The 144179-nt window shown below is 37.5% G+C and overlaps 2 protein-coding genes and 1 long non-coding RNA gene across 10 annotated transcripts in view; 2 read left to right on the top strand and 1 right to left on the bottom strand.

Annotated features, from left to right (window-relative positions):
* The window catches only part of spns3 (spinster homolog 3 (Drosophila)), a 13370-nt gene extending 3124 nt beyond the window's left edge, over positions 1-10246 (top strand). Inside the window, exons 3-14 of one of the 3 annotated variants that reach the window (XM_048187790.1) lie at positions 241-490; positions 583-648; positions 1460-1596; positions 1768-1919; positions 3866-3932; positions 4535-4677; positions 5074-5226; positions 5617-5806; positions 6029-6094; positions 6398-6496; positions 6771-6942; positions 9525-10246. In XM_048187790.1, coding sequence (XP_048043747.1) covers positions 283-490; positions 583-648; positions 1460-1596; positions 1768-1919; positions 3866-3932; positions 4535-4677; positions 5074-5226; positions 5617-5806; positions 6029-6094; positions 6398-6496; positions 6771-6942; positions 9525-9604 — 1533 coding nt within the window. In that variant the 5' untranslated portion in view covers positions 241-282 and the 3' untranslated portion in view covers positions 9605-10246. Of the gene's footprint in view, positions 1-240; positions 491-576; positions 649-1459; positions 1597-1767; positions 1920-3865; positions 3933-4534; positions 4678-5073; positions 5227-5616; positions 5807-6028; positions 6095-6397; positions 6497-6770; positions 6944-9524 lie in introns of those variants that run through there. The other 2 variants (XM_048187791.1, XM_048187792.1) reach the window with 2 other exon arrangements.
* A 30877-nt stretch (positions 10247-41123) lies between these two features.
* spns2 (spinster homolog 2 (Drosophila)) lies at positions 41124-123146 on the top strand. 4 transcript variants are annotated; one of them, XM_048187782.1, is made up of 14 exons: positions 41124-41261; positions 42377-42690; positions 68955-69020; positions 92212-92348; positions 97890-98041; positions 101795-101861; positions 105211-105353; positions 106202-106354; positions 106444-106633; positions 110390-110455; positions 110970-111068; positions 114242-114405; positions 117445-117481; positions 120205-123146. In XM_048187782.1, the coding sequence occupies exons 2-14, from the start codon at positions 42459-42461 to the stop codon at positions 120214-120216; spliced, it is 1518 nt and encodes a 505-aa protein (XP_048043739.1). In that variant the 5' UTR covers positions 41124-41261; positions 42377-42458; the 3' UTR covers positions 120217-123146. The 4 variants fall into 4 exon arrangements, with proteins under 4 accessions (XP_048043739.1, XP_048043740.1, XP_048043738.1 ...); XM_048187783.1 differs by lacking the exon at positions 42377-42690 and having other exon boundaries at positions 41188-41261; XM_048187781.1 differs by lacking the exon at positions 41124-41261 and having other exon boundaries at positions 42224-42690.
* Positions 113551-127681, bottom strand: LOC125266781. Of its 3 annotated transcripts, none has more exons than XR_007184553.1 (4): positions 127467-127681; positions 123614-123790; positions 115184-115370; positions 113551-114733 (listed from the first exon to the last, which is right to left on the bottom strand). It is a non-coding gene; the product is annotated as an uncharacterized LOC125266781 (long non-coding RNA). The 3 variants fall into 3 exon arrangements; XR_007184552.1 differs by lacking the exon at positions 127467-127681 and adding an exon at positions 127116-127177; XR_007184551.1 differs by lacking the exon at positions 127467-127681 and adding an exon at positions 124042-124288.
* Between the last annotated feature and the right edge of the window lie 16498 nt (positions 127682-144179).

The following is a 144179-nucleotide window of genomic DNA, read 5'->3' as shown; positions in this document are numbered from 1 at the left end:
AAGGCATTTGTCACTGGCCTTGTTCATTGAATGCTACTACACTCCAGACCTATGCTTTTCCTTGCTTCCATGGTTACTTCAATCTGAAAACATTGTCCAGTGTCCTCCTGGAATCACATGAAGGCCATGCGAGTTTAATGGCAAAGTTCACAAATCATTTATCAGTGCAAGAGTGCTTGAAAACCACAATGTTGTTGTGACCATCTGTGAAGTGCCTACAAGTCCTTTTCCTTCTTACAGGGGCAAAAAAGGCATTCGTTAGCCATAGAGACAGAGAGCACCATGGCCTCCAACCAACACAAACCAAAAACCCGCTTGAGCCTCCGCTCAAGCTCGACTGTACGTTATGGCTCCATGAGCTCTGAGCAACCAGATAGGAATACATCCTCTGTGCAAACAACCTCCATTTCTCTGGGACGCTCCTATATCGCAGTGGCAGTGCTCTGCTACATCAATCTCCTCAACTATATGGACCGTTATACTATTGCAGGTGAGCACACTCTACCCAAAGCAATAGCAAGTGTGATGGTTAACAGAATGTCACTAGAAATAGTGACAGATGTTGTTCTGGGTCTGTTCCAGGTGTGCTGCTAAGCATCCAGAAGTACTTCGAAATCGCTGACAGCACTTCAGGTCTCCTACAGACAGGTATCAGTTTGAGTTTGTAGTACATTGCACTGACAAAACAGTAAGAAGGAAGAGGACATTGCAGAACTTGATTTTACAAGAGTACGTCCTTGAGATGAACTAACAGGTCTTTTACTGTCATTTTGTAAGTTAGTAACAAGTCTGGTATTAGGCAAAACACAATTTGTAAATGATGCAATCTGTCTCAGAGTTTGCATTACATGAAAGCACCAATAAGTCCAAATAATCTAATCTGACACTGATCTGGTTTGCATTTTCATGCTTACTCAATCTCTATCTGCTCTAATCTCCAAACTGATTGGTTGATTATTCTGCGTACCGACAGTCATTAAAATAATACAAGATTTTATTGTATAATCCATACATGATGTTACACAGAAATAACTATCCTGTGAAAAAAAAAAGGACAAACTTTACAGTTGAAAATGTATTTATTTATATGTATTTATTTTTTTGAAAGAAATAAATACTTTTATTCAGCAAGAATGCATTAAATTGATCAAAAGTGACAGTAAAGACATTTATAATGTTACAAAAGATTTCTTTTTCAAATAAATGCTGTTCTTTTGAACTGTCTATTCATCAAAGAATTCTAAAACAGTACAATGGTTTCCACAAAAATATTAACAACATTGATAATAATACGAAATGTTTCATCACATCACAGGAATAATTACATTTTAATTTATTTTAAATTGTAATAATATTTCACAATATTTCTGTTGACCTTGATGACCATAAGAGATGTCTTTCAAAAGAAAAAAAAATCTTACAGATCCGAAACTTATCTTATGTGTTAACATATTTACAGTTTTTATCTGTAGCTTCATGTTCTTGGCGCCAGTTTTTGGTTACCTTGGAGATCGCTATGACAGGAAGCTTATCATGATCGCTGGGTTGACTGTGTGGATTGTCACAACACTGGGCAGCTCTTTCGTCAAAAAATCGGTACAGTACAAAGTCTTTATGGGGAGTCTGACAACTTTAATGTGTAATTTGTTTAATTTTGTACCTGTACTTTTGAACAATATCTTTATTTTACTATATTTAACAGTAAATAGAACAGAACAATTCAATTTTAAGTTTAATTTTAAGTTACTGTCTTGATTCTCACCACAGGACTTCTGGGTTCTGGTCTTTACGAGGGCCTTGGTTGGGACAGGAGAGGCCAGTTACTCCACCATAGCTCCTACTATCATTGGTGACTTGTTCACTGGCAACCAGAGAACTCTCATGATCTCCTTCTTCTATATCTTCATACCGGTCGGAAGGTGAAGGCTTTACAACAAAACTATATTTAAGAAAGGGATTATAAATATACTTTGATCTGGAGAAGTCGTATAATAATCCTGTATATCGCAATTTATACAATAGTATGTTTTGGTCCTAGAATTTCATTGGCCGAGAGGCATTCTATCAAGTATATCAAGTGCTGATATATACAAACTTTTCACCATTTGTATGACCAGGTCAGCGCAAACTCTACCCTGCAGCTGATTCGAAAGATTTCATTGATCAATACTAACAAACAAAATATTACTAACAATTGCTAACAAAATAAATACTAACCCCTAACCCTACACTACACCTTTAACCAAAGAAATTGGCGGGATTTGCTCTGAACTGATTTTGGGGAGGGAACAATCATGCAACTGATTGTCTATTTGCATATTCAAGACTGACTGTCAATCTATGCTTTAGTAATGGAGATTTTTCTTCAGGTCTTTCTGCAGGTTACATCTTTATGCCAGTAGGGATGACAAGTGACTTTCTTTATGAGTGTGTCATTGACTCATTTATTCAAGTGATTTATTCAGGAGTGACTGTGACTGTCTTATTGAGTCAATCAATCAGCTAGTTTGAAATACTGATTAAAGGGATAGTTCACCCAAAAATGAAAATTTGATGTTTATCTGCTTACCACCAGCGCATCCAAGATGTAGGTGACTTTGTTTCTTCAGTAGAACACAAATTATGATTTTTAACTCCAACCGCTGCCGTCTGTCAGTGGTATAATGCAAGTCAGCGGGAACTTGGACTATAAGAGTAAATAAAACACGACAGACAAATCCAAATTAAACCCTGCGGCTTGTGACGACACATTGATGTCTTAAGACACGAAACGATCGGTTTGTGCGAGAAATCAAACAATATTTATATCATTTTTTACCTCTAATACACCACTATGTCCAACTGCATTCATCACTCGATTCGTGAGGTCTGATCGCGCTCTGACAACGGCAGTAATGTCTCGCGCTCATTGAAGTATATGCGCGAGACATCACTGCCGTTGTCAGAGCGCGATCAGACCTCACGAATCGAGTGATGAATGCAGTTGGACATAGTGGTGGATTTGTCTGTCGTGTTTTATTTACTCTTATAGTCCAAGTTCCCGCTGACTTGCATTATACCACTGACAGACGGCAGCGGTTGGAGTTAAAAATCATCATTTGTGTTCTACTGAAGAAACAAAGACACCTACATCTTGGATGCGCTGGGGGTAAGCAGATAAACATCAAATTTTCATTTTTGGGTGAACTATCCCTTTAACTCAGAAACACAACTACTGTGGTCATGTCTCATTTCAAAGCTTGCGCCCTCTGGAGGTCGCATTTGTCTGTCACATATGTTATTGAGGCTCATTTAAGAAAAATAACCATTACATTGCCAAGTAAGAAGGAAATTACAGTAATTTATGCCTCACAAGGAATAAGTCAATTTTATAATGGTTACTTTTCTGAAATAAGACATCCTCGTTGATATATGTTCCTGACAAATGTGACCTCTGAAGGGTGCAGCCCTGAAGGCACAGCAATAATTCTTGTAGTTTGTTTGGAAATTGCCTCTTGTTTCTTGAACTGCTGTATAAAATCACTACAGTGGGGAAAGTTACTTTTAAAAGTAATGTGTTACAATATTGTGTTACTCCCTAAAAAAAGTATCTGATTGCGGTACTTAATTACATTTAAGTAATGTGGGAGTAAAAAGTTACTTTTGAGTTACTTTTTCTCACCTGGGCTGGGCTTGATTGTTTTTTTTTTTAACAAAAATGCGTTACGTTACTCGAAAAAGTAATCTGATTACGTAACTAACATACTTGTAATGCTTTACCCCCAATGCTGGTGACGGCATATATACAATGTTATATAAATGTTGACAAAACTTTTGTTGAATCTTTTTACTCTAACTGAATATGTTCCTTTGAATTTTCATTTAGTGGTCTAGGATATATTATGGGAGCAACTGTAGCTAATGCAACAGGGGATTGGCGTTGGGCCCTGAGGGTAAGAGAATATTTTGTAAATATATATGGAGAGTTACAATATTGTGCAGAAGCTATGTTATAGCTTTACTGTGTTACATTTAATAATCTGTTAATCTTGTTGATGCAGTCAACTGAAATGTAGCCAGCTATATAAAAGAAGGGCTTTGTACTGCATTGTATTTTAAGGGTCTAATTGGATTTCATTCCTTGGTCTCCTTCTTTATTGCATCTGTTCTCCATTAAAGCTAAAAAAAAGTTAACTTTAAAGAGGAACAGTTTTTAATAAGTTTATATGCTCTTAAACTGGGGGTCCACAGCAGTATTGCAGAGTGTCTGGCAATTATTTGATCTCGAAAATGAAATGCACTAAAAATAATTGCAATATTAAGTCAACTTAAACCAAAGTGGAAGATGCTAAAATGATTTGTTGTTTTTCCCTCTTTGAAATGCATTAAGTAAAAGTATAATTTACAAGATTCTGTACATCAGTAATGATTGTTTTACCGGCTTTGCAATGTAAGCATATATTTGATTAATATAATCAAGACAATTAACTTCCACGTTTATAAAATACAGTTGAGCAAGTTGTCTGAGTGTTTTTTGGGGTTTTTTTGGATATAGATCAGTCCTGCTCTGGGAGGACTGGGTCTGCTGCTCCTGATGTTTCTGATTCCTAATCCTCCTCGTGGAGCCTCGGACACCCAAGGAGGAGCAACAATGGAAAGCACCTCTTACATTGAGGACATCAAGTACCTCCTGAAGAAGTAAGTCACACTGTAGAGACACAAGTTACATTAAATGTGCCTTTTGTTCAATTCAGCATGTGCAATCTTCAAGGTGTTTGTCATGAGTTACTTATCCTCTAGGACAGTGGTTCTCAACTTCCATAGGGTGACTAATTATATAAAAAAAGTAATTAAAATGCTAAAAAAACCTAAATCAAGATGTAAACTCAAATCATATTTTCTTTCCCCTCAGTGTATTATTTTTGTTGGGGAAAAAAACAAACAAGAATATTTTGGGAAATCTATTGTATTGGACAATGGGGGTCTTTCAAGTCAAAAAGGTTGAGAACCACTGCTCTAGGGGTTTTCTCTTATTATTTTATGTAAGCAAATATTACTTTTTTATTGTGTTTTGGATCTGTGCCCTCCTTCCAGTCGGAGTTTTGTCTGGTCGTCTCTTGGCGTGACTGCCATGGCTTTTGTCACTGGGGCTCTGGCCTTCTGGACCCCCACCTTTCTGTCTCGTGCACAGATTACACAGGGTCTCAGGCCACCTTGCAACGAAGAGCCCTGTAACCCTTTAGACAGGTACAGCAAGTCTCTTGCTTTTTGACTTTATATAATTGAACAGATCTTAAAGGAAATCAGTGAGGTTAGCAGTAGACTAATAAAAGTGAGATTAGCCAAAGATTGGTTAAATCATGGCAGAGACTTCTTCTGTGGTAGTGTTCATATCTGCTTGTTCCTTGCTTAGATAACACATAATGTTTACTGCAGCTGTTTTTGCTCATGCAGTCCTGTCAATATCTGATTCAGTATGTTTCTCAGCTTGTTTTGTACCACCAAACTGAGTTGAGAGAGTATTTATCAGTCTGACTGAGACTGGTCTGGTAGGTAGATAATGTCTGGTAAATAATGTTCTGAAACTAAGGCAAAAATTGAATAATATCACACTGTTTCATCTTTCTCTTGTGAAAGTTACATCTTTGGAGCAATCACAGTAGTGACAGGGGTTGTGGGAGTGTTTCTGGGCACCTACATATCAAAGAAGCTGAGAGTCAGATTGCCCAATGCAGATCCTCTCATATGTGCCGTCGGCATGCTCAGCTCCTCCCCCTGCTTTTTCATTGCCATCATCCTGGCGGCCACCAGCATCCCGGCCACATATGTAAGCTGGATTACTTTATGATTCAGTATTTGTGTTAATATTAAAGAAATAGTTCTATTATTAAACCTGTATGACTTTCTTCTGTGGAAAACAACAAGATCATTTAAACTGTTTTTATCCTTTGTACATCATACAAAATCTTTATTTGCTGTTATAGCACCGTGTGATCACCAGTGTGTGATATGCTCTCTAAATAAACTGTATGTTTCTGATGTTTTACAGACATTCATTGCTATCGGAGAGACTTTGCTGTCCCTCAACTGGGCTATTCTGGCGGACATTCTGCTGGTGAGAGATTTACGCTTAAAAAACGTAAAATAAAAATAAAAAAAAAGTGCAGAAATGAAACACACTCTTTTAAATTAGCACAGGGCGAAGAGTGTGTGGAAAAAAACTGCCAAGTGATTCAATAAAGCTAATGGTATAAAAGTAAAATACTATTATGCTTAAATTTAGAAACTTTGATGTTGAAAACAGTGATGTATTGTTTAATTATTTTTATTCATTTTACAGTGTATGATTATTAGATTAAAATTGCTAAAAAAAATGTGTGTAAAAGGCATCTTTTAAATTTGATTCATATTATTTTAGTATGTCGTCGTGCCTACTAGAAGAGCGACAGCTGAGGCTTTACAGATTATGGTCTGTCATCTCCTTGGAGATGCAGGAAGTCCATACCTTATTGGTGCGGTAAGCATATTTTAATCCACAATACTTTTACATTAAATAGCAGTAGGGTCAAAGGCTATATCACTATCCAGAAGTGCTATAAAACACAATTGCACCTTGTGAAACAGTAACTGTTTTGGCATAATTACAATGGCTTTTTACAGTATAATGTAAAAAGTAGTGTATGTGTGTGTGTGTATGTATATATATATATATATATATATATATATATATATATATATATATATATATATATATATATATATATATATATCTTTTTGTGTGTTTTCTTCAGATCTCAGATGCTCTAAAAAACTATAAGCCAGAGTCTCTCAGCTGGAATTTCCGTAGACTGGAATATGGCTTTCTTCTGTGCCCATTCATTGGGGTCTTGGGAGGCTTGTTCTTCCTAATGACATCTCTGTATATCAAAGAGGACAGGAAAGCAGCAGAACTGCTCACTTCAGGTAATAACAGGCTATTGTAATTACAGACTGTCCAAACTGTCTTTTCTTGGTGCCTTCTGATAATGCATGTATGTTCTTGGACATAATCAGCTGATTATAAAGCATTCAATGAATGCAGGACACAAATACAGTAGTAGGCTTATTTGGCGGGGAAAAAACAGTAACAATAATTAATAAAAAGGGGACATGTATTTAAAATATCCAATTAAATGACTGATTAATTGTTGAAAACAAAATCTAGTATGTCAAGCTATTAAATGATTAAATCAATGAAAAGTTTATTTAAATGTGAAAAATTCATTGTAATTTAATTTCGCAAGCTTTGCTGTTGCCATTGCATGTTTTTTCTAAACGCATCTTATGGCATCTACAGTGGGTACGGTTTTCACTCTTTATTATATTGTAGCCATTTCCTAAAATCATTTAAGTTCATTTTTTTTCCTCATTAATGTACACACAGCACCCCATATTGACAGAAAAACACAGAATTGTTGACATTTTTGCAGATTTATTAAAAAAGAAAAACTGAAATATCACATGGTCCTAAGTATTCAGACCCTTTGCTGTGACACTCATATATTTAACTCAGGTGCTGTCCATTTCTTCTGATCATCCTTGAGATGGTTCTACACCTCCATTTGAGTCCAGCTGATTATACTGATTGGACTTGATTAGGAAAGCCACACACCTGTCTATATAAGACCTTACAGCTCACAGTGCATGTCAGAGCAAATGAGAATCATGAGGTCAAAGGAACTGCCTGAAGAGCTCAGAGACAGAATTGTGGCAAGGCACAGATCTGGCCAAGGTTACAAAAAAATTTCTGCTGCACTTAAGGTTCCTAAGAGCACAGTGGCCTCCATAATCCTTAAACGGAAGACGTTTGGGACGACCAGAACCCTTCCTAGAGCTGGCCGCCCAGCCAAATTGAGCTAACGGGGGTGAAGAGCCTTGGTGAGAGAGGTAAAGAACAACCCAATGATCACTGTGGCTGAGCTCCAGAGATGCAGTTGGGAGATGGGAGAAAGTTGTAGAAAGTCAACCATCACTGCAGCCCTCCACCAGTTGGGGCTTTATGGCAGAGTGGCCCGACGGAAGCCTCTCCTTAGTGCAAGACACATGAAAGCCTGCATGGAGTTTGCTAAAAAACACCTGAAGGACTCCAAGATGGTGAGAAATAAGATTCTCTGGTCTGATGAGACCAAGATAGAACTTTTTGTCCTTAATTCTAAGCGGTATGTGTGGAGAAAACTAGGCACTGTTCATCACCTGTCCAATACAGTCCCAACAGTGAAGCATGGTGGTGGCAGCATCATGCTGTGGGGGTGTTTTTCAGCTGCAGGGACAGGACGACTGGTTGCAATCGAGGGAAAGATGAATGCAGCCAAATACAGGGATATCCTGGATGAAAAACTTCTCCAGAGTGCTCAGGACCTCAGACTGGGCCGAAGGTTTACCTTCCAACAAGACAATGACCCTAAGCACACAGCTAAAATAACAAAGGAGTGGCTTCACAACAACTCCGTGACTGTTCTTGAATGGCCCAGCCAGAGCCCTGACTTAAACCCAATTGAGCATCTCTGGAGAGACCTAAAAATGGCTGTCCACCAACGTTTACCATCCAACCTGACAGAACTGGAGAGGATCTGCAAGGAGGAATGGCAGAGGATCCCCAAATCCAGGTGTGAAAAATTTGTTGTATCTTTCCCAAAAAGACTCATGGCTGTATTAGATCAAAAGGGTGCTTCTACTAAATACTGAGCAAAGGGTCTGAATACTTAGGACCATGTGATATTTCAGTTTTTTTTTTTTTTAGTAAATCTGCAAAAATGTCAACGATTCTGTGTTTTTCTGTCAATATGGGGTGCTGTGTGTACATTAATGAGGAGAAAAAATGAACTTAAATGATTTTAGCAAATGGCTGCAATATAGGGGGTCTGAATACTTTCCGTACCCACTGTATTAGCTAACACACTTGGCACAGATAATATCATCTCCTAGCTAGTGACAAAGTTTAAAAGATTACAGTGTGACCAAATCTGTGGACAAACAAGTAATGCGATTTTTACACAAGGCGCAAAGTTGAGTCTGGGACAAAGGCCTAATTTTTATTCATCAAAGTATCCTGACAAAAATATAATGTTTTCCTTATTTCATGGGACAGTGTTTCTTTGTTTTAAGTTTACAAATCATCAAACATTCTGTTTATTTTCAGATTTTAAGTATGAAAATTTACTCTCTCATATCTATAAATAGAGTAAAAACTATTAGCAGTAAACCAGTGTAAGTGAGATTAACCAGAGATATGTTAAACGCCAGTGGTTTCCTCTGTGTTCATATCGGCACATGCACATTCCTTGTTTAGATAGAACAGAAGATACTATTTTCTGCAGCTCTTTCTGTACTTGTCAATATTTCTGTTTTACTGAAGGCCGAACTCACAGTCCAAAGCATCTGTTTTAAAATTTGAAAAGCTGTCACATTTTATGCAGTTTTGAAGCTGGTTTTGGATGTTACTCCATAGCGATACATAAATACATATATTTGAATAATTTCCTTCCTTTCTGTCTTCTTCGATCCAGGACAGGCTCCTGCACAGGCTCCTGCACAGGCTCCTGCGCAGGCTCCTGCACCACCAGAGACATCCACAGAGTCAGTGTGACCTTTCACACACCAACCCAAGACCTTGGATGAGCTTTGCTACATCAAGCAGACACTTGTAAAAGAATATGTGAATGAATGGAGATGAGATATGGACAGATTTTAGAAACTTTTAAAAGACAATGAGCATATGTTTTTACAAACATTGTAACAGAATACGAGTAACGAACAAGTTTACATCACAAGAACACTGGACTGGCATCTTACTAAGAAAACGCATTAGGCTGCATTTTTATGTTTTAAACATTTCATTTTTGAATTAGTCATGACTCACCTATGTGTGAGTGACTTATTGTCTTTCTCGCATATTTTCCATATGGGAAATTAAACTGCCTGCTATGATTTTTTAGATATATATTGGTGTCATTTTTGTCCTGCTTTCTTCTCTCGGCAGCTGTGTGCTACTAATGAGAGCCTCAGGGGAACAAGGGGAGAGAACATCCCCTCCTGGACTAAAACTGAAAGCTTGAAATACTGTATATGCCAAATTAGTCCTTCGTTGTACTTACTGAGACTGGAAATGTGTAGTAAATTAATTGGCCATATTATTATTTTATTGTACTTTTTATTTTTTTGTATCATTTGTCTTTTTTTATTTCTTTTTGTACAAAAAAAAGCTTTTAAATAAATGTATATGCTTTTATTTTTATGCTTTGCCTACAATTTAATTTCCACATACAATTTCCCAAATTCTGTTATACCCTTTAGGAACACTAGGTGGCAGAATATACTCATGTTTAAACCACCAGCGCCTGTTGACTGCAAAACACATTCATGACTCGAACACATGGAGTATTACTAAGCCAAACCATGAATCCATTATTGCTTTTCAATATTTCAACCCTGTTATCAAAATGTAAGATATATCTAAATACAAATTAAAACTGAACTGTGCGATTTAGCAATTTACACCCAACAAACAAAAACATTAAATAAACATCAATTTTTTTTTTTTTTTAAAGGCAAAATGTTTTTGTTTTGTTTTTTACCGTAAAATTCTTACTTGAGTGTAATTTTTTTTAATTTTTTTTTTAAATCATGCGTTAACAGGGTTGCGCACAAATTAATGTAGGACACAGCTAAATGTTTTTTTTTTTTTACTCATAATTAAAGGTGCGATAGGTGAGTCTCTACACTACAGAAATACAGAAACATTGTTTGTTATACTGGTTAAAAGTCTCATCATATCCTGATAGCAATCATAGGCTCGGTTTCACAGACAAAGCTTAGATTTAGCCAGGATTAGACTTTAGTTCAATTAGGACATTCAAATCTGCTGTCCGTAACTTTTTTGTGTTCAAAATTTACAAAAAAATATATAATTAGAGACTAGGCTACATCATGATTCCATTTTCCAAACCATGTTTTTGTCTTGTCCTGAATCACTATGGTACACCTATAATAAGTGTTTATTTTAAACTGGTTTGGGTCGTACCACTGCGGAGTAGCACAGTAGACTCGTTAGACATAAACAGAGAGAAGTAGTTCCGGCTTCAATGTTTTACTGCAAGACGCATGCAGTTCTGTTTATTAACCGCTAGAGCACCAAGTTAAAGGGTTAGTTCACCAAAAAATGAAAATATTAATAATAAATATGTCATTTATTACTTATCCTCATGCTGTTCCACACCCGTAAGTCCTTCGTTAATCTTCGGAACACAAATTAAGATATTTTTGTTGAAATCCGATGGCTCCGTGAGGCCTGCATAGCCAGCAATGACATTTCCTCTCTCAAGATCCATTAATGTACTAAAAACATATTTAAAACAGTTCATGTGAGTACAGTGGTTGAATAAAGTGACGAGAATATTTTTGGTGCGCCAAAAAAAAAACCAACAACAACTTATTTAGTGATGGCCGATTTCAAAACACTGCTTCATGAAGCTTCGGAGTGTTATGATTCTTCTGTGTCGAATCATGATTCGGATCGCGTGTCAAACTGCTGAAATCACGTGACTTTGATAGCCTGACATGGTCATACTCAATTCTAGTTCGAATATGAGTCTGATACTGCTCCATTGGGCTTTGATTATGGGGGCGTATTTCAACCGATCCAGGAAAGACCTCAATTGGATAGACCTACAACCAATCAGAGCTACAGAGTAAGTGATGTATGTTGAGCGACGCATAGTTGTCAACAGAACTCTTCTTAGCGACCATCGGGGCCAGCTGATAAATCAAACTTTTGCCGAATCCCGTAGGAAGGACGGCAAAGACATCTTTCCCATCGACAAATGCCTTGATCGCGGTCCTCTGTTCCTTTTTTAAAATGAATGCGCTGTCGATATCTTCTATAACGGACGCGATGGCGGAATCTACACATCTCAGTTCTTCAACAGCCATCATTGTTGTAAACTAATTGACCTTTCGCAAAGACCCGCCCCCCTTAGTTACTGTTGCTTTGTCCGACAAGTCGTGGCGCTGTCACCACACAGAGTGGAAAATACATCGCGGAGCAAAGAGGAAACTGACAACACATCGACAGACGAGACAGAGCAGGTTACTTATGATATTAAACAAAGTCCCAGCTTTCAAACTGTGTAGTTATTAAAAAAATTCAAACAATAAAAACCGTTTTGTGTCTCTTTAATGGGTTGTGAGTGACCATGATCGTGACAGATTGCTGTAGCGCCTCATCTCAAGAGGCTCGTGAACCGATCATCTCTTCCTACTAGTCCATTTATAGCATCAAATAAACATGAATGAACATGAGAATGAATGTTGTTTCAAACGCAGGAAGACGTCAATATGCACAATTTTTCAAGTTTAACTCCACCGAGGTTAATCTTCTAACTCCTGACTGCTTTGTCGGACAAAATGGCGGATGCTTGTCAATCAGTGTTGCCAGATCTCGCGAGACAAATAAGCAACCAGGCCTGTGAAAACAAGCCCAAAACAAGCAACTTTTTCTACGGACCCACCCCCCCACCCCCCTTATTGTTTATTAAAACTAATTTTGATGTCACCGTATTCTGTTTGAACCTTATTGTGTATCTTTAAGACGCTATTTTAATCATCGCAGTTTCAGTGTTCGTTTTCCTAAAAATGTCACTCAATGTATATAAGAAATATGATTTATAGCCTATGTCATTTAATTCAGTGATAGTGTGTAACCTATTGTATTTTCTACATTTGTAGGAAACAACACACATAGACACGCTTCTCAAACAGCATCCCAAGATTGTTTTAGCCTATATCAACTGGATTAAAGTTTTTTTTGTTTTGTTTTTTGGAAATCTGGAGTATTGCACATCTTTTTAATGGAAGATAGGAGGAAGACAGTTTAACGCACATGATAAAAATAACAAACACATTATGTATATATATATATATATATATATATATATATATATATATATATATATATATATATATATATATATTTAAATGAGTACGGAAAATAAAGTTGGTTTAATCTAAAAGTCTTTAGAATTATAGAATAATCTGGCATCGTTCTGAAGGCAGCTGCCTGCGCTTGAGATGCTCTGTTGAATATTATGTTAAGTACACAAACAATATGTTAAGCGTACATTTATTGAACAATGATTGATTAGCCTATATTAGGGCTGTAACGATATGCGATATGAAACCGAAATCGCGATACGCAGGTCCACGAAGGTCCGTGTACGTTTTGATAGTTTGTTTTCCAATTTGAAATGAAATACGCAGAAACGAGAAAACGGTCGTTTCCCGTTTTTTTGTTTGTTAAAAAAAACGGAAAAACGAGATTTTGACTCGATTTTCGTTTTTTCGGGTCACGGATAGAAAACGGAAACACGACTTCAAAACTCGTTTTCCACATGTGGGCGGTCATTACACGCCCCTTTCAGCCGATTGGTCAATCAAATCTGAGCCAGTGACGTCATATTTAGTTCGTTCAACAAAATAACAGTCCTCTGCCGCTATATCAGTAGATGTCATAAATCGGCTTTCTTCTGTGCAATAACGCGTATTTCACAGAAATATTTATTTCAGAAATGTTAATCAGCACACAGACTGTTGTAATGCTGTTTGTAGTTTAATATGCATAGTGAAACTGCACTACCCACACAGATTTAAAAAAAAAAAAAAAAAAAAACAACTAGTTTTTATTTTATTCTATTTTGAATAAATAGAATAAATCACAATAAATAAGTAGTGTAAGCAATTTTGAAAAACGAACAATAGCTCATCTCTCTTTATTTATTTATTTTATATAGCCTAACATTGCCTGCTGAATATAGGCTAATGTTAATAACCCTTTGGTTAAAAGATTGAGGGAATATGTAAAGATCAAACATTAAAGATCAAAATTACAGCTACATAGCTATTTTAGTTATGACAAAAATAATATATAAATGTTAAGCCAAAACGAATTAATTTAAAGCTGAATTGAAACAGAATCCGGCGTTATAACTACCTCTCTAATTTGACACAAATCCAAATGTTTCAATATTCACGATTCACTATTTATTATTTAAACGCTTTTATTGTAGCCTACACAGACTACTTAAAATGAGCAGTATAACTTTTTATATATTTGGTTGAATGTAGCCTATGTTATTTTGACATTTAACAGGCTGTGATGTCAAGTTACTAAAACTGATGTTGCGCGTGAGGCGCCGACGCGTTCACTTGAATTTTCTTATCCTAAAAGCGGAAACAACTTAAAATACTCAGACATTTATGGTCAAATATATGCAACACCATTCGAATCTGTGAAGGGTTAAATAGGCCTATTATTTTTGTACACTCACTCATCAAAACGTACACGGACCCACGAACCTGTATCGCGATGTTAGAAGGCAGAATCGCGACACACCCCTTCCAACTCCCAGAGTTATCCTTCCTGTCCAGATCCAATGCTACCACATTTTTAAATTACTATAATTATTAGGGGTGTAACGATTTATCGTAGATGGTGTGTCTCAATCAGCTCTCTAGTTAAGTGTTTCGGGCACACATTGAATCTTGCAAGCAGGTTTAAACGTTTCTCATGTCAGTCTCTTGCATGGTCGCGTGAGAAACGTCGTGGCTTTCTTTCACCGCAGTGCACAGCAACAGCTGTGCTCACAGAAAAGCAAAAGACGCTTGCGATGCTTTGCTTTAAGAAGTTCTGTGGGACCGTTCACATTGCGTATTTTCCGCGTGTAAGTCAGTTATTATTTTCAAATGTAGCCGCGCGGCAGGCGCGCTCATAATGGGATCAACGCGGTCGCGACGCATATGCAATTCTCAACTTCTCAGAATGCCGCAAGCGCACCGCAGGTCGTGTGACAAGAATCAACCGATCAGCTATGGCCTTTCCGTAACAAAACATCAAAAGCTCAGCTGAACAGCTGATCATAGCTGTACATGGTGGTTTTTATATCTTATCTCTATCAATATAGCTCGTAGTAAAACTAATGCAAGGGCTAGAAATCATTTATCCTTTGCAGAAACATCCTGATCCTCTTGGAGAGCTCAGTTCATGGTTGCATAGCAACGACCGACGCCACGGGAGCGCAAGCGCTTTGGAAAGAAGGAGAAGCGGTGCGGCCGCGCCTTCCACGCGTTTTTAGACGCGATATGTGAACGGCCCCTATTCATAATTCTAAGTTCATGTTAAATTTAACATTTTTTTTTTCAGTGACAGACAGCCCTATTCAACTGTTAATTTGAATACAGAAGGTTTTTATTAAAATTTTATATTTATTTATTTTATTGAAATGTGATCTTGTATGTACAACAAGGAAAATTATTGAAATTTGTTCATGTTTTTTTAATAAATCTTGTTTGAATTTTAGTTTCATTTTGTTCAAAATATCGTGATACGTATTGTATCGTGAACTCCGTATCGAGATACGTACCGTATCGTGACCTGAGCGTATCGTTACACCCCTAGCCTATATGTATTTATTTATTGTAAACTTTATTATTAAGTGAAGTAAACATTTAGCTGGCAAGATATATGAGCGCATGTTTTATCCGGCGATCAGATGCGTGTCAAAGTTGTGTTCGTTACTATAGCAACAGTAGAATCCGGGTACAGTGTGTTTCAGAATCAATCATTGTAAAAAGAACTTTTATGTCGTGATCACGAGAAAAAACTCTGCTGTCTCCTGTGTGTATGGGGAAAGGGGAGGGACAGAGAGAACCGGCTAGACAAACTCCTACATTTAAATAACATATAGAAAATATCTGCTTGACGACTTATTATGGAGCTGGGGGATCAAGCCCAAATAAGCAACTACACTTTAGAAACAAGCCCAAAAAAAACGCGACCCGCGACTACCGATATTTGTAAGCGACTTTACAGAAAAACAAGCCCAAAGTCGCTTATAATAAGCGGACTTGGCAACACTGTTGTCAATCAAACTCCCCAAGCGCTCTTTGATGACGTGGCTGATTACGTTTCTGGTGATAATCTGTCAATCATCGCCCTGACAATGTGATTGGTTTGTTTTTTGGAAATCTGGAGTATTGCACATCTTTTTAATGGAAGATAGGAGGAAGACAGTTTAACGCACATGATAAAAATAACAAACACATTATGTATATATATATATATATATATATATATATATATATATATATATATATATATATATATATATATATTTAAATGAGTACGGAAAATAAAGTTGGTTTAATCTAAAAGTCTTTAGAATTATAGAATAATCTGGCATCGTTCTGAAGGCAGCTGCCTGCGCTTGAGATGCTCTGTTGAATATTATGTTAAGTACACAAACAATATGTTAAGCGTACATTTATTGAACAATGATTGATTAGCCTATATTAGGGCTGTAACGATATGCGATATGAAACCGAAATCGCGATACGCAGGTCCACGAAGGTCCGTGTACGTTTTGATAGTTTGTTTTCCAATTTGAAATGAAATACGCAGAAACGAGAAAACGGTCGTTTCCCGTTTTTTTGTTTGTTAAAAAAAACGGAAAAACGAGATTTTGACTCGATTTTCGTTTTTTCGGGTCACGGATAGAAAACGGAAACACGACTTCAAAACTCGTTTTCCACATGTGGGCGGTCATTACACGCCCCTTTCAGCCGATTGGTCAATCAAATCTGAGCCAGTGACGTCATATTTAGTTCGTTCAACAAAATAACAGTCCTCTGCCGCTATATCAGTAGATGTCATAAATCGGCTTTCTTCTGTGCAATAACGCGTATTTCACAGAAATATTTATTTCAGAAATGTTAATCAGCACACAGACTGTTGTAATGCTGTTTGTAGTTTAATATGCATAGTGAAACTGCACTACCCACACAGATTTAAAAAAAAAAAAAAAAAAAAACAACTAGTTTTTATTTTATTCTATTTTGAATAAATAGAATAAATCACAATAAATAAGTAGTGTAAGCAATTTTGAAAAACGAACAATAGCTCATCTCTCTTTATTTATTTATTTTATATAGCCTAACATTGCCTGCTGAATATAGGCTAATGTTAATAACCCTTTGGTTAAAAGATTGAGGGAATATGTAAAGATCAAACATTAAAGATCAAAATTACAGCTACATAGCTATTTTAGTTATGACAAAAATAATATATAAATGTTAAGCCAAAACGAATTAATTTAAAGCTGAATTGAAACAGAATCCGGCGTTATAACTACCTCTCTAATTTGACACAAATCCAAATGTTTCAATATTCACGATTCACTATTTATTATTTAAACGCTTTTATTGTAGCCTACACAGACTACTTAAAATGAGCAGTATAACTTTTTATATATTTGGTTGAATGTAGCCTATGTTATTTTGACATTTAACAGGCTGTGATGTCAAGTTACTAAAACTGATGTTGCGCGTGAGGCGCCGACGCGTTCACTTGAATTTTCTTATCCTAAAAGCGGAAACAACTTAAAATACTCAGACATTTATGGTCAAATATATGCAACACCATTCGAATCTGTGAAGGGTTAAATAGGCCTATTATTTTTGTACACTCACTCATCAAAACGTACACGGACCCACGAACCTGTATCGCGATGTTAGAAGGCAGAATCGCGACACACCCCTTCCAACTCCCAGAGTTATCCTTCCTGTCCAGATCCAATGCTACCACATTTTTAAATTACTATAATTATTAGGGGTGTAACGATTTATCGTAGATGGTGTGTCTCAATCAGCTCTCTAGTTAAGTGTTTCGGGCACACATTGAATCTTGCAAGCAGGTTTAAACGTTTCTCATGTCAGTCTCTTGCATGGTCGCGTGAGAAACGTCGTGGCTTTCTTTCACCGCAGTGCACAGCAACAGCTGTGCTCACAGAAAAGCAAAAGACGCTTGCGATGCTTTGCTTTAAGAAGTTCTGTGGGACCGTTCACATTGCGTATTTTCCGCGTGTAAGTCAGTTATTATTTTCAAATGTAGCCGCGCGGCAGGCGCGCTCATAATGGGATCAACGCGGTCGCGACGCATATGCAATTCTCAACTTCTCAGAATGCCGCAAGCGCACCGCAGGTCGTGTGACAAGAATCAACCGATCAGCTATGGCCTTTCCGTAACAAAACATCAAAAGCTCAGCTGAACAGCTGATCATAGCTGTACATGGTGGTTTTTATATCTTATCTCTATCAATATAGCTCGTAGTAAAACTAATGCAAGGGCTAGAAATCATTTATCCTTTGCAGAAACATCCTGATCCTCTTGGAGAGCTCAGTTCATGGTTGCATAGCAACGACCGACGCCACGGGAGCGCAAGCGCTTTGGAAAGAAGGAGAAGCGGTGCGGCCGCGCCTTCCACGCGTTTTTAGACGCGATATGTGAACGGCCCCTATTCATAATTCTAAGTTCATGTTAAATTTAACATTTTTTTTTCAGTGACAGACAGCCCTATTCAACTGTTAATTTGAATACAGAAGGTTTTTATTAAAATTTTATATTTATTTATTTTATTGAAATGTGATCTTGTATGTACAACAAGGAAAATTATTGAAATTTGTTCATGTTTTTTTAATAAATCTTGTTTGAATTTTAGTTTCATTTTGTTCAAAATATCGTGATACGTATTGTATCGTGAACTCCGTATCGAGATACGTACCGTATCGTGACCTGAGCGTATCGTTACACCCCTAGCCTATATGTATTTATTTATTGTAAACTTTATTATTAAGTGAAGTAAACATTTAGCTGGCAAGATATATGAGCGCATGTTTTATCCGGCGATCAGATGCGTGTCAAAGTTGTGTTCGTTACTATAGCAACAGTAGAATCCGGGTACAGTGTGTTTCAGAATCAATCATTGTAAAAAGAACTTTTATGTCGTGATCACGAGAAAAAACTCTGCTGTCTCCTGTGTGTATGGGGAAAGGGGAGGGACAGAGAGAACCGGCTAGACAAACTCCTACATTTAAATAACATATAGAAAATATCTGCTTGACGACTTATTATGGAGCTGGGGGATCAAGCCCAAATAAGCAACTACACTTTAGAAACAAGCCCAAAAAAAACGCGACCCGCGACTACCGATATTTGTAAGCGACTTTACAGAAAAACAAGCCCAAAGTCGCTTATAATAAGCGGACTTGGCAACACTGTTGTCAATCAAACTCCCCAAGCGCTCTTTGATGACGTGGCTGATTACGTTTCTGGTGATAATCTGTCAATCATCGCCCTGACAATGTGATTGGTCCGAACAGTTTCTGTTCGGGCATAATTACTCCTCTACGGATCGAGTCCAGACCGAACTCCCCGACCTCAAAATGTTGTGGGCGGGGCTAAGTTCGGCTGGCATCCAGGCTATGACTTTGGCGCTCTGAACCACTGATTCATTATGCTCCGAATCTTCCTGAAGCAGTGTTTTGAAATCGGCCATCACTAAATAAGTCGTTATTTAGTTTTTTGTGGCGCACCAAAAATATTCTCGTCGCTTTATAATATTAATATTGAACCACTGTACTCACATGAACTGATTTAAATATGTTTTTAGTACCTTTTTCCTCTTGAGAGAGGAAATATCATTGTTCCCTATGCAGGCCTCACAGAGCCATCAGATTTCAACAAAAATATCTTAATTTGCGTTCCGAAGATTAATGAAGGTCTTACGGTTGTGGAACGGCATGAGGGTGAGTAATAAATGACAGAATTTTCATTTTTGGGTGAACTAACCCTTTAAGGACTGCAGCTTTAAGTAGCTAAGACCATAAAATGTCACTCCAATTATTATATTAGGTCCAAATGAAATAATACAATGTCCTACCTGCCTGTAAACGTATATTTTTACATACCCTCGCACACCCTGTTCGCACAGACATCATACATGGCAACCCGTGACGTTCTAACCGGAGCTGTTCAGTCAGACTCGGAATTATGCGTTTCCATGTCGACAGTATCAACACTGAATTGAATCTGCAGCAGTCAGGTACAAGCTCTCTAAGTTGTTTACGTTCATTAGTATTGTAATGTTATGTGCTTTAAGACGTGAGGGAGTTTAATGCCATCTCTTGTGATACTTGTGTGTGCATTCATGTGTTTTGGAGGTGGCGTGGCTTTGGATGGCAGGGATGTGGGAGGGTGGGATCGTATGCTTTCAGTGCTAGCAGGCTAACGTTAGCATTTCCCAGATCACCTTCGCACATTTAACTTAATTATAAATAGTTTTACTATAATGAATTGGATTTCAAGAGAAGGTCAAGACCTCTGAGGTGGGACAGAGGGATTCAGCAATTTGATGTTTAAAACTACTTTTCATGGAAGGTGAATGTAGTGTTAGATAACAATTTATCAAACATATATAAATAGGTATGATACCGAAAAAAGGTATTTGTGCCAAGAGCCACCAAAGTGCACCCTGTGACATTACTGTTGAACCAGCGGTAATTGCCTTGGTGGTCATTAGAGATTGGCTCATTAGCAGACCTGATAAAGGTAATTAAAAATCTATTCCAGGTATTAGCAAAGTACTGTATTGTATGTTAAGCAGTTTCATGAGCTACCTGTACAAGGCTTATCATGTCATATGTTATCAGTAGAGTCAGGAATGTTCATTTATTGATTATTGCTTTGCTGAATAACTGGTGCTGATGTGTGATAAGAAGCGTAAAGTCTGCATGAACCTCAGCACTTGCGCCCCTTAGGGTTAGGGTTAGAAATAACAAACCATAAGGCCAATCCTATTTATGTCTCAGTGTGTGAATCCGTCTATTTGATGCCTGTAAGACACACTGCCTGTTTTAAAAAAGGGAGCTGTCAATCATCCAGCTAAACCAGTGTCATTCACTCAGTGTCACTTCTAATGGAATCTTCCTCATGAACACACATGAACAAACAAGCCTGAACACGCTAAACCCCCAACACCTCTGACACAGAAACCATAAAATTTATATATAAAAATAATGCAGATACACAAACAGACCTCCAAACATAAACTGTGACACTTACTCTAGTTACGCAGCCATTTTGTCATCACTTATACAAATAGACATGGGACATACTCAAAGCTCACTCCTAAAATTAGTTGTGAGCCTAATAAATGTTACGATATGTAATGTTCCTGTTTGGCAGTGTTGAAAGGACAGATAATATTGTTTTTCATTTATGTAACCAGTAGTCCAGTGCACACCCTTTCAAATCCTTTCCTCAAAACACTGAACTTAAACTCGGAGTGCTATTGACCGCAAAAGGTCAAGGTAATTCATTAAAGCTATTGTCGTTCATTTGTTTGGCTTTGGCTGGAATCCATTTCCTTTACCCTGTTTTGTTCTTCTCATTGGCGCTCTCTTGTTTTTATGACCTTGTGTTTGGAATTTTAAAGCCTTTCTAGCGACAATCTTCATTCTTCAGCTTCAGTGGATAAAGGAGGTGCATGCATAACCACACTGAGAAAACATAGCCACACGTTCATAGACACAAACGTACACGCATACCTGAAAAACATTCCATTCGGGGTAATACTGTGACCCGCAATCAGGACACAATAGGTATTGTGTGCCCTGCCTTTATCTGAGCAGTTGTGTGTTTCCCCTGATCGCCTGCTGAACCTGGCAGGAAGCTTGTCACAATGGCTAATAAATTTACAGGGCGATCAATGAGAAGCGTTATGGTGAGCCAAAAGGAGAGAGAGAGAGAGAGAGAGAGAGCGAGAAAACGGAGATGGTCAGTGTTTACTTAGGCCTGGTGTGCATTTCATAACCATAAATAAGAGGCACGTGAGCACACAATATACCCTACGCACAAACCGGCTTATACTTTCATAAACAGTAAATTATTGATGTGCTCATCTGGAACAATACAAAAAAACAAAACGCCTTACAGTAACTCTCTGGGTGAACAAGGGACATGCTATATTTTCCTTTGATTTGCTGTGCTCTTTATTAAAATGCCCTTAGCTTTGCATATGTAGAATTATGATGATGCCGTGGCCTTTCTGTTCTGCTTTACAGTGCTGTAATTATTGTTGAATTGCATTTTGCTGTGCTTCAACAAGCTATGCAGCTTCATGCTCTGTCATACCTGTGTTAATAACATTGAATAATTAAATAAAAGTCATGATGTTTTTTTTCATACGCTTGGCCATATAGCCTTTGCCGCTTTTCCAGTAATGTGCTACATTTTTCAACAAGTAGCAGTGTAGCACGACCAAAAGGTATCGCTGTTTTGTCTGAGCTGAGGGAATAAAACATGTTCTCATCTCTAAAGTCAGAATTGGTTGGGTTTTTTATATGCAGTGCTGGAAATTTTGAAGAGGTTCGTACAAAATGCATGTTTTTTTTAGTACTGTCCTGAATAAGATATTTTATAAAAATAAAAGTTGAATTTATAAAAATTACTCCATTCAAAAGTTTACATACACTTGATTTTTTTTAATACTGTGTGTCGTTGCTTGGATGATCCACGACTGTTTTTTTTTTGGTTTTATGATGGTTGTTCATCCTTGTTTGTCCTGAGCAGTTATACTGCCCAATTTTCTTCTGAAAAATCCTCCAGGTCCCGCAAATTTTTTGGTTTTCCAGCATCTTTTGTATATTTGAACCCTTTACAGCAGTGACTGCATGATTTAAAGGTGCCCAAGAATGCTTTTTCACAAGATGTAATATAAGTCTAAGGTGTCTCCTGAATGTGTCTGTGAAGTTTCAGCTCAAAATACCCCATAGATTTTTTTTAATTAATTTTTTTAACTGCCTATTTTTGGGGCATAATTAACAATGCACTGATTTACACTCGGCGCCGCCCCTTTAAATCACGTGCTCCCTGCCACACAAGCTCTCGACTATATTACAGTGCATTTACAAAGTTCACACAGCTAATATAACCCTCAAATGGATCTTTACAAGATGTTCGTCATGCATGCTGTATGCATGCTTCGAATTATGTGAGTAAAGTATTTATTTGGATGTTAACGTTTTATTCTGAGTGAATTTGAGGCTGTCCTCCGTGGCTAACGGCTAATGCTGCACTGTTGGAGAGATTTATAAAGAATGAAGTTGTGTTTATGCATTATACAGACTGCAAGTGTTTAAAAAATGAAAATAGCGACGGCTCTTGTCTCCGTGAATACAGTAATAAATGATGGTAACTTTAACCACATTTAACAGTACATTAGCAACATGCTAACGAAACATTTAGAAAGACAATTTACAAATATCAGTAAAAATATCATGCTATCATGGATTATGTCAGTTATTATTGCTCCATCTGCCATTTTTCGCTGTTATTCTTGCTTACCTAGTCTGATGATTCGGCTGTGTGCAGCTCCAGACGTTAATACTGGCTTGTGTAATCCCTTGAACATGGGCTGGCATTATGCAAATATTGGGGGCGTACACCCCGACTGTTACGTAACAGTTGGTGTTATGTTGAGATTCGCCTGTTCTTCGGAGGTCGTTTAAACAAATGAGATTTATATAAGAAGGATGAAACAATGGGGTTTGAGACTCACTGTATGTCTTTTCCATGTACTGAACTCCTGTTATTCAACTATGCCAAGGTAAATTCAATTTTTGAATCTAGGGCACCTTTAAAGATCCATGTTTTCACGCCGAGGACAACTGTGGGACAGGAAACGCAATGCATTAAGAGCTGGGGGGGGGGGGGGGGGGGGGGGGGGGGGGCTTTTGAACAGGATGAAAATGTGTACATTTTTCTTTTGTTTAAAGATCATTTTTTTCATTTATTACTGCCCTTCAGAAGCTATAGAAGATACTTACATGTTTCCCAGAAGACAAAATAAGTACAGTTTACCCTGATCTTCAAATTCAAAAAGTTTACACCCCCGGTTCTAAATGCCTTGTGTTTCCTTCTGCAGCATCACAGAATGTTTTCATCTTTTGTAATAGTTGCATGAGTCCCCCAGTTGTCCTCAGTGTGAAAAGATGAAATATATATATATATATATATATATATATATATATATATTTAACTTATATAGGGGTTATAGGACTACCTTCTCTATTTGTCCCATACCAGCTACTGTGTTCAGCTATAGATAGGCCCCAGATGGCACAAGATGAAAGACTTCTTATCAGTGTCTCTTGTGTCAGGGAGGAAGAGGCCACTCCCTGTCTTATCATCCTCGTCCGGAGGGGTCCATGACATCACAGAGGGCCCCTACGTGCAATTGATTACAAATGTGTCTTCATAATGCTGGCTCATCACACTGTCTTGTCTGTTCAGAGCACAGAGCATGAATGGAGCTATGCCAATGGCAATTTCAGTATCTATTTTTATAACTTGTGTACAGGCCACACACATGGGCTGACACACGAGAAAAGTTTGTATTCCCATGACACATGCAATGAAAAAAGAGTATTACACAAACTGAAATGGTTAATAACATGAAATGAAAACGGACCATATTTATTTTGTAAATACACATTTGTGGCCTGTTTTTGATCACTTCTTTGGTGCAATGGTGGGAAAAAAAGTATTTAGCTTGAATTTTAAGTTTTACTATATAGACATGTGAAGAGTCCAGGTAGTGTAATATATTCAGTGTTTTAGTGAGCTTTTTTTTTTTTTTTTTTTTACCTCTCCCGCGTGTGTTAGCTTCTCTTCTGCTACTCTAGGAGCTGTTGTGAATGTGTTGATTGGGTTGCTTACATTCTGCTAATGAACTGCAGATCACTAATATTCCTGCCAGGATTCACTTAGAGCACTGGTCTCAGATTAGCCCTCAGCACATGGATTCCTATTAACACTGTAATAAGGCAGCTTAGAAAACTGTTCTCAGAACAAAGAGTTTTTCTTGTTTACTTGACAGGTTTGCTTTGAGAAAATATGCAAAAGGAAATCACAACTTCCCAACATTTTGGGGTAGCCTATATCCTGTTTAATTATGTTTTTGAATAAATGGCTTGAAAGTAAATAAATACAATAATGGGTTGGCTGTATTGCAGAAACAGTAAAAGGAAATTTTATAGGCTACAATACTGTGACATATGCGGGGAATGAATATATCTTAATTTATTAAGCCTATAAAAAATAATGAATGTCAAATTGACAATCAGTTAATAAGTTACAGACACAAAACATATTTTAATTTTGATCATCGGACATCACTAAAAATAATGATAACCTCAGTAAGTAAAGTGAGTCAGATGTACCGGCTCATAAGAGTCATTTGGACGTAAATCAAAAAACGCTGGTGGCATAAAGTCTTTGTTTCTGCATACATTTTGTGTCTTCACAAAGACAACTCAATAGAAATAAGTTTCTTCACATGCACCAGCATGTTCTTTTATATTGCATCACATTTAGTAAAGCCTGCGAATTCACACTTACAACCAACATTTGATTGATTGATTGATTGATTGATTGATTGATTCTTTTTTTTTTTTTGCAGTTCAGTATCGCCGAAAACCAGGACTCTGGACTCTCTTAACATAAGCTGAGCCCCCTCTTAAGATCTACTAAATGATCGGTAAGGTGCCTCAGATTCCGATACACTTCATGATTTGCTTCAATGTGCACTGTGATTGATACAAACAAATTAATTTATATTTACCTTGTGTAAACACTGCATCTTGTTGCCATTTTCTTCAAAGGGATAGTTCACCCAAAAAATCGTCGTTCCAAGCCCATAAGACTTTTTGAAAAAATAAGAGAACTTTGTGTCCCTCCATTGACAGCTATACAACTGACACTTTGACGCTTCAAAAAAGTAAACCATATAAATTGAGTGGTTTAGTTAATATTTTCTGAAGAGACACGATCGCTTTATATGATGAACAGCTTGAATTTAGGCTTTTATTCACATATAAACTTTCATCAACTCACTCATCAGTTGTGGTAAACGGAAGCTCAAGTATGTTTGCTTGATGTGTGAGAACAAATGAGGTTCATTCTCGTGTGTTACGCAGCATGTTTGAGCTTCTGCAGTTGGTTTGTTCTCGCACGTCAATCATGTGCGATTGAGCTTCTGTTTATGTTCGATGATCAATGTTTATTTGTGAATAAAGGCCTAAATTAAATCTGTTCATCGTACAAAGTGATCAAGTCTCTTCAGAAAATTGGGACTAAACCACTCAATTCATATGGATTAGTTTTATGAACTTTTTTGAAACGTCAAAGTTGCGTAGCTGTCTATGGAGGGACAGAAAGCTCTCAGATTTCATCGAAAAGATCTTCATTTGTGTTCCAAAGATGAACAAAAGTCTTACAGGTTTAGAACGACATGAGGGTGAGTAATTATTAATGATAGAATTTTCATTTTTGGGTAAACTAACTTTAAGCTGTCAGTATTACGTTTCCCATATGCCAGTCTTTATGTCCCCTTATGCATAAAGACTGGCATATGGGAAACGAAATTTGCTCTGAGCTAAATATCATATTCTATATTTCTTACACATTTAGCTCAGAGCAAATAAAAAAAGCTTAAAACCCAAAAGAATGAGACCAAAACTGAGGTCAGGCTCTTAATCACACAGTATATCTGTGGTGTGTGTTCTCCCATGTATTTAGCATTCCTGCATGCAAGTTGCCTTTCTCTTTTCTGTGTTCCTCTTCTCTTTCCCTCTGTTTCTGCCACCATCCAGAAAGCAAACACGCAGGAGGGTAATTACAAAGGACTCAGCGACTAAAAATATTGACCACAACTGCACTGTGAAGAGATGCATTGAGATCTGGTTACACTGGGCCCTCATTCCATAACTAACTGCAGGACTCTAGATGTTTGTTAAAGTGTGCACAGAGGCTGAAAGTTTACTGAAAGTTGACAGTTTATATGTCACCCTGAAATGTTTTATGCTGAACTGACTCAGTTTGTTTCAATTTTTAAACCAGTATCTGCAGCAATTGTTACACAGAGTATACCTGCACTCACAAACACTGCTGACATGTGTGCATCTAGATACATCCTTTCCCAAACACACACAAAAAACTCCCTGGGTGCGCACACACTTTCATTATAGCCTTATCGATCATCCCCCCTCTTGTTCGTCCAAGGGATTATGACTTCAAATAGCTCCCCTCAGAGCCTCTAATAGAGACCATGAAACAAAAACTGTCAGAGGAAGGTATAAAACAGACAGGATATATAACGGAATGCTTGTCGCAGTATCTCTGTCTGTCTCTCTGTCTGTCTGTCTATCTATCTATCTATCCCTACCTACCTACCTACCTACCTACCTATCTTATAGTTCATTGCAATATGGAGGTAGATATCAGAATTCAGTGCACAGACTGTGAGTGTGACTGGCAGACTCTGAGACTGGAGCTGGGTTAGAGGAGGTCAGTCAAAGTGTCTCTGTCTACAAACGCAGGCTGAAGCAGTCTGGAAGCAATGACGAACACATTACCATGACTGAGCAACCTTGCTGCAATGAGACTCGTCTAGGATGGAGATGCTTGATGCATTATTAAACTCACTGATAAAAGACTCTCTCTATTCCTATAATCTATGTATCTCTCTCTCTCTCTCTCTCTCTCTCTCTCTCTCTCTCCTTCTGCAGGCTAAATTTAGTGTCTTTGTTCCAGTACAAAATGTGAATACTCCAGATGGGAATCTGGGGAGAGAGATGTCAGATCTAATATATCGGAACTAAGCAGCTTTGCAGCAAAGAAAACAGAGTTTATCAATGTTTGCATGTTTTTCGTGCCTGTCTGTGTTTACACCAGAGTGCGTCTGTAGAGAGTAAGAGAGGATCAAAAAAAAAAAAAAAAAAAAAAAAAAAAGAGGCAGTACTCAATATAAACAATTTTTAAGGGGGCACTAGATCCTGGTTGTGTTTATCATCATTAAACTGTAAGATGTGTTAATGGTATAGTTTCAGTTCAGCATGCAAGGGCTTATACTGTGTGACGGTTTCGGGATGTGCACGCACCATTTTAATTACTATCAGGTGAATGAAATGTTGACCAATCAGGAGAAAGGATGATGCGGAGGGTATAAAAAGGAAGCGGAAAAGAAGAGGCCGGTAACAGTTGACTACACAGTTGAGTCAATTGTCACAGCTCCCGTTTCTCTTCATTCACGCCTAAATCTTTCGCCTGTTACTAAAGATTTCCGTGATAGTAATTAAAATGGTGCGTGTACGTCCTGAAACCATCACAACTGTTTACACTACTGTTGAAATGTTTGGGTCAGTAAGATTTTGTTTTTGAAAGAGTCTCTTATGCTCAGCAAAGCTGGATCAAAAATACAGAAAAAACAGTAATATTGTGAAATGTTATTACAATTTAAAATAACTGTTTTCTATTAAATATATTTCAAAATGTAATTTATTTCTGTGTTGGCATCATTACTCCAGTCTTCGGTGTCACATTCTTCAGAAATCATTCTAATAAGCTAATTTGGTGCATAAATGTTGAAAATAATTGTGTTGCTTAATATTTTTGTGGAAACTGTGATACATTTTTATAGGATTATTTGATGAATAGAAAGTTTAAAAGAACAGCATTTATTTTAAACCGAATCGTTTAGTCACAGTGTAAGTGTCTTTACTTACTTTTGATTAATGCAATAAAAGTATTTCTTAAAAAAAATCATATTGACCCCAAACTTTTTAATTGTAGTATATATGTAAATGTGCGTGTGTGAAACATGACTCTGTATCTGCATTTGTGTTTGATTGTGTACTTACTTTGACCATGAACGTGTTTTATGTGAGCGTCCTGCTGTTTTTTGATGCATGTTGGTGGTTTGACGTTCTTGCCTATTGTGCCCCATTGATGTGGTCAAACTTACATCCTAAAACAGCAGGGATGAGGGGGTCAAAAGTCATGGAGGTCAGCTGTGACATGGTCTTTACCTTCCTGCACGGCACACTCCAGACTTCTCCTTGGCTCCAAAAACAATAACAAAAATGTGTGTGTGCATATTTGTGTCCATGCCGGTCTTGCAAAATGTCTGAAGCTTGCAAAAGACATGATGACCGTATATGTATGCTCTGTATATTTCAGCTTCAAACATGCTCATGCTTATTTGAACAGACACAAAGCATTGTTGGTTCGATTAAGGGTTCAATTATAATCCAAAAATTTCCAGTCAGTGGGGCCCAATGTTGTTTTTGACTTCCAATGTATGGACAAAACAATTGAAACATTATTCAAAATTTGTGTTCCGCAGAAAAAAGAAACATACAGGTTTGGAACTACACAAAGGATTAGTAAATGATGACAGATTTTTCATTTTTGTGTGAACTACCGCTTGAAAAGAGATCAGGCCAAAGAAAGCGAAAGAGACAAAGAGACCTAGCATATTCAATCCACATCATACTGACATTGTGAAGCCCACAGCCAAAAGTTCTATTTTCATTTGCCACTCTGCGTCCTTGTGGTATGGAAATGATAGACCTGGCCTGGAATATTGTATTCAGTCACTTATCTGTGTGACCGCATTCATGTGTGTGGTCAATAGCTAGAATAACTCTCCACAACATGACGATGTTGTGGAAATGAGAAACAGTTTGGGGATTCTTGTTTACGTGTCCTGGAGTCACTCGGAATGACAAACAGGAAGGGGTTGTGGAGAGTGGTGGAGCAACAAGGAGTCAACTCAATGAAGATCAGCCTCAATAGTGATACTGACCTCTAGGCCATGAACAGGACAGGATCTGTTTCTATCTGAGCGGTTTGAGTCATCTTAGAATGGTTTAGTCCTGGATATACAAATCTAAATCTATATACAAAATGTATATATAAATCTATATACAAAACACATCAGGGTTTTTTTTAACAGCGTACAGTTTTAGAACTAACCACCCAGACATAGAAATTCACAGAGAAGCCAGTGCCTCTGTAATTCATTATCATGAGATAAAGTAACAGTGTGTCTCTAGCCCTCATATTAGGTTTTGTTAAAAATACTGGGTGACCTATGATGATCTTCTTGAATTATTGTCACTTTTTTTATTTAGGGTCATGAACATGCCTGCAAAGTGTCGACACACTGATGAGATTTGGAATGTGCATACTAAATTTCTATTACGATTATGATGTTTTCAGGTAAGTTTGCATACTTTCATGGTTAAAGGCTTTTTTGCCTTTATTTAGATAGGACAGCATGAGGACAGAGGAAATCAATGGAGAGGAGAAAGGGGAATTGGACCTAGAAAGGACCTTGAGTCTGGACTCTAATTTGGGTCACCTGTAGTGCAAGCGCACTGTATGTCGGAGCACATGCCCACAATACCATATGAGATTACACGTATGCATTCAGCAGATGGTTTTGTCCAAACAACCTTACACTGCATTAAAGGCATACACTTTTTATATCAGTTCATGTATGTTCTTTTTTTGCTGGGAATCAAACCTATGATCTTGGCATTGCTAGCGCCATGCTCCACTGTATGAGCTTCAGGAAAGCAAGAAGTTTTCTTAAGTGCTTTTCTACACTTCCTTTTAGGGCTGCACCATATTGAAGAAAAAATGCAATATTCTTATTAAATAAAGCAATATTCGACATTAAAGCACACAGACGGAAGCAGGTTTATAGGCTGCTGTCACTTTAAGAGCTGCACAGATCCAATATATTGTTACACGCACACTTTCTTTCTTAACTTTTTACTCCACTTAAGACATAACTGACCACGTTTATGTGAATACTCACCAAGACGGGCATTTTGACATCATTTCTGTGGAAGAGAACTGAATTCGTAATCACGCGCTTTCCAAGAGGCGGCTTTCTGTGTGCTTGAATACTTTGATTATTGAATTTAATAACATTAAGCATGTCACACATATGTAAGATTCATGTGTTCAGTCTACTCTCTGCGTCGACCTAAAACTTGAACTTTTTAGAGAATTAAAATCAGGCAGTTACCTCAAGTCATTGCAAAATGCATACTGTCATACATAACCTACATTTGCGATATTTCAATCGTTTAAATATATCGCGCGGCCCTTGTTTGAAATGTTTGTTTAAAAAATAGTCGTTAAATACACTTTTAAATATATGTTCTCATGTTTCATTTGTAATGTGTGATAAGTATTAATTTCAGGTTTCTGTTTTCACCTGATTCTTTTTTTGTTTCTCATAGAGTGATTTTTGGTGAATTGTATTGAATTCAAATTAATTCGTCCCCTACCATAATGTTCGTACCCAACTCTAGGAGTTGCTGTAAGTATTTCTGCTCTTCAAAAAGCAGTGTGAGCATCAGGAGGGAATGTTATGCACAGAAACCAGCAAAGCCAGAGATGAAGCTTCAGCTTTGAACAGAATTTCAGTGTGGTGGAAAGTACTAAATAAATTGGCTAATGAGACTGTATTTCTATCATGGTGGAATGAGCTATTAGCGAATGGCTTTGAAAGGGATGTTCTCAATCTCTGACACATACAGTATATCTTCAAACTAGAATTCATGGAATGCTTTTCCCCAGAGCAGGTGCTTCCTGAAACCTCAGCCAATTCATGTGCTCCTAATTGAAGATCATCTGTGGGACTGTAAATGCACGTCTGTATATAAAGAGAGAAATATAGTCATGTGTGTGTGTGTGTCTAGTTATCAGTGTTATCTGAACTGCTAAAACACTATAAATTGTAATGTAATTTTATTTGCCCACAATTGAGCTTTTGCAACTAAAACATACCACGCACCTTGTTATCAGGTTCATACATGGATGTATTTAAAAGAAGCCCCAATTTATCATAGAAAACACACTGTGGCCAAAGAAATGATAATGTATTATCTGCCATACAGCTCTGTGGCTCCACCAAACAGGAAGGAAGGCATCAATAGCACGACCAGCTAGGCAAAGGATATCCACAGAGACAGTATGGAGCCAGAAAGACATTCTTTAAAGTCTCTGTTTATTAATTCAATGGTGGTAACCATTTTGCTTTTTGTTAACAGCATCAGAAGGGCTGCCTAAAAACACCTTCCAGAAAGGCAGCAAGAAGAACATCACAATGTAACATAACAACCTAAACAGCTCCGTGGAATACTTGATTCTGATTGGTTAATCATGCCGTCATTCATGACAATGCTGTACATCAGTCCACACATCAAATTGTAACTGGAGCTACTTTCATGTTTCTCGTATCACACACAGATCTTGTTTTATATGCAACTAGTGCAACTTCTGTATTACCTATTATTAATTAAACATTAATATTAATGTAATATTGTTGCAGCATTCATCTAGTTGCTTATTTGATAGTTTTTTTTCTTGATAGAAAAGATAATATACAGCTAAGATTATAAAATAATATTTCATGACCACATATTTATTTATTTCGAATCCAATATTAAGTGAGGCTGGAACACTTCGTATGCTGATACTTAAATAAACATGTGAACTAAAAGGAACATGTAAATATTGTGTGTGGGAAAAGTCAGCAGATGTATCTACTGCTGTGTCTTGGCTTGTTTCATCATGTAAAACAGTGAACAATAAAGTAGGGGAATAAATAAAAGTATAATGAGTGAGAAAGAGGGAACGCAAGAGAAAACAACCAAAGAAAGAGATAAAACAGACTAGGAAAACGAAATACTTTTCTGTGATCTTGAGTTTGATCTGCAAACACAGAATTAGAATGAGAAGAAAAAACAGCACCAGCTAGAGCAGGCCAATGAGAGGAAAAGAGACAGAGAGAGGATCAAACAAATAAACATAGCATGATGAATAAGTAATAGTAATATGAAAACATAATTGAATTGTACATGAGGGAGATGGATCATACGGCTATGTAGAATAAAACTTTATAGTCTTTGCAAAGTCTGGGGTTAAGTAAACACATTGTGCTTTCATTGCTGTGACCTATTCCTTTTATTCCTCTTTCTGTTAATCAGTCTCTCTCTCTCTCTCTCCCTCGACCCCCCCAGTTTTATACACAGGCCTTTTTAGCTGAGTCAGAGGCCATTCACCACTTGGGGCCATAACACCCTGTGACAGCTAAAAAGGCCTGTAGTCTCCCAGCTGCCAGAATCCTCTTATTCACTGCATCGGTCTCTCCCACTCTCACCATGGCTACAGTCAGTGACCACAAACATCATCAGCCAGAGCTGTGCACATCTCGACCTCAACCCAGCACTGCAGATGAGTACTAACTGTTAACTTTGATCCATTTTATGTTTAAAAAAAGAGTACTTTTAAATAAAGTGGATTTAAGAATCTGCTCTGACATTATCCTTTAAATGATGGATCTACTGAAGGCCAAATCCCTGTGTTGGAAAAATGAAACTTGAAGTTGAGTGGTATGAATTGCTATCAGGGGCCCATTTATCTTCTCACAGCAGTAATTGTGCAATTTAAGTTAATGGGGAGAACATTTGCCTCATATCCTTTGAGGCAAATTAAAATCTTTTACTAATACTTATATTAATGCTTCACAAATTAAACTTTTTCATTTTGTCATTAGAGGCCATTTTGACAATTATGGAGCTTTTATGATTTTGATCATGACAGTTGTTGAACAACAGCTGTTTTTTTCTACTGCTACTAATATTAATATCTTGAAGTATAAATGCTGTTGTGCAGACAGTGAAAGCATCTGTATCAGTATCTAAATTATGGTAGGTTTGATTGTATATACACTTCCTGTACAATCTCGCCATTTTGTGGTTCTGGCAGATGTAGATAGACACCATCAAAACCACAAACTGGCTTTGTGCCATTTGTTGCCTTTTTTTTGATAATTGTTGTGAGGAGCATATCACATTTGACATACTGATACAAGCATAAAATAAAAATGTAATTCACTGTGACAATTGGAATATTCTGGCCCTCATATTAACCTCAAGCCAAGTCTGTGGACCAATACAAATTAGTCAGTTCTCCGCTATGATTCTCAGTATGCCATGGATAGCACTTTAAAGGTGCCATGGAACGTCTTTTCAAAAGATGTAATATAAGTCTAAGGTAGAGCCCTGCGCGGGACTGATTTCCTCAACCCGCACCCGCCCGCTCCCGCTGAATGTCTGACCAGGACCGCCCGCTCCCGCAACCCGCGTGTTCCACTCCCGCCCGCGCCCGCAATGTTTGTGTCCAAACCCGCCCGCTCCCACGGACTTTCTCTCAGAGCTTGTGAAAACAGGCCTAAACAAATACTCTCAGACTAAATTCATTCAAGTTAATATCCAGAATAACAGACTTCAAACATGATTGCGTTTAAATAAGAAAGTAGCCGCAAAAACAAAGCACCACACGTGATAAAAACATTGGGTAGTTTTCTTAGCGTTATAAAACATTAACCGTTAAAACAAAACCACAACTAGCGGCACCTCAGTTTTTGAACGCAGGCTACTGCATACACACTCACCGAACGATTAACTAAACAAGCAGTTTAAATAACAGTTTAAGTAAATAAGCCAAAGCACAATACAAAATAACTTTAACTTATTAAATAAACACCTGTACATAGGACTTACAAAGTAGACTAGATGTAGCCTACTTAAACAAATTAAATATAAAACGAAATAAATAAAATAAATAGAATGCCTTAACAGGCTATTGCAAAAAAGAAAATAAATAATACTAATAAATAAATAAAAATAACGTAGCCTACTTAAACTAATGATCACTGGGCCTTGCATTACTTACTCCAGGAAAAGTATATTGCTGACTGACTGCGGTCGCAGACTTGTGCGTCTTTCTTCCATGATCCGCCCACACACACTGAGTGCCCTCTCTGGCGGTGCACTAGATCATGCGAGAATGCTCAAAATAAAACGCGCAAATTTTAAGAATTGTTTCCAAGTGTCTGACTTGTCTTGCTTTGCTTTTATCATTAAAGAGCCGCTTTAATTTTCCTCTCAACTTCATTTGTTGACCGTTTCTATTACTCACCAAATTCCACCATTCCCCGCGGGTCTCCCGCAAAGTTTTCTGACCGCCCACTCCCGCCCACAGCAAAGGTAAAACCGCCCGCTCCCGCGAGATTTGCGTTGGGTCCCGCGGGTCCCGCGGGAGCCCAAACCCAATGCAGCCCTATAGTCTAAGGTGTCCCCTGAATGTGTCTGTGAAGTTTCAGCTCAAAATACCCCATAGATTTTTAACTGCCTATTTTGGGGCATCATTAACTATGCACCGATTCAGGCTGCGCGGCCCCTTTAAATCTCTCTCTCGCTCCCTGCCCTCCCGAGCTCTCGACTATAAGTGCATTTATACAGTGTATAAACAAAGTTCACACAGCTAATATAACCCTCAAATGGATCTTTACAAGATGTTTGTCATTCATGCTGCATGCATGCATCGATTCCTGTGAGTATTGTATTTATTAGGATGTTTACATTTGATTCTGAATGAGTTTGAGGCTATATGCTCTGTGGCTAATGTGCTAATGCTACACTGTTGGAGAGATTTACAAAGAATGAAGTTGTGTTTATGAATTATACAGACTGCAAGTGTTTGAAAATAGCGACGGCTCTTGTCTCCGCGAATACAGTAAGAAACGATGGTAACTTTAAAGGTGCTAAAGAGGATGTTTTGTTTTATACATTTTTGCAATATTACTTGAAACTGTCTTTACTAACTGATAAAAGACTATTTATTAGGTGCACTGAAAGGAATAATATTAATATACATCATCTGTGCACGAGGTAGGGCCTTAAAAACATCAGCCAATCGTTTACGCGATGATTGGCCCTCTGGCTTGTCAATCACTGCCATGACATTCCTTGTGCGAGACGCGCGCAGCTGCGCGCTCCAGTAACTTTCCACACTCCACAGGCGCCGCATGCAATGTTTTTGTCAGGAGACAGGAGTAACAACTGCAGATTATGAGTTACCTGCAGTGAGTCCGACATAATGAATCCACTAACACGACACAGCGAATGCCGGTGGTAAACACTCGTGTTTCAATATTCGTGCATGAGTTTTGGGAGGCGTTCCTTTGAAATGAGCTGTGAAGGAGGGGGGTTGTTCTTACGCATGCGCTCATTTCAAAAACTCACTAACAGTCTTTGGTTTCTCAGTCGACAAAAAAGATCCTCTTTAGCACCTTTAACCACATTTAACAGTACATTAGCAACATGCTAACGAAACATTTAGAAAGACAATTTATAAATATCACTAAAAATATCATGTAATCATGGATCATGTCAGTTATTATTGCTCCATCTGCCATTTTTCGCTATTGTCCTTGCTTGCTTACCTAGTCTGATGATTCAGCTGTGCACAGATCCAGACGTTAATACTTGCTGCCCTTGTGTAATGCCTTGAACATGGGCTGACATATGCAAATATTGGGGTCATACATATTAATGATCCTGACAGTTACGTAACAGTCGGTGTTATGTTGAGATTCGCCTGTTTTCCGGAGGTCTTTTAAACAAATGAGATTTATATAAGGAGGAGAAAGCAATGGAGTTTGAAACTCAACGTATGTCTTTTCCATGTACTGAACTCTTGTTATTCAACTATGCCGAGGTAAATTGAATTTTTGATTCTAGGGCACCTATAAAAGCCATTTTGGCTGTTCAGGGTGTAATGATACATCCAAATTAACATGGGTGATTACATTTGACTAGGGGTAATGATACCCTAATGTCACGATTCAGTACATATCGCGGTTCTGAAATCACAATACGATATTATTGTGATACTCCAAGACATGGTAGAAGGTTAACAAAAAATGTACTATTGATTAAAATGCTACATTTGGTACTACATTGGGGGGTAGAAATGAATAGGCTTGGATTTGGTGCTGGTAACACAATGCACCAAGGTGACCAAAAAAACAACAACAAAAAACAACATTTTGAAGCTTAAAATACAGAATTATGCTTGCACTCTGTCACTGACTAGGTACATTTAAAATAATGTAGGCCATTTTTTACTCGTAACATAAGACATTTGACATTATCAGGACCCACAAATAATCCCCCATTACATTAATACATTATACGGTATACATATTACTTCCCATAACTAAAATAAACTGTAATAGCTACGTCCGAAATCGCATACTGTTGAGTAGGTACTACATTTGAATTTAAATTTACTTTGCAACCACTCAGAAAAAGTACGTTGTATATAGTATGAATGCGTGTAGTATGAATGAAATCCAGACGTACTACATCCGCCATGTTGTTACTGTCACATGACCTACCAGCATCAGTTATGTCCCTTCAATTCCATTCACAAATCCTCTCCCGTGGCCTCATGGTATAGTAAAGTGTCCATCGTATGCACACTTCAATATCTCGCCGGAAGTAGCAAGTCATCCCGGTATTTTTCTCCTACCGTTTTTCGAATACTGTAGGTGCGTCCCTACTTATGCACTACTCTATGATGTTTTTAAGTACAAATAGTGCAATAGTGTGTTCACACAGAAAATTCCAGAAAGAAAAAGTGCACTTTAACTACCCGGATGATGCACTAAATTAACGGAAAAACAAAGTGTCGCAGCTTTAATTACGTAGCGGAGAGGGAGGGGTATCGGACTCCATTGTTAAATGACAAAATAACCTTATACAATTCACGCACTACATGGATGACGAGTATAGTGCATAAGTACATAATGTATAAGTGCATAGTGTATAGTGTGTCATTTGAGACACAACTTATGAATTCGGATGTACTAGGCTTTGTTCACATAATGTTTTTCGCATACTATATAGTAGAGAAGTATTCGATTTCGGATGCAGCGAATGTGTTCATTCGAACAATATGATTCCATTCAGTGTTTGTGGTGATAGGAAATTGGCTATCACCTGTAATCTTTATTTAGTTTATTATGTTTTTGTAACAACTGTTACAAAAGTTACTAAAAATGTATTATTATTTGCTTACCTACAATTTAAATGGCCATTGACTTACATTACAACCCTTCATGGTGTCTACATGTGTAATTGTCTCAAAATGCATAATTTTTAAGGGGAAAAAATGGTAATGATTATATTATTGTTTTGAAGTAAAACACAATTAAGATTTTAGAGGGATTTTACCTATGACAGTGCTTTTTATTATTAAATTTCAACACTCAAACACAGTCAAAAAGCTTACAGTTACACAAGTAATCTTTGCTTTAACTTTGTTTGCTTAGGAGCGGAAAGTTTAAACAGTCACCAGAGTTCATTCGTATATATTGATTTAAAACTATTGTTTTAACCTCATCTCTCTCTCTCTCCCACATCTTCTCTATCTGTCCTTCTTGCTTGATTTTTAACAGCTTCCCTATAGCATGTTATGACCAGCAGGTCATAACACTTCTCCATCTGTCTCTCTTAGTGTCCTCCTCTTTCTCTATGTCATCATGTCCCCATGCCTCCATGTTCCCTTTTTTTTTTTTTTTTTTCCAGACTGATCTGTTATTTTATGTTTCTCATAAGCTATTTATTTAATTCTATTCTATTCTGTTGCGTAATCAGTTTTTCTTCTCTCTCCATCTGCAGCTGATCGTACCATTGCATGGATTAGCTTCTAAGCATCTTCTGTTTCTTCCAGTGTTATGGAAATTCAAACTAAATAGCTGGAGTGTGATCTCCTCAGTCTGATGAGACTGATACTCACTCCATCCTCATGCATACTATGCAAAAAAAAAAAAAAAAAAATCCAGTTCAAAAGTCTGCCCATGAGACTTTGTTTGTCTCTGGTTTTGATGAAATCAGTATGCAACAGCTTGCTTCTTTCATCTTTATTTTTAACAAGGATTTTGTGATTTATTCAGTGCATTCTATCAAAGAAATGTCTTTAAATATGTTTTAAAAAGTTCTTGAAACACACACACTTTTCTCTGTGCTCTGAGTCCGAAGTTCAGCTGCTTAACAGTGAGGAATGTGAAGGAAGATAAATGATATTGTGGAAGTCAAACAGGACTACCCCCTTTCCCCTTCCGTCTCATTGTGCTTATCATGTCATTATTTGAGGGACAGGAGTTACGGATGCTTCCTTTAGTGATAATACATGATATGAACCACAAAATACAAATACCCACGCAACTAACCTATTCTTTTTTTCTGAGTGTGTGTTTCTTTGATTTATCAGTCTAGGCATATGCATACTGATACTGATAGCCCATGCAGTGCAGAACTAAGCCAACCGACAGGAGCTCAGGAATTGTGGATGACAAATGTAACTTTAGGCATTTGGTTTGTTTTACTTATCTGTGATCCAGCCTTCGCTAGAAGAAAGCAGCTGATACAGCAGGAGGCAGATAAAGGATGCTTGGTTCCTCATTGCACAGCCTGTGACCAGTACATAGGATATGAGATTTGCTAGCATGCAGATCATTCATGAAGGTTACTGACGACCACAAGGTCATTTATAGAATGTGGACCCAGCGTTACACTGCAGGAAAGCATCAAAACATATATAAAAGTATCACTGAAAAAAAATCTTGTTTCAGTCTCATCAGCCCTTTTCCCAACAATCACTGGGGCATGAATAATTATGCTTGCATAATTTGACCATTTGTTTTATTTATTTTTCAGTTGTTTTACACATAGAAAATAGAACAAAAATAGAACTTTTAAAGTTTAGGGAATCTTAGGCAATCGATACAGTGATGCCAAAACCATAAGTTCAGTGGATTCATTTACTTAAAATAATGATATTAATTCAGCTAAACCATGAAAATTGGTGAGTTATTTTTTGAGCTGTATGAAAACTTCTAAGTTACTGAAAATGAAAAATTGTACAGGAATAAATGACTGAATTAGCAAGACTTTAGAAAATATTGTTCTTACCTTTACTGTCTGATTCTCTGATTCTCTAAGTAGCCTATTATTTTCCACTGAGCAAAAAAGATTTTATCCACTTGATATTTGCTCTTCTTTGATAAATGAATCTAAAAAAACAAGATTTGTGCAAACTTATTTTTTATTAGATTATTTTTCATGTCCACTACAATGGACATCAGGACCGAAGCAACAAAAAAGTGTAATATTTTAACCATACAGTACTTATGAGGTAGAGTTCACACACAGTATGTGAAGTATAGCATTGAAGATTTTGAAAATAACACATACTGTAACAATGAGCAATGGCAATAAGAATGTAGAAAAACATTTTGAATGTAGAAAAAACATGTTTGATTCTTTTTGTTGGTTGCAGTGGGTGAATGGGAGTATGTGTGTGTATGTCTGTCTGTGTTTGTGTGTACTCGTTGTTTCTGTTTTTCACTAAAACTAATGAAAAACTGAATGACAGTTTATGGTCACACCACTGAAGACATAAAAAATAAATCAGAAAAAAATATTAAGAATTAATTTTATTAAGACAATGTCCATTGATGGACATTAAACTTGAAAAAAATCCTGTGTTCTACAGCACTGAAAGACCTTCAAATTAACTTTGAATATTATCACTTGATACTATAAAAAATTATAATAGGTGCAAGGTAATGATGCTACAATGAACATAAATCTGCATATAAAGGTTAAAAAAGGAGCTCCTCCTATCTGTTTGGTCTAGCCATGCCTGTCTTTTGTGATGCCTGAAGCTCATTCAGATTAAGTTACTTTCATTGTGATTGGTTGATCAGGGACTATTCAGTACTTATATTATAATAAAATTAAATCTTATTGGTTTAAACCAAAAACCATCTGATGTCCATTCCAGTGGTCGCAGTGTTTGAAGGGGTTAAGGCTAGTTCATGTTGAAAAGGACTCAAGTGGCAGTGCAGAAAAAGTATCACATTAATGATCCCGTTTAGCATACCCTCTGGTTTGTGAATTAAGATGAAAAGAAAAATAACAAACGAATAACTTCCTTCTTTTCCGACAATAATTTGTCTGGCATCTTTTAGCCATCTCTCATGAGAATGACCCGCGTACTTCCTAAAAGACTCTTCTGCGATAGAGATAAATCTTAACTAGCTATACAGTAAAATCCCCCTTTTTGACAATTCCGAAAGGATATTCAGAGCAGTGGGAAAACTGATTATTTTAAAGATGGGCATTTTAACCGTGCTGGACACGTTGCTGTCCTTTAATTCCGCGCTGTCAGATACAAGTGATTAGGAGGGAAAACTAAGATAATGACGTGATTTGATCTAATCTTCGCTAATTGATGGGTTTCGGTGAAAAGCGGCCAATACGATGAGCCAAAGAGTGCTCAATAATATCCTTAATTAATTAATCCCACACATACGTAGGAAGTAAATAAAACGATTAACAGTAACCGCTTTCTGTGGTTACCATATTATTCAAATATTAGCCATGATTTTGTAATGTCAGATTAATAGCAGGTTTCATAATTGGCAGAATATTAATTAGCAAATGCAGTGAGTGTGATATAGTCACTATATTGCTGAGGTGGAACAGTGTTTATGATATAATTGTGTGTGGCTGTAAAGGGTTTTAGATAGTGATAATGAGCTGTCCAGAGTGCTGAAGACCACGGATCGCTTTCAGATGAGGTGATTTCGTGTTACTACTCGAGTAGCTGTGCAAACCATGCAAACCTTTTCAGAAGAATTACTTAAATAATGTGTCCTGAATATTTTGTTTAATAAAACATACAAGATTTGTTTAGACTACCGCAATGCTCTCAACTAACGGGTATTCCATTCCAGATGTTTTGTAGCCTATTGCAAACGTTTAAAGAGGCTATTTCATGTTTACCATACTTTTTCAGTGTTTAATTATTTAATATGAATGGTCAATTTCATAGCATCATTCTCGTTTTCATAGGACGTCGAAGCGTATGCTATGCTATAGGCTATTACAATTATTTTATATTAGGCTACTATATTACATAGCCTAATTGCGAATTATATGTCAAGTATGTCAATCTACAATAAAGTGATAAAAGAATGACTTATTTAACTATCCGTTTGATCCCAACGCATCCTAAAGATCTCGAGCGGCGTTCTGTTGCTATGGTTACCTTCCTTCCTCAGTCGAATGACTGCTCTATTTGTCGACAAGTGAGAATGTGAGTTTTTGCTTACTAAAATGTTGTTTAATATGCCCTTTGTAAACTATTTTAGATTTAAACCTGTTTAATGTACTTTGCAAGATGCCCAGCTGTTTGTTTTGACATCCTCTGGAGTGCTTAAAGATTAGTAGAGAGGGTCAGACCCCCCAAAGCCCCCCATAATTCGCACCCTGTCTTGAGTGCTTCTAAGTGTATTTTCCCTACGGCTCTCGTGCTTTCTTTTCATTTACACTTTTAGAGGATGTTTTACTTTACGGCAGAAACAAAAAAAAGCAACAGAGAGACAAAAGCAACTTCGCACGAGCGCCCTGGGTATCTGTCACTGCAAAAAAAATCCCTCTTTCACATGAGCATTCCGTGCACACTATAGCTCCTTCATTCGCATGGAGGGCGTGGCTTAACCCGCAACCACGCCTTCCCCTCACACACACACACACACACACACAGACTACAGAGTGAGAGAAAAGCGCTTCCCGAGCGCTCAGTCCTGTCAGTGTACAGACATGAACCGAGCTCAGCGAGCAATAATCAAATCAATGATTTATATTCTTAGCGATTAACACTTAGTTTTTTATTTTCGTTTTCCGCTCAAAGGTGCTACACTTTTCCGTCCTAACCGCCCTGTCTCTGTTCAAAAATCGTTCAATCGTTTGCGCTGGATCTGTCGTGCCAGAAGATGTGCGTGGAGAGCGATGGATGTGAAATCGAGAGGTGCAGCAGTTCGGATGAGGTGCACACGCTGTCTGGAAGCATGAGTCCGACTCTTAAATCCAGTCCAGACCTGCATCACTGCAAACCTGGGCAAAAATTCCGCGCCGCATTACTCCGATGCCGGACACCGCTCGTTGCCGCCGGTATACTGAGTTTTGGAAATGTGCTCAATTACATGGACAGATACACCGTAGCAGGTAAGACCAGTATTTTCTTGCTGTACAGACGTTGTTTTACTAACTACCTCAGAAGAGCAAAAGCAACGCTAGTCATCATTTGTATTGTTTAATGTTTCACTTACACGGAGGTTTCAGTTCAACACACTGACCAGGAAAATCAGATTTTAAACATTAACATAAGTCAAGTGATCATTTGTAGGCTCTATATCTCGCTGCACACGTGCTGAGTTTTATTGAACAGGTTGCCTTAGATTATACTGTGTGATTTAATCAAACCATCCCTATAGGCAACCCCATTGTGCTAACATGATATTGATTACTATTGTGAGTGATCTTAGATCAATCTAATCTGACCTTATGTCTCGCAAAAGAGTCCAAATCCAAATCTTCATAACAAGTGGTCCCAAGTATAGTCTATTTATGTCATTATGAGATTTTTTCTTTTCAAATCAGTATCTATGTTACACATAGGCTCATATATTGCCTATTAATAACAATCTGCACATAAAGCAGCTCCACAATAATTAGCCCGTGTAGCCTATTAGGTTCCTTAGTAGCCTAGGCTATTGTATGTCAATTTAAAATGGGACTCAGATCACATAGCCTACGTTAACGTATTTATTAAACTCATGGACACTGCGTCCATACATATAATAGCATACGTTTACACATAGGCTACATACAAACATACACAGACCTCATTTAAAGATGTAGCGCTTTACTCGAGGGCAGTCCAAAGTAATTTTAGCAAACTTCTCGAGGGACACATCTTATATCCATGGTTTTATAAATAGTAGCCTCGGTAGCGCTACACACAAGATGCCCTTGAATGAAGTTATTCAGGAATAAAGGCAGAGCGCAGCCGCGATCTGACATGTTTCCATAGAAACTAGAACAGATTTAATCTACTAGTTTTGTTGTCAAATTTAGCATCCCTCAAAAGGAGTGGAATTAATTCGTTTTTTGCATGGGTACTGGGTGATCCGAGGCGACATGTCAACTGACATTTGCTCCAGCACACTTTGAGAGGGGTAATTTGCATGAATAACTAATGCTAAGCGATTAGAGATTTGGAAGAAGGCAAGAGTGTGCTATTATCTTGGGATTTTATAGCCGTCAATAATGGATACTGCTCTTTTAACCCATTTCCCCTCATTGCTTTACTTGTAAGGCTTATATATATATATATATATATATATATATATATATATATATATATATATAAGCCTTACAAGTAAAGCAATGTATTCCTTCTGTTTATTGACAGAATTTGGTCGCATTATGATTTTCGTTGATATGATGTAAGTTGCCTACTATATTATCAGGTGGAGCTTGTGAAATTATTATTTTTAATTACATACGCCTATAGACTATGTGTAACATGGTTCTTGAATAGGCTACTTGGAAAGACTCATTACAAACAATTATTTATTGGAAGAAGAAAAAGCCTCCATAATTGAAATGGAAATGTTCGCAGTGTCTGTTCTTTCTGCGCTGAACATCACGTTCCCTCTAGCGCGCGCTTCACAGATACTTTGGACAGCGCGAGATGCTTGAATGCTGTAGTTAATCAGCAAAGCCCGGGATGCCTCCATAGTTGCAGGGTCTGCTTTGGCAAAGTCTTCTCTCCTCTTTTCATATAGGACTATACTTAAAAGGTGCGTTTTTTCCGGATGGTCACGTGTTACATCACATGTCAGTCAATAATCAATGGGGTGAAATTTGCGAAAACGTGAAAAGAGAAAATTAGACGAGGCAACGTTATCGGCTCATGGCGGCTTATAGCGCTTGTTTGTACTACAAGCCAAGGTTCAGCAACATTACATAAGACAAGTCGAGCTGTGATAACATTATGAAAAAGATGTTGACATGCGGTAGCCTATATCATCTAATCTCACCATCTCTAAAATCATTCTCGTTTCACTCAAATGTTATTCTAAAAAGATAGATTTATCATCCTCTTTCAGATAAAAATATCAATGTAAGCTAAATTCCATCCGTTTTTACTCAAGTGAGTTAACAGATACACACTTCTGACTGAAAAAGGCAGATTCTTTATCATGTTAACTGCTCATGTTAAACACACAGTTGATCAACCTCTTGGCTTTTAAACAGTGGGTCACATCTGAACAGCATAGATGACTGAATAGAAGGAAATTGAGCATATATTGCAGCAGAAATGGTCAATTCTCAGGAGAGGAGTTTTGTAAATGTGTTTGGTTTGTGGGTGTTGCAGCAGCAGACTGAATGTTGTTGAGTTTAGCGTGGATCTCTTCTACATCTCAGTGTCTGATAAATCATGCGTTATGGGAAGCACGCATGTGAGGGTGAAGCCCCCTTCATGGGTAAAGAGGAGAGGCTAGAGCTGACGCAGCCATCCTGCAGTGGCGGCGACGGCCACTCTTTAGTATGTGAGTGAGAGAAAGAGAGAGAGAGAGAGAGAATGATCCACATGGTTGCTGAGACCTCCTCACCACTGCTGTTCAGTTATTTGTACTGCAGTCAGACTGACACAGGCATAATAATGTTCAGCAGTGGTATGAGTGCTTGTGTGTGGGTTTGTGTATATGAGGGAAAATTAGGGATGGATAGTACACCCAAAACAAAATTCTGTCATCGTTTACTCACCCTTATGTCGTTCCAAACCCATATGTAAACCCATAAGTCTTTTTTTTTTCATACAATTCTAAAAAGAAAAAAGAAATTCATGCAGGTTTGGCATGACTTGAAAGTGAGTTAAAGGGTTAGTTTACTCAAAAATGAAAATAATGTCATTTATTACTCACCCTCATGCCGTTCCACACCCGAAAGACCTTCGTTAATCTTCGGAGCACAAATTAAGATATTTTTGTTGAAATCTGATGGCTCAGTGAGGCCTCCATAGCCAGCAATGACATTTCCTCTCTCAAGATCCGTTAATGTACTAAAAATATATTTAAATCAGTTAATGTGAGTTCAGTGGTTCAATATTCTTCTGTCGAATCATGATTCGGATCGCGTTTCAAACCGCCAAACTGCTGAAATCATGTGACTCTGGCACTTCGAACCGCTGATTCGACACGCTTATTCATTATGCTCCGAAGCTTCCTTAAGCAGTGTTTTGAAATCGGCCATCACTTTATAAGTCGTTATTTTGTAATATTCTCATCGCTTTATAATATTAATATTGAACCACTGTACTCACATGAAGTGATTTAAATATGTTTTTAGTACCTTGATGGATCTTAAGAGAGGAAATGTCATTGCTGACTATGGAGGCCTCACGGAGCCATCGGATTTCAACAAAAATATCTTAATTTGCGTTCCGAAGAGTAACGAAGGTCTTACGGGTGTGGAGCGGCATGAGGCTGAGTAATAAATGACAGAATTTTTATTTTTAGGTGAACTAACCCTTTAATGTTAACAGCATTTTTTGTTTATAGGTGAACTATCCCTGCAAAGAAAATAGAGATGTTTAGCTAAAATTTAAAAGTAATTCATTAAGCCATGATGCTTTAATATTTGCAGTGGTGTAGTAAAAAAAAAAGGAAAACAGAATTGTGCCCACTTAAATTTTAGTGCAGCAGTTTACTCTCTCACACAAACAAAATTAAATCAAATGTGTATGCAGCAATTTCTTGTTAAAAAAAACAACTTAACATTATGTTCTCAGTCAGTGTCTTACATATAATTAACGCAGTCCCAATGACTGAAATCGGGTCTAATAAATACCGTCACTGTGAAAACACTTAATTTGAGTTTTTTTGCTATTTCAGTCATATCCATTTACTGCCAGTTTCACTTTTTATGAGCCCTTCTTCCACTCTGTGGTTGTCTTGGAATCTTTTAGCATCAACCAAAGTCTCTCATCACTGTTAGCCAGAACCAAATGTTAATTCTCTAAAACGAGGGAGTGTGTCTCTAAAAAAGCAGTTTGTGTCGTTTTGGCCTTGTCGGTCTCGTGTTAAACTGATTGATATTCTTGTGTGTGAAAGAGAACAGCAAAGCTCTAATTTGGCTGTTTTCTCCACCTAAACAAAACTAGTGGGTGTGCAGTTTTTATAGCAGAGGAGAGACAACCAGTCCCTCCACAGAGCAAGAACGAAGCATAGAGGAAGAAAACCATGCTAGTATGTGAATGTGTGCTGAATCTTGGGGAAAAACTTGCTTATCATCACCTGTGTCATGTTTGGATTGTGGGTAGGTGTGAGTGATCACTATAGACTCATATTGTGTATTTTTGGTCAGCTATAACTCATATCTGGCTAGTCAAATTCGCAAGAGACTTTATCTTTCTTTATGTTTAGCCCGAGGTGCATTTCTGCAATGTTGGGACTGAGTTGCCCTCCTCTTTCCCTCCCTATTGGCCGATTATAGTTGTCCACTATCTATATCTGTCTATTTCTGTCTCCAACACAGCCTCCAGTGGGACCAAGAGATCAGATTGATGGGACTGAGGTTGTGAACCATTTAGTTTGATTAAATTTGTGGTTTGGCTGTGATGGCTCAGACCCAGGGAGGCAGGCTGGCAACAGTCCCTCCAGCAGACAGGCTGAGCTCAACAACAGATTACGTTTAAGACAGGGATTAGGAGGCGCGGGGAATACCACAGGGACATACAGACGGAGGCCACTTAACATTATTTGATCTAAGATCCTCCACTGAGCCACCGGCCTGACGCCTCCTCTAATGAAGGCAGTTTGACTGGTAATCGGGATTATGAGGTGCAGCGGATACTGAAAGGTGCAGTTTTTTTTCCTAAAGGCATCCGAGGTATGAGGATGTTTAACCTCAAGACAAGTGCTTAATTAAGTGCGATGGGTAATCCAGCAGCCCAAGGAGCTCCTTGAGGGGAAATGGGCAAGTCTGCACATTCAGATACACAGGCTCACAGTTTATGAGGGGAAGTGGAGATTACAGTACTGTACATTTTGCTGCATTGCTCTTCTGCACTAGATGGTCCAGTCTAGCTGGCTCAGCTCTAGTTCTGCCTGGACACACTCCTTGGCAGTATACCTTTTGTGAAACACACACACACACACCCGCACAGTGTCATATCCAGTTGTGCCCCTTATGGTGTGCGTTGAAGGTGTGATAAGGCCTATCAGTGACAAAACAGTGTGCTGTACTAAAGGAGGTCAGCAGTAGTAGCACGTAGCACATGGGCTGCACTTACACTGTGCACTTTATGCACAGCGCATGTTAGTGTTGTCAAAAGTACAGACCGTGATATTAAGTCGGTACTGAAATTTTAAAAATATGACGCTTTGAGTGCTGTTGAGCACTGTTGAGCGGATTCGTAAACAACTGATTGGCCTTCGTGTTCACGCACTCATCCGATATGTCTGTGATTGACCACAATGATCAACGCACGGGAGCATTTGAAAGCACACGGAAGTGTTTGAATTTGAAAGCGGGAGCGGGAACGTTTGAAAGCAGGCGTCTATCAGTGTGTGTATCTGTGTAATCGCTTGGTGAAGAGAGTTATTGATGTCTATTTAAAACATGTTTTTGAAGCGTTGATCATTTTAGCCAATCATCGCGTAAACGATTGGCCCTCTGGCTTGTCAATCACTGCCATGACGTTCCTTGTGAGAGACGTGCGCAGCTGCGCGCTCCAGTAACTTTCCACCTTCCACAGGCGCCGCATGCAATGTTTTTGTCAGGAGACAGGAGTAACAACTGCAGATTATGAGTTACCTGCGGTGAGTCCGACATAATGAATCCACTAACACGACACAGCGAATGCCGGTGGTAAACACTCGTGTTCCAATACTCGTGCACGAGTTTTGGGAGGCGTTCCCTCGAAATGAGCTGTGAAGGAGGGGGGTTGTTCTTACACATGCGCTCATTTCAAAAACTCAGTAACAGTCTTTGGTTTCTCAGTCGACGAAAAGATCCTCTGTAGCACCTTTAATAGCACATAAGTAATCTTTTATCAAGATCGGATGTGTTTAGGATGGTTTTCATAAAGGTAAAGTGACATTTACCTTTGCTCTGCAAATTTTCAGGTGAAATCCAATTTAATAGGAATTAATAACTGATCATTTGTCTCCATGGGCATTGTTTGCTGAAAACTTTTGATAAGGTTTATACCATTAGCTTAGCCAAAGCTAATTATGTAGCGCTTTAAGTAACAGTAGAATATTAGTGAAACAAAAGAAGGCAAATGTGACAGGAAAAAGTGTTTATTTGTGAAGGAGCTTTTATACAGTATGTGGGTAAGTATCACAGCAGTGCATTTTAAATATACCTGCAGCAAATTGGCTGTCTGTGTTGAAAATAAACTTTGAGGTTGGCTCAGTCACTTTAGGCTTGGCTGTCATCTCTCTCTGCTTCTCTCACTTGTTTTACTGTGTTCATATTAAAGGACTCTCAACAACAAAAACATGAAAGTAATGAAAAACTCTCAGTAATTGAGTTTATAAGCTCGTCTCACTCTTCTGAAACCCTCATGCAGAACAAATGGCTTCCATTTCTCCCAAAGTTGTTTCCCATATGCACTGTAATTGTTCCTCGTAGAAGCAGTTATAGAGTTGTTGTGTTTACTACTGATGTCTTTCTCAAACCTGAAATATAAATCCATTAAAGTAAACTCGTTAAAAGACGATTACAAGTTTAGCTCTTAATGTTGGAGCGCATTGATGAAGGCGCAGAGTATTAAATATGTAGTACAATATACATTAGTGTTTGAGAAATGACTGGCATATTTTAATGCTCAGGGTGTTTGCTTTTAATTGAACAAATTTTGACCTCATATTAAAGTTCTCTCATATTCAGATCTCTTCTTGGCACATGTGTGTGTTTTTGTGGGGTTGTACAGTATGTGCTGCCTGTGATAGCAGTGGCTGGAATTAGACAGCAGCTCTTCCTCCTTTCGACAGTGCTTTTCATGTGGTCACGGCATCTATTACACAAGCACGAAAAGCCATTTCTGTGACAGCCGCTACTTCCCTAAAGACAGCTTTTCTTAAGCCTGACCTATTCCTAAAAGTTGGGCAAGACACTGAGTGAAAAGAACTTCCAGCTTTCCTGTATTGTTTATTTTCATTCATCTGCCTCAACTGTTTCCTTATGAAGAGCACACAACCATGACCACCTATCTGACCTCAATAATAAGGTCAGTGTATAATATATATAGACACGAGTGGACAAATTCTCATCTTGCTCCGGAGAGGCTGTATTGGGCGAAGCAGCCTGGTGACTCTCAAAATAAACGCTGACACAATCATCTCCACTAACAGCCTCTGAAATCCAGGATGCGATTTGTTCGGTTTATTTTTTAACGGGCTTGTCTTTCATTTGGCCCATGTGATGTTCATTTAATGTAGCGTGGACGATCCAAACAAGGCACAGCGTTTGTTATGTTTTTCCACCAGCGACGGCTGACGTGCTTATTTAAATGGCATTGACCCTGTTAATATAATTGGTGGCCCGCTTTTAGCTCATTGCACGTCCAAACAGATGCGCTGTATGTGTGGGTGTTTGTCTGTTTAAAAAAAGGGATTCACTTTGATTCTCAGCCTCAACATGTGTCTTTTTGATCGAGTGTGTCTAAGGGATTAAGGGCGGAGAGTTTGACAGACAGCTGTAGAGGAGGGTGAAGGAAGCGGGAGGAGGGGCGCCTGAGGGGGGAGCACACCTGTGAGATTGGAAGTCACAGGTATGTCACTGTGTATTAGATCAAGATCATTCAGAATGTATTAATATGAGTGTGGGAGACATCCTCAGGCCGGACCTCTGACCCATGATGACAACAACTGGCCAAACGGACAGAAACTTATTGGCTCAAAAACAGCAGAAGCTTTTATATAATGCTTTAATCATTTTTGTTATGAGAGCCTGCATAATTGTACCATTATTTTATATATTAAAAGTGCCTTTATCTATGGAATATGATACATAAAATACAGATTTTCATCAAATTCCTTTTATTTCCAAAATCTAGACTTTTTTTTTTTTTACAGTATTTATACAGTAAAATTACATGTAAACAGCTGTTCAAAAGTTTGGGGTCTGACTTTTTAAAAAAGCCTTTGATACTTTTATTCAGAGAGGATGCATTGAATTGGTAAGTGTTGTTAAACTTTCTATTCATCAAAGAATTCTAAAAAAAAAAAAAAGAAAAAAAAAAAGTATAGCCATAACTGGTCTGAAAACAGAAGTAATCTCTTCTGAAAATTCAGATTACCAAATAAATTGCATTGATGAGAAAAAAAATATCCTAAACTGTTGGATGATTTGTTTTACACATATGGTAATTTACAGATTTTTTAAATGTGCATTTTTTAAACATTTTTAAATGTTTTTACTGTAGTATTTTTCAATCAATTTCCATTAAAGTGATAAACTTTTTTTATAGTGAACATAAAACCCTGTCCTCCATATCTACACACAGAGAGGGACTTCTCCTAACATCATTTATGATTTAAGTATAGTTGTTCTAGCTATATGAGGGTGCATAATATTCATGGCAGATAATCTGTTCTGTTTTTAGATAAGGCTGAGTAAATATTGAAAAAATAATATCAAAAGAAGGGTCAGTAGGGTAAACTACTCTACTAAAGCGTAGCTTTGTCTGTAAAGGAAGCTTTCGGAAGCGCTTTATATAGCCAGGACAAATATTTAAACTGGACTTTACTGTAAGTCTGTATTTGCAGAGACTTATTAAGGAGGAAAATGTGTCATCTTTCCTTCTATTGAATAGCAGTTGAGTACATAATCAGCCACTGGTATTATGTAACATGTTATTTCCCAGATTATAGCCTAAGTGTGTATGAGTGTGACTACACAGGGTAACACAATGTCAGTGTCTGTAGGTAAGACCTGTGTTTGTGTCTTGTCTGTTTTGTGATATCTATAGGGATGAAAGGACAGGCCTACTGAAATATCATCTCATCAAGCCAATATTTGCAGCATTTTTCCAAAGCTTGCAATTAAGCACATCTATCTTATGTTGTATGTATATTCCTGTGTCATTGGGTGCCATCTATTTATACTTGAGAACATATGGTTTTGATTGTCAAAACCTGACACATTACATGTCAGAAACACTTTCACCTCAGCGTGAAATCTTGCCCTGCTGTTTCAGAGTGTGTGAAGTGTAGATGTCCAGGGTTTGACAGTTCAGGTGTGCACAGAGGAACAGGTTGTGTTTTTCTCAAAACCTCAGGGTGACAGTCACACGTTAATGTCCTACCCTGTACCTGTTTAAATTCCAGTGATTCTTTAATTGGACTCATTCATTTCCCACAGCCATTCATTTATCAGTTCTAAAAATAACCCTTTGCATGCTATGGAGACAAGTATGCCTTTATGTATGCAGTGACTGGCTGGTCATAGGGAGCCCCGAGACTTTTCCTGGTGGCCTGGTTGACTTGGGGTTGGCTGTTGAAACCAAATTTACACTAAGTCTGAAGTTCATGAGATTTAAAAAAAAAAAGAAATTAATATTTTTATTCAGCAAAGACACAAAGATTTCCATTTCAAATAGGCCTAAATGCTGTTCTTTCGAACTTTCTATTCATCAAAATATTGAGAAAAATTTATCACAGTTTCCACAAGCATATTAAGCAGCACAACTGTTTTTGACACTGATAATAAGAAATATTTCTCAAGCACCAAATCAGTTGTTTATGTATATGATGAGTCACATAGATACTGGGCTACTCCACAGCGGTTATCTTCCAGCTCTGTCTAAAATGGTCAGAGTATAACATTTATGCTTACTTATTACTATAGTTACATATTAAAAATAGAAAACTTTTAAAGAGAAAGAAAGTTCAGTGACAGTGTTGCCATTGTAGGATAAGTCAGTGTTGTGCCTCAGATACTTTATTTAACAACATAGAGTAAAAAGTAATGTATATTAACTAGATAATACAGCAGGCAATAGTGTTTGTTAAACCGACATAAGTCCCTGACTGTTTCTAGGCACAGTTCATTTGCTGTATGATAAATACTTCAAGACGTTAGTTTCCTTTAAGGATTAATTTGGCATTCTTACCAGGTTAGCACAAAAGTTTGAGTTATTTGGCCACACCAGAACATAATAATTACCTGCAACTAACGCCTAAAATACCCGTGTATGTATGTGAGGTGTGTGTCTCCACCTCACTGCTGTGGAATGTGGAGGTAGAGCTGGAATTCCAGTGATGCGTTCCAGTTATTTTGTTTTCCCACAGTTACCTCCGTTCTATAGTTACCAGTCAGCAGCTCACGCCAAGGTGCTTATCAAAACAAAATCAATACAAAGCATCTAAATTGAAACTGCCAAAAACACTTCTTTATGGCTTTTATAATCTCACACCCTTTTTATTTCTTGAACGTTTCTCTTGGGATTCTGTGGCGGGACATTTTAGTGCACCTTTTTTTTTTTGATTTGCCTGCAGGATAAAATACAAATCAAAGACATATTGTATCTTGAGAGTGTCCTGCACTGTTCTGCATTAAACTAGACCAGGAAGAAATGAGATTTATCTCTAATTCATGAAGGAGAAAGTGAGATGGATTACTGTGCTGGAGACTCTCAGCTGTTCTCAATGAGAGTGGATGAAAATAGTGCTTTGCATAGCAAGAAAATGGATGTAATAAAAGACACTGGGACAGATAAAAATGATCAGGAGGTCTGTGTGTGATTGCATGGGTGTGTTTCTGTGTATTGATTGCATAGAAGAGAGGTTTCTAGGGCTACAGTCAATTATAGACTACAGTAACTCTTGAATACATGCCACATGTGGATCTCTTATAGGTGCTGATTGCAGGCAACTCACTTCTGATGCTTTCTATGTGTTCATCACAGGGTTATGCAACATTCAGAATTGAATTGAGAATGCCTTTTACATTCTAGTTCAGTTAAGTTACTAAATTTAAAGTGAACAGACTGTGTCTTTCTGCTTAAAAAGCTTCTATTATAGTATTCTTTGATAGCAAACTGTAGCAGCAAACCTTTTCTAGATAGATAGATAGATAGATACACTAGGAATTAAGTTTGCACTAGGTGTCTCACCATAGGTGTCCACTGAGAGATCAAACAGCAAAGCCTGTCCATGCTGAGTCAAGAGGGATTGATGACAACTTTCCTGCACATATAGTATTTTATAGTTATTACTGTCCTCTGTAGGGTTCTCTAAGGTTATGAATGCTCTATCTCTTCTGAAACCACTTTTGACCCTTTGGTATTAAGTTGGATGAAGAATCTATATAGTAGCAAGGAGTCATATCTTCTTTAAAGTATAGCTATAACTGGTCTGAATCGCATAAATCAAAAGAGAAAACCGTGAAACATTTATGCGTGTAGTTTTCACTCAATTGGCCATTATAACTGACTGAAAATGTTATTTTTTTCACACACATTTCTCCTACTCATCACCCTTAGCTGTCAGTTGTCTAAAGCTCATGGCCTCTCACCCAGAGCAGTTGTGGCTACAGTCTAATGCTAAATTGAGCTTGAAAGACCAGCTCTCAGCATAGGCTTTTTCAGACCAAAGTGTGCTGAAATGCCCTATGCAATTTAGCTCTCTCCTTTTCTCCCTCTTTCTCTTTTCCCTCCAGTCTCGTGACACCTCTTGAATCTCTTCTCTCTGTTTACTTTCATTCTAGGATGCTCAGCACTGTCAATTAGTACATTGAGAATAGCTTGGCTCGCTGTGCCGTTTGAAGCTATATTGATTGAGCTCTTCTCCTTAGACATTTTCTGAATCAAAGAGCTTCAAAGATGTTTCGACCAAAGATGGTTAATTTTGTATTTTAGTATTCAAGGAGCATCCATGGCCATTTCAGGTAGTTCTTGAACACTTTGAGGTAGTATTTGAAGTAAATAATTTTTTTTGTTGTTGTTGTGCACAATTAATGAACTTCAAAAAACAATAGCAACTATATTTTGGATTAACATGCTGCTTTAAATCTTTAAATTTTGCATTGTTACGAGATTCAGTTTACAATCTCAACATGTTTGTCAGAGGGATATGGGCTAATTAATGATGTTTCACTATAGGTTTACACTTTGAATGGGAACGGCAGTAATTAAGAAAGATAATCAAGCACTTCAGCACTTTTATTCAGGACTAATTATTATTCACAGAATCGGGCACTGTTGACACCCCCCTGGGTGAGACCCACCCCACTCCTACACAGCTCTTAGAGAACAAAGAGAAGAAAAGGAGAATAAGCAAAGAGGCATAGCGAGTGGAAAAGCCAAATTAAATCTCGTTACAGGCAAAAAAAACAAAAAGCCCTCATAATTACAGTAATCCCTTTCTGTGTTATGTAAAATTTAAAAAATAAAAACAAAGCATTAGGATTAGGCTACAAATGAAGCTTGTCTAACGTCAATCAGCAAAACGTTAAACCAGTTAAAGGCTCTACGTCATCAGTCATGTTGGTCTTAACGTATCTACTGTTCAAGAGTTTGGGGTCATTACGATTTTTTTCTTGCTCACCAAGGTTGTATTTATTTGTTAAAAAATACAGTAATATTGTAAAATATTATTATAATATAAAATAGCTGTTTTCCATTTTAATGTATTTTAACATGTAATTTATTTCTGCAATGACAAAGCTGAATTTTCAGCAGTCATTACTCCAGTCTTCAGTACCACACGGTCCTTCAGAAATCATTCTAATATGCTGATTTGGTGCTCAAGAAATGATTTATTATTATTAAAAACAGTTGTGCTGCTTAAAATTTTTGTGGAAACCATGAAACATTTGATGAATAAAATATAAATTTCTTTACTGTGACTCACTTTTGACCAATTTAATGCATTCTTGTGGCATAAAAGTATTAATTTCTTAAAAAAAAAAAAAAAAATCTTACAGATCCCAAACTTTGTGAAGTTAATAAACGTAATTTCGGGAGGAGTACGCCCATCTAATCTTCCAATTAATACCAAGGTATAAAACCAGCATCTTACCTCTTCCTGTTGTTAGTTCTTTCGGCATCCCTCCTCCTCCCCTTCTCCTCCTTTTTGGGGGCAATCAGAGCTCGAGTAGAATATCCTTTCCGAGCCCCTCTATAGCAGACAGCAAGCCAAATCTGTTTACCACATTACGCTAAGATTATATGGGCACATGAACTCGTGAATAAGTAGTAATGTATATGCTGGTGTACTGCTAACACATTTAAAGGGTTAGTTCACCCAAAATTTCTGTCATTAAGTACTCACCCTCATGTTGTCCCAAACCCATAAGACCTTTGTACATCTTCGGAACACAAATTGAGATATTTTTGATGAAATCCGAGAGGTTTCTGAATCATCCATAGGCAGCAATGTCATTGCAACTTTCAAGGCCCAGAAAGGCAGTAAAGACACTGTTAAAATAGTCCATGTGACTGCATTTGTGCACAAAAACAAAACAAAAATAACGACTTTATTCAACAATTTCTTCTCTTCCCTGTTAGTCTCCTACGCTGTTTACATTGTAAACACAGTGCAGCGCTTCTGGGTTCTACGTCAGAACGGCGGCTCAGTATTGGCCGACGCTGTACACGTGAGCACCACGACACATGCATGTGATGCTGACGCAGGAGCCGGCCAATACTGAGCCAATACTGTCGTAGAACCCGGAGATGCTGAACTGTGTGTACAATGCGGGTGTGCCTCATACGTCCTGAAAAGTGAAGCTGCGGGCTCTTTAATTGCCCCCTGGAGGCTGGATGTAGTACAGGTCATAAACCCCACCCGCTCAATGCAGACGAATGAGACTTAAGTTAAAACATAAAAATAAATTATGCTTCAAATAGAATTTTCTGAAAGATGGTTTTGGTCATTTAAGGTAGTTGTTATCACGCTGATTTATATTCAATTGTTCGTTTTTGTGATAAGTCTGATTTTAGCTAGCAATTTGGTGCTATAGAAACGGGGCGTGTCTTCGTGATTCACAGAGGACTGTCGGAGCTTCGAGGGGAGATTGAAGATAAATAAATAACTATTAATTTTCAATTTCTGTGTTATTTCACACCGACAAAATGAGCTGTTCAGCAGGTGATCGTTATCTGGCAGTTATAATTATTTTTATGGGTATAAAATAATAATTAGCAGGATAAAACTAATGATAGCCTACTCTAATTAATTATAGAGCACTGTCTACAGCAATCGATCTCCTGTAACGTTAGTTTAAACATTTTATTTAAAATGGCAGAGTTTCTAGAGGCAAAATTAGAGTTTCTAGAGGCATCTTATATTGAGTTTATCTACTGAATTTGCTGTTTCAAAAAATATTATTGCTCTAGAAACAGAATAGCCTATTATTTTATAGGTAGAATTTTAAATTACGTATAATTCATATAGCCTATATAAAATACATCAATGATGACGCAGCCGTCTGGGCGGAAGTTTGATACCGCGACTCCGCCTCCAGGCTCCACTGACGAGTCTTTCTGCGCATGCCCAGGTTCGAAACTTCTTTTTTTTTTTTTGACATTTTTGCGTAACGTGTCAGCGCCCATCGGCGTCCGTTTTGGCTTCAGTTCAATACAATGGAAGGAAGCGGCGTCGCGGCGTCCATCTTTTTTTACAGTCTATGGTACAATGTCAACAGCATAAGAGAATGACATGGAAGAGAAGCAATTGTTGAATAAAGTCGTTATTTTTGTTTTGTTTTTGTGCACAAAAAGTATTCTTGTCGTTTCATAACATTAAGGTTGAACCACTGTAGTCACATGGACTGTTTAAACGATGTCTGTATTCATCATGGCTGTAACTAAAGCAAAACTGGCTGTTATAGAAACAGTTTCAACCGGAAATGCAGCAACACAAGAAAGAAAACTGTTCGTCAAGTGATTTTTCATTAGAATCTGAGAGAAGGAGATGTAATTGAAGCTTCTGGTTGGCAGTTAACATTAGCATCCAACAGCATGGTATCAGATCAGGCTGATTAGTACGGGTGGCCGTAATTGCACTCCGGCATCTGCCAACTGCTTTCTGTCCTGCTAAATGTGAGCCACAAAATTGCTCAGAGTAGGCAGTAGCTTATTTAATGAAACGAGCAGCACATTTAAAGACTCTATGTGAAATAAATGTATAGTGAACATTACTGCCAATATTTACTGTTGCTAAACATTGTGTCTCAGTGTCTGTTGGGAAAACTACTCTAGTTGTGTACCAGTGTGTAAGGAATAAGTGTACTGATATATATCTGCTACCATACATTCACTGACCATACACACTCCGACAGTGATGTTGAGTATCTAAGGGGGAATCAGGCAGCCTGGGGATTTTTCTGCGCTCCAGTGCGTTCTGACCACTGCACAGCTATACGTCTGACACATGGGCTCACACTCCAGAGGATAATTCTCTTATGAATTATTAATGCCCAAATACTATGCTGTTTCTGCAAAGCACCTCTAGAAGAGCAATATTTTATGCAATATTTAAAAGCAAGTGATGCGGTCTAGAATAGCTGTGTTTTGCTGAAGAAGCCCTGCAGTGCACAGCTTATTTACACTCTCTAGGCAAGTATTTCTAAACACAGGGAATATGTCCGGGGTTATGAAATACACTTTCTGTGCATTCGTGATAGCAAATTCACACATCATTCCATTTTTTATGCACACACACCTTAAAACCAGTCTCGGATCAGCAGTGCAGTGTACAGCACGATACACCAACTGGCAGCCTGCCTGAGGGTGAGGCAGTAATGAGGAACTACTGGTATAAAATGGTGAGGGAATTCCAAAACACCCACACCCGCAAACGCCCGCTAAAACACCCCCCGCTCCTCTGACATCTGCACTGTGTTTATACGGACTGTGTGGTGGTTAAAAGGCTGAGTGGAAAAAGCATGCGCCGCTTTGCGGGATATCGATGGACACGGCGGTCAGGAACTCGCCAAGAACAGACCAGCATATTTGTGGTCAGCTCTTACCCTGCCACTGCACTCTCAAAGGTTTGGCTCGGTGAAAGAGGGTAGACATTTTGCAGAGAAGCTGGGAAGGGTTAACATGGGAACAGTCTTTTTCTCGCTTTCGCACATGTGTAGCTTCTCCGTGCTGGGGTGTTGTTACATCAATTCCTGTGACACTTTAAGAAGGATCACCCCTAGTTGATGAGAGAAGCAGAGAAGGGGATGGGATGGGAAAGGAGGAAAAGAAAATAGGAGGAAGAGAGCTTCAGGATGTGTCAGCAGCCGAACAGTGTACCAGTGGTTTGGTTAGAATGAAAAGAATGAGGGAGAGAACTTCATAACAGAGCAGAGAGGAAACATTCTCTTACCGCAAAGAGTAGCATTACACAGGATATGGAAATGTACATTTCATTTGTACTGCAGTTTGACCTACCACACACACACACACACACACACACACCTACACACACACACACACACACACACACACACACACACACACACACACAGGGGCAAATTTGAAACAGTTGTGCTATGCAGTACTGCAGCACAAAATCCTGCATCTTATTTACAAACCATATGCAATCCAGTTTAACCAGGTACTAAATTATAACATTTAAAGGACGTTTCTTATTTTAGTTTTTAAGTTAATTAACCTCATTGTAGATTTAGCTTTTTCCTGCATTGTGTTAAACTGAAGGAGATTTTTGTGTATCCATTGTATCTATTGAACACGGCAGCAGTAATTCATCAAATAGTGATCAAATGATGGAGGATAATATGCATCGTGCTTTGAATTTGATGATTCGCATCGCTTCTTTAGTTAATCGGGTGCTAAAACAACACACACTTAATTCAATTATCTATTCAATTATCAATAATTAATTCAAAATGATTGCCTCTTTTACATGCAATACTGCAACGCAAAACCCTGCGACTAACCATCTGCAATGTAAGTTTACATGCATCATGCATTTGGCAGATGCTTTAACCAAAGTGAATTGCATTGCATTCAAGTCATTTTATCAGTTCATGCATTCCCTCAAACGCATGACCTTGGCGTTGCTTGCGCAATGTTCTACTGTTTGAGCTACAGGAATGCATTTATGTCTTACCATTACATACTAAAACTCACTGTGTGTCTGGTGTAATTATGCTATACTGCATTTAAAGCTGCAGTCCGTAACTTTTTTTGATTAAAAATTATCCATAGTCAATTTTTGAATAAGTACATAACTAGCCAGTGTTCAAAACTATCTCCTTACCTTAGCCCGATTCACAACGGTATGCTTGTTTCCTAATCCGAATGGTACTGGTGGGTTTCCACGGGAAATTCGAGCATGCAGCCGTTCGTCTTTGCATCATTACGTCATGTCTGTTTACATAGAGAAGGAGTCCCATTCACAAAGTATAACAATAATAATAATAATTTGCACGGTTTGATGTGATCCAAACTAAGGAATTGCTAGATTTAGTCACCATTGGCTGTGCGATTTATTGCTTTTTTTTCTCAGTTGGTTTCTCAGTCATGTTACTTACTTGTTCAGATGACATTTTCCGGTGAAAATTCTTATTTTGGTCATACTTCCAAGACGTAGAATCTGTGATTCTGAAGTACAGTATCCACACACCGGTGTGGTGACTGACAGCAAACATTAGATTCATCTGAGCTGAGGAGTCGTGCCGAGGCACAACCCACGTAAAGATAATAATTCCACAAATAACTGCAATTGCAGGTTTCAAACAGAGATGGTGACAAAAAGGCAAAACTTACAGACAACAGCTTTAATTTAAAAGATATTAGTATGCATTTCTGTTGATCATGGCACCAGTTGTTTTTCAAATGATGATCAAATAATGGAGAAGAACATTATAACTTGGCATAATACAAAGGTGATGTGAATCTGAGCACATTTTCAGCATTTTAAAAACCTGTTTCCGGTATCTGGATTGCAGTGGTGGAGTGAGTGCAAATAAACAATGCTACATTAGACACAGTTCATTCTCAGTAAAATCTCCTCACAGAGTTCTGAATATACCAAGCTTTGCTTTCCTTCCAGTTGCCTTTCTTCTCACCTCATCTTCTCAGTTACAGTATATAGGACGGCCAGCCTCTGTTGCTATGCCTTTATCCTAACCTACTTCTCCTAGCCCTGAAATAGCACCGGGGGTTGCTCAGGTCTATCGTCTCTCTTATGGGGATTGTAAAATGAGGTCTGTCCTAGCACTCAATGATTCTCGTTTTCGTTCTCTCTCCCCAGACGACCAGACAGTCCTCTGGGTCTATACGGTGACGTGTCTGTGTGCAAGAATAAGAACAGGGTGTTGTGTGCATTAATGCAGTATCCCCACCTTAATGAGTTTTTGTGTCTGGATACTAAGAAAAATGTTTGTCATTGTCTGAGCGTCTGTCAGATGAATAGGTGATGCTTGCGTTTCAGATTTTGACCGTATTGTAATTTCAGCCGGTGAACCACTTCCTGTTCAAATGAATTTTGAGTGTTTCTCACACACTCAAAAAAAGTGTTGACATATCGCCAGTTCACCTCAGAGAAGGTTAGTATATCAAAACTTAAACCTCTTGGTCTTTCTTGGCATGGATGAGTTCATAATGTACAAGAACATACTCTACCCAAACAAGCACTTAAACTCACAGCCTGGCTTCCTCATATTAGATCAGATAAAAGTGGGTCCAAACAAAGATAGCATCACATGACTTGGTGTAAATCAAATGCAGGAGGGCTGCTCCTCCAGCATCCAGGATCCATTAAACAGCTTCACTTGAGTGAACTCCCATGAGATTTGAAATAGCACTAGACACATTAACAGAACTGATTTGCTCATCCTGACCCCTCAGAGCTTTCTTCAAGCATGCTATTGGTCAGTCCACTGGTCAATGTCCAAGGGCTCTCTTGGGGACATCACTATGAAAGCATTATAGCAAAAAGCATCATTCATATGCACTGCATCTTACGCAACAGCATCAACATTAGCATATCGCCGTTTCACTGCACCAATCAGCTGATAAGATGGAGACCTACATGAATGGGTCAATGTTTCATTAGCATTTAGAATAATGAAACTAGTGTGCTAGAAAACAAAAGACGCTCTTTCTCACACCACAATTTGTTTGCATTGCGGTTTTATTGTGGGATTTGTGAGCAAATGTCTATTTGAATCTGAATTTGTGGGTTTAATTTATTTTATTTCTAATCCGAGTCCATGACTTCATTGATATTAAATGGAATTTGCAAAATGAGCCTTTTGCTTTAATTAAACTAGGGTTTAATAACAATAAATGACATCATACATTATCTACCTTACCTATCTTATTTATCATCAACATATTTCATAATGAATAATATAGAACATAACAATTAATTAGATATACAGACACATTCACACACACACATACACGTTTGTTTTTGTGAATTGTGGGGACATTCCATAGGCGTAATGGTTTTTATACTGTACAAACTGTACATTCTTTCGCCCTACACTATTCCTACCCCATAAGTCACCCTCTCCTTGTAATACCTATGTCATACCCATGTCATTATACAAATTTGTGTCCTGATCAAGGTTATAATCGTTAACGAAAACGAACGAAAAAACGAAAACTAGGTGGGAAAAAACATTGTCGTTAACTGAAATAAAATAAGAACGAGGCATTGCAAAAAACGATAACTAACTAAAACTGCAATGTGTGTTTGGCAAAACTAACTAAAATAAAATAAAATTATATATTAAATGTCCTTAGTTTTCGTCTTTATCAATGTCTTTAATATAGCAAATAACGTTCAGCTGCATTTCCTTTCCCTGCGTCTCTCACATACACGCGCGCGCGCACACACACAGCCCCTCCCCTCCGTGCACACCGCGTCTCCATGAGAAGTTCGCTAAAGGTTGGTATCTCGTGAACACCTTTACACAAACACACATTAAAAAGTGGTATAAAAATATTTTTAATTCTGAATATAACTTTGTCAGCGTGTTAATGTCGACGCGAGAAGCGATTGCTACTATAGCAAGTTAACTAGTCGCAAGTTTGAGGTAAAATGCACTTGGGTTGTCGATGTCAAAACACTATATAAGCTGTGATTCAAATATTAAATAATGTCATTTGTTTACTTTACACTGAATGTTTGCTGCTTCAATCCAAATGTGTTTGCATAGTTCACCCAAAATGAAAATTACTGTGAGAAAAAAATCAAGTTTACAGAGTTTTAGTGACACTGAAGGTAAACCTGCGTTGCTCATGGTGGTTAACGTTACCTCTCTTAACGTGCTCTTGCTGAATGGCAAGGATTGCACTATGGACTATTGTACCTTTTGTATGTTTTCATTTTTTTTTTAACTGTATTTTATTTTTTATAACGAACAAGCTGCGATGTCACATTTCCGCTGCTTTGTTGTGTGTGCGTGAGGCGCGGGCGAGATCAAACAGCTGTCTTTGCAGGGGACTTGCCTCATCGTCATGGCAACGGTTCGTAGTCAGGTCAGATTACGTCAGAGTTGGTTGCCGTTTGTTGGATGCTCAGACTACCAAACTAACGCCGATTAAACATGTTCAGTCTGGTGAAAACCGACTCAGACCAACGCCAACAGGTGTATCGCACCGATCCGATCAAACTCCAACAGACGAGTTTGTTGGCGTTTGTCGGTGCGGTGTGAATTGGCCTTTACACTGAATGTTTGCTGCTTCAATCCAGACGAGCAGGCTTTTGTAAATTTAGTAACTGTTATAGGGTGTGAAAATTGTACAGCTGTGGTATTTGTATAGGGTGTGAATTCTGTATAGAAGATGTGTAGATTTTTGGTAGATTTTTTGGCAATTTTGTGAAGGTGTCACACACACACAAAAAAAATTGAAAAGCTGTATTTAAAGTTTTTTTTTGTTGTTTTTTGTCATGTTCTTTTCTCAGATTGAGCTCCCTGACAATCTGACAGAAATGTCTTGTCGTGGCTTAAAAATGGGTTGAATAGGCTACATAGATAGAATAGGCGGTTCATGTATGTCTTCTTTAGTCTGTTGGCTCTTTAGGTTTTTTACTGGCACAGGTCACTTACACATTTTGCACTTACTTCGGAGTGTTGAGACTGTTTACATATTTGTGCCCATATGTACATTTTATGTACTGGTTTTATTTTTTAATGAATATTTTCTAAAATTGTATGATGTTTTTGTTGAGTTATTATTACACAATACTTTTTCTGACCTTTTTGAATCTTGCCCCTGACAAATAACCCAAATTACAAAAAAAGACTAAAACTAACACTAAAACTAATAAAAACTAAACTAAAACTAAGCATTTTCAAAAAAATAAAAACTAAACTAAAAAAAGCAAACCCACTTTAAAAACTAATTAAAACTAAACTGAATTTGAAAACAAAAAGTCAAAATGAAATAAAAATAAAAACTAATGAAAAATGCAAAACTATAATAACCTTGGTCCTGATGTGTCACAAAAACGTGCACAAACTCACCCTCAAGTTGTTCCAAACCTGTATGAGTTTCTTTCTTCTGTTGAGCACAAAAGAAGATTATTGTAAGAATGTCGGTATAACCAAACAGTTGATCAGCTCCATTGACTTCCATAGTATTTTTTTTTTTTCTCCATACTATGGAAGTCAGTGAGGCCCATCAATGATTTGGTTACCCATAGTCTTCAAAATATCTTCTTTTGTGTTGAACAGAAGAAAAACTGATACAGGTTTGGAACAACTTGTGGGTGAGTAAACAATAACAGAATTTTCATTTTTGGGTGAACTATCCCTTTAATGCCTTGTGCATTTGAATAGATGGAGTGTAAAGCATACTTTAAATGGGGACATACCCATTAAACATATTCAAAACGTTTTTTTTTTTTCCCCCTCAGATGTCCCCGCATAAATGAAAGTTTGGTCAGGACAAATTTGTCCCCAAACAAAAAACTGCCTCCATAAGTGTATTTATCTGTTATCAGGTAAAACAAGTTTATTTTAGATGATCAGATTTCTTTATCTAGAAAACTGATTATATCTCAGCCAATCTTATGTGGCGTTATGTTGTAATAGAATTTTACACTCTGATCTACTGCAAACAAAACACATCACTGAAGAGTCAACAGCCATTGAACAGTCACAACAGGCAGGACAGCATTCTTTTGCCTCTTAGTATCTGTTGCGGTTTCTGCATCTTAGTATAGCAACTCCAAAATAAGCTGCAACAAAGTGCAATGCAAGTGACCGTATCAGCCAAACCTGACAGATCTTTTCCATGTAAGCATTAGATAAAGTTTTGCCAAGCAAAACAACCGTAAATCTGTTTTTCCACCTTAGTCGGTCTGATCTGACCAATCGCCAGCAGACCTTTCCCTCCTCAGTGTGTTACTATGGCAACACCTCAGGGTTGGCGGCATCAAGGCGGACACTAGAAGGTCGATGATTTTACTGGTGCCATTTGGGGCATTTGCATCACCTTGTGTGGCATCGCCCACCATTTTACAGTATGATGCAAGATGTAGTCAGAACTGCTTCATGACAGCTCTCTCTGAAAAGTTTCAAGGTGTTGCCATGTTTTCCCTGAGCAGTGTATCTTTATCAGAGAGCCAGAAAAGAAGATAGAGAGAGAAGAATTTAGGGCAAATCACACATGGACAGTATCGCCTGCCAAACACAGAACATGATTCACTAACATGACAGTTGCTCTAATGGTTCAGTGTTACATTGTGCACACACTGACCTACTAGTACCAGTCTCTTCCAGTTAAAAAGTCTTCCCTTAATGTTACATAAGGACATATTTCACAAATTGAATCAATCATATCTCCAAACATATCATCAGTTGTGCCTGTGGGAAGAGCGTGGTGGTTGAGGTTGTGTCTTTGGCAGGCGTGAGGGTGGGCAGGTGCAGTCTCGGTTGAAAGAGGAGAAACGCAGCACCATCTGGCACAGGGATCCCCCTCCCAGTGGGAAGAGAGGGAGAGACAGAGGGATTGAGGGATGGGGGGCAATGGAGGAGTGTGACCAAGGTAATTAGTACACTGCTTCAGATTAGACTAATGGAAAGAGGGTGGGACCACCCGCTCCTGAGCATAGAGAAGGACAGTGGAAGCCAACGCCCACCGTATCCAACCTAGGCTCACAGGAAAAATGTGCCTCTACCTATATTTCTGCAAAAAAAAAATTACCTATACATACAATTCATTACAATTTCGACGACTTTTATTACTGTTCACAAAAATTATAATTATTAAAAATTTATTTTCACACAGTTCCTTGCACAATACTATTTTATGAACTAAAAACACTTTTACCATAGTACATGATTTGTAAACTTATACATTGTGACACTTGATCCATATGTATGGCTTCTCTGATGTAGCAAACTAGCTCACGAGTCTCGTGAAACGCATGCTAAAATAGTTATTGTTATTGGTCAGGTAGGGTTTAGTGTAGGTGGAACGACGGAGCATTAACCTTTTAGCGTCATCCACTGGGAATTTAATTTCCGAAATGCCGCAATAAATACAACAACCAAGATAATAAAACGTTGCCAGATTCATGTGTATCTGTTATAGATATAACATAACATACTTTTAGTGCCACTCCCTGGACATTTCCTGGACAAAAGTGCAAGAAGCAACGTAATATACTTTTGCAGAAATGTTGCCATTGGCATATTTTCCCAATGAGCCCTGGCTTTCCAAATCTGCTAAATCAAGAAATCAAGTTTCAAAGTGTTTTAAGTTCATTAGCAGCCTTTTAAAAAGCAAGACAGGAATTGTTCATAATTATGCATAGATATAAAAAAAATCATTTGAAGTGCTGGAAGTGAATGTAGGAATCTCAATAATTTAACAACACATTTGCATGTTTGTGGTTATCTTATGTCAATTGATGGACGCATGATATGTAGCTAAACAAATAAACAATTTTAGTTAGTGTTTTTTTTTAATAGTTTTTATTTTAAAATGATTTCTTAATTTTAATTTCATATTTTTATGATTTAATTATTAGCTTTCCATAAACCCACTAACAAGTTTAAAAAAAACCCTGTACTAAAATATTACATTTAACAGTGTTATTCAATTATTTCAGATTTAAAGGGATAGTTCACCCACAAATGAAAATTTTATCATTATTTACTCACCCTAAAGTTGTTCCAAACCTGTATACATTTCTTTGCTCTGCTGAACACAAAGTAAGATATTTTGAAGAAAGTTTGTAACCAGGCCACTTTGAAGCACCATTGACTTCCATAGTAGGAAAAAAATACTATGGAAGTCAATCGTGCCCCAGAACTGTTCAGTTTCCCACATTCTTCAAAATATATTCCTTTGTGTTCAACAGAACAAAGAAATGTATACAGGTTTGGAACAAGTGTGAGTAAATGATGACAGAATTTTCATTTTTGGGTGAACTATCTCTTTGAGAACTTTGAGCGAGCATTACATGATGACAAAGGTTATCTTAATCTCAAGAAGTAATGATTTCAATCAGTGCAGTAGCAATATTTTTTTAAACGATTCCTTGTAAATATGTATCTTTTGTTTAATCTGACCGTATCATGTTGCTCTGTGGTTTGTTGCTGTAGTTATGTGTGTGCTGGCCAGGAATCCGAAGGGCTTTTGATAAGGGCATTACTCTCTTTTTAGTATAATTGCAGCTTTCGTGTTGCTGCCTTCAAATCATCAGTCACTCATCTCCGCATTCCTTCTTTTTGATCACTTTAAAGTGAGAAATTAAGCCTCTGGAGCTCTTTAACTGACTAACTCTTCTCAGACATATGCTTTGATCTTTCATTTCTGAAAAGCACACAGCATTCAGGCACTTCTAAATGCAGGAGAGGCTGTAAACAGGGTCTGTGACTGACAGCCAATGAAATTAGACAAGAGCGATAGAGATCCAACATGCTTGATGTTATCTCTGTTGTTATTTTTCTGAATCACTGAACAATCTTGATTGAAAAAAGGCAGAGAGGAAGACATCCGCTTCGCAGGCTTCCCGCATTTCGCACGCACCCGGATCAAACAACTAATGCCGCAGAAATGTCTCTTAATTAACGTCTCTGTGCTGCCTGACTAATTACGTCATGCTTTTTAAGGTCTTATACAAACACAGACACATAACACAGGAGTGGCTGTGAGAAATAAAAATAGCAATTTGTTTCTGTTGCTGTGGTGGCTTTAGTCATCTTCGAGTTTCGTCTCGATCGTTTTGCGGTTTCCCATCGCCACCCGTTTTGACTTGTCACTGGCACGTTGTAGCAAAGACGTACTGAGAAGAGGCACTTTGGCAGGTGCAGGCATGTCCGCACAAAGTGACATATGTAACATTCCGGTCACACGAGTCACGCCACCTGCTCGCATTCCAGCTCAGCCTGTGTATTTCCTTACTGTCTGCAAGTCAAGGTATATTCACACTGTTTCTTTCTCTTTTCTTTTTTATATTGAGGACATACAAATTCCTTTGTTGCACTTTAAAAGGACATTTTAATTAAATGCTGGGTTAAAATAACCCAAGTTGGGTTGAAAATGGAAAAAACCCAGCAATTGGGTTGTTTTGACCCAGCGGTTGGGTTAAATGTTTGCCCAACCTGCTGGGCAGTTTTATTTAACCCAACTATTGTTTAAAAATTACTATATGACTGGAAAAATCAATCAGACACATAATTATAGAGGCAACAATAATATTTTTAAACGTGAACATTTATTAAGCAATTCAGTAAATGTTTATTGTTTAATTATCATTCATTAAACTTATTAATAAATGTTCATTTATTAAACGTATTAATAAATGTTAATTTCCAACATATTTTGGGTTCATTTTAAGCAAGTAATACAGTAATTTTTAAACAATAGTTGAGTTAAATAAAACATTTAACCCAACCGCTGGGTCAAAACAACCCAATTCCTGGGTTTGTCCATTTTCAACCCAACTTGTGTTGTTTTTAACCCAGCATAGATTAATTAAAAATTAAAAATTTGATTTATATTTTATACTTTTTCATGTAATCTTTATCAAATGTCAAAGAATAATATTCATTTGTGCATATTGTACATTCATGTTTAAATTCTTAAATGCACCTGCAGCATTTATTTATTTATTTATTTTGGCTATTTGTTGCCACTATTAACTTGAAAAGAATTAGCAGTTTATCATTATGGCCAGAATTGTAATATCAGTGCACCCCTAATTTTGATGAAGGATTGCTCAAACAGCCCAGAGCAGAAGTGCGTGTATTCATCCATAAGCTTATGATTGTTCTGTTATTGAGGATCACGAGGAAATGTAACCCTGTCATTGTTTTTAATTCTTTAAATTGCTTAGCACAAAAGATGCCTGAAAGTTCATTCAGTAATTATTTCTCTGAAAAGAGACTCAAATGCTCTACTTAACGCAAATTGTTGCGCTTAAAGGCCAAAATTTACATCAGAGCATGAATTCTAATCTCTCCCTGTCTCTGTTTCTCAGGCGTCCTCCTTGACATACAGAAACATTTCGAAGTTGGTGACAGCGGAGCAGGCTTGTTGCAAACAGGTAAGTCTCGCATAATCCCATAATTACGTAGTTTTGCGGTCATGCAGCATGCAAACGCAGACTCACTGACACGAGGTGGAAGAGAAGACTAAAATCCATTAAGCTCCTTGCAGCCGGAGTGACAGGGATAACAAAGGAGTGAAAAAAAAACTGTGGATGAGGTGGTCCAGCTCCACCTTCCTCCTCACCAAAGCCAGTTTAATTGACTGCGCTTGAAGTATTTGTTTGGGTTTAACAAAGCAGAGGACTGCCACAGTTGTTTGGATTAGATGGAGACCCACCCGTTATTCAACAGTGCAAAAACATTACATAGATTTTCCAATATTTCTATTAAGGAAAAAGACCACTGTATGGTTCAGTAAAACCGTTCAGGGGAAGCTGTAAATGTTTTTTTCTTTTAGTCTGGTTGTTACAGGAAACTGTAATAGTACTGCAGTGGATGCCCAACGGTGCAAGTCCACTTTTAATGGGAGGAAAAGACTAGTTTATTCTGGAAAACACACAGAGCTGTTGTTAGCTCAGCGATCCATGCGGTTTTTGCTAACGTTTATAACGGCTAAAATTAAAAAATGACTAATAATCGTCCACTCATTATATGCAGAAGACAGTGATGTGTAACGCATTATGACATCATTAAAGGTTGTTTGTGGTGGCTGAGGAATCAGTGGATGTATACGGAGGGAGGTGAATGAGAGGTTTCAGTGTTCAAACGGCAGGTTTGCGCTTGGTCAGGTGGGGGTTTTTGGAGGCTGTTAAGTTGGGCTTCCTGAACTGGGTTGGGTCCACGTCAAATGGCTTTTGTGAAGGAGAGTCGCTGTGTGGAGGTCCTATTGGACACAAACTGTACTCATGTTCATGTTCACACACATACCTGACTGTGCACACAGAGACACTGTCAGACACGTCATATTCAGAGGAAAGAATATACAACAAGCACACATGCTCACGCACACACACACGTATACAGAGGCTCATTGAGCAGTAGCATAGTCGGGGATGTCTGGGATTCAGATCCAGCTCAATGTTTATCTATTGCCCCCATTCATTTGGTTTGAAAATATTAGAATAACTGGCCCATAGAGACCTCAGCACATAAATCTTTCAGTATTTAAGAGCGGGATGTTTTGATTCTGGGTGAAATAGCCTAAATCAAAAAATCTACACCTCTTAAAACAAGATACATTTACTTGAGAAAAACTTTTACTGTTTAAGATGAGAAAAAATGATTAATAAATATAATCTACATTTATTTATATTATAATGTATATACACTATCGTTCAAAAGTTTGTAGTTAGTAAGATTTTTTCAGTACAGTAAAAACTTTACAACTTACAATTCTTCTTTTAAGCATGTTTTGTTGTCTAAATTTGATTTTAGCTTTGAGAGTTTAGTCAAAATAATATAGAAAAGGGGGGAAAAGGTGAAATAATAATCGTGCTTTGGGACTTTTTAAATGAGACATCCAGCTCTATTCAACTCAATTATATTATATAACTGACTGTAGAGATGAGTGAGACGTACAACGGAAAACTTTCTTTCTATAAGGCAGAAAGAAGGAATTCTGTTTTGCTTAGCTGACCAATTTAGACTGTACTGTCACTCACTGAAAAAAAAAATGTGTTTTTGATTAGTCTCTAATTGGTAGCAAATAAACATTACAATTCTGCTTGGCTCAGGCTAACCATAAAGTGAATGACTGGTTGGAAAGTTTCTATATGTTGATTCTCAACAGGGAATTGGTGCTTCTTTTCATGCTTTGACAGCATGGCAGCCAATTATAGGTCTATATGCTGCAATAGGGATGGCACCTCTCATTCTGTGAAACTGTCACAAGATTCTCTCTAACTAGGGGTTAAATTGGTACTTTTGAGGTGGGGAGACCAAAAAACTGGCAAGAAACACAATAACACAATAACACAAACAAAATCTGGACTGGAGCATGAAGGAAATGGCATGGAGTGATGACATTTTTTTTTAGTTTTCTTATTGTTTTAGCAGGTTTTTTGTTACGCGCATAATATATATATTATTGTCTTTGTACATATAACAAAATATCAAAGCAAACCACATCCTGAACCATATCCTATACCACCTAGAAAAATATGAGCAGGGTAAAGTCCCTTTGTTAAGAAGTGTATGTGTATATTGTAGAGAAATTGTCTGTGGTAGGTTTAGTTTGGCCTCTGATCCCAGTCTGACCTCATTCTTCACACAATTAAACGAAATTTCAGATGCTCTGGTCACTGGCTGAGAACCTCAGTGTGAAAAGTTGGTTGAAGGGATGGTGTGAGATCAGCTGGAGTGTGTCCTATTGTGATGTACTCTGTTTGGTTGAAGTGGCACAGTGTGTGTTTAAGTTACCTTAATGAACAAGTGAAAGCTTTTTTAGATATATTTACTGTGAAACAAGATAAAAAGCCTGTTTTTTTGTTATTGTTTTTTGCAGTACACCTCTTTTAGGCACAGAAAGACACATCTGTTAGTTTGACAGATCTAGACTTCCCAAAATCTACAGACTGTGGCAGGATGTCTTAAAGTGCACATGGCATAAAAAGATTAATGTCTTAAGGAATGTCTTGAGGAATAGCTGACTAAGGCAGTCTACCATAAAACAGGAGGTGAAATACAGTGACAGTTTGGGAGGAGGAAGCTTTTCATAATATAATTACACTCAAAAGCCAATTCTTTGAGAGTCGATCTATCATGACGTTGTGCCATTGTCATAACAAAAGGAAGTAACTATACAGTAAATCTGTGAATGATGTCCTGTGGAAAGACTGGAGTATCCAGTACCACATGAGGTCATATACCGCAAGCCTTAGCTCAACACAGAGTGATTCAGGCCTCATGCATCATTGATCTAATGCGGTGAGCAGATCACTCATATTAACAAAAGATTCAGTGCCAGAAATGTCCCTGCAAAAATATTTCACATATGTAAAATATTGGTCATATGATACATGTCTGGTTTGTGTCCTTCAAGTGATGCCCAGTGTCATATTTCCAGACAAATGTGTGTCTATACTTGATATTGACAATCAGACTCCTCACATGTAACCTTATCAGGGCAATATTGACTTTACCGGGCTTTGCGCTGAGATCTTGCCTGTGGCTCTCATACCTGTCAATCACCTCCATATCAACAAAGACAAGCCTTCTAGATCTGATCCCACTCACAATGCTCTCTCATGCTTCATTTCTTTTGCCCTGGTGGAGTTTTAACCAAAACCTATATCAGACTAAGAGATATTAATTTCAGATTAGTGAGAAAGAGCAATTATTGTTGACACAATAAAAGAATCGACTGTTTGCTAGCCACAATACCTGCAGGCAGTCCAGGGTGTCTGCAAGACAGAAAATGGAAATAATGAAGATAGAATGAGGAAAGAGGAGAGGGTAAACTTGGATGTTATTACTGTCCTGAGGGCCTCCTCCTGCTCTTTTGTTTGGTAGGTGACATCGGCATTTTAAGGGTGGGTGTGGGGAATCTTGATGGCCTCTCTGCATCCAAAAGAGAAATATTTGCTGAAGATGGATGGATGGAGATGAGCTTTAGGCAGGTGAATGTTAAAATTTCCTGTGGTCTGTGGTTAGTCAGGTGGGTGGTCTTCAGTCTTACACAATCTAAAACCTGGACTGATTTTTAATGTTTAAAAGGTTTGCACTTGTTTTGAGGGCAATAATAATAAACTAAATAATAAAAAAAAAAAATGTCAGCCTAACATCAGCCACTTCAATGATCACATGATCAGGGGTGCATTTCCCAAAAGCATCGTTAGCCAACTCCAACTACTGCAAATACCATTTTTACCAACATAGTTGAACGATATGGCGTTTCCCGAAACCATAGATCCAAAGAACATTCGCAAACAGCCTTGCAAACTTACATGGTTGGAGCTACAGTGCTCAAGCTGTGGTTAGAAGCATAGTTTCTTGTTAAAATGACATGTGAACTTAAATAGATCATGCTCTCAATAAGTAAGCTAACATTCAGTATATTATTTACCTTTAATCCCATTTAAATATATATACATTTTAATCTATATATTTTAGCGTGTCAACAATCAGTGCTGTTTTTTGAGTGCGCATGTGCATAATTGTGTGTAGAAACACCAGAGTATGACGTAGGAAGGAACTCGGGATAAACATCAAATTAAGCAAAACGAAAGGGAACAAAAACAGTGAAGTAGTCCTCAGTTCGGCTTGGGGAAGGAGGAGGCGGGAACCAGTGAACGTTCAACATAATTTTAAAGACCAAAATAAACAAATACAAAATGAAAGTAAAGGAGCAGCCACTAATGGACAACTGCTGCATATAAACATAACAAAACACAAAATAAAGTCCAGGCATGGTCCTCTCTTGTCCTTCACTGTCTTCACTCCTCATTTTATCCTTCCGGAGCTTCTCCGTAAGACTCTAGACCGGTTAGCAATCGCTTATTAGCAATTGCGCCACCAGTCTCGCTCCGTTCCCACAGCTCTCAGCCCCGCCCTACTTGCCAACAAGCAGCATGTCAGAACAATTTTGTTACTTGGAAAAAGCATGACGTCATTAATGACAGTCCTGTATTGTTGAACTAACGTGGTTCGAATGACAAGTGTGACCAGTTTCGAGAAACAGTCGTGAATAGCTAGTTATTTTCTACAACGATGCATCATACTATGATGGTTAAACAGTGAGTTGCCAGGGCATTGCTATGCAGTTACTAAAGGGGTTCAGAGTAGGGCTGCTCATTTTGGGGGAAAAATTGTATGTTTGTAGAAATTGCAATTACGATTTAAAATGCGATAACAAAAGTTTCAGGTTTGCTGTGCTTGTTTGTAGGGTTAATTGCACGATTTGGCCAAATACAGTAGTTAACATTTGAAGTGGATCAAAACCTTTCATCAAAGTTGTCGTAAAACATTCTTTTTAGGGCAACTTAGTTCTTAGGACAGCTTTGATTAACTTCAAATGTTGACTACTATATTTTGTGATTATATATATATATCAATATGATTATGAAAATAATAATAATCTTTTTTTTTAATTAATAGTAGTAAACAATACTAAAAACAGCTAAAATTATAATAATCTTTTTACAATACAACTGTAAAACCACAATACCAATACTTATGGCTGTCATAATTACTGAGCTAATTACATAATTACATTAAACCATCAAGCTTTAATGTTGGTGGAAAACCGCAGGGAGCCCCTGAAGCTTCTCTTTTGTTGACAACAGCAGGTTTATAAGTGCTTCTCATAACAAATCTGCTTTATTTTAATTGATCATTCAGCGTTCAGAGTGGTTGTTAGTGTGTTGGCTACAGGCCCAGGTCAAAAGAGCCCACCCAAAGTATCAGTGATATATTTATCCGAGTTTTTTCACTCATTTTATTATTTGCTAGGAGAAAAAAAAATCCTAAGTCCAGTCTCTTAGAAAAGTAATAGCAAACATCTGAACCATATGCATGATTTGAGGTAACATGTCCAAACTTTAATATTAAAGGTTATGGGATTTGAGTATGAGCATTAGTAACTAATAATCGATATGATACGATATGTTTCATACCTCTGACTGTACCGTAGAGACTCTAATTAGAATGTATTGCTCTAAAGGTCAAGAGGTCAGTGGCCTGTGGTCAAAGATGGCAGCTCTTGTCTGCATGTTAGGTGTGCGTCTGCCGTTGCCTCCTATCCCATCTGTCACTGCAGGAGCGAACACTGCTTTTGAATCCTGTCATGACTCCGCTGCATCTATGTCTCCGTCTAGCCGCTCCGTCTGGGGCATGTGTCGTATATAGCTGCAGTCTGTGGCCAGTCAGTCTGTAAGTGAATGACTGCAGCCCAGGTGTACGACTACATCCACCCAGACAAAGAATGTGCTATATTGAGAAGAAATTTCTGTGTGGATTGTGACTGTCAGGATATTGGCTTACATAGCCATGAGCCATTAAAAGACATTATTTAAAAAGTGAGATGTCAACCACAGACACACCGGCCTCCTGTAGTATAGCACTTCCACTGTATGTTTATACCGCCACAATTGTCCCCTTCTCAACTTTCGTTTTAATGGTGGATCTTACAGTTTCTGATTTCTTTGGCCTAGACAGCGTGGAGCTACTGTATCTGTGTATTATCAGCTGTTCACACTCAGACCACAGCTGTACTGTGATATCCCTCCTTTCTTCGTCTCTCTGTATCATTAGGTTTCACACCGGACACATAGCTGTTTTTACTGCACTGTCAATTTGACAGGTGTCTAATATTTAAAAAATGAATAAATGGATTCCACAGCAGGAAAGAGACAGCAGGAGATGTGCTTGAAAGAGAGGGATGGAGACGAAGTGATAGGAATGGAAATTAAAGAAGGAAAGCACAGCCCCTGCTCATCACTCCCACTGTCAATGGCACAGAGATGTAATGATCTACAGCCGTGTCAATGTGAAAATGGAGGGAAAAAATAAAAACCAATTTCTCTTTCCATCAGCTTGGCTCTGACACTGGGTAATGAGCAATCAATACACCAAATCCACATCTCTGCACATGCTATGAATAGATATGTAGGTCTTACAGCTTGAATCTGCTTTAGATCAGCCTGAATCAAATTAATGTCAGGGTCATATTTCAGCCCAATTATGTAATTTCATTTTTTATTTTACCTTGGGGATGAAAGATGACCGTGACATTTCTTGCTTTTGTGAGATTGTGTGCTCTTGTGTGTAAATATGACAAAAACTGGGAATTTTTAGGCCATGTCTCAAAGGGGACGGGGCTTCATTGATCCCCCTTAAACCCCACCCTGATCCTCTCAGCTCACTCTCGCAGAGCTTCACGCCAATCAAAAACGCCAGCCTCATTCATATTAGATTCACAAAGGAATCCTCTCTTACATTTAAAGAGTCTGCTTGGACAGTTTCCGTCTAAACGTGGAAGACAGGAATAGAGAGAGTGTGTAAAAAGCTCTCCTGCAGCTCTCGCGGTGGTCAACACAACAAAGCATTTTTGACAATGACCCAAAATCCCTCAGACATCAGAATTCGATTAGGCGTTGCACAAACTTTGTGTATTTTGCTGTACGACGAAGACGTGAACAAATCAATACAAGGCGAGGGTCTGTTCTCTGTCCCCTGTGGACAGAACCACCCATCCTCACACAATACAGCCCCATCACTCAAGGTCAAATCATTTATTACAGAACATTCAGAGAGAGAGAGAACATGGGTGTGATCCTTTGACATATTATATGTGTCTACGTGAGGGTTTGTGTGCATTTGGACTTACCATTATGTGAGTAAATTTGTCACATTGGTTTAAACAGCTTTGGCAAGGACCTCGGCATAGACACACACATTTACACACTCTGTCATTTGAATGCTGGCCTATCATTAGATGTACAACTCTGGGCTGGAGAGCAAAACTCCACACCCACTAAAAAAGCCCATATCCCACGCTTCTCACACACCAGCTCCCAACTATAACACGGAGTCTAACCAGCCGTAAGCAAGGAAATTACAGGATATTATCTTTTCTCTTCTCAATTCTGCTTTCTAACCAAGGACATTATAAAAATACAGTTAAAGCAATTTCCTATGTGCAGTTTACTTTTTATGCCTTTAATGTCCATATTGAAGGAATTTCAATGTCAGGACATATTTCCTGTGTACTATCGGGAAGTAATTGACTGTAGTACATTTTCCAAAAGGGTGACAATGGCTCAGCTCTTTTCACAATAATGTAGCTTTTCCGGTAACAAGCTATTTTTCCAAAGAGTAGCAGTGTAGTGTGATGCTACATGAATTTTTTTGTGTGTGTGTCACATTATGTTTTGCGTTGAGTGAAGTGAAGGGGGAATCAAACAATCTCCTGAACTGTCCTGTCTGTCAAGCGGTTTTGTGAAGTCTGATTCATTTCAATTAAACGTTCTGTTTCGACAGTTTATACAAAATAATTGTTTCACTGCTTCACATGATTCATTTAATAAAAAACCTGTCCGAAGAAAGAATTCATTGCTTCACATGATTCATTTTAGTAAATCAGTTCGTTCAGACAGTTGATTACTGCTTGGTGAAATAGTTGCCATGATATCAAAATTGAAGTTTTTTGGCTTTTATTTTGAATATGTTAACCTTACTGTTATATATAGTGTGGTTCAAAACAACGACAAAATTCGTATTTAGAAGATATTCAAAACTTAAGGCTCCGGTATACTTCAAACGAAATCGAAGAACAAACTGATGTGATGTCATTTCGAACAAAATCAGGAAAAAAAGAAGTTCGTTTTGTGTTCTTTTTGGAAGTTCGAAACGGCTTGCCAAAGCGAACTTTCAGGAAAAGTTTGCTTCAGCTGCAAAACACCTTCGTACTACCATTGGTCCGTGACGATAACGTAATAGGAGGTGTGCGCTGAGGCTCCGCCTTCACTTGCGTGGGTCGTGTCTTTGAGTCATTTCGTGTGTTGAATTCATTGAGGTAAGATCTCCGCGGGTGAAAACATGAACACACTGGATAGTCGCTTTATAGTACAAAATGAAGTTGTGCATGTAAAAAAAAGGAGTCACTATCACTGTTTTTCATGTTTGATACTGTAAAGCTTCTTGATTTTAAGCAATCTATTGAATAAAGTGCTGTATGACGTGACGTGACTGGAGTGCTGGAGAGCTCGTGCTAACATTCCCATGCTGTTATGATCAGATGTTTTTCTTATGCTTTCTATAATAAATGCTTGCTGTTTTCTCATTTTTGTTGTGTTTATTTTGTTACTGAGAAGAAAGTGCACGGCACATATTTACATATTCTCTCAGCAGCGTGGGCGGCGTCAGATGTTAGTTTACAGTATATCGCTGGTCACGCATTTCGAACTTCGTTTTACCCCTAAACGAAGAACGAAAAAGAACTTCGTTTGAAGTATACCAGGCCCTTTACAGTCTCTTACTTCCGCCAGTATGGATCAGTGATTTTGATGACATCATGCTCCACTTCAGCTTCTCGTCAGATTTTCTGTCCAATCAAATGCTTTCTAGAATCTAAAGCATCCCGCCCCCTACATTATAAATAGACGCTGAAGCTGCAGCTAAAATCGGTAATTTGTTCACACATTTACAATTTTTTACATGGTGAATGGCACAAAGTGCACTAAATAGGGGAAGGGAATGATTCAGAAAGTGTAAATATGCTTTCCATTGAGGCGAATGAAGTCTGGTTTCACGTTAGTGTCACTCGAACTATCACAGCGTACACAAAATTCTGCTCCAGTCCGGAGACACAATAGCACAGAGCAGGTCATATGCGCGAGTCGGCACAGACCATAAAACGTATCGAACCTATTTGAATTCTGCACAGGATGCTATATTTTGGAACGATATGGAGGAGATTAGGAAGAGAAGCGGTTAGAGATTAGAAGGAATTTTTCCAAGCTCAATGGCTCTGGCTGAGCTGTGATATAACGCTATTGGCTATTTTAAAAAAGGAGCTGTTCGATATGTCCCATCTTGTCTTCCTGTTTTAGTGTCAACACATTGAATAATGCTGCGCATTTCAAGGCACTTCAGTGGGCCTTTAAATGTTGCTGTTCACCACTGTTTTAATTATGTAGAGTGTTTCTAGTTTTATTTGTTGCATTTAATGATCATTACTGAAAAATGAGTCATTTTAATGAAAAGAATCAAAAGATTCTGGTTGAACAGAAATAGAAAATAAATCTGTTCAAAATTAACTACAGTACTTAAAATTATGATTATCTGGTAGCTTGGGAAGCTAATAGCTTCTCCAAATCAGTTCCTGTGCACTAAACCGATGTGAATTTTGAATAAAAATCTTCATCTGGATTCAATTGACAACCGAGGCTGTGGTGCTGTTATTCTGTGTGTAGAAGGTTGTAAAAAGTGCAACTGTGTTTCTTCAAAGAAAAGTGTGTTTCTGTGCATAATATGTGCCTACACACCATGTAAATGTCCCACACACTCTATCTGCTAACACTATTCAGCTGTAAAGCGTTGAGTTGATCTTCCTTTTATCAGCGGCACTCCTCTCCTCCCTCTCAGATCTGTTGAAAGGCACGAGTGCAGCTGAGAGCTAATAGTGAGTGCTGAAAAGCGTAACAACCTAACACCATTTACCACCACTTCCACATGCGGGTCATACAATCGTAAGGGTTCACCCCAGAACCTTGGCAGAGCTAATAGTGGTGTTTCAAAAAAAAAAAAAGTCATTGCTAAATTCTGGTAATCTACAAACAGTGTGGCTTTTTTCAGGGAAGCTTTACCCAACAACTCGCATATAATAAGCAAAGAAACATGTGTGCGCTCACACACATAAATCAAACACACCCACACCGGTAAGCCAAGACTACTGAAGCATGAAATAGTTTTTTTTAAATAGTCTGCAATGAAGTAAACGAGAGGAATGCTGGTGATGTTCAGCGGGTAGGCAGGTCTGTGTGTTTGTGTTGTGGTGAAAGCATAAGCTAAGCCCTTCATTGTGGGGGAATTCTGACAGAGGTATGCATGAGCGAAGGTTAGGTGAGAAAAATCCAAAGGAGGAGTCTCTGGGTAGATACGCAGATACATCCTTCATAGGTATGCCAGCGGCTTCTGTCTGGATGCCAAATGCCACTGCAAAAATCTGACAGAAGCACTACAAAAATGGCCTGTAAAAATGTTAAGCAGTTCACAATAAGGGTTTCCAAAGTAGTTTTCAAGACATTTACTCTCGGTTTCACAGACAAGGCTGAAGCCTAGTCCCAGATGTCAGTGCCATTGTTTTGTCTCAAGATGCACACCAGTAATGTTATTTTCAAGGCTTAATCTAAGCCTTGTCTGTGAAACCAGGCCTTTAATTAGAGAATTTATGCACTAAACTTAAACGCTAAAAGTGTGAATTTTTATCTACATTTAGCATTTCCATCAGCTATATCTGTAGACATATCGATGTGCTAAACATTTTTCACAGAAACATCCTTAGATGGAAACTTCACAAATTTTCGAGACATTTCCTTGAAATCCTCTGTAGAGGTTTAAAGAGGAAGCAACAGGATTTAATTTAAAATGTTACATAATTTTAAAGGGGAATTGTTGTTGCAATTCGACACCGGGAACAGAGCATCTAATACCTCCCTGACAGATTTACAGTAAAGAGGAGAATCCAGGCAAAAAAAGGAAAATATTTTTCATTCTTTTGACTCTGTTCTCTTCAGCATTGGTATGCAGCAGGTGTATGTGTGAGAATATGTGTTCATGGGTGTCTTTAAGCTTAGTCATTGTGTTATTTAAAATGGAGTTGTCAGTTGCAATAACACTTTTCACAATAGAAGTTGTCCAGAAAAATATTTAGCAAGATTAGTGCCTTACATAGTTTTATGATACATCACACATTGGGCATTTGGCCTCTGAGATTGTTTGAGTAGCTAGGATTTGCTTCACCAATACATTTTGTCTGCATCCTCTTTGTTATTGTGGAGACCGGAAAATCATAAGCGCTCTGCTGCGTTAAAATCGTCTTCGTCATTTGTATCCTACTGTATAGGACCTATAAAAAGCACGAGCACAGTCAATCACATCTCTAATTGGTGTAGTGTATCCATTTTTAGATCCCTTGTGGGCTTTACTTTGTAGCATTTTTGCTAATTGCTAATTTGCCATTTTTGTGTCTAAAAATGACCTGGGACAGGTCAGCCTCATTTACCAGAACTAATCCACAGACTGTTCCCGCTCTCCCTCCCACAATTCAACACACACACACACACACACACACACACACACACACACACACACACACACACACACACACACACACACACACACACACATTTTTGTTTCTAACCACTTTAAAAACATAAAAAGTGCAGCTAGCTTGGGCATAAAGAAAAACAACAGTATAGTCCAATTCAAACTGATTCTGCATGCCGTAAACCACATGAAAGTGCTTTTTGTTATTTTTCATCTAGTGTTCAATACATTATTCCTATTTTTCTTTTTACAAACCTCCGTCTTATAAAATACAGTGCACATGTATATGCTTAAAAAGTGTAGTTTTGTAAATGCCACAAAGTAAAAGGAAAAAATCTGAACATTGTGGGCCTTGTGACTGTCACTTTGGCCTTATTGTGATATAACTGCCTCAGCTGTTTGACACAAGTCCATTTAGCCATCTTTTAAGCATATCTTTATTAAACCTCCTTCAAGCTTAATAGAGATTTAATAGCACATTTCTAATGGGGGGTGAAAAAAATCTTTATGAAACCTTTCTCTGTGTATGAAGAAGTGGAGGAATGGATTGTGGGCGGCTAATTCATGGACAGGCTGCCCCTGAGCTAATGGCTAAGCATTTGTCATCAGCTTTTTGAACAGAACACACTAATAGTCACTTGAAAGCTTTCCATCATCATCACAGATGTGACACATCCGTTTTCCTTTCTGCTAGCACAAAAAACTGACAGAAGTGTATGATAAGTGATAGTAGATGGTGTATTTTTGCATGCATGTTTCCAGCGGCTAAACAGTTATGTAAGTTAGTGTCCATTCCATTGCAAGATTAGGAGTGTCAGCTGCTAGTAATGGCATCAGAGCGTTTGATAGGTCACAGTCTAGTTTCCTTTTTAAAGAGTTAGTTACGTTCAGTACTTCTAGAGCAGCACCTAACATAAACTACCTATCCTTTTCTCCCTGATTTTATGTATTGCATTTCAGCGTTTTAATAAAACAGTAGGTTTTAGGACCATTAATCTTGCTGTATTAACACACAGTGTACATGAGGTGACCTCTGTTTACTGTGTGTTACAGTATATCCTTCATAAAAAGCTGAGCTTTGAATCTCTTTGTTCCCAGCTTCTACTATACTTTCATCTGTTTGTTTTGGCTTGATTCATTATGCTGTCTTTTTACTCTCAAACAACTCAACATCCTCTGTTTTTCTGTTGAGGCCTCTATAGATTGTAAATGCACAATAAAAACAGACACATGCAGGTATTCAACTCTCCTCATTCACAAATACTGTATACACAGACGTCAGAGAGTTTCCTGTTTAATGTCGTTTCCTCAGCATCTGTCGCTCTGCACCTGCAAAGCCCATAGACTGTCATTTGTCTCAGCATGCTGAGAAATGAATAGATCTGACATTCATAATTCATTGTATCCGTTTATTCTGTGGTTTCAGACGTGTTAGTACAGCAAATACTTTACAGCACAGATTTTCAAACCCTGGGTCACCAGGATGATTTAAGGAAAATGTATATAATACGTATGTAACAAAGTTCAAGACTCAGAGAAGAAGGAGGCAGGAACCGGCAAGCATAACTTGAAGAACACAATAAACATAAACAACAAAACTTACAGCAAACTGCTGCATAAACAGACAAAACCACAATGTGAAGTTCCAGACCTGGTCCTCTCTACACATACATATACATATATATATATATATATATATATATATATATATATATATATATATATATATATATATATATATATATATATATGTGTGTGTGTGTGTGTAACCCAGATTAGAGTAATATATATATATATATATATATATATATATATATATATATTACCTTGACTTGATTGCATGAATGGTTGTATATAATGGTCGCGTCAATTTAAAAAGAAAATTGGAAAACCACTGCTTTACAGTAAAATTTTCTATTCATCAAAGAATCCTGAAAAAAAAGTACCCAAAAACTGTTCCCCTTCAAAAAAAAAAAAAAAATTAATAATAATAATTACTCAGCACAACTGTTTTCAACATTGATAATAATTAAAAATGAAGACTGGAGTAATAGTTGCTGTACATTTAGCTTTGCCACAGTATTACTGTTTTACTATATTTCTGATCAAATAAATGCAGCCTTGGTGAACATAAGAGACTTCCTTCAAATATATTTTAAAAATCGTACCGACCTCAAACATATGCATGGTATTTCATCACTAGGTATTTGCATGTATTGATCATTTGATGACAGGGTTAATGAACTTTAATAGTCATTCAATAAATATTCTACCAAACCGCATCTTCTTTAGAAATGCAGTATCTGCATACCTTAATGCACCTGACTCAGTCATTGTACAGTGGTATTTATATTCGGGTGTGTTCAGCTGAAACAAAAACAAATCTCTAATTTCATTGGTAAATACATCAGCATTTCAGTCGAATCAAGAAAGAGAAAGAAGAAGCATGCCATTAATGTTTTTTTAGCAGGTAAAAGATCCTCATACAGCACTTGTCATCATGGCGCAAATATGCCATTAATTTAGTCTGAAAACTGAATGGGAGGTAAAGATGGTGTGACATCTTCAAATGCTTTATTGTGTGTGTGTGTGTGTATATATATCTCAGCTGAAACATCAATATAAAGACCCATAACACTGCAGTACATCACAATTGAAGGGCAAGGTCTGTCTATTAGATTACCCTAAACGTTTGGCAATAAGATTATTAGATTAAGAAGTTCTGAAAACATTTGCAAAACTAGAGTGGGCCACTAAGAGAAGCATGATGAACACACTCCACTGGCTCAGAGGAAAGGTTCCTAGCAGAAGAACAGAAAGAGAACAGAAAGTGTGTGTCCTCTGTCAGGGTCAGATCATGGACTTGACTATGTGCATTTGACATACATTTTACTCTTTCTCTCTCACTTCCTAAATATTGTCCTCATGACACTGATGGATGTATCTAAAACCTTGTAAGTATGAGATTTTTAATGGATTCACATTTAAACATAATACAAGATACATTTACTTGACTAAGAATATATATATATATATATATATATATATATATATATATATATAAAAAAAAAAAAAAAAAAAAAAAAAAAAATATATATATATATATATATATATATATATATATATATATATATATATATATATATATATATATATATATATATAGTACAGTCCAAAAGTTTGGAACCACTAAGATTTTTAATGTTTTTAAAAGAAGTTTCGTCTGCTCACCAAGGCTACATTTATTTAATTAAAAATACAGTAAAAACAGTAATATTGTGAAATATTATTACAATTTAAAATAACTGTTTGAATATATTTCACAAAGTAATTTATTCCTGTGATGCAAAGCTGAATTTTCAGCATCATTACTCCAGTCTTCAGTGCCACATGATCCTTCAGAAATCATTCTAATAAGCTGATTTGCTGCTCAATAAACATTTATGATTATTTTCAATGTTGAAAACAGTTGTGTACTTTTTTTTTTCAGGATTCCTTGATGAATAGAAAGTTCAAAAGAACAGCATTTATCTGAAATACAAAGCTTCTGTAGCATTAGACACTACCGTTCAAAAGTTTGGGGTCAGTAAGAATTTTTATTTTTATTTTTTTGAAAAGAAATTAAAGAAATTAATACTTTTATTCAGCAAGGATGCATTAAATCAATCAAAAGTGGCAGTAAAGACATTTATAATGTTACAAAAGATTAGATTTCAGATAAACACTGTTCTTTTGAACTTTCTATTCATCAAATAATCCTGAAAAAAAATATTGTACACAAATATTTTGTACAATTGTACACATTAAATGTTTCTTGAGCAGCAGATCAGCATATTAGAATGATTTCTGAGATGATGCTGAAAATTCAGCTTTGCCATCACAGGAATAAATTACTTTGTGAAATATATTCAAATAGAAAACAGTTATTTTAAATTGTAATAATATTTCACAATATTACTGTTTTTACTGTATTTTTAATTAAATAAATGTAGCCTTGGTGAGCAGACAAAACTTCTTTTAAAAACATTAAAAATCTTAGTGGTTCCAAACTTTTGGACTGTACTGTATGTATATCATTTAGAAGAATATATATATATCATTTTACAGATTAGATAACACAGAGATAAAAGGACTCAGAGCATAAGAAGTTTCTATCTTGTCCATGTCACAATCTGTTAAGCTGTTCTACAAACTAACTTTTACTAGTTAGGTCCAGTTTGCAGCAAAAAACCAACCTCCTCTACAGATACAGTTTCACATTATTCACTCTTCAAGTGATGTTGCATTCATGATGCAAAGACACTAAAAGAGCTTTTTAAATCAGGGGTGTCTCTGACATTTTCCAGCTAATAACAATGTCTTCACTGAGCTTAGCTTTCCCCTTATTAACCTGTTGTATAATGCTTTCCATCTCAATGCCAGCAATTCGCATGCGAAAGGTTTTATAACCCTTTCTAAATGAACTTGTAGCCCTGAAAGTTTTGCCTTCAGAAAGTAAAAATCTGCGCATTCAGCCGCTGAGTGGAAGTTGTGTTGACTTCCACCCCGAGGTGATGCATTTGTGTGCATGTCCTCTTGGCCGTTTCTGCTTAGACTAGCTAGTCACGATTTTTCTTTGCCCAAACACCCACTCACACACTGTCCGACTGCCGTCCAAAAGAAATGATTAGAGGAGAACAGAAGTCATTATTGTCACACAGGTGAAGGCTTCAAGGCTGAGCGTGTTTCTCCTTGACAGCGAAACAATGCTAGTTAAAGGGATGGTTATTCTTATAGACTGAGTCACAAACTGCATAGTGCAGTACAGGTATCGTTCTGTTGTCATAGTAACATGTCTCAAGTAAAGCTTTGGTCTTTGATCAAAGGAAGCATTAGAAGTATCCTGAGATTCAGCCTACACAGCCATTCAGACACAATTAACTGAATGAGATTTCATCTGATCTGTTAAATTAAAAGGCCATGAAAATGACCATTGATTGATATTGATTTCAGAGGTGTACTGCATATTATGATTCTTGGTCTTATTATTTTCTGAGGCTACTCCTACACTTATTACATCACTCACTCCTACTTCAACCGTGATTGAAGGCTGAGTCACAAAGTTGAGGCGTTATTTGAACACTGCAAATGAAAGATATCCAAGCAATTAAATGCGGCGTGATGTCATTAGTTTAGTCATCCACAGCTAGCCCACCACACATGACCCACTTTTACCTGTTAAATCACACTTGCCCACACTGACTCAAATCGCCATTGGCTGTAAGGCCGTGTAGGAGCTTTGGATGCTTCATTCATTTTGACACAGCATAATGTTTCAAATGCAACAGTTACTCTTGGGCCCTCTGCCACGCCTGATGTTTTTCTATGATGTGATTTACAGTGGATAATTACAATATGTAATTTGCATATAGGGCTGTAATTTGTATCAACAGAAGCAGGTTGGGTTTCCTCTGTTTATAGTGATTCACAGGTAGCAGAATGTGAGCTGGCATCTCTGCTGTTTCACTTTTGTCAAGCATCAGCCGCAAGTTCGAAACTGAGATGTTTCAGGCATGTGATGTCTGAGACACTATGGTAAAAATGTGGTTGTTCCTTAAAGAGAATTTATGTTTGGTTCAGAACTTTGGTATGTTACAGACAATTAGACTTAAAGTATGTAGAATGCACTGAGAGTGTCGTGCAGATACAGGGAGGAAGTATGGACAGTTTAAGATATGCAACCTTAAAGTTAGTGCACCACATGAAGCACTTTTATTTTAATTTTGTATAGAAGTGTGTCCTAAAAAAAGAATATTCATAGTTTTGGGTCGGTAAGATATGTTTTTGAAAGAAGCCTCTAATGCTCACCAAGACTGCATTTTTTAAAATTAAAAATATAGTAAAAGAGTAATTTTGAGAAATATTATGACAATTTAAAATAGCTGTTTTTTTTATAAATGTAATTTATTCATGTGATGACAAAGCTGGTTTTCAGCAACCATTAATTTAGTTTCTTCAAAGTTGTCCTTCATTTATTACCAAAAAAACCTTGCAAAACAATAACGTGCAGTGCATTTGCAACATTAACACTGTTATTTTAAGTTCAATTAAACATTTGTCAGACTGATTCAACCCAGTAACTTGAACAATTCACTCAAAAGAATTGACTCCTGTGAGTCATCTGTTTGTGAATTGGGCTACACTGTTAATGCGGTATGTTCATTCACTAAAAGTAACCAGCTCATTAGAGTCATTCATTCATGAATTGGAAAAGCAATTCACTGGTGTACAATAGAATATCCATGAATGGTTTGATCTAATGCGCCCTGTTTACACCTGGTATTAAGATACGTTTTGGTCGATCGGATCACAAGTGGACGATGCTAAATACAGGTGTAAATGGGGGCTAAAAAGTTTTGAGCTTGCCCACTTTTGACCACTTCCAGAGGTAGTCGAAAACGCATTCGATCGGATTGCTTTCATGGTGTAGATGCTTGAATGTGTTCGAACAGCTACTAAAGACTACGAAAAATGTACCAAGCACAATGTTCTCTCACCATTCCTGATTTCTAACACGCACTCATGCATTCACCGTGGTCTTGCTGCTATCAGAGCAGAAACGAAAGTTGACCCTCTCCGTGTTTTTTTCCGTCTCCCCCGGGCGCGTTCATATTTTTCACCATTCTTCATGCCATTCTGTAGGCAACATTATGCATGTGTCTATTATTATATAGTGTGAGTCTCATATGATATGTCTGTTTGCCATAAATGGCTACACTGACTCTCTACAATGAATGATTGCACCACTGGCACTGAAACAATTTCTTCCACTGCAAACATAATGCAAAGTTTCTGTAAAACCCAAAGAAATATTCCAGGAAAGGACTTTTCCGTGGTCTCCAAGATGGTTTTCAATATTTGTGGGTATGAGAGAATAAACACAAAGAAAACACAGTATATAGTGAGCCAGTGCAATTAGTTTCTTTGGTTCCTGTTGCTAAAGCACAGCATGGAAAACAGCAATACAGTTGTGAGGCTAACTATAGTTAATTGAATAGAAAATTGAAGAGCTAGTGGGGACCTGCATGACAAAGACCGAATATAGAGGGTCACCACGCTCTGACAGATGGGTCAAAGAAAGCAAGTGAGGAAGAGGTGAAGGTGCAGTGTTTGTCATTCTCGGTCAGAACGGTGATGGGATGCAATCCTTCTTTATATCATTTTTCAACCCTTTAGGGGAAAAAAGAGGAGGATGACAGAGGAGTGTGAGTGTGTACATTCATCTGTCTGGGAGCTTTTCTGACAGTTTCAAGGCAGCATGAATTTTAAATAGAAGGCAAGTAGTGGTGAGTGACAGAGGAACATTGCGCTCTAAATGAGAGGGAATCCATAATGACATTTACAGGCGGCGAATCAGCCACTTGAAACACATTACAGGGTTGCTCATGTTTTCTTAATAAATCCCCTCCGAAATACACCATTAGAGGTCACATTAAGCAGAAGATTCCCATAGAAGTCACCTGGAAGGACAGGTGAGGTGTGTGACATGCCTTAAGCCATGTCAGAAATACCATTATGAGGAAGTATGTTCATGCTGAAGAGCTTTCGGCGAATAACTTCAGGTCAGAGAAATTTGCCTAAGCCATATCAGAAATACCATTATGTGGAAGTATTCTTCATGCTAAACAGCTTCAGGGGAATAACTTCAGGTCAGAGCAATTTGCAGAAGACAAACTAAACCGCAAACCTCTTCAGCGTACCAAATCATTTTTTTTTTTTTTTTTTTTATTAAAAATGTTTAACACACAAAAAAGTTAATAGTAACTAAATTAGCAAAGTAATTATATAGCAACATATAATACAAATTTATAATATAATTATTTTAAAAAGCTGTCATAAAAGCTCTATGAAAGAAAGCAGGTGATTGGAATAGTGGTCAATATACAATATACAGTTTTTTGTTTGTTTTTTCCAAAATGGCCGACCAGAATTAAGTATTCTATAGAGCTGTATACAATCTTTGAAAGGCGTTTATTTCAGCATGGAGATAATGTTTGCTTTATTTACAGATGGACTTATAGTGCAGACTTATTTGTCACTTATTGATGTTGCCCTTTGTTCTAAGCTAAAGCATGTGCCTTCTTTTTTAGCTTATCTACTTTGTTTCTCATTTGTAAATCACTTTGCATAGGCATCTGCTACATGACTAAATGTAAATTTAAATGTCTTTGTACCTCTGTCAAGAATCTGTCCTTAATGTGAAACTCACCCTATTGAGAATGAACCTCCTTATCTGTCTAGCATGCTAATTCAGAGTGAACAGTTCATCAGGGAAAGATGAGGCATGAATATTTCAGGAGCCATTCACTGCACACATGTTGTGTGTTTGGTGTTGGTCCATATGTTCTGTCTCTCTCTGGATACTGTGTCTCTCTTAGTCTCACGGTCACTCATTACACAGGTGTAATTGATGTGCAAAGTTATATGATGTGATGAACACAGACAAGGAGTGAGGTCATTAACAGAGGAATTAGCAGAGGACCTGGTTTAGATGGCTCAGGGTAAAGGAAGGAGATCAGCATCTCAGAAAGACAGAGAGGTGTTGATTGCTTTAGTTGAGCTGTGCTTAGATGGATCATCGCCTGTGGGATTTCTGTTCATTCAGTATAACATCTCTGACATATTCAGCCTCTCTGATTAAATGCACATTGTAGACATTTTCAATGTGGGTTTCTTTCTTTCTTGTAAATTTTGGGCTGTCGAAGTTAACTTGTGAAATAAAGTTATAATGTAATGTGCGTAATGTTAATTTTTATGTTAAATGTAATAGTTTTATTTAGCAAGGATGCATTAAATTTATCAAAAATGGCTGTTAAGATATTTGTAATATTACAAAAGATTTCTATTTCAAATAAATGCTGTTATTTTTAACTTTTCTTTGACGAATCCTAAAAAAATGCATCACAATTTCCTCAAAAATATTATGCAGCACAACTGTTTTCAACATTGATAATAATAAGAAATGTTTTTTGAGCAGCAAATCAGCATGATCATGTGACACTGAAGACTGGAGTAATCAGGGCCGCTACTGGCCAAATGGATGCCCTAAGCAGAACTGTATTGTTGTGCCCCCCCAAACCCCTCCACAAACGCATTACCATTTTTTTTTTTTTTTTTTTTTGTGGTTATAAAAATAGACCTAAGTGAACAACAGTCTTTAAAATGACTTAAAATACATAGGCTATATAATAACAATGAGGCAGTAATAAATGTTTCAATGAAAGTAACAAAAGCAAGTTATTTTATGTTTTTTTTTTAACAGCACTATCAAAATACATAATGTAAACAATCAACTTACGTACATTATGTATTATATCAAATGCCGGCAGAGGGTGTCAGCGGCTAGGTGATTGTTGTTGTCACACACAAAACAACATTTAATTCAAATGTCCACTTAACCTATAATATTTTGCCACATCTTTATAATATAAATGCTGCAGTCACTGTAATTTCTTCAACAAGAACATGTTATCAAAACATGCGGAGTCAGAGCGAGGGCTTAAACTTTTATTCTGAAACCGCGGTGAACATTTAGAAACAAGTATTCTCCTGTGTTAGCATAGGTTTATATATATGATAGCACTATGTTATGCTATATTATCATCTTTTAAATTGTTTAATATATTGTGAAGCCTTAGAAAATTACGATTTTACTTTTTATTTAATATTTTGTCGAAATCGAGCACTCAGAATTAATTGAGGAATTGTGAAATCTGGCTACAAAAAGGTTCAAAATCCAATGCATAGCTTATTGACCCCAAAGTTTTGAATGATAGTGTATGTGGGGGAAAAGTTTGAAAACCCCTGCTCTTACACACAGTGGATGGTAACTGGGAGAGGACTGTGATGATGTGTGGTACTTACTGACAGAGAAATGACATTTAAACAGTTTCATTATGAGACGTTTTGCTTGTCACAGCTAAGTAATGTTTTAATCCTGTGTCTTTAGTTTTTCAAGTTGCACAACAGAGTGTCACTTTCAGTCTCATATTCTCCCTTTCATGTTTACAGCATCCTCTTTATCAAATCAGAACTAGCCTATTGTATGTTTTTGTAAACAGGTCCAGCTCTGACTGAAACCACACAGACAGTTTACTCACTTTTGTTTTGTGTTTACACAACGTTGAGTATTCAGAAGTCTTTTTCACTTTTGGAACAGATTTCAAAGGCAGCCTAGTTACGATCACTAAGTGAGAGAACTCAGGGATGAAATAGCAGATCATTTAGCTTATAGTGCTGCTGTAATTTGTACAGATTTGAGTGTGTGGAGAGAGCGCTGATTTCCCAGCAGGCTCGGTGTGGGCTCCGTGCCTGTTTCTAGAGTGGATATACTCAAGTCGGGTCGAGTTTGGCTTGAAAAAGCAGCCAAGGATAACACAGGGCAATGTTTCCGGTGGCTTCAGCAAATTCAGCCTTCCGCAGAAATGGGGAGTTATTAAATATCCAAACATGGCCATTGATCAAGGGTGGGACGGCTAAAACGTCACCCCAGACTTTATAGCCTCAGACTTGGTCTCTTAACCTCAACACAGCACAAAAGAGGATGTAGATTTATTATTATTATATATCATGGCACTGTTATATAGTATGTATGTGCTGGTTTTATAACGACTAGACTGCACTGCATTTCTCTTTCTCTGTAAGCTTGCAAACACGTCACCAAAGTTTATGCAGATGGCAAAAATCCTCAAAATCTGCAGCTCTGAAGTTTCCAGATGAGCATTAGTACCTTGTGCCATCTATGTAAACTCATTATGACAGCATTTTAGATGCCAACTGGAGTTGTCATGTCAGCAAGTGCGGGATTAAGAAATTCTTACACGATTATGGTATCTGGGCACTTTTACAGGAATTATTTACATTACCTACTATCAAATGTACTTTATTTACTGCAGTCGAAGACTGTTAATAAAGTATGTTCTAGAAGTATGCAGGTGTGTAGTAGGCTATCTGGGCATACCGCATAATGATAATTTCTCTCCCATGGCATGAGAAAATAAAGGGTCTATCAGGTGCACACTTAAGAATCTCAATGAAGGCATATCTGAGATGTATACTGTAACTATAGAAATGATGAAAACAAAATAAAACATAGAAACTGAAAAAATGGAGAAACTGAAATGAAACTATAATAAACTACAGTCATGTTAAACTGCTTGGTTAAAGCAATCTTGAGTTAGGAATACCCTAGTGAGAAAGTTTTGTCTTACCATTGATTTAATAAGGGGATTGTGGGTAGGAAGTGAAGCTTAAAGCTTCCTCATCATTTTAAAGAATAAGGATGTGGATTTACAAGATGACATGGAGACACATGGTATCAGCTTTTTAATTTCCAGTTCTTAACTATTTTTAAAATGACAGTGCTATTTCCGTCATGACGACACAGAAATACTATATATGACAATGAATGTTAAACATGGCTGCTTTTGTTTTTCTTTCCAGTCTTCATCTGCAGTTTCATGGTGGCCGCGCCCATTTTCGGTTACCTGGGGGACCGTTTCAACAGAAAGATCATTCTGAGCTGTGGAATTTTCTTCTGGTCCTTTGTGACGCTGCTAAGCTCCTTTATTACCAAAGATGTAAGTGCTATACTCTCTTCCTTCTCGAACAAGCAGCAGCCTATAAAACCGTGTCTGCCCAAAACCTCTTAAAGGAATCATATCATCATGATTATCATTTTAGGAGAATCTTTAAAATGTAAATGTAGCTTGTTTTTGCTCAGAAAGGGTTGGTTCTTGCAGTGCTAGTTGTGTATTTTTAGATGCAGAACAGCAACCCATCCCATCCCAGCAGTAGCATCTCTAAAGCTCATTCAGTTTCTGGCTCATTTGAGAGCGCTTTGAAATGACACTGGAGTCATTCAACATAGCAGGACTCATTTTACATGGAAAAAAAACATCTCGGTGTACTTTATTATTTAGATGTCTCTTGCTCTCTCTCTCTCTCTCTCTCTCTCGCCCTTTGCTTTTTTCTTTTTCCATTTTGCTAAGATGAAATTATTAAATGACATGCTCACTTAGCATAACACTAGGCCTGTCTCAGAAGACCTCTTGTTACAGCTCAACTGTTTGTCATCCTCTTTGTCTTCTGTATCTTACTCCCTGTTTCATCCAGCCTTCATGTCATTAAGAGATCACAGCTGTTAGCCAATCATGTCAGAGAGTCACAAAAGCCCCCCTTTGTCCTTAACAATAATCAAAAGACCCATATCTTTTCTATTTGTTTGTGATTTACTGCATAAGAATTAAGGATAAGGATTAAAAAAAAAAAAAAAATTACTGACAATTTCTACCCAATTAATATACATTAGAGCTTAGCATAACTAGAAAAAAATGTATATTCATTATAAAAATGTTAATTTACACATTTCCAAGTCTAGAAATCACACTTATAAAATGAGATGACCTTATCTATTTATGTTGTTCAAAAGGGGGAAAAAAACTTGCTGTGGGGGTGAATTACAATAAGAAATATATTGGTTTTAGATGTTTTAGCTTCTTTTAATACCTGTTTGTTGTTGTTGTTGTTTTTAAGTCATCTTGAGGCCCTCTTGTGGGTCCCGGCCCCCTCGCTGAGAACCACTGATCTAATTACAAATTTAATAAATTAAAAAGATTCAAGAGTGACATCTGTTAGTACTGTAAATACAGTCGTCAAACCCATACACTGACATTATGACTGTAGCCTATTTCTCACTGTAAATATAGTTATGTATTGGTGCTTCTGTTAAATATAAAAGTCTTCATACAAAATAAACATACATTGAGAGGAACTGAGACAACAGTAAAGCAAATCCGAGAACAGCAGGCAAAAAACATGACAATTTAATTGATGCTTATTGTCTAGAATCTCTCATAGACCACCTCAATCAAATTGTGTGTGTGTGTGTGGCCAGTCTCTAGGGAGGTTACTGCAACAGAGACAGATAGTGGGAGCTAATTAAAAGGCCATGTTAATAAGAGGAAGACTGTGAAATGACAACGGAGGAATGTTCCTTGTGGCTACGCTAACTGATTGTAGTGATATCTAGTGACATAGCGATGGTTTGTGTGCCGTTTATTTCCCGTTAGCCAGTCAGACAATGTGGGGACTGCATGTATATATAGAAGATGTATGTCTGTGTGTGATCGGAATATGACAACCGAATGCCACGGGGGGTATAAATGCGCTAATCCCCTCAATCTGCAATGCTGAGTTGATACTGACAGGACGAGCCAGTCTGCATCAAAGTCACATGATCCTCCAAGACCGCACACACATGCACATAAGCATACATGAGCGTGGAGACTGCAGATATCCCTTTATCAGTCAATCATCCAACCCACAGCGGTTATATAACGCCTTCCACCAAGAGAAGTCTGCAGATCATCTCGTATTTACACACAGGCTCATCGTCACCATCACGTTAATGTTACTGCAACGTTGCCGCAAGGTCTGCATTACATTATTCATCGATCATAAGGAGAGTGGTGTGTTTCATAAGAATACACTGAAATGATGAAAAATACTATTATGCCAAGAAATCATCTTATGGGATAAGAAATCCAGGTTTAGTAAATGTGTTCTCGTGTATTAGTTTGACGAAAATGAAAGGCGGTCCAGCGCTGATAGTGGGAAGAAAATATCTACTAAATCTCTATGTGGCTTAAACTGACCTCAAGACCTCTTGCTGATCTATTCCTCATCCAAAATCCCTCGTAACTCGATGTTCGGCTTCATTTAACGAGATTTCTCAGGGCTTTGGGAAGAGATAGTCAATTCACTGCACTGCGTCGCAGCAACAAGATTGAAAGACAGTTTTTTGTTGCTCATAAAAATCGTGAAAAATTCCCATGCAAATTCCCATGACAATATTTAACATTGTGTCGCTTTTGTCTGATGACAAGAATACAAAATATCAGGGGCTGACAGTTATATTTTTAGTTAGATATGCACATATTCATGCAGAATGTATTTGAAAGCTCATGTTTATGTATATGGTTTTGAGGGATGAGGGAAGTCAGACGTGTACAGTCAGGCCTACAGTACAGCAAACTCATGAATTGGTTGTGGTCAGGAACAAAGACAACGAGGCAGATGCATCAACTTTGGTGTTCAACCTTGGGGTTTCATCCACTCAACCACAAGCTCAAATAAAAACAGAAGTGTGAGTGTGCAAAAATCAAATCCTTACAAAGAAAGTAGTATCTAAACACGTACAATTACATTTACATCCAGTCTGTCAAAACAAAAACTTAAGAATAAAATTCACTGAACAGAGTGCTATGCAAACAATCAAGTTGAACCAGACTACCTATATATTGTGAATATCTAAATTAAGTCATTAAAGGAGACAGACACCCTTTCTATGCAAATTAAGCTCATTATTATAGATTTACTCATTTTATATTTTCATTTCAAATATTTAATAATTATGAATGAATTAAAATATTAATTAAATAATTTTAAAAATCTATTAAATCTCTCTCTCTCTCTCTCTCTCTCTCTCTCTATATATATATATATATATATATATATAGAGAGAGAGAGATTTAATATATTTTTAGGATTATTTAATTAATATTTTAATATTTATTAATATAATAAATATTTTAATTAATAATTAAGTCCTTAGGAATGATCCTTAAAAATATTTACGGTAGGAAATTTACAAAAAATCTTCATGGAAAGTGATCTTTACTTAATATCCTAATGATTTTTGCCATAAAAATAAAATTGATAATTTTAACCCATACAATGTATTGTTAGCTATTGCTACAAATATACCCATGCGACTTATGACTGATTTCGTGGTCCAGGGTCACATATATTAAATAATTTATGTATTAAATAAAACTTTATTTTTGCTTTAGTACTGTACTTTGACAACAGTTATTTAAACAACATTTGTAATACTTTTAATATTTTAGAAAATCACATTTTAGGTATAAATGTATCTTAATGTATACACACACACACACACACACACACACACACAATTCTGCTGCTCTTTACACTGTATGCGTGTGTGATTGACAGGGCATTGGGGTGTTCAGAAACCACCAGCTTCAAGTCCCTCCCTCCATCTTACTATAAATCTTCTCACACTGGATGACATAAGTGTGTGTGTGTCACCTCAAATAACCGCTCTCCAGACGTGCCATGTGTATGTTCAGCAAATGACAGCCCAAGCATTAATTTTTCATGTGTGTGTGTGTGTGTGTGTGTGTGTTGGGGTGAAAGGAGGAAACGTTGTGTAACAAACAAACAACCAGTCGTCCACTCTCCCTCTCCGTCATCCCTCTATTCTCTTTTTCCCTCACAGCACTTCTGTCAATAAACAACTAGCACATAGCTTTTGTCATTTTTGAGTGGAGTCATAAAAAAAAAGCAGGAAAGGAGCCGAGAGAAAGAAAGGGAGAGGGAGGGATAGAGAAATCCTGCCAGTGCCAGAGGATAACCCAGCTTGCTGCAGTCTCTCATTGCTGATTCCTGTCACGTACTCTAAAGAAATTCCCTTGCTGAGAATTATGTAACATTCAACAACAAGTAAAGTTGTTTTTCTTTTGGCTGTATGTTGTGGGGCTGCTGTCACACCAAAGACTGTCAGGTGGAAAAGAATAAAGGATGAAAAGCAGGAAAGGGAGTGAGGGATTCCCAGTAATGGAAAGTGACCATCGGATGACCGGAGGACATGAGGTTTGCTGCCTCTGTTTTGAGAGCAAGGGATGAGTTATATGTACAGTCTTGAATTATCAGACACATTTATCCAAAATGAATTACCTATGAGAATAAATACAATCTAAAGATAAATTGCTAATGGAGAGCAATGACTTTTTTTGTTAAAAATGTTTATATATTTCAAATAAATGCTGATCTTTAAATCTTCTATTCATTGAGGAATCCTAAAAAAGTGCAACATTTCCACAAAAAATATTAAGCAGCACAAATGTTTTCAACATTGATAATAAGAACATTTTCTTGAGCGCTAAATCAGCACATCAGAATGATTTCTGAAGGATCATGTGACACTGCAAAGACTGGAGTTACAAATTACATTTTATACTGTATTAAAATGGAAAACAGTTTGGAACTGTAATATATTTCACAATATAACTGTTTTTATTTTAAACATATCACCGACCCCATAATTTTGAATGCTCGTATGAATGTATACATTTTAATGTGCAAAGTAAAAGTCTATAGATACGTCAATAACTAAAGCTATATGCGCACAAGCACACACATACACACACATACTCTCATCTCATTAGCATTTACAGGAAGCTTGTTAGGACACAAAAGTCTGCCACGACAGCATCTGGCTGGTCAGGTGGCTTTGTGAGCCCCCTCAGGAGATGGAAGTCTGCTATGACAGATCTGTATGTGTGTGTGCTGTATATGTGCATCACATCATAATGGGATGACCTGCTGTCTCTAGAGAGTGTCCATATTTGCTGTTTACATTTTCTTTCACTCCATCAGTGTTGGGTGTGGCTAGACTCCCCACTGCTGCCAGATCGAGACCACCGGTGACATAATAAAAATGAGATATTATAAAGGAGAGTGAGAAACACAGAGAAAGAGAGGTCAAATCATAAAGAGGAATGGACTGTGAGCACAAGCAACAGAGAAATCTATAACTAGCTTCCTCAGTTGGCCGACTGCCAGGGTGACCCAAATTCTCAACAGCAGTTTAGCTGTCCATTACACACCCACAGTTAAACGTCTTCACATAAACGACTATATATACAATGAGTCTAGGCCATTTCAGGGAAGGGTGGTTTCTTAGTCTGGCTTCCTTCCTAGCCGATAGAGGTCAGAGGACAACGGCCACATGTTCCCACTCTTTCAGAAATGTAGGACACTTGCTCCTTTTTGATTAGGAATGTTGAACGTCTAAAGAGCCACACAAACCTGAACACAGTCTTAGTCAATCAACAGATAAGGTAATTTAAATAGCTAATAGAGACCCTGACAATGACCCTGAAAATCATAATCAATCTATGGTATTTAAATGTTAAGGAATTACAATGAGAGCCATATTAGTTTTTTTAGTCTATATTTATGAGCCATTTGCCAATTTATTAGTATATAAAGGAAATTCCATCAGTCTGATCATATGACCTTTTCTTTTGCAGTATTATTGGTTGTTAGTGCTGTCCAGATGTTTGGTGGGTATTGGCGAATCAAGCTACTCATCCATCTCTCCAACCATCATTGGAGACCTCTTCACAAACAACAAAAGGACCATGATGCTCTCTGTCTTCTACCTGGCCATCCCACTAGGAAGGTGAGTCCCAAATTTGAGTAATACCACTGTATTTTCTTTTCAATCCATTATCAGGTATTCAATCCATTACATCTATTCATTTTCTAGAATAAAATGGATAAAGTCCTAGATATGTCATTTAATTCTGTTTAATTTAATTGCACATGTGCAGATGTTCATTAGAGATGGTTTTAGCACTTTAATACCAAATGATATAATACGATCTGATATCCAACCAGATAATATTATTGCTATTTAACCAGCCATAATGAGAATTGTAATGTATATTAAGAGATTTGAAGTCAGGTTAGGTGAACTGTGGCTGAAGGGAACAGCTTCTGACAGCCAGATAATCTCAGATACCATCTCCACTCAGTAAAGGTCAGTTGTAGAGAATTGAGCTCAGCGAAACTGTGCGTTTTTGTGGTCACCGCCTCAGACGGGCCAAATAGACAATGATATTCTAAATCTCTTGCTGCTGTGAAAGACTTTAAGCTCACCTATTTCGGTCACTTAACACAGGCCGTGGCATTTTCTTTTGTTCACTGAAGTGGAAAAAGACTGGAGAGAAAAGGGGGAAAACAACAGAGGAAAGGTGATAAATGCATGCATGTACGTGCATAGCATTTTTAGCTTCATTGTGTTCACATACAGGATCTTGGAATTATATTGTTAATCTGATGGGGAGACAAACAACAACATAAAATGTTATTGGCCGAACTAATCAGAGTTTTGACCATGCATTTGTATGACACAGAGTGCCTGTTCCTCCATTGAACTGAGGAAAAGAAATGTCTAAACACAGCAGCTGTCGCCATCAAACCTGTTCTGAGGTCTAGTAATAGTATCGATGAGAGATTGAGTACAGTTAGAGGAAAGGACGGGATGGAAAAATAGCTGACCCAGAAGAGTTTTGGTATTTGCGGGCTAAATGGGTTCGGCCCTAACAAAACGATCGACAGTACAAACAATAAGAGGTGAAAGACTGGAGCGCTGCAGTGTGCCGCCTCACTTCCTGTCTAGCGCCCTGTTTATCTGCTGTCAGGTTGTTACTGTTTCCAGGAAGTGACTTCAGCCATGAGAGAAATGTTTGGCAGGAAATTTGAGTCCTCTTATGGGCATGGAAAAATGTTTTAGTTGCTAATAAACACGGAGAAACAACGACAGCTTGTGTTACAAAAACGTACAAACATATAAAAATGGTAGCACCACATCACAAATGTCCAAAAACTCTCATCCAATCAAGAACATCAATAAAGTACCAAGTGGCCATATTCCATGAATACACAATTATGTGTAAGCTCAGTTAAAGGGTTCTTGACATTGAATGAGGTCCATTGGTCACTGTGGGCTCATGTTGAGAGCCATATGTACTCGCTGATAAGGTCCTGTTGTTTGATGGGTCAGGTCAGGTTGGTCCATCAGTCGGATATGCCAGGGGCAGTTAAAGGTAAACAATGTACCTGCTGAGCGACAGCCTGAATGTCTGGGAACACAGGAAGTGTGTGTGAGGTTAGATGGTGGGAAGGATGCTCCAAATTTAAACAGAAGGATTAAAATGCTGCAGTTATGCCAGGGCCTGTGTAAAAAAAATGAAATAAATAAATAAAAACACAGGAGACTACAGTTCCAAACCACTTTATGAGTATATAGTATTGCTTAAAGGGATAGTTCACTCAAAAATGAAAATTCTGTCATCATTTACTTCCCCTCAAGTTGTTCCAAACCTGTATGAATTTCTTTGTTCTGCTGAACACAAAGGAAGATATTTGGAAAAATGTTTGTAACCAAGCAGATCTCCTACTATGGAAGTCAGTGGGGTCCATCAACTGTTTGGTTATTCATATTCTTTAAAATATCTTCTTTTGTGTTCAGCAGAAGAAAGAAATTTGTACACGTTTGGAACATCTTGAATGTGAGTAAAGGAATTTTGGGTGAACTATCCCTTTAAAATAGCAAAAACTTTTCTTTTCACTTCCTGTTGACTCTTACAGACCAGTGAGGGTTGGTAACAGGTGTACAAACATGAGAAGGGGAAAGACAGAGAGAGTGAGAATAATAATGAGTCTGATGCTGAAAATATGGAGGAATACTTTCGACGTAAAATTGAGAATTGATGGAAAGAAGAACTGCTGGACACCCAATCAACTTTTTTTAAACAGACTATGACCAAGAGGAGAAAACAATTCATACAACGGCCGATGACAGGCAGCTCAGTCAAATAACATCCAGCAGCCATCTCAAACCAGATAATCAGCATACAGAGAGAATAGTTCACATGTGCTTCAGCCACACAAGATCATAACAGGGCAATTATGAATTTTATCAGACTGTAAACAGGATGTAGAGCTGAGAGAGTTTGGTCTGAGTCTGAAGAGATATGACTCACAGATTCCTCAGATACCGACAGGGTTGAAATAATCCCACCTTGAGTGCTCGTCTTCCTCCTTTCCTTATTTCACTCTTGTCAGGCAGTCTTGCCTTAGAAGAATTTAAAGAAAAGTTCACGAGACACATGCCGTATCCTACAGCCTCAGACAGGGATTCTGAGAATTAGGTCATCTGAACGTTTGATGTTAGTATTTCACCACAGTCCCCAAATCCATCCAAAACCCCAAGCGACACAGTGTGGGAAGCTAGTGTCTCTCCCAAGTCGTCTCTCTTTCTCTTTCCCTCGGAGCTGATCTGTCATCATAAGCCCCTGAGTAATGCTAAGTGGTTGACTCTCTTACATAGCCAGAGGTGATGTTCAGTGTAAAGCCATTATCAGCGGCATTAGTATGCATGCTGAGTTCAGGCAGCCTACCCAGCGCATGAATGTTTTAGGGTGCATGACACAGCTTTGGGTGGGAAAAACAGCCGAAGAGAATGACTGCAAAGAATGAGCGAGGGACCAAGTGAATGAGACAGTCACATGGCAAAACAGCTTATAAAAAACGTATTAAACTACCCTAACCTGGTCAGGCTGGTCTGGTTTGCTGGTTTTAGAGGGGTTTTGGACATTGACCATCTACACTAGTGAAAACAAGTTTGGGCTGGCTGCTAGGGTAGGATGGAAGACCAGCTAGACTAGCTTAGAACAGTGTTATTAAACTGAAACTAAACTAAAATACATTTGTATAAATTCATAGCTAACTAAAATAAAATAGAAATGATCAAAATTAAAACCTGTATAATCAGAGGTGCACATAACTGTTCTGGTCTGGTTCTCAAGGGACTCCCACTTTACACGACACACTTATTCTAAAAGCTGTTCTCATCACTTTCCTCCTGACTGCTCTCTTCACTCTTTTTTTTCTTTCGAATATGGTAGATGAATGATTTTTTTTATTTTATTTTACTAACATTAATGACACAGACAACAGCAAGAATATTAGGCTGCTGTCACTTTAAGAAGGAAAGCACGGACCAAATAACTGACACACATCCGGTTTCTTTCTCAACTGTTCACTTATGACAAAACTGAGAGAATACTTGCCGAGACAGGTATTTTGACATAATTTTGTGAGATTGTGTCTTTGATTAAATATGAAAATGCCAACAGATTGCAATAAAACTAGATTAGGCTGAGAAATGTACATAAATATTTTAATTTCACCATTTAGCACATTAATTTTGGCAATTATTACAATAAAAACTATTCAAAAATAAATTAACCCTAGCTCAGTTCTGCTTAAATTAGCTAAGACCCGCAAACCAGCTGGAGAGTGGATGTTTATGCCTAGAATATATGTTTGCTTGTGTATAATGACATGTTTTGCTCTCTGTCCGCAGCGGTCTGGGCTACATCCTGGGATCCATTGCTAAAGACACTGGAGGGGATTGGTACTGGGCGCTGAGGGTAAGAGCTGTTGAAATCTCTCCCTGTGTTGTATCAATATTTTAGAGGAAGCATGCACAGCCTTCACAAATACACACCATTTCCTCTTGGCCTGGTCAGAAATATCCCTAAAACCCATGGCAGACAGGTGAATCCCGAAATACCTTTAGCCCGTCTCTTGAAAAAGCAGCATAACATTCCTCCCCCCTTGAAGCCAGTGCAATGAGCACTGACAACCCAGCTAGCTCAAGTGCATTAATTTAGCATTACCTCCAGCTCTCTCGAGTCCCACTCATACACGCTATCCGTGAGTAATGCAGTAACAAGGTCTTTGTAGAGACCCAGGAGAAGAGGCTCACTTACACAGACCCTTTTGTTTTAGGATATTCCTCACTAGCCTTAATGTATTACAGTGCTAATGCAGCTAAAATGACTAAATTATGAAATGATTGAGTGAGAGGAAAGGAAGTGGTCTGCAAATTTTGGGCAGCAGAAGAGAGAGAGCAAAAACAACCTTTTGGAGAAAGTGAGAGGCCTCTGAGGCGCTTTAGATTCCAGTCTTTCTTCCTTCATTAGCTCAGCTCTGTTTTAAAACCAACCGCTTCTCTTGTTCAGTTAAAACTCTAAAGGGGAATGCTCAAGTTAACAGGTGGGCTTCATTACTTGTTCCTTTCTCTGGGTCATAAAGAATCCACAGAGGGTCTGATCCTGAACTTGAATTAAGCGTGTTGTGCGGCTGCCTCTTAAAACTCCAACAAGGTTCTGTTGTCGAGCTCTTAGGCCTAAAAAGAGACTTTAAGAGGAGCTTTAAACCCTCTCAAGCTTACAGAAACACCTCTCTACATGACAGTTATATGACCCTCAGGAACATAAATGGCTTTATTTGGTAGCTAGTTTATCGGAACCCTTTTGCAAACAGTAGCGGAGCTCCATTGTTTGAGCTCTTGGATGCAGTAAAACATTCCTTGAGGAGACAAAGCTCATGGTTTAGGGGACTATTAATCATCACTAGCACTTTAAATGAGCATAAAAACATCAGACTGATGAAAAGGGACTCCATATCGGCATATCCTGCTCTGAGAGGGGAAAAAACACTCTGTGCCACTTTCCGCTTGTTTTGCAGGCCCCTAAAGAACTCAATCGCCTTCCTTTCTCGAAGAGGGAGTGTGTTTTTTTTTTTTTTGGAGTGGAGGATTATATCATAATTATTGAGAGCCATATCAATCTTCTGCAGGACGGAGAGGCGAAATGCCAGGAGAAATAGCACCTTGATCTTGCTTTCTTTGATTATACTCGTTCTTTGGCGTTCCAACTCTAACACAAGCACGAAAGATGATACGGCACTAGCTTGAGATTAGCACGAAAGGGCAGCATCTGACAGAGTGCTAGACAGAGTCAGAGTTCAAGATGACTGATCACTGAAGGCTTTGAATCTAAACCAGAGAGGCAGAGAGGGATCTCCACAGTGTGACAGTTAGAAAATAGGTCCACTGCAAAGACCTCTTTTACGGCTGCTGGGTTTTCTAGTTACGGAGGGATAACAAGACCAAATCCAGGCTTTAGCCAGACACTGCAGCTCTGTATCAAAAGCACTGCAGCGCAAACAGAGACACATTCTGTCCACAGAATCACACTATAGTGCAGAAAACCGCAGCATGTCAATGGGATACAGTGATCTGCTTCAGTCTCATGATGTTCTTTAAAAGATTTATAATGCAGAACACTGCAAAAAATGTTTTTACAATTTTTCAAATTGTGAAAGAATTGTTGGGAGGGAGCATTAAGAATTATTTTCACACATAAATTGGCACCTCTGAGTCCAGACTTAATTTCATTGAAAGTCTTTGGGATGTGCTGGTGGAGACTTTACAGAGTGCTCACCTCTTGCATTGTCAATAAGGGATCTTGACCAAAATGATGATGCACCTCTCGATGGAAATAAATGTTGTGATGTTATGTTATAGTAAATTGTACACACGATTTAGCAAATCGAGGGAACGAAATAGTAAATAATGCGCACGATTTAGCAAATCTAGGGAACGAAATAGCAAATCATGCGCACGATTTAGTAAATCAAGGGAACAAAATAGTAAATCATGCGCACGATTTAGCAAATCTAGGGAACGAATTAGTAAATCGTGCACACAATTAACTTTTTTTTCATTCATGTCATGTGGGGGGGCTCCGTAGAAAACAGTTGTGCCGTTTAACGTTTTTCTGGAAACTGTGATATATATTTTTTCATGATTCTACAATAAACAGAAAGTTCAAAAGTACAGCATTTATTTGAAACAGTATTATTGTACAATGTAAATGTAAAAAAAATATAAAATTTAACTGTGGTATATATAATTCTTAAGACAGATTCAAGATGTAAGTCATATTATCTTAATTTTGCTTATACAACTTAATCTCATTTTAATTTAATTTATTTATTGCCAGAAAATAAGACAAAATACTGATTAGGAACTCTTTTTGCAGTGCAGATTACTAAATCTTTACAAGAATGCATATACACACCCATAAGACACAATTTTGAGCAGAGCTTTGCTTTAATGTGCTATAAATGATCTCCAGGAGGATTGCGTCTGACAGACAGAATTGCTTTGGCTTTCACAAGCGACGGAGGTGCTTGCGCTGCTTCCATGTGGGCGAGCGAACTAACAAACACATGCACACACACATACACACACTGTGCTGCTGTAGCCATCAGGAAGGATGATAAAAGAGATAATAGCTCATGGCCTGGTGGACCGCAGCTGCTCCCACACAAGGGAGAAAACTGAGAAAGAAAATGCGAGGATGGAGTAAAGAAACATCACCTAATGGAGTCCACTTCACACTGCAGTCTAGTTCCCTGCCAGCACTACACACCCTTATGTGAATATAAATAAAACTCCTCTGTAGTATAGAAAAACTGTAAACTAATCACAAAATACATAACACCACCGTTATGAACTCTACGAATAACTTGCTAGACCAAACAGGATGTGAGACGGTTTCTTATTGTTCAGCCCACAAGATTTTGTTTAACAGACGGCACAGACTCACAGTAATACAAGCAAAATGTTTAGTCTACTTACAGCAAAGAGCATTTAGCAGAATTTTTGCTTTTTCCCATTAAAAACACCTACAATTTGTGTAAGATAGACTTTATATAAAATAATAATAAGACTTGATTTTGTCTGAATTTTGTTAATTTATTCTTTAAAAAACTGTAAATGTCATACAAAAAGTAATTTGCTTCTCAATTATATTGTTTTAAGTATGTTTTCATATTTTTCTGGAAAACAAGGCATTAATCCATCAGAAAATAATTTTTTTGCGGTGTTAAACTCTGCAATATATGTTTTTTATCTTCTATCTCAAGGTTTCTCCGATGTTGGGGTTGACTGCTGGGTTCCTCATCCTCATCTTTGTCCCTGAGCCGAAGAGAGGGATTGCCGACCAACTTGCTGGACGTTTGCATGCACGCACTTCCTGGCTCTGTGACATGAAAGCTCTTGCCAAAAAGTATGCCACTTGTTTATTCTTTTTTTTCTATCCATCACTCAAGAATGAAATGGACTAAATGTTCAGGATTGTGGCGTACCATATGCAATCAACCATTGAGCTAGAATATTGGGATCCTCGATGTCTCTTTGTACAGTGCTGACTTCATTTGAACTTGGTGACAATTTATTGGAGTAGTTGGCATTAAAGTAGTTTCTGCATATCCTGTAGTGTGACAAACTATAATTTAACTAAATTTTGATTACATTCTATAATTTTAATTGATTGTGTTTTTAAACACTTTGAGATTTTCCATTTACGAAAAAATTACACAATAACATTATCTAATTGTATAAATATTATATACGCATTATTTTTCAGTGTATTTTTCACACCACTAGACCAACCATCTTTGTTGAGATGAATGTAGGAAATGTGCATATTGTATGTCAACTACTCATATTACCCATCCTGGTTAACAAGATTCCACCAAGTAAAACATGTTCCTGGATCAAAATCTTTGTTGATCCTGGAACAACATTCCAATCAACCAATCAGATTCGAGGGATAGTTTTTTTTAGTTAATGTCACATTTAGGCTTACAACAAGGGTTAGGGGCTTCTACACCATTCTCACCTATTTCCTTCTGATTTTAGGGATAAATTATGGGTTAGGTTTAGGGGTAGGGATAGGGTTAGGACTATGTTTTTGGACAGGAATGGCAAAATCACAGTGACCATATACATTACGTCAGAAAGACATAAAGAGCAAAAATAACAGAAAAACAGGAAATGCAAAAAAAAAAAAAAAAAAAAAAACATTCAGAAGAAAAGAAATGGATATTCATTTGTTTTCTTTCTGCTCCCTAGCCGTAGTTATGTATTTTCGTCTCTGGCATCGGCCGCAGTGTCATTTGCCACGGGGGCGTTTGGGATCTGGATCCCGCAGTACCTAGTCAGAGCTCAGGTGGTGCAGAAAACAGCAGTGAGCTGCACCTATCAACCCTGCAGCAGCAAAGACAGGTCAGAACACACACACTCTGCTTGAAACCTAATGTTCAAACACAAACGTTACACTTTTGACAACAGCTATGTTTCTCTCTGATCTCCAGTTTGATATTTGGAGCCATCACCTGTGTGACAGGGCTGTTGGGAGTCGTGATCGGCGCTGTAACTACACGGCTCTGCCGTCAAAAGACGGAGCGTGCCGACCCGCTGGTGTGTGCGGTCAGCATGCTGGGCTCTGCTATCTTCATCTGCCTCATTTTTGTTGTGGCCAAGAAGAGCATTGTGGGAGCGTATGTAAGTAGCACTTTCACTGTTCATTTTCATCTTACTTCAAAAGTAAAGTCACACTTTTGAACTTTTGGATTTTACACTATAAATTGGTCTATTGATTTGTCTTCCTGTAAAACACACACACTGCATATTTGAAAAAAAAAGAGAAGACTGAGATATATATCCAAAAATGAAAATTCTGTCATTTATTACTCACCCTCATGCCGTTCCACACCCGTAAGACCTTCATTAATCTTCGGAACACAAATTAAGATATTTTAGTTCAAATCCGATAGCTCCGTGAGGCCTTCATAGGGAGTAATGTCACTTCCTCTGTCAAGATCCATAAAGGTACTAAAAACACATCTAAATCAGTTCATGTGCGTACAGTCGTTTAATATTAATATTATAAAGCGACGAGAATATTTTTGGTGCGCCGAAAAAAACAAAATAACGACTTATTTAGTGATGGCCGATTTCAAAACACTGCTTCAGGAAGCATCGGAGCACAGTGAATCTGTGTATCGAATCTGCTGTTCGGAGCGCCAAAGTCACGTGATTTCAGCCGTTTGGCGGGTTTGAACCACGATCCGATTCATGATTCGATACACTGATTCATAACGCTTCGATGCTTCCTGAAGCAGTGTTTTGAAATCGGTCATCACTAAATAAGCCGTTATTTTGCTTTTTTGGCGCACCAAAAATATTCTCGTCGGTTTATAATATTAATATTGAACAACTGTACTCACATGAACTGATTTAGATGTGTTTTTAGTACCTTTATGGATCTTGACAGAGGAAGTGACATTACTCCCTATGAAGGCCTCACGGAGCCATCGGATTTGAACTAAAATATCTTAATTTGAGTTCCGAAGATTAACGAAGGTCTTACGGGCGTAGAACGGCATGAGGGTGAGTAATAAATGACGTTATTTTCATTTTTGGGTGAACTAACCCTTTAACTATATTTAATGAATTACACTTCATCTATTATTACAATATTAAGACACTTCACGTAAAAAGCTCTGATTATAATGGAATTGTGGTGTAAACACTGTGATTCTCTCCTCAAGTGCTTCTTAACACTGTGGCCTGAATATCTCTAGTACACCACCCTTCTGACTATACTTGTATTACAATGAGTACTCTCAGTCAAAGTTAAACAAGGTCACATCTATTCAGTTTAATATAAGGCTTTAAACGATATAAAGTCTGTTGCATTCAGTGGGTTTAACAGCCATAGTTGCTTGGCAGGGCTGTTAGGTCCAAGCCCAACACTAAAAGAATAAGAGTGACAGGCACTGTGTACTTGTTTAATTGGCATGTAAAGCAGGAAGAGGGAGCAGTTTTCACAGTTACTGCTGAGAAACAATGGATTGTGGAATTTGTGAGTCACTAATAGAGAAAAAGTTATGTTGAATAAGAAAACAAAGATAATATTCTACCAGGTCACACTAGTTTTTCCAACAACAAAAAAAAAAACAATCAGGTCAGAACAAAATGCTGCATGCTCCCTAGAGGGCCAAACTGGACTGGGAATCTCGTGTTTATGATGAAAAGTCTGACGAGAAAGTATTTTTAGGGACTGCTTGTCTTTCCTATGGACAAAAGAACCTAGTACACTGTGATAATGCCATCTCTCTGATGTTATGTTTGAAAAACTCTAAGCTTGCTCAACGTTTGCCATCTTATCTTAACTATGAAAGACTCACTAACTGTACCCTCAACTGAGCTGGTTTTGCAATCTCTTGTTCTTTTGTGAAAAGTCTAAGGTCTATAAAAGCAAACGGTCTGACCTGGGGTCTCATGGACTCTAATCTTGGGTTGGATCTTGATCTTTAAGTGGCACAAGACCAGAATAACAATTGATAGTATAAAATATAACTAAAAATATGCACTACCGTTCAAAAGTTTGGGTTCAGTAAGCTTTTTTTTTTTTTTTAAGAAATTAATACTTTATTCAGCAAAGATGTATTAAATTGATCAAAAGTGACTGTAAAGTCATTTATAATGTTACAAAAAGATTTCTGTTCTTTCTATTAATCAAATAATCCTGAGAAAAATGTAAAAATATATTTCACAATATAATATTCCACAATATTACTTTTTTTACTGTATTTTTTAATCAAATAAATGCAGCCTTGTTGAAGAGACTTTGTCCATAAGAGACATAAAAAAAAAAAAAAAAAACTTTTGAATAATAATGTATATTGTCTTTAAAAAATAAAAAATAAAAAATTAGTTATCTCACTAAACCAGTGGTCTCAAACTCAATTCCTGGAGGGCCACAGCTCTGCACAGTTTTGCTCCAACCCTAATCAAACACACCTGATCCAGCTAATCAAAGTCTTCTGGATTACTAGAAACTTCCAAACAGGTGTGAGCTGGAGCTGGTTGGAGCTAAACTGTGCAGAGCTGTGGCCCTCTAGGAATTGAGTTTGAGACCACTGCACTAAACTATTAGAAAGCACATACTTTTTGTTATTTAACCTTCAAATGAAATATCACTTTATTGCAAATTGGAAAATGTGCAAATGAAAAAGTGTATTTCTGTCAGCTTTACTAAGAGCAACAATCAGTCCAGATTTTACAGTAAATTTCAACTTTAGGTATTTATAGAAATGATAGACACATAATTTGGACCACATGACTTCATGCCATCTTGTCAAACAGGTAAAATTACAGTGGCAGCCAGCCCCCAACTGAAGACATGAGCACCCCTTCAATCACCTGTCAGAAAGCTTCTGTAATTACATCCAAATGAAGCATACGAAAAACAAGGAATCCAAAACTTTAAGGAGGGAAAATATTTGGAGTGAGAAAATTTGATAGTGACAGATGTGCAGTCTGAGAATGTGACAGCATGCTGGAGCTCTGTCAGGGTCTGTTCCAGCAGGGGGACAGCTGCTGTCTCGTCAGCATGTTGGCTGATCACAATTCAGTCCTTAACCAGAGTCCTGCAGGGCTTTACAGTTTTAGCCTGTCTGTCCGTCTGTCCGTCACGCTGTCTGAGCCTCAAGTCACTTTGGGACAGAGTTTCATACAAACATGTCCAAACACATGCACGCTTTCATGCTTTCATTTCCTCACCTTCTATTCAGATATTCTTTCACACTGGCATATAAATGGAAGGTTCTAGACCCACATACTAAAACCATTACCTCCATTTCACACCCTGAGGTCAGCCCTCTGTCAGCCCTGCTCAACATATCACCCTGAACCTAACATGAGACCCTGTCAAATTCAGAACGGCCACTTGAATGATCAAATTCCCTTGCAACCTACAGTTCTCCACACAATCCCGTCTTGTTTGACCCAAGCAGCTGCCGTCAGTCGTAATATGGCCTCAGAGATGTGGAGAGACCATCTTCATTCTGTCAAGTCACTAAGATTAGTGGAGATATTCAATGCTTGTGTCTCAGTCTGCCACCTTAAAAATCCAGACCAGACACTCTGGGATATCTGGTAATTTATGTGGGAATGCTTAAATCAGTTTGTCTGTTCTCATGGGATTGGACAAATCTGTTGAAATATATTGTTAAATGTGACACGGTTTCAGCCGCCACTCTAGTTTAATGCTAACCGCTTGTCTCTTTTTTACGGTTTGGAGCAAAACACAGTTCTGTTGCCCTCAAAATCAAAAATTACATATAACACAACCACAGTATAATGACATGTTTTCATATTCCACAACATTTATTGTTTTTTTTTTTTTTTCTTCGATTTAGTAGATGAGTAGAAGAGTAACCCCCCCCACCCCCACTCTCTTTTTCTCCTCAGATCTGCATTTTCATCGGAGAGACGCTGCTCTTCTTGAACTGGGCCATTACAGCGGACATTTTAATGGTTCGTATCGAAAGCCTATATTTATCTGCTGGGTCGAGTGGAAACTTTAAAGCCTTTAACTGTAACAAAAGTGGTCATCTTCTCAGGCTAGTTTCTTATTTTGAATGGTGGGATGCATGACTACGAGGTTTGGCATAGCCTGGGTGGGGCCCAAGACAAAATTGCTGCCTTTGATTGCACTTAATGGAAACGCCACTCACGGAAAATAAAACGAAATAACATTTTCAGTTTGGATGTTTTTTTGTATGAAGGAAGTAAAGTGAGTTAGAGAAACAGAGAGAGAAGCAGTAAATAGAGTGCATGTAAGGTAGAGTTAAAGATTTAGCAAGAAATGCTGTCATGAAGTTGAGTCAGCCAAGGTCTTACTGCATACTTAAACTCCAGTCAGCTTGGGTCAGTGTAAAGCACTCTGACAGTGTCTGCTTAAGTGAACACTCATGGCACTTTTGTTTTCCTGTTTTGAGTTTGTGTGATTCTCACTGCTGTTTTCCTATCACCTCTTTTCTTTCTCCAGTATGTTGTCATACCGACCAGAAGAGCCACAGCTGTTGCCTTCCAGGGCTTCACCTCACATTTACTAGGGGATGCTGGGAGCCCGTACCTCATAGGCCTGGTAAGAATGTCTCACGCACAGGGCAGTGAACTAAAGTGCTGCCTGTTACTAGCATATACTCCTCAGTATTGAGTATTTGGTGTGTACGGACATTATAGGGTGGTTTTGGGGGGTCTGACCAGGCTAATTAAGGTTTGAACCCTATAAAGGAAGTCTAAACAAAAGATGTGCAAGCCTACAGGTTTTTCAAACATTTCAGTACCCACAAAAGTCAGAGTGCGCTAAATAGACAATCGTGAAGAAGAATCAGCTTATTGACACTTTTGAAAGATACAGTTCATAGGCTAAGTCTAGAAAGAGAAAGTCAAAGCTATACACAACATGATGTGTGGCTTTTTTCTTGAGTTCACAATGGCAGAATTACACAAAAGCCCTCTGGAGGTTTCTTATTCCTCCTGATCTTTCCAGTAATACCTTTCCTCGTGAGACATTATGTTTATGCTATTCATGAGCTCATTCAAGGCTACATTCATCTACAAGTGTTCCCTTCGGTCTCTTAAACACTTATGTGCAACAATAAACTACGCTGCCTTGTTCCGTGTGACATTTGGCTCTATGATTTTGTACGCTGACCCTGGCTCCATCTCCCTTTTCCGATTTCCACTCTTGTTCATGTTAACAAAACAAAGGCAAACCAATCACAATGCAGCATAAATTCATCATTCTTCTTAACACCGGAAAAAGCATGCCATGGTTCCTAGACTTCCAACTCCTGTAGACATTCCTGGCATTCCGAACAGGAGTCACTGGAGTTGATCCAAACTAAACAGTAACTCCTGTGCGTGCTTTTGACAGGTCTCTGAACCTCAGTCTTGTAGGGCTCAGGGTTCAGACCCATTGTTCACTTATTCCATTATCACTTTCAACCTTTAACAACAAAAGTGCATTTGCAATGTGTTTGCTCTTTATCTGTCTCACACAAACACTTCAATATTCTGCAAGAGTGTGCCATAAGCACACGGCAGGAGGTAAGAAGTGTGTCTAATCTGTCTGTATATTTTTTATACAATATTTTATCTCTATCATTTGGTATTTGAACCACGTCTACACATTATTGATTTAATGGCTTGACAAAAAGTTCAAAGAACAGCATTTATTTGAAATAGAAATATTTTGTAATATCACGTCATGTCTTAAAAAAAATGTAAATGTAAATTCTAGGGGAATTATCTCCATAATCTTGCTGTTGCTAGCACTGTGCCGTATGTTTGAAAATGCTGAAAGTTCACTCAAGTCACAGTGTTTGCAAGCCACCACATTCCATCTGCTCAAAACGCCCTACCTGTGGACAGACAGCTGGGCAGTGTGGTTATAATGCTGCCACATGTTTTGTGACGTTTCATTTATGGTTCGTTCACATGACTCAGTTGCTCTCTGGGAGTACAATTATCTTCTCGGTTACCTCTAAGATAGAGGGTACATCTTCAGAGGAAGTGTGTGGGCATTCCAGCCTGTCAAATCCAGCGATGTAGGACCGAGTCATGCATCAACAGTTACTTGATAATTTCACTCCGGAGGTCTGGCAAGCTAGTGTGATGGTGGCTATGACGTACTTCTGTTGTAAAAAAAAAAAACTGCCAGCTCTGAATAATAAAAAGAAGATCAGTCTTTAGAGAAAAACCACAGGAACTTTGACACTGGGCAGTGACACTTTTTTTCCCAGACATCATATTAAGAGTGCTGTTGTGTGAGCGGTGACGTACAATAGCTTACTGAAGACAACTGGACTTAAGAACATGTGGCAGGCAGACAAAACTTTCTTCTAAAATGTGCACTAGACCTGTGAATGAATAACATTTCCTAAATACCTGGTAATGCTCCATTTCACTCTAACTGATGTAAAAACATTCATAGTACCTGTGAGTGAATCTATACCCGTAGGCATAGTGGGTGGTGTAATTATCTTTAAAAATAGGCTATTGGCCGCAATCTACCTTCTTTATTTGCAAAAAACCTCATTAGACATGCACCACAAATGTTCAACCTCAGCCCTATTTTTATCATTAGAAATAGTTCAACATTAATGTTTGGCATCATGAAAGCTAGATATACACACGAGTATACAGCGAGTGGTCTGAACACACACACATGTACTTAGCTATATAAATGAGGACATTCCATAGACTTCTATTGCTTTTATATGCAGCTAGTTATAAAACCATAACCTAAACCTAACAGAAAAAAACTTTAGTTTTATATTTGTTTTGATAAATGAGGATGGTTTTCTTAGATTTCACTCACTTCTGGGAACAAATTTGTCCACAAAATATAGTTAAGTAGGTACACACATACCCACTTCACAGACACAGACCTCACTGTCAGCACCCACTCATACACCTTTTAGTGTCAGCATTCCTACCCAACCTATGAGACTCACACACTAGTGCTGATGCTAACAGATTAGCCATGTTAAAGTGAGTCACTGGACTCCGAGGAGATTATTAGCCCTGTTAAACATTGTTTCAATACTGCTGTCAGTGTCTTTGTGTCAAAATATACATCTTTTGCTTTATTTTTTAATAATATAATACATTAGAATGGCTAGTACAAAGCATTTAATCATATTAACACTAGAAACATCCCTTTGTTTTTGTTTTGTTTTTTTGTTCACAGGTCTGTTATAAAAAAGTTGAGTTTTGTGGTCCATACGCTACTGTAAGAAGTTGACAAAATTAATTTTAGCAGATGTATGCATTTAAAAATGATTTTCCAGGAAAAAGGAACAAAAATATTGCTGACTCATCCTGCACTACACTATTTGTACTATTTTTGTACAATCAGATGCCCACTAGAATGGCAATATCTCTCGCTAATGTTACATAGGAAATATGTTGTGGTCTTTAACATTAAGAACCAGTCGCTGACTATTGACTGAGTGAATCCTGAGGGAACAAACAGCATTAAATTGAATCAGTTTATGATAAATTTAATCATATGCAAACTAATTGTCTTTTTATAGATTTATTGACTTACTATTGAACAGATACCAATAGCTTAAGACAAGTTAACACAAGGATTAACCATTCACCCAGTAACTGATTGACACAGCACAGCTCTTGAAGACAATATTAGGAAGTTAATTATTGCATTAATGTCACTGATGGCTCACAGCAGAATTTCCCTTTGTTTGCTAATGAGTTCTCCTTTGTTTGTGTCTCTGTGTGTTCATGCAGATATCAGACTCACTGCAGGAGAGCTACGCTACGTCAGCGTTATGGCAGTTCCTGAGCTTGGGATATGCCCTCATGCTTTGCCCCTTTGTCATCGTCCTGGGGGGGATGTTCTTCCTTGCCACCGCCCTTTTCTTCCTCGACGATCGTGACAAAGCGGAGAAACAGTGAGTGCTTAAACCTATACTCTTAACCTTGATAGCTAACAGTAATTCAGTCTAATCTTTTAAATCGTTGTTCTAATGACATCGAGGTGCTTCCGTTTCAAGGGTCCTCACTTTACATTCCTAAATGGGGCTATCATTTCTCATTTCCTCCACTGACAATGACAATCCGGAGAATAGCGGTTGCCATGGTGATTTTGGTAGCTTTGGCCATCTTTGTGTGCCTGGTGAATAGCCTCAGGTGGATAGTTAATCCATGAGGATGAACGAGCTGGAAAGATGGACAGAGATCCAGACGTATTCTCATACAAAGACACTCTGCATAAGTGATCTGCCAAGGGGGAAATGACACATCACATGGGTTACTGATGATCTTTAGTAGATCAAGTGCTTCCCTTTATAACCGTTATAAGAAAGATTTCAAAATAAATGTTATTTCGGTACACTAACATTGGCTCGAGACGAGCTAAGCAAATTTATGAATATAGCATTTACAGAAAGTGTTTGCAAGACTTTGTCCAGTAAAAACAGTCATGGTGACATGAGAGGAATTGAACATCAAATAAACCTCAATGTTGTCTTCTGCTATTCAAGCTACCCAGACATGTAATTTCATTTGAACATGTCATAAGCCATTATGAGATACTATATATCTATGTATATTTACACATAGACATTTTAAAACAGACCTTTATTTAAAACATATGATGGTTTGGTTATGGAAGAGTCCCATTCCCTTAAAAGGTAAAGACAAACATGATACCCAAACTTTGCGACTCACTTTCCTTTTTGTGGCAGTCTTTTATCAAGTGGATTTCCTGTGTGTGTTGCCACTCAAAAATGACTTCCTTCCTGTCTGCTTGGGGACATTTTTAGGCAGGGTGGTATGTTGGATTACTGCGGAAGATCTTCCCACGATAGGTCTTAGAGACGGCCCAGGAGGTTGACTTTTCTTCTTGTCTCGCCATCTATTACAACAGGCAGATTAATCACTACGGTCATTTTTCACAAGGAGCTACTCAACAAGATTATTTAATGCTCTTTTTCCTGCTATATATCATACGTATAGTGGAATACAAATAGTGTACTTGAAACCACAAATACAGGTCTTGAATAAATCTATTTTAATGAATAAATCTCAACAAAAAATACAGTGACTATGTTTAAAAGTTTAGTGTCAAAAAGAATAATATATAACTGACTATTTTCAAGTTGGTTTCCCTGAACACTTTCCACTTCTACTACTGGTCAGACAAACAGATAGCCAAAACAAAACCCTGGCCAAAACTCACACATTTGGTTGAGCCAATGTTGCGGGTCGGACACTCAAATAAACAGAGCAATGTTTTGAAGCACTACAGTGCTTATTCAGGGATATAAACCTATGAATGACTCACTTATAGTTATCTCTGCATATTAAAATAGGATAAAAGAAAGTATTTTAACATCCAAAAAACTACAAACGTCACTTCAGATGTAAAATAAATGACAAAAACACTTAATTTAGAATATAAAACTTTACTTTTAAGTTTAGAATAAATGTGACAAAAATACTTCACTTTTAAGATTAGAATAAATATGATCACCTTTAAATATAGAGTAAATAAAACAAGTGAAGGTGTATCCTTAAAGACGTTCAAAGCAGTTGACTCCCACATTTGGTTGTAGATTATACAGGAGTTTTGCCAAACCATTGGCTTTATGTAGCCAACATGGTTTAAAAGAGCCACTGAATTGCAGCTATATATGGCATGTAAAGATCTGCAATATCATGCATGCCAAAAGCGGCAGCTACAGATTAAAGCAGTTATGTTTGTGGATGCAGCATAAACTATAAGCTTATATCCAGCCGTCATGAGCCTGTACATTTATACATTAAACATAACTCTTGCATAACACCCTTCTTACAGTTTTTCATAAGCATTGCATCATCACAAGGTTCAATCCAGTCTAAAAATAGTATTTTAACTGTGCTGTTTCAGGCCCAGTAGTTCTTTATTCACAAATATCTTGTTATGTGAATGTAGCCTCCTCTTTTGTCTTCCTCTATTTATAGACGCAACATGCAAAATGAAAGGCGTTCACTGAAGCGGAGGAATATATATTGAGCTTAAAAGAGTTCTTTATTTCGAGGTTGTTAGCTGTTTTAGGCCGGGAGGGAGCCATTTATAGTGCAGGGGAAAACACTGTGCACAGAGGCAGTCACGCAAAATACACACACGCATTTGTCTCATAGCCTTTGCTGTCTGGCATCAGTTGGCATATGTCCATAGGGATGTACTGTGGATATAAGCATCCCCGAACTGTGTGTTAAAGCACATGCAGCCTGTAAGGAAGACAATCACACTGCCATGAAGTGTCCCCACATTGAGATTTCCAATAGAGTGAGTGAAATTACAAGTAAGCAAGATTAGGATGTCATATAGGGCAAAAAAGTGTGAAGTGAAAATGCTGAGATAATAATTAGCTACTTCTACACAGAAGTAGTGTTTCTCACATCAAGAATCTCGATCTTAACCAACTATTTTAATGCCAGGATTTTTGGACAACATAATATGATATTTTGGTATGATATGTTATACTGCTGTTTAACATAATGGCATCTATGTTGAATAAAAATAAATATTTAAAAAATAATATTTAAATTACATTTTAAAAATATTTCCAATTTTTTCTTTTTTAAGTGTATTTTTCTACCCATGTAATATACAGTAAAGTGAAATATTTAATATATATATATATATATATATATATATATATATATATATATATATATATATATATATATAAATAACCATTTAAAACCAGGCCTGTAAAAATAAGTAATCCAATGATTTCCAACCAGTTTTTAGAAATTAAAATATCAAATTTAGTGTTAAAAAATATTGTCTTAAACATAGTTACCATGTTAACTTTGACAACCCTACAACCCAACATTAAGATATCCTGGTCATGTGAGTGTACAATTATTGAAAAGCATTGCACAAATATCTACACAATTCTTTCCCTCATTATTCTGTTTTTTTTCCTTTAATTTTTCAGTGTAAACCAGCTTTCCCGACAGCCGTCCGCAGTTAAGGTAAGACCTCAAATTCCTGCAAGCCTCCAACAAAGGCTCCTAGGTTACACAACTGTTATCCTGTTTACATTTTTAAATACAGAATACAATGGTTCAAGCTTATTTATCAGAAGGTATTCAGGACTGTAAGAGGAGAAATTATAACACCAAGTTTGTTTTACACATTAAAATAACAGAGGATCATAATAATAGTGAATAGAATAGTTTATGAAATTGGCACTGGGCTCTTGGTGGCTTCACTTGTTCATTTTAATACATATTTTGAGTAGCGCTTTGGGTGACCAGGTTATTTCATCAGTTAATAATCTCAAATCTGGCTCCTCTTCAAGCCTCTGTTCCTGCCTCCTTCCCCTCTTTCTCTTATCAGCCTCTCACACTCACTGTTATGAGCCTGTTTGTATAATTACCATGACTTTGTATGCCCTAAAAGAATGACAAAGCATCAAAAGAAAGAGAAAGAAAACATCTAACGACATCGGGAAATAGGCTTCTCTTGTTGCCAGTTTTTTAGGTGGAGGACAATGTGTGGAGCAGTACACTAAAAATAACTAGTCCCCCAACTATTCGATTGAGAGGGCGGATTGTGAATGTTAAATGTGGTCATGTATTTTTGTTCTGCAGACAGGCTGTCCCAAGTTAGCTGTCCTACTCTTCTACTACACCCTCCACTTTCTAATTAGCAAAACTACTACTCTTTATTAGGTTAACAGCCTAAACTGGCTGCAGTTTAAGAGGAAATCAATGAGATATCTCTGGCTGGATGAAGCGCAAATCGTGGCCTTGAGGGTTAGCCTGTCAGAGGCACATAAATTAGCATAAATGAGCATGTGATGGCAAGACATATTGCCTCAGTCATTTATATAAATGGGAAAAGTTCTCTAATCAATAGGGGTCAAAGCACAAAGTGGAGAGGAAACCGCAGAGTTACATAACAGACGGTCACCCACACACACGCTATTAGAAAAGGAATTACGAGGAGGCACGGTGATGTGACAGCGGGAGTGGGAGTACGGGAAAAATCACTATTGTGACATTAGCCTTGATGAAGGCTGAAGATTTCAGACAGGAAGGGCCTGCAACCAATGCAATGAGAAGATATTAGAGAGAGCAAATGAGAGATGAAAGAGAAAGCAAAGGGCCTATGCCCTTGGATTATAAAGCAGATGGAAGACGTGCTAATCACTAAAGAGATCTTGCATTGTGAGAGCTTAAATCTAGAGGACAAATACTAGCATGATACAACAAAATAGAGAGCCTTTCTATAAAAAGCTTGTCTTTACTTTTAGAGAACATCTCCTAATCAATGAACACAACCAGATATGTCTTTCAGCCATTCACCCTTTAGGCAGAGTTTAAAGGATTAGTTCACTTCAAATGAAAATTACCCAAGCTTTACTCACCTTCAAGCCATCCTAGGTGTATATGACTTTCTTCTTTCTGATGAACACAATCGGAGTTATAGTAATACATTTCCTGACCAATCCAAGCTAATGGCAGTGAACGGGTCCAACGAGTATGAAGCTCAAGAAAGTGCATCCATCTATCATAAACGTACTCCACATGGCTCTGGGGGGGGTAAATAAAGGCCTTCTGAAGTGAAGCGATGTGTTTGTGTAAGAAAAATATCCATATTTAACAAAAGTAAAATATCTAGCTTCCGCCAGACCGCCTTCCGTATTCAACTTAAGAAAAAAAAAAAAAAAAATACTTTTCATAATTTTAATACAGAAAGGCGTAGGGCGTAGCATAAGCATTTTGAACTGTGAGAGTTTTACACTTTCTTTGAGTATGTTTATGATGGATGGAGGCACTTTCTTGAGCTTCATACTCGTTGGTCCTGTTCACTGCCAGTATAAAGCTCGGATGCGTCAGGATATTTATTAATATAACTCCGATTGTGTTCATCAGAAAGAAGAAAGTCATATACACCTAGGATGGCTTGAGGGTGAGTAAAGCTTGGGCTAATTTTCATTTTAAAGTGAAGAAATCCTTTAACATAGTTGGATTTCCTAAATACATATTATTCCCAATATGAACGGAAGAGTTATGTATAATACTGTTTAAAAGTTTATGTAATATTGTGATATATTTTAATGTCTTGTCCTTGAAAACCCCTGGTTTAAATAACCAAATCCAGCATTAGTCCATTATTACTGAATTGTTTTACTGTATTTGAGAGAGTGTTATCACACAGTGAAGAAAACAATGATTTGTTTAATAGTAGAGGAGCTTCTAGGCCAGATTATTTGTGGCATAATGACAGACAAATCCCAAACAAGACCCTGGATGCTCTGTAAACGTCACTGATGTGATTATCTAAGCATAATACCCTAGTATTTAACATTTATAGTTACGTTGCATCAGCCATATATCATCTTAGGGTTCTGTTGTTCTCTGCATTTCTGCACGCTACCATAATAAATTGAGACTAATTAAAATAATTGTCAAGTTTGTGACAGACACATATTGTGATGTCAGCAGGGCAGCTGTGGGAAGCTTCCAGAGCTGGGAAGAAGCTCTGGTCGTAGTGTGTATGTGTGGGGATGGGGGTTGGTATAACTCACTAGCAGCACCAGACAGATGGCTCATTGGGTACTGACTTCTAATAATTAAAATGAAACATCCTGTAGGGAAGCCAGAGACTAGGATGTTATTGCACCAAATTTTATTCAACAACTATAAACAGCCAGACTGACACCTCTTTGTCTTTTTCATTCCCTCAGGTTACCAAATGAGAAGAGGCTGCAGCAATGAAGAAAAAGTGGAATGATGGACAGGTGGAGGGGAAAAAAAACAGAAGGAATAAAACTTGCAGCTAACCCGCTATACGCACACTCAACATACTCTCGGATCACCGCTATCATCGTCATCTCTGCTTTTTCGTCCCATTCTGTGAAGGCCGTTCTGAATTCGAGTCGCACCTTGCTTGCCCCAGTAAACCTTCAGCTGGAAAGAGGTCAGCCAATCAGCAGCTGGTGTGCAGCTATTAACGATGTATATAAAGAGCCACGTGGGCTCCTATGGGTGTTTAGAAGAGGGTGCACTAGCGCACTCAGTGCCATACTACTGAACACAGCACGGACACACACTCCCGTCCTGTCACGCTGCCTGTCGATCCGCACCAAGTGCCATAACATCACATTCCTAATGGAGACCAGTACCAGTGATGCTCACAGCCAACAGAGGCTCACCAACACACCAAAACCCACCCAAAAATCTGTAAATACAGAACTGAAGGAATCACTCACATCAAATCAACTACCCAACAAAAGCTACTCGGTGAGTCCTGCCTTAAGAAATCTGGCAGAGACACAGGTCTGGTCCCCGGTCACTTTTTTTTCTTTTATAAAGTTTCTTTTCTTTGTTTATTGTTAAATGTATTTTCTGTTCTTTTTCTTAGCACTTACCATTTTAATGCAGTGCCAGTGACATCATGCAGCCACGCATGACACCTTTGAAATCGATCATTATCTTTTCTCTTCTTGCTCTGTGTGTTTTTACAACTGAAACTGGAGGGACTTCATAAACTATAGCTGAAAGGGACACTGGATTGTAAATATTATCTTTTCATAATGAAGAAACAACATGTAAATGCTTTCATACTGAACTTTACTGAACAGTCTGCCAGGATAAATCGCATATTATGCCCGAGAGGGGAGCAGAAATACTGAAAAAATGTTGTAAAAGTGAACAAAGCCAAGGTTATCGTCACTTATCTAGTGTTTTTCAGCGAGGAATTCCGTCCGCAGTGCCGGGTTACCCACCCAGACAGGCCAACCTTCATTTTAACTGCGGATAAGATTCACTAGCTCGGTCTTTAAGAATGAAAGTCTTTGTATGTTGGCTTACCTTGATCATTTGGTTTTATATATCCCTTTACTGGAAGAGAAGAGAGAGAAAGGATGATAGTGTATCGCAGCCAAGTTAATTGCCTACACTGCAATCCATCCATTTTTTAAAAAAAGGGAGAAATTTAACTCAAGCTAAGTCTGGATTGCTTTTTTTGTTTTGTTTTTGTATGTGTGTGGATTCTGTGAATTTTGTGGAAATTCTTTTAGCAGAAATCAGATGTTTTGAATATGTTGCATACACTAAGAAAAGCACTTTGCTTTTCACTGAGTAGTCTTGGATATGAAGAAATAGAATTGGAGGGAAAACTGCAGATAATATTAGTTTTCGCTGTTATTGGCCTGTGTGGTTGTGCTTCAGAATATAGTTTGTAATATATGCAATTTAAAAGAAGATTTCATCATTAGCAAACATGAAAGCTTTGACAGTGGCAATAATTTGTATATTCTCCTATTTAGCAAGATTTTTCAGTGCACACACACACACACACACACACACACACACACACACATACACACCACTGTCACTTTTCTGGAACCTGGTGTTACCAAATCTGTCTGTGTCTGAAGCCGTTCAAGTGTAAATCTGTTCTCAAAGAGAAGCCGATGCTCTTTCCAATCTTAAAAAAAGCACCTTGCCTATAGATTGAAGGGGGGGAAAAAGCTAATCTGTGTTTTGAAGGTCTGACTTAACATGTCATGTGAAATTACCGTCCCTGTTTGCCAGTCATATCCTCTTAGCTTTCATCATGGAAGGTGAAAAGCCTTTGAATGTGATTCTGTCCAATCCAATGTGTTTACACATGCAAATTTATCTTAATGAAGCTTTTTATATTATTGTTATTATTCTTTTACAGATGTCTTTTTCTTTCTTTTTACAAATATGATTTTTATATATATATATATATATATAAACACTATAAAGAGAAACTATTATGCAGCCATTTTAATATATTGTAAACTGCTTTAATGCAATGTATTTATTATTACGTTTTTGTTTTGTTTATTTGCTCCCCTTGCTGATAAGATGGTATAAGGGAAAAACAATGTCATAGATATGATGTACAGTTTCGTTTTGTTTATTTTTCTTTGAAAATGCCTCCTCATCACCATTTGAAGAATTTCTCAGTTGTTCATCTCAGAGAACTGTGTTTTCACAGGAGCCAATTATTTTACCGGTTCACACAAACACACAGCATGATTTATACTCTACAAAACTACATGTATTGTGTACTAAGATGTTTGTTAGACCAATGAACTGATAATTGATTTATTTTGCACAAGCAACTGGGTGTGTGAATAATGTGTTGATCAGGGGGTTTCTCTTACTGTCTAATCCAATAGTTCTACACTGGCATTTTGTAAGTGCTAGCTTTGAGGGATTATTACCCATTCACTGCCTGGCTACTAGCTTTTCAAAGTTATTTTACATGCTGATTATATGATTATTGTTTATTTGTTTGTTGAAAGGCAATGCTCACGGTGATCTAGATCGGATGAACGACTGGCTTAATGTTTGTAAGGCCGAGTTCTTTTTATCAACAAAACCCGATGCTAATGAACAGTTTTATGAGATCATTTTAATTGCTGAATCGTGAGAATTGAGTATTTCAGATTGCACATTTTCTTGTCATACAAGAATTCTGTAAAAATTAACCTATTTCTGATGTCAAGCAGAAATTAAAAGGTGATTTTATTTTTTAGAGCAAGTGTGATTATAAAGAAGAAAAGTATCTAGGACGTTTACTGTGATGCTCCCACGGGGATATACAACCTATATGTAACTGATCAAAATAAACTTATTTAATCAAAACAGAGCAATATGTTGTATTTTTTTAACATTAGATTAAAGTGCACTTGATTTCAATTGGTTAACGTTATGCATTGGGTATGATTTTGTTTTTGGAAAGAAATTAATACTTTTGTTCAGCAAGAATGCATTGAATTGATCAAAAGAGACAGTAGAGATTTGTAATGTTAAATAAATGCTTTCTTTCTTTTTACTTAGTTGTGGGGGAAAATGTCATTGTTTTCCAAAAAAAAATAGGTCAGTATTGTATTTAGTATTGTGCATGATACCTAATGTATGAACTAATCCTTATAAATTAGGCCCTATAAAACCTTTTTGTAAAATATGATCTATTTTTTACCTAAGGAAGATATGAATGATCATCAGACTAAAATAAAATATCTTCTACATTACCGATTCACAGTGATTAGAAGCAGCTACACTCCTACAGCACATGAATGGGCTCTAATGTCAGAGAGCCCCATTAGCACATACCTGGGGGGACAGAAGCCCTCTCTCTTCCTCTTTTTCAGATGTAGAAGTGGGGGTGGACTCAGCAAAAGGTTTCATTTTCATCGGGCAGTGTAAGAGTCAGCCTGGATTTGGGGGACTGGATAAAGTCCAGCATTGTTTAGAGAGGCACACTGCACCTCTGTTGCCCGGCAACAGTTTCTGTGACACCAGAGAAGAAGAATGTAGATGGAGAAGGTCACCAGTGTGTTGACAAGACATGAAACACCTACATAGCCGGTGACTGTTGCTGAAAATATGAGAAAATGTGCCTAGCAACAGCTGTCACATTCATCCATATAACACATGAAAAAATAATATTTGCTCATGGTGTGACCTGAACTGCATATGAAAGCAAATCGAGAAAGTTCACAAATATCTGCAACTGTGACCAAAGCTGAGTGAAGAATTACCTCATAGGCTACCCTACAACAGTGGTTTTTCCTTTTTTTTTGTGAAGGGGGCTCCTCAAGCTCCTCAAGACAATAACTCGGTCACAAAAAAGCATAAAGAACAGAAGACCCAATGGCCAAATATCTCTAGAGTCAGCCGATAATGAGGAGGTGTTTTCCTTTAGACATGTCACTCGTATTGTTTTGAATGGGGAGAAAGTGTAACGCGCAATATGGCGGAATAAGTCCCGCCTTCTAAATAAGAGCCAATCGCCGACTGGTAAAGTCATCGCGTCACTTCAGCGGCCGTTAGAAACAGTCAGACGCGCGCATCCAAAGAGACGCGCATTTAGGTCTGCGCATGCGCATTAGCTTGAGCCAGCCTGAAAAATAGTTTTTTTTTTTGTCATGATTCGAGCGTTTAGAAACTAAATTTATGAGCCGGTTGTTGTTAGGTTTCATTGGTGATTTCATATATGAAATTTAATAGTAAGGTTGGCGAACAGTTTTGGAGAATTCGATGTTTCCCCATTCAAAGAGATTGCATGATGCCCAGGATGCCCGATAGGCGTTTCAAAGATGGCCGCCGAGTGAAATGACTTGTCTTAAAGGGACTTTGGTTAAACGCAGAGCTGATTGTCTCATACGCCCCAAAATTGCTTACCGTGGCTGCATTCAGTCAGAAGTATTGATCACAGGAGCTTTTCTAATCACAAGTGACCCCATCTAACCTTTGATAGGAAGGTCCTTAACTAGTTTAAAGGAAACATCTCAATGTTTGACTAATTTACAGTCTTACCATTCAATTTCAGTTTTACACACTGAAGATGATCTATCTTATTGACAGCCATTTCAATATTTACATTTGTAAGAAAATTGAAGCTAATTGAAGCAGGATCCTAAAATGAAGAGAATATATGTCAAATAGGGGTAGCCTAAGCTCAAATCAGAACAAACTGGCATTCAATATTTATATTTGGATTAGATTAAAACAATAAACTCTATTGAAGTGATGAAGACCTTTTCTCACTGGACATTAAACTCTGATAAACTGACAGAAATGCACTGGCCAAGCAACCCAAACCTAATTCTGACATGACAGCATGAGAAAACACTGTCAAAGTCAACAGAACAGAGGCGATCTGACAGGAAACTCTAGGGTGTAGACAGGATATAATGGTTCCTTATACTCAGCAGGAAAATCAATGTGGTGATTTCTTTTCCATGGAACTGTTAAAACACTCTGTGAGCCAAAGAAACAAACAATAAAAACAAGGGTAAGTTTAGGGCATTTGTAAGCTTAAGCAAATATTTGCTGAAACTTGTGTCAATTTTTGATTGGTTATTTTGACAAGTCACTTTATTTAGCTATTTTGCTAGTTAGTTACATGATAGTTCATCCAAAAATGAAAATGTTGTCATTATTTACACAAGCTCATGTCATTCCAAATATGTATGACTTCTGTGTAACACAAAAGACTTTTTGAAGAATTTCTCAGTGTCATTATATACAATGGAAGCCAATGGGGTTCAATGTCATTTTGGACACCACTGAATTTTATTGTATGGAGAAATATATGTTCCACAAAAGAAAGTCACACAGGTTTGAAGGGATATGAGAATGCTTAAATGAAGTTTCATTTTTGGCTGATCTATTCTACACCCGTAAGACCTTATCTTCAGAACACGAATTAAGATATTTTTGATAAAATCCAATGGCTCAGTGAGGCCTCTATTGCCAGCAATGTCACCGAACCTCTCAAGATCCAGAAAGGTGCTAAAAACATATTTAAATCAGTTCATGTGAGTACTGTGGTTCTACCTTAATATCATAAAGCGACAAGAATACTTTTTGTGCACCAAAAAAACAAAATAATGACATTTCAACAGTATCTAGACATGGATGATTTCAAAACACTGCTTGGAAGCTTTACAAATCTTTTGTTTCGAATCAGTGATTTGGATCGCGTATCAAACTGCTGAAATCACGTGACTTTTGTGCTCCGAACAACTGATTCGAAACAAATGATTTGTCAAGCTTCAAAGCAGTGTTTTGAAATCAGCCATCACTAGATACTGTTGAAAAGTCGTTATTTTGTTGGGTTTTTTTGGTACACAAAAAGTATTCTCGTCGCTTTATGATATTAAGGTAGAACCACTGTACTCACATGAACTGTTTTAAACATGTTTTTAGTAGCTTTATGGATCTTGAGAAGTTCGGTGTCATTGCTGGCAATAAAGACCTCACTGAGCCATTGGATTTCATCAAAAACATCTTAATTTGTGTTCGAAGATGAACAAAGATCGTACGGGTGTGGAACGATATGAGGATCAGTAATTAATGACATATTTTTCATTTTTGGGTGAACTAACCCTTTAACACATAAAATAACTTTTTTATAGATGAACAATAGCAATTTCCGCTTTCCCTTGAATTTTTAAAGGTGCCCAAGAATGCTTTTTCACAAGATGTAATATAAGTCTAAGGTGTCTCCTGAATCTGTGAAGTTTCAGCTCAAAATACCCCATAGATTTTTTTAAATTAATTTTTTTAACTGCCTATTTTGGGGCATCATTAACAATGCACTGATTTACACTCGCGCCGCCCCCTTAAATCGCGTGCTCCCTGCCACACGAGCTGTCGACTATATTACAGCGCATTTACAAAGTTCACACAGCTAATATAACCCTCAAATGGATCTTTACAAGATGTTCGTCATGCATGCTGTATGCATGCTTCGGATCATGTGAGTATAGTATTAATTTGGATGTTAAAGTTTTATTTTGAGTGAATTTGAGGCTGTCCTCCGTGGCTAACGGCTAATGCTACACTGTTGGAGAGATTTATAAAGAATGAAGTTGTGTTTATGCATTATACAGACTGCAAGTGTTTAAAAATGAAAATAGAGACGGCTCTTGTCTCTGTGAATACAGTAAGAAACGATGTTAACTTTAACCACATTTAACAGTACATTAGCAACATGCTAACGAAACATTTAGACAATTTACAAATATCAGTAAAAATATCATGCTATCATGGATTATGTCAGTTATTATTGCTCCATCTGCCATTTTTCGCTGTTGTTCTTGCTTACCTAGTCTGATGATTCGGCTGTGTGCAGCTCCAGACGTTAACTGGCTACCCTTGTGTAATCCCTTTCATAATGTTGGGAACATGGGCTGGCATTATGCAAATATTGGGGCGTACACCCCGACTGTTACGTAACAGTCGGTGTTATGTTGAGATTCGCCTGTTTTCCGGAAGTCTTTTAAACAAATTAGATTTATATAAGAAGGAGGAAACAATGGGGTTTGAGACTCACTGTATGTCTTTTCCATGTACTGAACTCTTGTTATTTAACTATGCCAAGGTAAATTCAATTTTTGAATCTAGGGCACCTTTAACAAAAATAATACAACTGAACACAATGAAGTACAGATATCACCTGTATCTTTCCCACAGATTTTCCACACTTGAACTTCTCTCATTGTCTCTGCAGATCTTGTGTCCCACAAGTCAATTGGCTGGTTAAAGAACTGAGCTAAATAAATACAATGATTATAATTGACCAAAAAAAGTCAAATCTGTGAAAAACTAAAACAAGGACAAAGTTTATGGTCCGTGTACGTTTTGATAGTTTGTTTTCCAATTTGAAATGAAATACGCAGAAACGAGAAAACGGTCGTTTCATGTTTTTTCGTTTGTTAAAAAAAACGGAAAAACGAGATTTTGACTCGATTTTCGTTTTTTTCGGGTCACGGATAGAAAACGGAAACACGACTTCAAAACTCGTTTTCCACATGTGGGCGGTCATTACACGCCCCTTTCAGCCGATTGGTCAATCAAATCTGAGCCAGTGACGTCATCTTCAGTTCGTTCAACAAAATAATAGTCCTCTGCCGCTATATCAGTATGTCATAAATCGGCTTTCTTCTGTGCAACCTAACGCGTATTTCACAGAAATATGTTTGCACAGATAAAAAAAAAGTAAAAAAAAAAAAAAACCTACAGTAAATTTAATTAAGTCTGTTTTTAAGCTGTCATTGTGTTTTTAAAATGTAAAATGTAAATGCCTCTACATGTTACCTAGCGCATGACATCCTTTGGGCTACTACCACCGATCAATAGGCTATACATAATGATAGACTATTCTCTGTTATAGATCAGTGGCTAGTGCACTCATTATTTTTTTTCTTATTTTAATGTTTTGTTTACATTTTATACATTTAAATTCAATCATTTAGCAGACGCATTCCTTGCAGTAGACTATGCAGTCATTTTAGAAAATAGGCACTAGGTGGCAACACCTAATAACGGTATCACCATCGGGGGGCTTTTTAGTTTTCCTTAGCTTATAAATGGCCATACAGATTTTATCTCTTAAATTAAACACTTTTATGAACACAGTGAACATTATTATATGTCACAGTTTACTTGCTATCCTCACTTTTTCTGTCTCTCCTTCGCTTTTGAATGAATTAGCTATAAATGGCCCTGAACATTTTACTTTCAATTTCGATTTAACGGCTATTGGCGATTCTGCGTCAATTGCTTTAGTGGACAACAGCAAAACAAAAAAACTCGTATATTAAACATAGAACTTTTATTATCTTTGTAATTATTTTATTATCTTCTATCATCTTTGTAATTATTTTATTTTGTAAATATTCGTGGCTTAAACAGCGGGAAAATTTACTGTATGCAGTTCTGTGGATGTTTTGAAAAACTTAAACTAAACGAAAATTATTGCTGCTTTGTCAAAATAATTTCTGTTTTTTCCCCCTGACTTTCAACTGATGCGATCATCGTTTCATTAACCGACAAGATTATATTAAATTAGAATTAAACGAAATTTGATAAATGTCTGTGAATCATTAAAAAATTCCAGGGGTTTAGTTTTAGCCTATGAACAAATAGCAGAATAAACAACAGAACATGAGGATTCATCATCATCACGCACCTGCAGCGCTTCTGTGAACGGAAGATTCTACAAAGGATTCTATTAGGCCTATATAAAAGGAATAAATAAAAAAAAATATTTCACTTAAGTAATTAACATATTACCAAAATGAAAGGGGAAAAAATGCGACAATATGAGTGTCGGTTCATTTTTGAGAAGTTCACAGAAAGGAAACCGAGATGGCAGAAAATTTCTTTGTTTATTTTACGAGCAATGTTTTGTTTTTATTGTGAGTGTACAAAAATAATAGGCCTTTTTAACCATTCACAGATTCGAATGGTGTTACATATATTTGACCATAAATGTCTGAGTATTTTAAGTTGTTTCCGCTTTTATGAGAAAATTCAAGTGAACGCGTCGGCGCCTCACGCACACACAACATCAGTTTTAGTAACTTGACATAACAGCCTGTTAACTGTCAAAATAACATACATTCAACCAAATATATAAAAAGTTATACTGCTCATTTTAAGTAGTCTGTGTAGGCTACAATAAAAGCGTTTAAATAATAAATATAGTTTAGCCTCCAAATCGTGAATATTGAAACATTTGGATTTGTGTCAAATTAGAGAGGTAATAACGCCGGTTTCTGTTTCAGTTCAGCTTTAAATTAATTCGTTTTAACATTTATATATTATTTTTGTCATAACTAAAATAGCTATGTAGCTGTAATTTTGATCTTCAATGTTTGATCTTTACATATTCCCTCAATCTTTTAACCAAAGGGTTATTAACATTAGCCTATATTCAGCAGGCAATGTTAGGCTATATAAAATAAATAAATAAAGAGAGATGAGCTATTGTTCGTTTTTCAAAATTGCTTACACTACTTATTTATTGTGATTTATTCTATTTATTCAAAATAGAATAAAAAAAAACCTGTAGTTTTTTTTTTGAGCTTTTCATCCGCTCCTCTGTGTGGGTAGTGCAGTTTCAAATATGCATATTCACTATGAATATTAAACTACAAACAGCATTACAACAGCCTGTGTGCTGATTATCATTTCTGAAATAAATATTTCTGTGAAATACGCGTTAGGTTGCACAGAAGGAAGCCGATTTATGACAGCTACTGATATAGCGGCAGAGGACTGTTATTTTGTTGAACGAACTGAAGATGACGTCACTGGCTCAGATTTGATTGACCAATCGGCTGAAAGGGGCGTGTAATGACCGCCCACATGTGGAAAACGAGTTTTGAAGTCGTGTTTCCATTTTCTATCCATGACCCGAAAAAACGAAAATCGAGTCAAAATATCGTTTTTCCGTTTTTTTTAACAAACGAAAAAACGGGAAATGACCATTTTCTCGTTTCTGCGTATTTCATTTCAAATTGGAAAACAAACTATCAAAACGTACACGGACCGACTAACACTACAGGTCCGTGTACCTTCGTATAATTTGTTTTTTCGTTTTTGTCTTCTAAACGGAAAAACAAAGAAAGCATTCATTTATCACATATTCGACCCTCCTCGTGAGCATAAATAAACAAATCTCGAGTCGTTTTTTTCATATTTTTATTTTCGTTTTAATCACACTTTGTTCTAATCCACCAAAAGGAAAAACAATAAAACCAAAATGGATAAACGGCTTGAATATTCGATTTCTACATGGGCGGGAATAAAACGCCCCTTTCCGCTGATTGGTCAACCAAAGATCAAGCCGCGCCATCAGTTCTCAGCTCCAGAATCAGCTCCGCGCAACAGTAGACTATATATCCGATACATTTGTACGGATTATTACAGAGTTTATTGCAACTGCATTTCATCTAGTTCTCATCAAACAGCCAGACTAATAAATAGCTCGACACAACCCGTGCCGGGGCAGAGCCTAGACAGAGCTTTCTTATAAGCTATTCATTCGCGTGAATTTAAATATTAATATTTGGCAGATTTATCATATTAAATATTAATTTACGTGGCATCTGCTCTCACAACTACTCCTAGCCTATGTATTTGGCACACCGCTGTTTTATTTAGCTGACCAACTCTAAAAATCTCTGCTGGAGCAACGCGGCGCGCTGGACAGCTCGGAGAGAATGTATCGGACATTTCATCTAGGTCTATTTCTCCTCAAACAACCAGATTAATGAATGGCTCGACACAAACCCTACAGACTAGACATAGCTTTCTTCTGCCTGCGCATACATTTGCGTGCGGTGGAGTTAGTTTATCATATTAAATATTAATTTATTTACATTGCATCTGCTGTCACAACTACCCCTAATTGGCACACCGCCTGTTTTATTTAGCTGATCAACTCTTGAAAATCTGTGCACCAAAAATGCACGACAAACAGCGCAGAGGGAATGTTACATTGTAGTGAAGTGCAGATCAGCGGTCCTGACTGTTGTTTTGAGCAATACACCGAGTTTATTTCATTAACACTGAGTATGTCCCTCAAAACAATGTTTTATTTTTTCTGCCAGCTAAATTTCTAAAGCAAAGTCACAGATCATTGTGCGACTCGCAACATTAGGTGCACAGAGTAGCCTATAGTAGTAAATTCGTGAATGAATCCGAGTCTTTGAACAAATCGGTTGAGTGATTCACCAGCCATACAGCCTTTCATTACTGAATGAATCAGCGTTTCGAGCGAATCGATTGAATAAAATCACTCGTTCATTAACACAGTGACTTGCTGCCACCTACTGGCGATATTTTATATTCGTTTCATCTTGTAATTTATTTATTTTTGTAAATCATTTTTATAAAAACATAAAATTAATGTAATTACATTATGTATTTGCTCTGCTGTGTGAATGTATTTACAGACCTCTCTAAGCAGCATTAATTGTGTAAATACATCTAAAAGCAACTTCATTGTCTCCTTTGGTTGAAACAAAATAATGTAAAAATATAAATGTATTGACTAAATTTAAGATTTAAAATTAAAAATGGCATGCCTTTAATAAGATATAGCTATTTTAAATATAGCTTATTTTACTAATTAATTTTTTGATGGTAATAGATGGCAATAAATATAAAAATATATATTCATCTCTGGCTTTATTGTTCAAAATGTTATAGTCTACCCTTAAACACGTAATGAATGGCAAGACGCATTAAAAGTTTCTGTTTCTGTTCTGTTTTCAGTTAAAAATGTGTCATTTAAGCGTCATTTAAGTTAATAATTATTGATTCTTACAACGAAAGTGATTCAATCAAAAACTTTAGCTCGATAGACTTAATAGCTGCTGTAAAGCCAAAACAAACGCTGTCTATTAATTTCCTATTATCACTGTGAAGCTGCTTTGAAACAATCTGTATTGTAAGAAGCGCTATATAAATGAAGATGACTTGACCCTTGAATCAATTCTGCTCTGCTCTGATTCTGGAGCTGAGAACTGATGGCGCGGCTTGATCTTTGGTTGACCAATCAGCGGAAAGGGGCGTTTTATTCCCGCCCATGTAGAAATCGAATATTCAAGCCGTTTATCCATTTTGGTTTTATTGTTTTTCCTTTTGGTGGATTAGAACAAAGTGTGATTAAAACGAAAATAAAAATATGAAAAAAACGACTCGAGATTTGTTTATTTATGCTCACGAGGAGGGTCGAATATGTGATAAATGAATGCTTTCTTCGTTTTTCCGTTTAGAAGACAAAAACAAAAAAACAAATTATACGAAGGTACACGGACCACTACAGTACACCATCAGATGAAAATAATAAAAGACAATCTGCGGAGAGCCTCATGATATTCATGCTGTCTGATTATGAATGAAACCATTCCACGCACGTTTTAGTGCAGTCAGCCTATTTGATATTCCTCCTTAAAAGCCAGAGACCAATACAAAGGTCAACGCTAAGAATAGCACCCTATGCCACAAAACTCAGCTTAATTGTGCATTTAGGGAATAAAATAAAACATGCTTAGCCTAAAAGAACACTTCATTAAATATAGAGACAAAAAGGGAACACACAACAGTCTCCATCTTCCTTCATTAATATAAAAAGAAAGAAAAACAGAGAACAGCAGATGAGAACAGACAGATCTCCTATCTAAAAAAAAAGCTCTGGGGACAAATTTAGAGGCATTCAAAAAATCTTGCTTTCAACATAATGGAGGCATCCAACCGTATTTCTCCTATAAAAAGAAGAACTGCTATTACGGCTGTGGTTTCTAAAGTCAGAACAGCATGAATTTTATTATTTATTATCTTTGTCTTCTTGTTGGTTTGTTTGTGTAAGCATACTTGGCAATAAATCTCATTTTGATTCTGATCTAAAAGATACTACAATAGTAAAATAATAATGATAAAAATAAAACAGTAACAAGAATACAGGTAAAAAGCAGAACACTGCACTCTCATTATGAACTCATTATCTTTAGCATTAATGCAATTAAGAAGCTTATAAGCTTGGTAATTCAGACTGGCATGCTAAATTAACTGCCAGTTTAAAAATTACTTTTAATTTTCATGCCACCTTGAAACACATTCATCCACTCGCGACCACTAGAAATGACACGACGGACTGCAGTGTAATGCAATGTGTTGGTTATCTACAAGACATTTTTTGGAGGAGTGTGTGTTTGATAGTCAAAGATGTGCAACCTAATTAAATTGCTAATGGCCTCTTTAGCACCAATGCTTAGGATCGATTGTACAAGTGTGTCTCACTTTAGGCTTTTAAACTGAGGAGAGCCTCATGGTGTGCTTCATTTGTGAATTTTCTCTTCCACGTGCCAGCTCTGCGTCTTCAACACAGACTGATCTCACTAATCAGCTGCAGTGCACCACTCTAATAAGACTCAAGTTCACGTTCTCTGCACTCATTCATTTTTGTGGTTGTTTCCCCATTCATCACAAAGCACATGCATCTTAATGAACACAGCGTGCTGCACGCGAGTCATTCACAGCACTTCATGAGCCCCTGCAGTGGAATCGACCAACTAGAGCATGTATGTAGCCTATACGACATATGAGCACAGCTGGAAAAGTGCCGGGAAGACAAATGGTGCAAAACATGTACATTCTGTTTTTCTGTTGTTATTGTTTAGCTATAGGAACAAAAGCTGAGGTAACCCATGTGTGCCATTAGCAAAGATTCTCTCATACTTTCACAAATCTTTAAGAAAGCTTGGCCTAAAATAAATAAACACATGTAGGCTACACATCAAAAACAATCATCTTATTAATAAGGTCAACTCTTTACAGCTTTTAGGCTATTTAAAGCTGCAGTCTGTAAGTTTTGCCTCTTTGTCGCCATCTCTGTTCAAAACATATGTTCTAATGTTTTATGGAGAATGTCTGTCAGTCAACAAACCGATTTGGATACTGTACTTTGGAATCACAGATTGTAGTCTTGTAAGTATGACCAAAATAAGAATTTTCACCAGAAATGTCATCTGAACAAGTAACAAATCTGCCACTTTTGTTCAGACCAGCTGAGAAAAAAAGCATTACAATAAAATGTGCTGCCAATGGAGATTAAATCTAACGATCACTTAGCTCATGTCACATCAAACCGTGTTAATTATTATTATTATTGTTATACTTTGTTCTCAAATTGTTAATGTTAACTCCTTCCCTACCAGCATTTTTGAAACAAGTTGTCAGCCAGCGCCAGTGTTTTTGATCATTTTTACTAAGTTTTCATGGCCCCAGAATATTTTGTTGTATGAATATCTGACCATGAAAAATAAAGAACAGAGCCTCTACTTTTAAACGAAAAAAATGCATTTTATTCTAACTTCAAGCATTCTTTTTTTATCCACACCTGAATATTGGTAAGTTTCTTTAAAAAAAGCAACATTTTGAGCAAAAAGCTGAGAAAACATTAACATTAGGCGGTTTTCATTTATATACTGTTATTGTTGATAATCACATTATTTTTCATATGCATGTGCTTACACATGAGATCGATCGTTTCTGCATCTTCTTCGTCTGTGCTTTCGTTCGGGAGATTCTGTACTCGCTAGATGATGCATAATAGCGCCCCCGAGTGTATAGCAGTCAACTTTCTTTGACTACGTGTATTATGGTATTTACCTATAGATTTCAATTTCTGCTTAATTTTTAACCAATGGACTGCAGCTTTAATAGGTTGTTTGCACATGACGTCACAGCACGTCACCGCTCTAGCTGGAGGCAAAACATTTATAAGAACTCATAGCAGGCGCGCTAAAAGTTTTAGGTTTTGACTTTAAAATGTCGTCTTGTTGTGTTTTTGGCTGCCAGAATAGAAGGAACAGGACGTTTGGTTCTAAAAAAAAAAACTAAAGTTTTACCAGATCCCGGCAGACATTCCTTCACAGAAATCAAAAAGATAATTGTGGTTGAATGCAATACGGCGTACAGACTGGACGGAGACGATCATACATAATGCTCGTGTTTGCAGTGCACACTTCATATCAGGTAAAATAATCGATGCATATGTAATGGTGTGTTGGTTTTATCTAGGGCTGCACGATTTGGGGAAAATGTCATATTGCGATTATTGAGGTCAATATTGCGATTGCGATTTGCGATAGCGATATAATAAACAAAAAGTATCATGAGTCATCTTGCTTGGTTCTCAATGAAAATACACACACAGATTACTGATAATGCTGAAATGTGTATTTCTCAACTCAAACTAGCAACAACAACAAACAAATGCACAGCGTTTTCAAATTAAAATGAAATTAAATAACATCTTTGTATTACTGCAAACTTGTTATAATCCCATTTAAGATATTTGTTTCTTTACTAATCTGTAGTGGTTCAACGGATCACAAAACTCACGGTTCGGATCACATCACGGTTATGACGTCACGGATCAGATCATTTTTCAGATCAGCACAAAAAAAAAAAAAAAAAAAAATTGGATAGGGGTAACTTAACTTTGCATTTATTACTTAGCCCACTTAAACTATTCTGATACCACAGCATAAACTACTAGCCTAAATAATACATTATTAAAGGCAAGTGAACAGACTGTAAAAAGAACAAATACTGTACACCAATTACAACAAGCATAGATAAATACTAGCCTGGTAATACCAGACTCTGCTACTTCACTTTGCTTCGTAGACAGAGTCTGGAATGGCATAATAGAGAAGTGTTTTCTCTCTCGCTAGGGGGCGCTTGTCTGAAGTTTAAAATCATTGGTTACCCGTAAGCCAATCAGATACGTTTAGTTATGACGTATGTTATGCTCCTGTACAGCCGCATCGAAGCACAGACATCATGCATCGAACTCAAATCTATGATTGAACTTCCACTGTAAACCTGTTGTAAACACATGATGATGCGAGCGAAATACCGGAGTGAACATGGCTGTAAACGACTTTTGCAGATTATGCGAAGTTAATGCATCCCGAAGTTTGCATCCCGTGTCTCGTTTCCCATTTCCGCGGTCGTTTCGGGTTTCGATTGCTCTAACCTACAATGTAAAACTCGGCGCTTAGCATCTACGTCACGGCTCTCAGCCCGCCCTCTGTTCGTTGATTGGCCTGGCTGTTTCCAGACCGGTGGCAAACAGAAAGCTCTGACGCTGTATCAGACTGAGTACAGAAGCGAAATGAAATTGAGCGGAAGTAGGAAGTCTGACGTAGTCAGGCTAGATAAATACAACATAAAGTAACAAATAAAGTATAAGGTCTAACTGTAGTATTAATTTTCATGCACAGAAATGTAATTATTAAATGTAAAATGACACTGTTCATTGTATAAATTCAGTATAGATTAATCTTTGTTAAAGCTGTGTTTTGTTGTTTGATTTACATGACAGACAACAGCAGCAGGTATTTATAGGTTGCTGTCACTTTAAGAGTAAGACCCCATGCACGCACACATCAGATAGATACACGTCCGAATTCTCACCTCGTTCAATTAAGACATAACTGAATGTGTTCACATGAATACTTGCTGAGAGGGGTATTTTGACTGACATAATGCGTGTATGTGACCATCCAAGTGCATTGAGGACGCGAAAGAGAAATCAATTTGGAGTTCGCGAGCTATAACGCGCCCCTCTCTCTCTCTCTCTCTCTCTCTCTCTCTCTCTCTCTCTCTCTCTCTCTCTCTCTCTCTCTCTCTCTCTCTCTCTCTGTGCGTCATGTGCGCACCGATAACAGCGCTGCGTGCGATACCGAATTAAATCCTCTTTTGCCTCTTCTAGCGCTGGAATGGTTTTATATCTATTTAATGTGTAAACTATCAAGACAAAACATGTTCAAATGATATCCTTTCACTCTATTGCGGTTAAACTTTCAACTTTCGAATCACATGCGTCCCGAACCGTGGGCCTTGGTCCGTACGGATCAACCACTACTAATCTGGGTTTATAATCTTATAGCCAAAATATCGCCATATAACAGAGGTAGCGTTTTTTCTTGCCACCAGTTCAGTGACAGTTTGCTCCGCATCCATCTTTACCCGTTCTCTGCGCTGCACACCGGAAAAAGTCATGACATGACCGTGCGCGCCACACGTGCCACTGCTTAAACTGAAACTGACTGGTCTTCTTTTTATTAGCGGTGTATAAAATGGACAAACAGCTCTCAGATAATGGGTTGTTGTGTCCACATATGTATTTATTTAATTTATTTATTAACTTATTATTATTATTATAATTTTATTTCATAAAATCGCAGCATTTTGCGTCATATAATCGCACAAGCTTGACATCGCGATTGCGATATGATCAATCGTGCAGCTCTAGTTTTATCTAGTACAAATCAGCAAGTTTCTGTTTTATAGGTGAAAAGTCGCCAACTTTCAGCGCACTAGCTAGCTTAAATGTTAAACAAACAGTGACTGTACATATTCGGACAGTTCTGAACATTCTTCTGCATCTATGTTTAATAAATCCCTCCTAAAACATGCTAGCTTACGCTTGTCAACGTTGAATCCAGCGTCTCTTTTTGCCTCCAGCTAAGCCCCGCCCACCAAGAAACGTTGCAATGTTTACAAACTTTTAAGGGGTCTATAGGAATCCTATGAAAAACTCAAAATTCGTATGTTTTGCGTCGTTTATGGTTGCTCAAATCGATAAAATCGAGAACCCAGAAGGCGTTTATATCGTTTACATAACTTATACCGTTTTTTATAACTTATATCGTTTTTTAACTTTAAAAGTTGTTGCCTTTAATAGCGTTTTGCGTCTGCTGGTACTGAAATGAAGATGGATACCTGCTTACCTGATTTGTTTTTGACTTGGTTAAATATCCACATTCTTTATGGTATCGTTTGAGGGAAGCTATTTTATCCCATTGAATGATAATTTGGTGTTTTCACTTCAGTTTTGTAGTATTCCGTTCACAATGTTGATCTGGTTACCATGAGAACAGTGTCACGCGCTGCTGCTTCAGCCATCGTAGAAAATGTCCAAATAAATAAATGTTTAACAAGCTGACATTAGTTGATTCAACAACAAAGACAACACTTTCAAAAACACTCAGCTATGTGATTATTTTATTGAATGATAGGCAGTGGGTTAAATCAGTGACATTATTAGATTTGATATAGGCCTACGTCCTCTTCCCGTCACCTCCTCAGCCTGCTTCCATTACTGTGTTTTTTACATGTAGAAAAGGCAACAATTATATTACACCGTCCAGTTTTTTCTTTGAACGATGACGTGAGCTCCTGTTGCGATTCTCGATTTAGCATAAATGACCTACAATGGCGACATTTTTCACAATCGCGACAGAAAATCAAAATACTGCCCTAACTTCCCTAGTAGAAAGGAAGAGCGATATAAACAAACCAAACTTTAATTTTAACTTTAACCAAACAAGAACTGAACGGCAGCTTCACATTCTCTATATCTACCTCCTTCCTCGATGGCAGGAAAGTCTTTCAATTCAGTGGAAAATTCGCTCATCTTCATAACATAAAGATCACGTCCAACATATGTTGTGATTTTCTGTTTATACCTTTCTAAACCAGCACAGAAAGGACTTTTCTCCATCTCTTCCATTCTAATTTTCACTGCTTGCCCTCCACCGGTATTTCGCGCGTCACCCGAACCACGTGATTGCAAACAACCTATTCTGCAAATTCATTTTAATGATGATTGATTCCTACACGTTTCAGCAGCTAGACTGTAGCACTGCTTTCATTTCCATATAGCAGCAACCAATTCGAAACATCATCATCTGAATGTGCTTGATATTATATGCGCAACATCAGTATTCATGTAAAGCAAGAATCGCACATGCTTCTGTAACAGTACAGTACAAGTGTTATCAGCACCTGTCATGCTCATTAATCCATTATTCATGCATGTTGTTACACATGGCCCCACTCTACTGATCTGATCTTATACAGGTTCAGAGGATTTCTCAAGGTTCATCTCTGAAACGCAAAGAGGACATTTCTTTCTCGGTCACCCAGCTTTCCGCTCTCTCTTTGAACTCATTTTCTGTCTACACAGTTTAATGCTACAATAACATTCAGAAGAGAAATGTCTCAGTCCCTGGTCATGCCAAAAAGTTCCTCGATGACAAATTGCTTCCCTCCCTCATGAGGACAGAAGAACACCGCCTCTGTGCGCTGAGGCCTGCTGGGCTCTGATGGATAATATGGCTCCATGTTGAAACTGAGTTTAACCCCATCACCTCAGAATACCTTTCTTTCTATCTTTCGTTCTTTCTTTGCTCAATACACAGGCTCTACCGGAATGCACATCTGTGTCACTGAGTGTACACATGAGATTCAGAAATTTAACTATTTTGATTTTTGAAAGTAATATCTAGAGTAAACCTGCACAGATATGGGAGAGTTTGATGTGGATTACAAGAAAAAATTCTCTTATGACTGGAATATACTCTTATATATATAATCTTATCTATTTACACTGCAAGAAAAAATCAGTAGACAAGCAGAAAATGTACTGCCGATGTCTGTTAAGTTTACGGACATTTCCTTTAACCCTAAAACACAACGCAATGCAATGCGAAATTCACTTATGAAAAGTCAATATGGAAAATTTCTTCATATTAACAGTACATTGTGCCCTATTTTCTTAGAGTGTATAATATATATTTTAAATAAGATTTGGCATTGGTCAAAATTGATTTGGAAGTCAATGATTTCACTTTTTCAGACATTATAAATAAGCGCCTGAAGAAAATTGATTTTCATAAACATTTAACATGATAAATTTAATATTATTCTTATATTTGATAGTGTATAAAATTTGTGTCTAACCCCTGGTTTTAAGTCCACAATTTTACTAAGTTTACTAATCTTTAAACTGAATGTCATACAGCCTAAAATAAACTAGAATCTCAACAAGATGCAAAAAAAAAAAAAAAAAAAAAAGAAAGTTGACTAGTTTAAGCAAATAAGAGAACACCATTCATTGCTTCTCACTGTCATTCACATAATCATCGTTGTTTATACAGTATAAAGCATTAGCCACTGGGTTTCAAAGCTGGTTAAGCAACATGAACAGTTCCACATACCACAAGCTTTCAACTCCACCAGTCCTTAACCCCATTACACAATCAGATAAACACTCATTCAAAAAGACAACAACATGTTACATAAATGAATGTGACTTTACAATCAGGATCATTTGGGTGTCATCTACACACAGCCCAGCTATTCTATTCATTCAATTTCAGCCTGCTTTCTAAAGCGCCATTATGAAAATTGAGTATCATCAGCCTGGGAGCGATGCAACTGTAATGATAATAGAGAGAGCGAAGCAAATGAAGGGGAAAACTGTTTACACTGTCTTGTCACACCCCTGCAGCAAAATCTCCCTCTAATACTGCAGCACCAAGATGACACACACACATCATGGGAACAAATGGGGGGCTATTCTGAGGTGTGTGTGAATGCACTCTCAGCAGTCTCATGTAGTCTGCACTTGAAAATTAAAGGATTGCAGCACAAGCTATGAATTGAAAGTGGAAGAGTGAAGTGAGGTAAAGTCTGTCATTTTAGGCTCAAATATAAAGTTCACATGTGCTGGTGGGTCAAAACAGACTAATGACAATGACAAGACAAATGGTGACATGAAAATGTCACACTGGAAGGCCAAACAAATGTAACTATCTATTGTAGCACCCTTATTGCCCAATTTACCTGAATTCACACTGTGCATCTTGCTCTAATGAGTATTAGAGTGAATCCATTTTATTAATTACTGATGCAAGTATTTAGCACTGTATTTTTTGTACTAATCGTTCCCAAAAAGTTTGTGGTTGGTGATTTTTTTTTTTTAAGGTTTATGAAAGATGTCTCATATACTCACCAAGGCATAAAGTGAAAATTCAGTTTTCTGTTTAAATGTATTTTAAACTATAAGCCACTGGAGTCTTCAGTGTCACATGATCCTTCAGAAATCAATATGTTGATTTGGTTCAAGAAACATTTCTTATTATTAATGTTGAAACAGCTATTTTTGTGAAAACCATGATTTTTTGGTAGAGAGTTAAAAAAAATTCTAGTAATCAATTTACAAATCTCTTAACAGGGAGCAAAATCCATATTAATTGATCCAACTATTGAGATCTTTAAAAGTGCAAGGTGTTAACCCTTGTAGGTTGCCCTTTCTCAATTTATCAATCAGCTGGCTGACCTTTGAACTTTGGTCAGGTTCAGGCACGTATTCTATCAAGGGGTCAATCCTTGGCTGGTTAACATGGGCAGTTACCGTAACTACCGTAACTGCACTTTCTGTGGGAAACAAAACTATTTATTCTTTAAAAAGTAGACGTGTGTTCTAACAAAACAAATAAAGTCTTATGTTTTGTATGAACCATGTCAAACTTTTGCGGAACAAAAATAGACAAAGTATTAAGTAAAAATTAAAAGACCAGCACTGACCAGCATAAAAAGACTATTTTCACCACATAAGAAAAAAAAAAAAGAGATAAAAAGACAATATTATGATACAAAACTAAAAATTATGACATTAGACTAGTATCTCATCATCTCACTTGTGTACATTAGATGAGGTCTGTCTGTGCAAACATGAAAAAAAATGGCCAAGAATAAAAATGGAAATGTCAATAATGGTGGTTTTAGAGCACATTAGAGTTGTATTTTTATTCACGCATTTAGCTGGCACATTAACACAGATGGTGCCTTTTTCAGTGTAGGCCTATTTGGTAAATTTAATATCTACAAAACAGACGCACAGTGCTGTGATGTGCTACAAATAGATTCCCACACTAAGTGGCTAAGTCACACTTTTATCTGAACCAGAGCAGAAACACTCTGTTTGCTTTTCTCTGCTAAATATAACACACCAAGGTGTATGCGCGAGCATGAATGAAGCTCAAACATTGCGGATAACTCTTCAGGGGACTATCACAGGCACACACCTGGATGTTTGTGTTTCTGTCAGTGCTTGGTGTGCATGTGTGTTACTGTTTTGCTATGCAGTTGGGTGAGTATTTGTTTTAACAGCACAGATGTGTAGAAGTACCTTTTTGAGATGACAATATCCAAACATAGCCAGCAAGCAGCATGTGGCCAGAGTAAAGTGAGACTGTGGCGTCAGATGGAGAAATCAACAGAAATTGAAGGAAGCAGTTACTTTCCTAAAGACTGCGAGGTTACACTTTATTTTAAGATGTCCATGTTACAGTGTAACATATAAGTACTATAATAGTAAAAATAATAAAATACATGTAGTTACTATAGGGTAAGGATTAGGCTGTGTTTTCAGGTTAGTTGCATCAAATTATGTACAATTCATAGTATTTATATAGTACTATAGTAACATCTAGTGTATAACAAGGACGCTGTAAAATAAAGTTTTACTGACTGTGATTATTAGAAAGAGTAGAGGAGCGAAAGAGACTATGACAGACAAAGGGAAGGAAAATTTACTTTCCCTACTGGCCAAATATTATTTAAAATATACAAAACTATAAAACATAAAAAATAACTGAATTTTACATTTTCAGAAGTGGTGCTTGTCCATCCAAAATGAGGATGTTCTGGATGGTTGCCAGGGTGTTGCTATGCAGTTTCTATGGTTTTAAGCACATTTTTGGGGGATATTGCTATGCTGTTGCTTGGGTGTTCTAGGTGGTTGCCAGGGCGTTGCTATCCAGAAGTTCTGGGTGGTTGCTAAGACGTTGCTCTGCAGTGTCTAAAGTGTTTGAGTGTTGCCAGGAAATTGCTATGCAGTTTCTGAGGAATTCAAACAGTTTTTTTTAGCATAATGCTATGCTATTGCCAGGATGTTGCTATGCAGTTTCTAAGGTGGTCAAGGGGTTTGCTAAGAAGTTGCTATGCAGTTTCTAAAGTGATCTGAGTGTTTACAAGGATATTACTAAGCAGTTTCTATGGTTTTAAGCACATTTTTGGGAGATATTGCTATGCTGTTGCAAGAGTGTTCTAGGTGGTTGCCAGGGTGTTGCTATCCAGATGTTCTGGGTTGTTGCTAAGAAGTTGCTATGCAGTTTCTAAAGTGTTCTGTGTGGTTGCCAGGACATTGCTATGCAGTTCCCAAGGAATTCAGACAGTTTTTTAGCATATTGCTGTGCTATTGCCAGGATGTTGCTATGCAGTTTCTAAGGTGGTCTAGGTGGTTGCTAAGACGTTGCTATGCAGTTTCTAAAGTGTTTTGAGTGGTTACAAGGACATTATTAAGCAGTTTCTATGGCTTTAAGCACATTTTTGGGAGATATTGCTATGCTGTTGCAAGAGTGTTCTAGGTGGTTGCCAGGGTGTTGCTATCCAGATGTTCTGGGTTGTTGCTAAGAAGTTGCTATACAGTTTCTAAAGTGTTCTGTGTGGTTGCCAGGACATTGCTATGCAGTTCCCAAGAAATTCAGACAGTTTTTTAGCATATTGCTGCGCTATTGCCAGGATGTTGCTATGCAGTTTCTAAGGTGGTCTAGGTGGTTGCTAAGACGTTGCTATGCAGTTTCTAAAGTGTTTTGAGTGGTTACAAGGACATTATTAAGCAGTTTCTATGGCTTTAAGCACATTTTTGGGAGATATTGCTATGCTGTTGCAAGAGTGTTCTAGGTGGTTGCCAGGGTGTTGCTATCCAGATGTTCTGGGTTGTTGCTAAGAAGTTGCTATGCAGTTTCTAAAGTGTTCTGTGTGGTTGCCAGGACATTGCTATGCAGTTCCCAAGGAATTCAGACAGTTTTTTAGCATATTGCTGTACTATTGCCAGGATGTTGCTATGCAGTTTCTAAGGTGGTCTAGGTGGTTGCTAAGACCTTGCTATGCAGTTTATAATGTGTTTTGAGTGGTTACAAGGACATTACTATGCAGTTCATATGGTTTT

This window comes from Megalobrama amblycephala, linkage group LG4 (genome assembly GCF_018812025.1).
Source record: "Megalobrama amblycephala isolate DHTTF-2021 linkage group LG4, ASM1881202v1, whole genome shotgun sequence".
Taxonomy (NCBI): domain Eukaryota; kingdom Metazoa; phylum Chordata; class Actinopteri; order Cypriniformes; family Xenocyprididae; genus Megalobrama; species Megalobrama amblycephala.
This window is presented reverse-complemented; position numbering and strand designations above follow the sequence as displayed.

Bases quoted from the DNA above. Each gene is read 5' to 3' on its own strand.
- spns2 (XM_048187782.1), top strand. From the start codon at position 42,459: ATGTGCGTGGAGAGCGATGGATGTGAAATCGAGAGGTGCAGCAGTTCG. The intron at 106,634-110,389 runs GTAAGTAGCACT...TTTTCTCCTCAG, and splicing joins AGAGCATTGTGGGAGCGTAT to ATCTGCATTTTCATCGGAGA. The intron at 111,069-114,241 runs GTAAGAATGTCT...GTGTTCATGCAG, and splicing joins GCCCGTACCTCATAGGCCTG to ATATCAGACTCACTGCAGGA.